At 42.6% G+C, this 144,179-nt stretch overlaps 6 protein-coding genes across 9 annotated transcripts in view; 3 read left to right on the top strand and 3 right to left on the bottom strand.

Annotated features, from left to right (window-relative positions):
• rdh10a (retinol dehydrogenase 10a) overlaps positions 1-4,098 on the bottom strand; it is a 12,476-nt gene extending 8,378 nt beyond the window's left edge. The window contains exons 1-2 of the mRNA XM_084340640.1: positions 2,049-4,098; positions 1,334-1,569 (exon numbers count right to left, since the gene is read on the bottom strand). Coding sequence (XP_084196766.1) covers positions 1,334-1,569; positions 2,049-2,334 — 522 coding nt within the window. The 5' untranslated portion in view covers positions 2,335-4,098. The remainder of the gene's footprint in view (positions 1-1,333; positions 1,570-2,048) is intronic.
• A 108-nt stretch (positions 4,099-4,206) lies between these two features.
• Positions 4,207-8,681, top strand: rpl7 (ribosomal protein L7). Its single transcript, XM_084341015.1, has 7 exons — positions 4,207-4,292; positions 4,791-4,890; positions 5,033-5,199; positions 5,819-5,956; positions 7,140-7,249; positions 7,918-8,133; positions 8,633-8,681. Exons 1-6 carry the CDS (start codon positions 4,279-4,281, stop codon positions 8,124-8,126), a joined length of 738 nt encoding a protein of 245 aa, XP_084197141.1. The 5' UTR covers positions 4,207-4,278; the 3' UTR covers positions 8,127-8,133; positions 8,633-8,681.
• Positions 8,682-9,353: 672 nt separating this feature from the next.
• On the top strand, positions 9,354-12,373 carry cUnh8orf89 (chromosome Un C8orf89 homolog). Of its 3 annotated transcripts, XM_084340387.1 has the most exons (8): positions 9,355-9,733; positions 9,839-9,884; positions 10,050-10,141; positions 10,526-10,658; positions 11,338-11,445; positions 11,546-11,601; positions 11,769-11,846; positions 12,139-12,225. In XM_084340387.1, exons 1-7 carry the CDS (start codon positions 9,514-9,516, stop codon positions 11,801-11,803), a joined length of 690 nt encoding a protein of 229 aa, XP_084196513.1. In that variant the 5' UTR covers positions 9,355-9,513; the 3' UTR covers positions 11,804-11,846; positions 12,139-12,225. The 3 variants fall into 3 exon arrangements, with proteins under 3 accessions (XP_084196514.1, XP_084196513.1, XP_084196512.1); XM_084340386.1 differs by lacking the exon at positions 11,769-11,846 and having other exon boundaries at positions 9,356-9,733; positions 12,139-12,373; XM_084340388.1 differs by lacking the exons at positions 9,839-9,884; positions 10,050-10,141; positions 11,769-11,846 and having other exon boundaries at positions 9,354-9,733; positions 12,139-12,373.
• An 8,483-nt stretch (positions 12,374-20,856) lies between these two features.
• Positions 20,857-25,976, top strand: sbspon (somatomedin B and thrombospondin type 1 domain containing). The gene is made up of 5 exons (XM_084341244.1): positions 20,857-21,381; positions 23,337-23,531; positions 24,421-24,499; positions 25,014-25,190; positions 25,491-25,976. Exons 1-5 carry the CDS (start codon positions 21,162-21,164, stop codon positions 25,606-25,608), a joined length of 789 nt encoding a protein of 262 aa, XP_084197370.1. The 5' UTR covers positions 20,857-21,161; the 3' UTR covers positions 25,609-25,976.
• terf1 (telomeric repeat binding factor (NIMA-interacting) 1) lies at positions 25,727-30,697 on the bottom strand. 2 transcript variants are annotated; one of them, XM_084341242.1, is made up of 10 exons: positions 30,451-30,697; positions 29,714-29,809; positions 29,133-29,260; positions 28,914-29,000; positions 28,681-28,830; positions 27,132-27,238; positions 27,009-27,035; positions 26,771-26,868; positions 26,512-26,633; positions 25,727-26,358 (listed from the first exon to the last, which is right to left on the bottom strand). In XM_084341242.1, the coding sequence occupies exons 1-10, from the start codon at positions 30,632-30,634 to the stop codon at positions 26,206-26,208; spliced, it is 1,152 nt and encodes a 383-aa protein (XP_084197368.1). In that variant the 5' UTR covers positions 30,635-30,697; the 3' UTR covers positions 25,727-26,205. The 2 variants fall into 2 exon arrangements, with proteins under 2 accessions (XP_084197368.1, XP_084197369.1); XM_084341243.1 differs by having other exon boundaries at positions 26,512-26,591.
• Positions 30,698-35,952: 5,255 nt separating this feature from the next.
• On the bottom strand, positions 35,953-124,324 carry kcnb2b (potassium voltage-gated channel subfamily B member 2b). Its single transcript, XM_084340912.1, has 3 exons — positions 124,009-124,324; positions 122,009-122,717; positions 35,953-38,826 (listed from the first exon to the last, which is right to left on the bottom strand). Exons 2-3 carry the CDS (start codon positions 122,591-122,593, stop codon positions 36,856-36,858), a joined length of 2,556 nt encoding a protein of 851 aa, XP_084197038.1. The 5' UTR covers positions 122,594-122,717; positions 124,009-124,324; the 3' UTR covers positions 35,953-36,855.
• Positions 124,325-144,179: the final 19,855 nt, after the last annotated feature.

Genomic DNA, 144,179 nt, shown 5'->3' with positions numbered 1-144,179 from the left:
CTCCACAGAACATGGGAGAACACAAACACAGGGCCCCCATTAAAAAAATCCCAAATCTGCCACCCAACCACTGGATCCTGACTCCAAAAGAACGTGGAGAAAGCCAGCAGAGAGGCACATGAATAGTTGAATGGAGCATCCATTAAAAGGAGGAAATACACAACCTGCCTGACTGACAACACAAGAGATTTTCATGCTCAATTAGGGAGCTTCACGATCACCGTGGTTTCATGGTATCATTGAGAATGCAGCTCTCCGTAAAAAGAAGAGCCTGCAGCCAAAGTCTCAAAATGAGCATCATCCGCCTCACTTCATCCATTGCCCAATATATCGTGACAAATGCAATCAAAGATGAAATAGTCAATTCAGAGCTTTGCCACCAGGCAAAGGACAATCTCAGTCCTTGCAATTCACTCCACAGCAGGCCTATAAACCAATTTGTGCAAAATCACTACAATTGTCCCACAGAGGTGGCCATTGCCAAGCAACGCAATCAATTATCATTACTGGTTTGTTTAGGAATCTAGGAGAGGGGCTTAAATGCTAAAACACTCAACTCAAATCAGTGAGGCTGCGCTATTCAATGGATGTCTAATTGCCCGGCTGCAACCACTGGCCCTCCACACCCTACACACACACACACTGCAAGAGCACCTGGCCTGTTCAACGCTGCAGTGTATGCTTATCTAAAAACGCAACATATTCACTCCATCAAGTCCACGTAGCCTTTCAGATAAGTATTCACACTGAGGGGGCCCCGAGGAAATGAGCCAGAGTAAAATCTGATACACAACAAATCACCGCCTGCCAACAAAATGTGGCGAGATGATGCGACGCAGATCCAGCCCATGTACGGAACCACCTGCCTCCATCACGCAAGTCAGATTTGTGCAGATCTGCGCTGCGAAGGAGAGGAGCGGGAAGGGCCGACATACCACGCGGATCCTCGGTTACTGGGGCGGCCAGAGAGCCAAACCCGTGACTTTCCTCTGGCAGAATTAAACTAAGCGGAGCTGAAATTCGAACAAGCAAGGGAACTATTTATGGTCACACTTTTTCAATCCTGCAGACACACATACACACACACAAACCTTTGATTCTTTTATTTGGCACACAGAAGGAGAAGATTATGAATAGGCTTGCAAGTCAGGCTGGAAACATTCCTGTGAACCTAGCATCACAGTAAACACATCTGATAACACTGTGCTCATGGAAACTGAGATAAGTCAAACCATCAGACTCTAACCGCTAATATCCACACACACACACACGCACAACTCATTACTCTGAGTTTACACTTTTGGCATGCTCAATTGCCTGTGCGTCAACTCACCCAGAAGTGTGCGTGACAGTTGACCACCATGGTGCGCTCGATCAGCTCGTCGGGGCACTCCAGGAGGTGATGGCCGGAGACGACGCCGGCGTTGTTGATCAGTATGTCCACCTCTCCCACCTCTCGACGCACCTTCTCAGCTGTAGAATACACACTCTCCCGCTTTCCCACGTCGCACACATAGGTGTAGACCTGCGGCTGGAAAGGAGGGACTTCCTCTACGCCTCCAACAGGTCCTGGAGGGAAAAAGAGAAGGAAACCGAGATGAGGAGAGTGATCGGGCTGATTCAGAGTTATTGTCACTTATAAAACTGAATTATTAATTAGACTGACTTTTAAAATATTGGTGATTTTGTGAGTGCACAGGAGTTGATCAGTCATCTATTATAATGCATGTTAAGAGTGACTTTTGGAGGTAGGAGTTGCACTCTTAGTTAGAAATAGGGACCACCTGAACAAGCACTGAGGAGTCAGGCTTGTTTGAAAATCAAAGATAGTGTGCAGAGATGCCTGTGAAGCGTTGCAACCATGTCCATGTGAAACAATGCGTTCATGTAACGCTCACACTGCACACTGTATAGTGTCCTTGACATAGATACATATTGCCGCTGCAGAAACAACACAGAAAGCCACCTAAAGACACGCTGGTCGTGCGTAAAAATTGTTTGTTTTTTAAAAAAAAAAAGCTGAATTGCTGGAAAGAAAGCACACTTACCGTCTTTGGTAATGGGAGTGTCCAGCTCATGGTATATCTGCCGCACCATCTCCGCCGTTTCCTCATTGCTTTGGCTGTTTATGTCCCATAACACCAGTATCGCTCGTCTCCGGGCGAACTCCTTGGCGAAGAGCCGCCCGAGGCCGCTTCCAGCCCCGGTGATCACGCACACCTGTCCCGCCACGCTCTTCTCCTTGGGGCGCACAACCCACTTCGCCCCGGCGGTGACAAAAGCCCAAAGCACCTTCAGAATGACCACGAAGAACTCCGCAATGATGATCATCATCTTGACCCAATCAGTTCAAATGAGCAGCGAGGCAGAAGAAAAAGCGCAAAGGGAGTGAGTCCCTCTTGAAAAAACCTGGTTGCAGCAGGGTCACGCCGACAAAACTTGGGGACTACAGTACAACGCACATGCACGCAAAAGTGACGAAAAAAAAGGGCGCAAGCAGGACCTCGATCTGTGAGTTTAAGATGCTGCTCAGTCAGAGTCCAGCTGCCACTTCAGTTGCAAGTGAGTTATGAGCAGCTACTACCAAACCGTGCGTCCTTCTTCCTCCGCTGCTCCTCCACTCATCTCACCCTCACTCGCATCTCGCTCGCTATTTATTCAGTCCACCCATCAGCGCTGGACCCAATAGGACGGAGACTTGAGCGCCTGTCAGAATGAAGCGCTCGCTCCATAGACAACACTCAGGAGGTGATGTAACCTAGAAAGTCTTTACCTAACACTCATCTCTTGCGGGTTTTTTTCCCCCCTGTCTGTTTGACATCACAAAGGAAGATCAGAGAATTGGCTTTCCCCGTTATTTAAAAGCCCTCACTGTGTTTGCTCTTTGTACTTTCGTCAGGCAATATTCAAAAACAATGTTGATTATTAAAATAAAGAATGTGATTTTTTTGAATATTTAATATCAAGTTGTGCCTTGATTGATTTCAAGAAATGTCTCGTTTTGATTAGAATTACCGTGTTTTTCCCAACACGAAATACAGATTTCACACCACAGACACAGATCAGGCCATATCTTACAGGTCCAGGGCAATGTCCGCTCATTCATACATAGAAACAGCAAAATAATCGTTTTTCCCCCTAAAAAAAATATCCACACTTTATGACTACTGAGCTGTTTTTGATTTGATCTGAAGACATATCATAGGAATTTACTAGCAACGACCCATTGTGATCTGCTGCTCACTGCGGAAAAGTGAAAGTGTTTGATAAGGTACGCAGCCAGACGTAAAAAAAAAAAAAAAAAAGGGGGGAAAAAAGAAAATGCTGGCCAATGGCGATCAGGCAGGTTATATATCTCTACTGCCTCACATGAGGAGAATTCTGATGGGCAAAATGTGATTATTGCATCCAGTGAATTCAAATGATTGCTTCAGAAAAGGGCCTAAGTATGAACAGCAATGTAGGAAAGCAAAAGCAGGCACATTTATTCTGAAGGTCCCTTACAGAGCGTTAATCTATAGATGAGTACTACTGTTAAATATACTGTAGCTCTCGGCACATGTGCTTTTTAAGCAGAATATTTGATTGTGCATTAAAAAATATTTGCATCAAATAATATCATAGGAAAGAAAACAGCGTTTTGTGTCTTGTCTTATAACCTTGCCGCTGCTCACACTGCCTGTGTTTTACAACCTGGAGCAGGAGAGGTGGTCTCTTCTCCACTGAGCTCCAGAATCCAGCGGAAAGGTTCAGCGAAGGAAACTTCCCCCTACAGCAGCAGCTCTGCACACACACACCGGCCTGTAAAATGAAGCGTTTGCTCCCTCTGCCGGATGAGCGAGTGCTTAACCATCACCTGTGGCATTAGAATTAGAAAGGAGCCGTCATAAACTTGCAGTAGACCATCCTATTTTATAACAATAACACATGTTTATCGAAAGTATGGTCATGGATGACAGAATGAACGTATTAAAGTTAGCTTAGCATTAGCTTTCCAGAATTATAACCGAATTCCACTATCCAAATAAAACAAAATAACAAATTCCGAGATATGACACTGCACATTTAGAAACTACTCAACAAACACTAGAACTCTAACGACCTAATGCTATATAAAGTTATATCAAAACTTCAATAACTTTCACATCGGTTTAAAATACTCTCCCCGGCTAATAAGAGAGTCTTCAAATCAGGCAGCTCGAAGGACGGCCCGTGTGGGTCCTCAATCCTATAACGCGCACATGCGCAATAGAAAATTTCTCTTTCTCGGTGGGCGCAATGGCGGACGCAGAGTGAGTGTTTGCTGCGGATTCCAAATCTAAGTACATCCAGTGTTAAAATGACCATCTTTGTTTATTTTACACCCTGGATGGATTGTTTAGTTTACATACATCATACACATAGTAATATTGTTAAAGATGGTCTTTGTTATTTTTGATAAGATGACTTTGTCCAGACTTATGTGTAGCCTTAGCAGTAGTACAACATGGCTGTCTCTGTAGCCTCCATGCACTCAAGAAGCGGTTGGTTTCTGTGCTAAAAAGGGGAACAGAGTTAAGAGTTAATTGTTTATAATGTATTGTGGACTTCTTTGTGTCTGTTTATGTTTCCAAAATACTTAGGCTAGCGTTAAAGTGAGCACGGGCTACCTAGAAGGAAGCCGGTAGCAGACAACTTAGCAAGCTAGCGGCTAGCGAGGATGAAGAGAGGTGTCAGTGTTACAAAATAGCAAAATATGCATAGTCTGTTTATTTCCAGCATGGTCCTGACGTTTTGTATCTTTGTAACAGAAAAAAGGTACCGGCGGTCCCTGAGAGCCTTTTGAAAAGGCGAAAGGCCTTCGCCACCATGAAGGCCATGCGTGTCAAGAAGATGCTGACCGAAAAAAAGGTAACGTGCTTTCGTCTACACTGTCCTGTTTAAAGAAATACCGATGTAGCTCACATTTTTGTAGCCGTCAGTGTGTGGTTGATTAACCTTAAGGTATGTAGCCCTTGCATTGAATCGGCATGTATTCCTATTGTGTTCCCAGGCCCGCAAAGTGACCAGGAAACTGATCTACAAGAGGGCTGAGAAGTACCACAAGGAGTACAGGCAGATGTACAGGCGTGAAATCCGTCTGAGTCGTACTGCTCGTAAAGTGGGAAACTACTATGTGCCAGCTGAGCCCAAACTGGCCTACGTCATCAGGATCAGAGGGTGAGTAGTGTCCTTACCTGGGATCAGATATGTCCTGCTTGTCGGACTCATTGGTAACATTTACATGGATTGCTCGACTTCCAACTAGACATGATGCTCAAGCTGTTGGTACTGATGCTTGAATAGCTATTCCTGCTCACATGCCATGCAGTGTTGCTGTTTGGAAATGCCACTTCCTTGTTTCTCCAGATTTATAGTATTAAATGTTGAATAAGCATTCTAAACGTTTTGTTGCTACTGTGGCTACATTTCACATGGTGGTACACGAGAGCATGTGAAACTGAGCTGTAAAGCAGTTTAGATATTGTGCCACGCATCGCAGTCATGAGGCTGTTAAGGTAATGTGTTATTTTTTCAAGATGAAGGGTGTTCTGTTCAGACTTTGACCCATTAATGCCTATATTTGGTTAATAGAGCAATCCACGTAAATGTTGATAAAATGTTTAAGTTTTGTGGTTAATGATGTAAATTCTTTCCCCGACTTATCGACTATGCTGATACAGCCATGCAAATTAAGCCAATTATATCTGAAACCACAATCACCAGACTTATTGGAAAACCTACATGCTGATGTTTACTGAAATGCTAATCATTGTCTTCATTTTTAATTTTTTCCCAGTATCAACGGTGTCAGCCCCAAGGTCCGCAAAGTTCTTCAGCTTCTCCGTCTGCGCCAGATCTTCAACGGTGTGTTCGTTAAGCTGAACAAGGCTTCCATCAACATGCTCAGGATTGCTGAGCCCTACATCGCTTGGGGGTAAGGCTGTCATCACTCAAACTTGATGTTGACCTTGTGATGGAGGAGAGGGTGACAAAAATGGGTGTATTCCCACTATGGACCATCCTGAACTTTATAAGCCGTACTGTTATGGTGTACAGATACTGGTGACTGACTTTATTTATCCCTGGAATGTGGTTAATGATGCCAAACTTTTTTCCCCATCTTATCGACCATGGTGAATACTGACTGAAAATAAGCCAATTTTGTCTGAAACCACATTCCATGATAGCTATAGATACCAGGGAGTGCACAGTTGTTATACATCTACAATCTGAGTAAATATGTTAATTATTTGAGGTTTGGATAAACGAAAACGTGTAGTTGTGAGTATGTCTTGGGTGGAGAAATTGACAGTTAACTAGGACTGTATCAATTCTGTAGTTGGAGACAAACCACAACAGTTACGCTCTGTGTAGGCTTCTTGTTTTCTTCCTACTTTAAAGAAGCCTTACTACAACCACTACAGAATATTGTTCTTAATGTTTCTGTTTTGGGCTGTTATCCTAACTTAAAATGTCAGGGAGTGGGTACTGTTACAGTTAATATAAAAGAAGACTAAATGTCATACTTGATTGCAGGAAGTGAAGGCATGTTCACGCAAGTTTAGATTTAAATGCTTGTTTATAAGTAAGATTAAAAAAATTTACTAACTGATCTGAATTTGACACTGCAGAGTGCTGTGAATTATAACCTTTAATATCTTCAGATCAGTCAAGCTACTATCAACTGTAGTGAGAAATTGTATAAATACGACACTAAATGCACTATCATTTATAGTGGTTCATCTCCTGTTGGTGTGTAATCAGTCAGTTAACTGCTGTTGAACCGCTGAGATGTGTGAGCAGGCATCACCTAATGGTAAATGTCAGAGCAGGTGATTTGCCTTTGACTGTTTATTGAAATGACCTTAAGTGCCACATGTTTTGAGATCAGTTGAGCACTAAGGTTTTTGTTTTAACTCGTGCTAAAACTGTTAAATTGAATTTGACTTCTGAAGTGGATGAACCTAGAAATTATATGGCTACAGACAATGCACATTATTTTCATTTAATTTTAGAAGGAAATGGGAAATTGATGTTAGTTGTGCAAGTCTTCTGTTGTGGTTGCTCAGAACTAATTTGAGCTCATTTTGATAACCTTTTGTTTTGTTACCCCCCAGGTACCCCAACCTGAAGTCTGTGCGTGAGCTCATCTACAAACGTGGCCATGGCAGAATGAGGAAACAGCGCATCGCCCTCACAGACAACGCTCTGGTGGAGAAGGCCCTCGGTATGGAAGTGTTGTACTTTTGTGTTTGTTTGTATGTAGCACAGTATACAGATGCCTATATGAGGTTAGGATGGTTCTTGGTGAGAACCTTGTTATTTGTGACAGATTAATATTAACATGAGAATTCCTCATGAGGAAACGGTTGAAGCATGCTTTCTCTCTGGGCTAAAGTTTAGTGAAGACATGGTCTTGGTCAAAGCATATAAAGGTATTTGGTGTTCATTTGTGCTACAAAGCACACTGCTTCAAAAGCAGAAACACAACTAAATGTACTGTTGGAGTAAAGCATTGTGCTGCATGTGGTTAATGATGCACACTTTTTTCCCCGTCTTATCGACTATGGTGAAAAAAAACTGAAAACTAAGCCAGTTGTGTCTGAAACCACATGCCTATCTAACAGTGATGAACAGTTTAGGTCAATCTTTTTGAACTTTGTGTCACAATGTAAAAAGTTTGACCATTTTAAGAGGGCTTGAACTTCTTGGGATATAGTAAAAAGTCTGGGTTAAACAAATGCTCGATCAGTACAGTCAGAGTTGTCCAATATGCAGTTTCAGACTCAAGTTTTCCCAGTTGGTGATGATATTGGATAATTCACCTCTTGCCTCTGATTTCTAACAATGGTTATGCAGGTGAACTTGTTAAGTAACTTACTGTTTGATCTGCAGGCAAATATGGCATCATCTGTGTTGAGGACCTCATCCATGAGATTTACACAGTTGGCAAGAACTTCAAGCCCGCCAACAACTTCCTGTGGCCCTTCAAGCTGTCATCACCTCGTGGTGGAATGAACAAGAAGACCACACACTTTGTGGAGGGAGGAGACGCTGGCAACAGGGAGGATCAGATCAACAGAATGATCAGGAGGATGAACTGAAGTTTTGGTGAGTGGTAGGAACATTGCACATCTTGAAAGTCTACATAGCTCATTAGGTGTGGTTAATGATGCATATTCTTTTTTCCCCATCTTATCGACTGTGGTGAAAACCATCTGAAAATAAGCCAATTATGTCTGAAACCACATCTTAGTCACATAAACGGATGCTTAATTTAATGCAAGACACGAACAAAGTAATGGGGCCAGATGTAACTTGGTTTAAATAATTTAATTCCTGGAAGAAAGTGTGAGGTTTGTTTTAAACCTGACCAATTTATGTTGTAGATGAGCTGGATGATATTCCTCTTGAATGGAAATGTATCAGCCCCCATTGACCGTGCTCCTAATATGACCACTGTCAAATATGTATTTATAGTTTCCCAAATGCCATTTATGGTCCCCATACTGTCTTCAAACAGGGCTCATAACAATCGTTGTGTATCTGGTAACAAAATCAAGATAAGCATGTTGGTTTCACATCTATAATGTAGTTTTTTTTCTTTCAGGTTTTCAAAGGACTCAAAATGTACAATAAAACATTGGAAAAAAACCCAACTGTCTTGGTCTTGTCATTAATGTGTGATTGTGTCATTTAATGCATATTGTCTCTTTATTGTTGGCATTTAGCAGACAACTCCACATTTCCCCTGCCTTATGCAGTTTGACTAGAGCATTATTTTTTTTTGAGGAAAATACATTTACTAAAGTACTACTTCGAGGTACTGTCCTGTATACAAGTGTTTACATGTTCCACTACCTTTTCCTCCTGCTTCTTGAGGCAAATACTGTGAATTTCTACCCCACTGCTTTAGTAACTTTGCAGTGAGACTACTACAAAATATGAACTAATGAAGATATTCAATAAAGCATAAATGAGCTCCAACATTACAGATGTTCACATTAATGCACTTATATTTTTACTTAACAGATGCCATTACTACAATACTTTGAGTAAGGATTTAATACACGACTTCTGCTTGGGATCATATTTGACACATAACTACCAACTATATCTGAATTATTGAACTAAAGCACATCACTGACTCCTTAAAACAAGGTGATGACTACACGTGCAGCTGTGGTGCATTGGTTGAATTGTGTACGTAGACACATGGTTAAAGTATTTTTACAACATGAGGATGTTGAATTGGACTTTAAACACATCACTGTTGAAAATAAGGCGACATAAATACAGGAGCTGTCATCTAACGGTTGTATGAAGCTTGTTTCCATGGCGACGCGGTGACTCGCTAGCATTGGCCGCGGTGAGCTGCAGCCTAGCACTGCTGCTCGGAGGATGACTAGTTTGTACGACTTCTCCCGTTTTCATGACCGGCTGTCGCACATTTGATCTGTAAGCAGCTCCTTATGTTAAAACAATCATTGCATGGCAGCTCCCAACATGATGACTTTCCAGGTGAACGCATCGCTACCAACCGCAAAGGCTTTGATATCAGAGGGAAGCTCAAATTGCAGCCAGCGCGGCCCTGATGCGGCTGCATATCCAGCATACAGGAACTTCGGGATGGGGGCAGGTGGAGGACAAGCAGCGTTCAGACAAAATGATCATATGAGGAGGAAATTCCCTGTGATGCAGCCCTTGAGCAGTGAGTAAGCGTGCTCCATGTATCTGCTGAGCTCATACGAGATGCAAGTTAGCTTAGCTGTCATGTCAAATGAATGCTGACTATCACCGTTCATCTCTGTTGTAGAGCCCAGGGACTGGAAAGCCTTGGTTAGCGGCATCATAGTTGGAGGGTAAAAATGTGTCAAATTAATCATCTTTAGTGGTGTAAAAGATCCAAATACAATACACAAATTGTACACTGTATGTGTCAGTATTCTTGGTGGTATTGGCCTGTTTAAACGCCATGTGTGTTGGAATGGCTGCTTCTTATTTCTCTGTCTCTAATCCATGTGTAGGTCACCTAATTTAGCCAAAGATGACAAACTAGAGTCACAGGACAACCTGGAGAAGGACATGTGTGGGAGACACATTGTGTTTGATAAGAAATGTAAGAAAAGGACTTTGATTATTACAGTTTAGAGCAGATTTATAAGATCCTTTACATTTCCCTCACTCAGAAATATGATGATCACATATCTGACATAAGAACTGAATTGGTTTTGAAAAGTGCATACACATTGAATCTGAAGCTTGGTCCTGGATTGTAGCCTGACAGCCAGTAGGTGGAGCTGTCATCGCATATAATGAGCACAGGCCTCATTTTAATGACAGCAAGTGTAACAGTGATGTTTGAGAGAAACTTAGCTGTATTTATGAAAGCTTGATGTTTGCCATATTCATTTTTTCTGTCTTTTTAAATCCCTTTAAAGAGTTGCTGTCTTCATATCAGATCTGAATCCCTTCTGAATGGCTAAATGTGATTATATATTAGGTTTCGAGAGGACCAGAACTGTGATTCCTCCGCTGCCAAGAGACTACCATGTGCACAGACCTGGCAACCTGCATCCCCTCAGCCTCTCCAAGCAGCTTTCCCACAGCCATGCTGGGCGGCCCTTCACCCTGGGGTAACCGGTGGATTAATGTCACTCAGTGCAGTAGTTGTAGCTGTACTCTTCATCGCATATTTCTGGAGACAGCTGCACAGATTGCAGTAATTAGACTGAGTCACTGTCTCATATGACGAGAAAAGCAGCCAGATACAATTAATGTTTCGAGACACCGTGATTTATTCATCACAAACGGAAGATTTTGAGCTGATTGTAATGTTTAACGCTCCTGGGAAAACAAGGGGTGCATGATTCTAGCTAAAACTGAATCAATATCATTTTGCAAAATAAGATACTTCTGGGGGCTGATGGCTGACTGACATCAGTATCAGATATGGTATTGGCATATACAGTAGGGTCAAGACCTGATGCACTCGAGCATCGATGTTTTCCCAGTATGTCACAGAAGTATTCAAGTGCCCCCATAAATGTTCAATGGGGTAAAAGCCAAGAATATACAAAACTTGTCTTTTACCGTGAAATGAGTGGGTCTTCTTAAAGCAGCATTATGTAGAAACTGGCATTTTGTGCGATTTGCCGCCCCCACAGTGCAACACCACTGTCGTAAATACAAATCCCAAATTGTCAGACGTATCGTAGGTGCTAACTACAAACAAAAGTCATCACGTCATAATAATGTTGTGTCTTGAAGCATTACGTCTCATGTGTTCATCATGTCCTCAATTCTGTCATCCAGCTACCCTGAAAGATACGAACTGAATACCAGTCCAGCTATCCTCGTTCCCTCCGCTTTAGTCCTCAACGGCAGAAACACTTTAGCAGTGGAGAACTGCAAGCTCAGCAGGTATTTTTGCCCTTATAATCTAAATCCGACCAAGCCAATCAATAGTTCTCTCAATTATTTCTCCGACCTCTGCCTCTTCTGTTTTCCCTCTGTTCTGCAGGCCTAAGGTGAATTATCCAACCTACAAACTCCTGACTGTTAAAGACAATCAAAAGAGTGAGTTACTGTGATGCCGACACAAGTATTTGTTGTGGTCTTGACACGTCAGGTCAGGAACGCCCTCACCGTGTTGCAATTAAACAGCAGAATCCAACCTTTCGACCTGTACAGGTGTTTGCGTGTTGATTTATTGGCAGCAAACATGTCCGTTTTATGGGTTTTAGGTCTTCAAACTAAAAGCAAGGATCACACAAAGTAGGACAAGAGGCCACATGGAGAAAGGGGAATGTGTAGTGGGACAGGTAGGGTGTGGGTTTGTCCTGAAGAAGCCTCATCTCAACTTGACCCAGTTTTAAAATGCAAAACAGTACATTAGATTCAATGCATCACACTGAAAATACCAATTACACTTACTGATTAGGCAATACTAAGTGGCCAAGACTTGCTCCCTAACTGATATAACTCTTTAAATCAATACTAATCACGAAATGAGCAGTTTGATGTAGTTTGTGGATTTTGATTTAAGCGACCTTAACATTTCTTCTTCTCTCCCTTTCCTTCATCCCTCTCTGTCCTCTGCTTCTTCTCACACAGGCCAGTCCTATCCAGACCCAGTGCTCGGAGCCTCTCGCTCCTTTATCCACAGGATATCTGAGCTGTCCTCTCTGGAGGGCGAGACGGTGAGACAAGAAAAGCTCAAGAAAATGCGGAAAACTCGAAAACCTCCATCCTGACAATCACCTTCTTCCCAGTCGCCCCGGTTAAGAATCAAAACCCTTGAGTCCGTGCCAACGACGTCTGAGCAAAATAAAACATCTTGGGCACCGTGTTCATTTCAGTGGCTTGCTCTTACTGCTTGTTTCTCCTCAGTGATATTAGTTTCCTGCTTGACATGGCTGATCTTCACATTCTGGGATTCCTGACCTGAGCTCCTCTCCTTTAGTCATTACATGTAGTATTTTACTGTGGTAAGTTGCAGCGTTTGCTACAACAATAAATGCTGATAATGAATATTATTCAAATCCTTCTATCCTGACTCACAGCTGCCAGTAGTTTTCCACTCCACATCTGCATGAACAGATAGTTATTTTACCTCTCCAATGGCTTGTAATGGCTGTTATGTAACACTGCCATATTAATCACTATAACGTCCATATGTTACAGATGCTGTCAAGCTCAGATCTCATTACAAAAGTGTTTCAAACCGTTATATTCTCATTAAGCTTCGTTAAGTAAGTGAAATATCTATGTATATATTAAATAGTTTAGCAAAACCATTATTGTGCCTTGTAAAACGTCTTCCTGAAATAAAATAAATTTATTTTTGTTATTGTTAATCTGTTTGTCAAGAGTTATTAAAGGCAGCTTCCCCTTCCTTATGGCATGTACACTACATATCGACCACCACGGTAATTAAAATGCCTAAAAGATTGCAACGAAACATAATCTGCATTCCATATCTACCAAACAGAAACAAAACTGTGCCCCCAGATCCCAGAATGTGGTACTTTCCCACATAATACATTGTTTTGTCGCTGTATGGAGGGCAGCTCATGTCTCTGAATGGTCTTGTTCATTGTATTTGACAAAGACAGCAGTCACAGCAATTGTCTTTTTGTCCAGAGAGAAATGAGGACTTCATTATTATTTGATGACATAGCAGCTAGAGCTTTCAATTGCATTCTTCAAGGGCCAAAATGATTTTCAGTTGAAAACTTAAGAAAAAATCAACAAAATGATCAACAGAATGTGGAGAAATAACAGTTTTGACATCATGTTAACATGCCCGTCCTAGTCCAAAGCTGCTGTACTAACAGTGCTAACACTAAACTGGGCTCCAAGTCAGAACTGCTAGCTGCACAGCTAACTACCTATGGGCAGCTACATTTAGCAGCAGTTAGCGGTTACTCTGGTGATATGCTGCCCTTATTTGTTTAGAGTATGAATTGTGGCAAATTCCTACATATTCAAAGGTGCAACACGTAATAATCATCCACCTTGAATTCATAATCCCAACAAATAGGGGCAGCACATCACCAGAGCTACTGTTAGCTTGTTAGCCCAGTTAGCTGTGCAGCGAGCTGGACAACCAGGAGAATGTTGATGGGAGGAAGAGGTGTTCAGGCCCAGGGCTAGCTGGTTAGCACGCTAACTTCAGTAGATATCTCTTCAACACACTACTTAGGCGTCTTTGACATTATGTCAAAACTGATATTTCCTCACATTCTGCTGATAATTTTAGTTAATCATTGAATGTTTTGAACATTTTTCTTTACATATTGCACCTTTAATATTTGGAAAAATTCAGTTTGCACAGTGACTGATTATTTTAACTCTTTACTTTTTTCTTGAAAAATGTTTTTAAATGGAAAACCACCCAAAAAGTGCACAGAACTCAACTGTATTGTTGTTTTCATAGTGTGAATAACACTAAGAGTCAAACTCATATTGTATGTCATGTCATACACAAAGACTCACCTGCTGCCACATAAGTGTATATTACGGATTATAACTTGCACAAGGTATGAAACAAGATCCCGCCGCCGCAGACATAGCCTGACGGTAGCCTGAGGCAGTGGATAGTAAAACTGGAGTACTGCACAAACACAGGAGGGAAAAAAAAGGTTGTAGCTCTGAAGTTTGTCCACACACCTCTAAACATGCTTATATCTTGGATTCCTTCTACTGTCCACCTTGTCCCTTAATATTTCACTCGGCATGACAATAAATAAAAGTAAAAGAAGAATGAATGTCCCAGGTCGTGCTCTGGTTGCTCCACCAATCTCTGATATGTGTTGTGTGGCATGCGGAAACTGAGACAAGATGGCCACTTTGCTGTCATTTCAAGGATGACAGGGTCCGGCAGTCTGTCTTTTAGATCGTTTCGAGTGAAGGTCGATGGGCCTGAGAGTGACAGATCAAGGCTTTTTGATTGAAATACTTTCACGTGAAAGATCAAGGTTTTTGTTTCATTCTTTTTTTTTCTCGACATTTCCATTTGATTAAACCCAGAGGGGGAGGGGAGGAAAGAGTCACCGGGATGTTGGTCACTGTGCCACTGTGAAACTCAGCTGTTAACTGTGTTTAATCTCCAGGAGTGTTTCCCCAAGCTCCCTATTAACCGCGACTGTGATGTTGTCAAATGTTAGGTTGTGTTTGTGTTCCTCGCTCCCTCCCTGTGGACGCTGAGGTGTGCATTTCAGGGACACACAGTGACCTAGAAACACAGAGCCATCCCCCTTATTCATGCTAAGTGAAGGGGCTTGTGTTCACGCTCAAACGGAGGCTGGGTCTCCCTCTTCTTGCAGGGTTTTTACCGTCCCTTTCAAGTGTAGTGAAACAAAGTGACCTGGAACAAACAGTCAACAATGAGGTCTTTAATAAGAGCTGCACTGGGGCCTGCCCGCAAGTGGTTTATCGTTTCACTGTAGTTCCACTGAGCTCTTAACCAGGACAGAGTACAGTACTCATTTAAATCAGCCAGGGTCAGTTTTTGCTTATATTTGCAACCAAAAACTTTGGTTCACGTGTCGTATTTTCTATCAGCAGCAACAGGTGGGAGTAGAGTTTGTGTCCACCGGCTCAACCTGTGCTATGGCGAAGAAAAGCCAGGTTGTGTTACTGTTTCACCTGACTTGATGTTGTGCCAGTTGACTCTATCAGCAGGGATCGGAGAATGCAGCCCGTCTGCCAAATTATAACTTTGCCAACGCCTCAAATCAGAAATGCCCTAAATCTGTTTGGGTCAGTATGAGGGGAAAGGAGCCAGCTTGTGTCAGAGGACCAAGATCAATGCCTAACATAATTAATGTAGATGATGTGTTTGCTGCTTAGCGCGCCAGTGAAGCAGCTGAAGTTAAAGGTGTAATTTGTGGAAGAAATTAGCAGAATTTGAAGGCAGCTCCAGATCTAAAGGGGGCAGCATATCCACTTACTGCTGCTCACTATACTCTCTTTGGCTGTAGCGACTAGCTGCCATTAACAAGTAGCTCAGTTAGCTGTGGAGCTAAGCTGCTCTAGTGGGTGACAGGAGACTGGCAACACAGCAACACAGACACCAGACTGAGACTGAACACTGCCTCTGAGACCAACAGATGCCAGTTTGAAGATACAGTACAGAGGCGATTTACAGCGGCTCTGACCAGGACTATGACTCCATGGAGAAGATGCGACAGGCAGGGACAGGAGAGATATGAAGTGGCAGAGAAGCGAGAGATTGCCCAGCATCAACTGCGGGCTAAAACAGTGTGTAGAGCCAGAATATTTTCACATTTCTTTGGTGAATTGAAGATTTATTTCAACTGACTTAACTTCAACCGTTTTGGTTTCATATTTTGAGGTTCCAGCTTCTCAAATGTGAGGATTTGCTGCCTTTCCTTCTCTTACATATCAATAAAATGAATGACCTTTGGTTTTAGACTGTTGGTTGGACAACATAAGACAGCTGATGACATGAACTTTAATTTGTTTGACTATTTTCTAATGTTTTGTTGACGCAAAAGTTAATAATTTAATCAAATAATTGACAGGCCTCATTACTTGACACATTTATTACCAATAGACGTAGGGTTGCCAAGCTCAGTGAAGTCTTCAACAGGTGAGTTATCTCTCGTATATCCAACAGCATCATCCATGAAACCATGAAATTAACATGAAAGACCTCCAGGCAACCAATCAAAATTCTTTCTTAATAAAGGTTATAACTCTCCGACTCATTTGTTATGCCTACTCCTGTTGTGAACCAGTTTGTGCTCTAGAGACGCTTGTTAAAGGATCCTAAAAGATTGTTATACAGTGATCAAAAACAAATGATAGAGCAAACATGTGACATGTGTCGACAGGAACTCCTGGTCCCATAGTATCCTGTGCGTCTATGTATTCAAGTGGGGCACTCAGAGGTCAGATCTTAGTCTTTTGCCATCATACAAACACAGCAGAGCCCGGAAATATGTCAAGTCTTTGGCAGTTGAGCTTATTGTGCTGCAAATAGTCACTCGTTTCTTTGCTTCGGTTTCCGTCTAGAACCTCAAGATAGTAAAAAAAGAGATAAAGATAATCTTTATCTTTTAAGAATGTTTGCATACAAGTTTTTACAGCTGCCAGGTGAGGTGGTTTTTTGATTGTCATACCTCAAAAGTACCTGCGGTTGCCAGACTGAGGCTGAGATTTGACATGTTTGCCAACAATATGCAAGTCGAGGCGTGACTGAGAAACTCTGAAGTGATTGTCAGCGCCGGTCCTTGATGTATAGCTTTTTGTGATATTTGTACACTTCGCCATTGGTGGAGCAACACACACATCCACACGCACGCGTTCAGAGCGTCTAACCTTTCCGCTGCTCTTTGACATTTCGCGATATGATTTATGAAACCCACATTGATAGATGCATCTTCTCTCACAGTCATTACCTGAAGTTTCATCTCTCTCAGATGCAGAGGCCAGTCGCACTCCCCGCCCACACAGCGTGCCTCATGTCTGCAAGGATTTTCACACATATGGCAAAAGATAGAGGACTGATGAGGGGGACAATTATCAGTGATGATGTCAGGCTCAGGCGATAAAGAAAAACCTTCATCGACATCCAATTTTTGTTGTCATTACGCTGGCGCTGCGCCAAGGCCGGCCAGCCTGCAGGGCGGTTGCCAGAGTGTCGTCAGTCGTGGAGAAGTGTGTTATCATCCATAAAACATCAAACACTAATGACCCGGAATGAATGGAGCATCATTAGTGGGATGTACTACTCAAATGGTTGCTCATGTAATTGCGATGCGAAAACTCATTCAGGGTCATGGTGTAAATTGTAATCCTCAGATACACAATTCTCTGAATTATTATAGAGTTATCTTGGAAAATCTCAGTAATTTTCACCTGGATTCACCTGTTCAGCCTCACTTATCTGTTCCTAACACCGACCCCCGCCTGAATACTGTTCCGACGACACAAGCCAAGTCAAACATCCAGCTTCTCCACTCTTTAAATAATGACTCATACGCCTCATTGTGTGTGTCATAGCCGGGTACATCATTCACAAGAAATGAGATAAAAGACTCTCAGACATTCTCAAATGCCACCGCATGGACAAATGCACACTTAAAGGTTACACACACACACACATGCACAAAGTACTGAAACTCTGTTACACATAAACAGAAAGTGTACACTCCCATTCAGCCACACACACACACACACACACACACACACTAAATGTACATATGCAAAGGTGGAGGAAGTCGGAGACAGCTGAGCAGTAAATTTAGAGGATAGTGGACAAAGACTTCCATTCATGAGACAGAAACTCACTGTACTCAACAGAAAGAGACAAACTCTGACTTATTAGGCGGACTAACTCTTTAATGAAATATTTGGTTAAGGTTAAATATGTTTGAGGTCATGCTACACTGCAATAAAGGAAAGCTGGAATACAAGAAAAAACATTAGATTTGAGGAGAAAATGACTTAAATGACAAGTGAAATAATCAGTAAACTTTAAATAATTTGGTATTGTCTTGAAATAAGTAGGTAAAAATAACTAGTATTCAACTAAATCATTAAAAGCTGAAGTGGACTTTTACCACATATTTGCATTTTCATTCATTAATGTGAAAATATAGAGGCTTTTTGTACATTTAAGCTCTTATGAGACACTTTCATATGTAAAAACGCTCCTGTGTGTATGCGAGATACAGAGTCGGTGTTGTCCCGGTCAGAGTTCACATCATCAGCGTACCTTCACAACGCGTGGCGAGATGTCAACAAAAGGTTTTGAAACTATGGCAACCCAGGTCAGCGGTTACCATGCTGACAGCCACGGTTTGCATTCCCCACATAGGCGAGATGGAGCTGGGATCCACCCTGCTGTCTCCTGGACGCCCAGTATAAGAAGCGTCGGCATGCACACTTTCACTCCTAGCTGAATCCAATCAATCTCTCTCTTCATCCCTCACTATCTCTTGCATCTGTCAAATAAAATTAGTCGTGTGTATGATTGTTATGAATTCAGCTGTGACAGAGTTTGAAGACAATAAACAGACATAGCTACAGGTCTCTTGTCTTGAGTCACATCAACATAGGCTTAATCTCCTTTCCTCACCGCTCATGTACACTAAGAAAACTCCAAGCAGGGTGTGTTGCTGTGGGAAGGCTGATTGTCTTCGACAAGTGCACAGTAAGGGCAGGAGGTCCAGGGTTGGGGGCCTGTCAGATGTAAAACACACATGCTTTGATGTGCACTTTCAACGTCCTGAAGCCATAGCAAACTGCTGCAGCTGTAAGTCTTGCATCAGTGGACAGATCAAATCAGCACTGGAAATGCAATGTGTGTGTGTGTGTAAGTGACATTCAGGGGTATCACAACTTTAAGCATTACCAGACTCATAAATACAAAATTTGGAAAATGAGTGAAAATAAGTTATTTAAGAGATTATATATCATATTTAATATTTGTAGAATAAAAGGACCTAAAAACTGTATTACCTCTGAGGTCAGTCTGGGTTCAGCCCCCTCACACTTTAAAAATACACTGATTCAGACACATGCACCTCAGTGATGTTGCTGCTGATGATTATGGTGAAGATGAAGGCCATTACTGTCGCTTGACCTACCTGCTTATGGCGAGAAGAAGAATCAAAGGACCCAAACAGACCCCCCTCTGCTCTCCGCGAGCTGTTTTTCAAGACGGCAGAGGCAAAGTATCCAGATTATTACAAGTATCTGCTCCGTCTATAGCAGTGGGCGCAGGGAGGCCTCATTCCCTGCTGACGCTCCCTGCGGAGGCCTCATTTGTTTCCCATGAGATGGAGGAGCTCACAACATCCTCAGACATTCAGGCACCCTGAGCAAACATAACGGTGAAAAATGCTGATACTGACCTGTAAAAGTATGTCTAATCTTTCCTACAGTTCATATGCTGTAAAATTAATCGCTCAGTCAAAAGCCTCCTTTGACTTTGGGTTCTGCTGTGATCCAGAAAATGTCTTTTTGCACCACTTGGATGTTCGAGTTAAAATAGAGCAAAGAAGCATTTGATGTTATCATCTTTTATATATTGAAATGCTAACATCAGACATCATAAAGACATCGTTGAGCGGAAAATCTAATAGTCTGTCTGTAATCAATCATCTGTCACCCGCAAGTCCAGTCCTAATGAGATAAAACAATTAGCCTAGCTGAGGTTGTCAAGCCTCTTTAGAATTACAGTATATGAAATTAAGTGGTCATTCGCCTGCGCTGTATGTCAAGAGTTATAAATTAAGGCCGCACAAGGTCTAAAGATAACGTTGTGTACACTGAAGCTCCAGCTCACTGATTCACAGTCCTGCAGCCAGACTGAAACTGAACTGAACTGTTGTCCGCATACTGTGTCACTATAAGGCAACAGTGGAGCCTTAAATGTGCAACATGTAAGAAATTTAGTCGAAAACATGCAAAAATGAACTACAATTATCAACAGAATGTGAAGAAATAGCAGTTTTGACATTATATTGTGTTGCAGAGATACTGAAGTTAGCATGCTAACTATCTAGCCTCTCAGTCATAGACTTCTGTGCTAGCCAAAAAAACACAATACTCTCCCGATGCTCTGAGCTCCCAGCGTGGGCCGCTAACTGAATGGCTAACTGAGCTAACTGGCTAACGGTAGCTACAGTTAGTTCATTACCTTAGAATGAGCCTTTTATAAATGAGCAGGTCCTCATCCACGGATGTGGCCATGCTGCACTGCCATTTTTCTACAGTAGCCCTGAACGGACAAAGCAAATACTTTTGCGTTTTTTGCAGCCACCATAAAGGAGGGCAGGTGGGGGCGTGTTCAGTTGGTTGCAATCTGCAGTTATACCGCCAGATGCCACTAAATCCTACACAATGGACCTTTAACTTATCACATAAAGGCACAACGTGTAACAGAGAAAATCATGTCTGAATTACAGTAACAATAGTAATACAAACAGTGAGAAAAAGGGAGAGAGGTGAGAACCAAAGGGCGGCTTTACAACACTCGACGGGCCCCCTGGCACAATCGTCTGGAGACCTGCCAACTGCTCACATTCCTCCCTTTCTTTTTCGACTCGGAGGTCTGGGGTGGCAGAGAGCGGCTGGGCAAGACTGGCAGATCAGGGTCACAGCAAATTCTGCAGGGAGCGGGTAAGAATGAAAAAGGGTAAACAACAATGACACAGGTGAGAAAGAGGCCCGACAGGGAGAGAGAGCGGACGCAGGAGGCAAAACACACACCAAACTCACCACCTCACCCCTCCCTCACCCTCAGTGTCTCCTCCCTTGGAGGACTGAAGGGAGGTGCTCGGCTGGGAACAGGGAGAAAGAGACACCAGCTCAGAGGAAGAGGACACAACATGAGAGACATGGGAGTGTGATCAGAGCTGGAATGGGGTGTGCTGTGCTGTAGGTCGCTCTGAAGACCTGTTTCTGGAAGGAAAGAGAGGGGCTGGACACAGGAGACGGACGCAGGAATTCCAGGTCACAAGGGCTCCTGTGGCAGAGCAGTCTTGGCTGGCTTGGGCTGGGCTGGTATTCCAACCTCTCTACAGTCATGAGGATGACAGAGTAGGACCAGGTAGGGAATAAACACACTTAGAAACAAGAAATAGCAACTCAGAGGCCTCATGATGGGATCCTCTGTGGAGTTTGCCTGTTTGCTGCTGGTGGTCTCCACTCTCGGAAAGATGGTGTCAGGAGGTTGTTCAGGGAAGTGCTGCCGCAGCAGAGACTTGAGCTGTTTGACCACCGACTGGAGGATGGACCGGGTGTACGGGACGTGCTACTGCGACAAGGGCTGCGTCAGGACCAAGGACTGCTGCTTTGACTACTTCACAGAGTGCCCAGGTGAGGGATGAACAGAGGGGACGCTCTGAGAGTGAATGAGTCACGAGAGGAGGGACTGTTTATTTTCTTTGCACACACCTTAACTATATGACACCGGCGAAAGATAACCCCGACTCTTTTTTAGACATTATCTTCATCTGTCTATCAGAAGATAGAGATAGGTGGAGGAGGGAGATTATTTTCAGTGCCTGGTCGTTACTGGGCTGCTTATCACATATTTATATCTGATGGCAGAGAGAGGGGTGGATATGTTCAAAATTCATCCAAGGCGTGTGAAATTGTTTGCACCCATTAATCTTCATGGTTTGTTCTGAATTCTTCACCTGCTAACTTCTGCTAACACATGCATCACTTGTTTTTCTTCTGCAACATGGCTGTTGAGCAAAAGAAAATTAGCTGCCAACTGTTTTAATAATGTTTTGTTCAAGCAAAATGTGCAGGTTCAAGCTTCTTAAATGTAGGATTTCCTGCTTTATTCGTAATTTATGACTTCTTGAGTCTTTGGGTTTTGGACTGTTGGTTTGACAGAAGAAATCTGAAGATGCCGCTTTAGGCTCTGGAAAATTGTGATGAGCATTTTTCACAATTTTATTTGACATTTTATTGACCATTAATAGAGTAATTGTGAAAATAATCTGCAGATTATGAAGATAATCATTACTTGCAGCTTTAAAGGGGCAATATGTAGTTGTGGAGAATAAATACAGAATTTTAATGTTTACAATGTGAATGAGGTAATAATACAAACTTTTATATTTCCATAACTTAATAAACAAGCTGCTCTCAGAGGAAAATAAGGTCACCAGAACTCTGTGAGAAGGTCCGCCAAATATAAACAAAGTAAAACATTATGAAACTGTGTTGTCCTTTAAAGGTGCCATGTGTATGAATTGGCATCCTGTTGAATTCATATTCAAAACAAATAGGGGGCAGCATATGAACAGAACAACTAATTGCTAACTACTTGTTGGCTAGTTAGCACAGTTAGCCGTGCAGCTAGCAGTTCAGGCTGAGGGCTCGGGGGACCGTAGAAGTGTCAGCGTTTACACTACTAGCTCAAGAGCTCTGGACCAGGATGGGCCAGGGCTAGCAGGTTAGCACGCTAACTTAGATATGTCTGCAATACAAAACATAGTTGTCATAAAATTATTACTTTACATTCTGCTGATAATGTAAGTGAGTTTTCAACTATGATCTTAAAGGTGCAATATGTCAGAATGAGTTTGTTGATTCAGTTCATTCAGTCATGAAAACAAAGAGTTTGTTTATTAGGTTTGTTCAGGCCTAAAAAAAAAATCAGTCGATCAAAATTTTTCTCTTCTGATCCCCAAAACTACTTAGTGCACCTTTAAGGCAATAATTAGTTCACCAAATAACCCAGGCAGCCCTGCGCCTAACCTCATTTCAGTGGACTGGCCCACATAATGGAATTAGTACAAATATTTGAAGAATGTGATTCTGTCAATCAGTTGTAGCAATTACAGTTCCAGTCAAACAAGCCGAGCGTACCTAATATGTGTTATAGGCCGGTAGTCTCTAAATCTGCATGCTTAGGCTCATACATCAAAGCTTGATCATCGAGCACGGAGAGCAAGTGAAAAGAAAAATCACAGGACCTGGTGATTGAATGGGCTGCTCACTTGGCATGTTCTCAAACCACTTGTAGTAGAGCAGGAAACACTAATTCTACAAGTCACAATCAATGCTCCATTGATCTTAAGTTATTTCCTGCATATTCAGCTCCATTACACTTTTACAGGAAAAATGTAATTATGATTATGCAGTCTGCAGGAACGCTGCAAGGTTTGCTCACAAATGTCGCCTCTGCATACACAGTGAACTTCAGGAGTCAGTGTTTGTGTTATGAACATTTCTTGAGTTTCAACTCATTGTTTGCTACCACAGAGGATATCCTGTAATATTCTTTGTTCCTCATTGTGGGTGCCAACATCCAGCTCAGGACTGTGTTGTAGGCGACTGGAGCTTTTGGAGCGGCTGTGCCAAGCCCTGCCAGCCCTCAACGAGAGTGCGCGTCCGCCACATAGAGCAGCAGCCCAGTCACAGTGGAGAGCCCTGCCCCAGCGTGGAGCAACAGAGCGGCTGCAGGGAGTACAGAGACCGCCAGGGCGCCCACTGTGGACAAAATTCAGGTACACAAACCCATTAAAGGAACAGTTCACCCAAATCTCACCCCCCTGCCGATGGAAAGTCAAGTTTTGTAGTCCACAATACATTACTGGAGCTTCCGCAGGAAAATAGCGTTGTAGCATTCCCCTAAACAACTAAAGTAGATGGGGACTTGTTTTAAATTGTAAAATACAACTGAAAAAAACCCAAAACAAAATGGCTCCATACAGCTTGTCCACCATAAACAAGTCTCTGGAAGACCCAAATTGATTTGAAAAGATATTATTTAGACCCTTGACGCAGAGTCAGGCTTGTGTACCCGCTTCAAACGGGGTGCACGCTAATGGTTTTAGCTCAGCAGCTACAGTTAAGATTTGGCCTCAAAAAGGGTGGTTTCATCGGGGGTCCGACAACTTTTACATGGTCAAGCATTTTCAAGATGCTTTTTCAAGCTTTTCCAGCAAGGTACATATGTGGTAAATCACATACTTATACATATATATATATATATATATATATATATATACATATGTGGTAAATCACACACATATATATATATATATATATATATATATATATATATATATATATATATATATATATATATATATGCTCTTATTCATTATTATTAATTATTCTTTGACTTCATCACATTAAATCTGATGTAATTGTGCTGTAAATAACCAATTATGTTTTGTGATAGCACTGTGGACAAGGGTGACAAATTTAAAAAAAAACAACACAAAAATGTTTCATGTTACAAAATGTGTCTGTAGGTAGACTTTAGCATCCCATAACACCTTGCTGAGCCAATATAAATAAATGTGTTATGAAAGTAAACCAATTTATCCAAAATTTAAAGACATAACTAACTGACATTACTAACAGAAATAGTGAATTTCCTCTCATCAGGTCCTGCATTCATCACCAGCAAGGAGTTTGCCAAGGGAAGGCCCAAGCATGACAACTATGGAAACCCCCTAGACCCTGGGTAGGTTTCATATCATGCTCTAATAAAGCCTCCCTCCTAAAGTATTCTGAAACTGCACACGACCTCAGGCGTATTTAAATTCAAGAGTTGAAAAGTTCACCAATGCTGCCAGGGGTTAGCTTCATTTTAATATCATGCTGTGTAACCCACACCATTTTGAAAAAGATAACCTTTTCTCCATCTGCATGAGCTCCCAGTAGGTGTTTGCTCACCTGGACGTCTGTCTACAAACCATTATATATAGCAAAGCTGAGTGACTGCCCACAACCCTTTGAAATCAAACACTCAGACTTTAATAAGGACTGTCACATGAAAAGCACACGCACAAAGGGTCTAGATGACAGTAGGTGACTTACTGTGGGCAGCTTACAGCGTTAGCCAATGCCTGATTATTGTTATTCCCATCTGCTCCTATTGTGTTCATTAATTGTTTAGTCGTCCATCTTGATTCATTGCTCCTAATATCCCAGGATTAACTGTGTGACCCTCGTGACCCTGTCCCTGCTCCCCTCAGGTTCTGTGTAGAATTCACGCTGGCGTCCCGGACACCCCACTGTACAGTAGAGAACCGGCCACACACACACTGGATGCGCTACGTTACAGAAGGCTTTAAAGTGTGTGTGGCGTGTGAACCTCCCGCCATGCGAAACAATAGCAGCAGCTGCCAAGGAGACGGTCAGGAATCAGACAAGTATGAAGTTATGAACCTTTAAATGCATGTTCTCACAGCAGTGGTGTTCGAGGTTGCATATTTGTTCAGGTTCATACAAACCTGGACCTATATAAAAACATTTCCCTGGTTTTGCCATTTAACATTTAGTCAAGTGACAATAATTAATCAGTGATATTATCCAGACAAATCTGGGCAGTAGAAGTTCCCACCTCCTTCTACAATTACACTTAATGGGTCCATGTGTAAGGCAGTAAATCAGTGAAACTATGCACACAGCAGCTTGAAAAGCATAATCATTTCGGGCTGTGACTGTTGCAGAGAAGCTGTGCTCCACTGGCAGGCGGTGGGGAACCATCAGTGCAGTGGGACGTGGAAGAAGATCCAGAAAACCCAGCAGTGCAACTGTCCACCACAACACAGCTTCGTCTTCATCTGATCCAAACCAAGCAGCAGAGCTCTGACCTGGTGTCCACAATAACATTTCATCTGGGCAACTAAAATACTGTGCTCAGATCAGATTACTCAGCACTAAGACACTTGAGACTTGAAGGTGGTGCAATGCAGTTATGTCTTTATTAAATATGCTACACATTGATGTAAAAGCATATTTATATCAGTATGCACATTTCCACCGTTCTGTGTAGTCACTGTTGTAACTTGTACAGTTCTTCACCCTTTTCTATTACACATTAAGCATCTATCAGCATATCTTTGAAACAAGTCACAGCTGTATTCATTTTTTTAAAACAATTTTCTTGCAAAAATTTAACTTAAAATTTGAAACTTACAAAAATATTTTACATTTGCATTGTGGTTAGGCTTAAAAAAAAAAAAAGGAGAATGATAAAATCAAATGTTCTCCATCATTGAGGGCCATGGAAAACGACCAATTCATTGTTCTGTGTTGAGCGCCCTCTGGTGGTATGACATTTTAATGATGCAAACAGAGGAGTAGTAAACCACAACACACTCAATACATAAAGGAAGAAGTTTAAAAGTTTCGGGGGGAATACACTCTCCCTCTTCAGCTGACTTAAAGTGTCCTCTTCAGAACTCTCCAGCGGTCTTTTAGCATGGTGCCGGTGCGTCCTTTAAAGTCATAATCCCTTAATATGAGAGACCAATTGCCCCTGCCGTGACGTTTAACGCCTTCCTTGAGGTATTGGTCCAGCTCATCAGTCCATTTCTGAAAAATAGTACAACATAAACTTTAAGTTTTTATATTTTGAGGAATTTCGACCAAATGAAAGGAAAGCATTTAAGTGATCCTCATGTATTCACTTGATTTGGGATTAATTCATTTGACAAGACATTGAATTAGCTGTGTGGTTCAATTTACCTGACGTCGTTGTCTTCCGTCTGGCGCTTTCTTGTTATTCGTGGTGTCCACTGACTTCTCAGTTGTCATTTGAGCCAATTCTGATGGAGGGTTTAACATTTTCTTAAGCTCTTGCTCACACTCTGAATTTTAAATATAACGTGATAGTAAATGTATTCATACATTAGATAGAAAATAAAAGTATTGTTACATCAGATTAAATTAAATTAAATTTTTATTTTAACAGAAATATCAAAGGCAGAGGAAGAATTAAACTTACCTTTCTGTGAAAGTCTTCTGACAGAGACAAAAGGCTTCTTGCATGTATCAAGCTTCCATACATCTATAATTTTCGTTGACATTAGCTTCCGTTTTGTTCTGTGGAAGTACAACAGAGTGACAAAATGATTTTTACAACTCTACATCTAGTGTTTAGGACAGATCACTCAATTTCTACACAGTAGAGACAGCAAAAGCCAAATAAATGTTTCTTTTTGAGAAGACACATTTCTACTAACCTCAAACATACAGTCTTCTCCTTTTTCCTGTTAGGACACAAATGTAAAGTACAGTGTTTAATACAGAAATGGACTGTGCACACAGTTAAAAAATACAACAAGAGGTAAAAGGTCATTTCCTACTTTCTATCCTCTGATTCGTTGGTTGTTTGTGACAGAGAGCTTTCCTCTGTCACCACGTCCTCCAAACCCTCCTTGTTGTCTGATGACTGCACCATCTTTGTGGCGGCCTGATGGATGGAGAGTCACACAGAAACACTCAGACTTACATCAGTTATGTTACTAAATATTCCTTTCTCATGCTCTTCCAAAACAATTAACTTCCAGGTTTAAGTGTTGCTTTAATGCGAACGCAAAACTAATGAGGCCTGTCATCATAACACCCTTCAGAGTTTAACCTTGGTCGGCGGCCTCTATGTAAATCATTCTTGGAACTTTCATGAATAAGCGAGTCCGGTAGACCCTGAGGAGAGCTCGGCTGAATGTAGCCGTTTGCCCTTCCAAATAATTTTGATGACAAATTGTCAATTAACTGCGACTGATAATGTCACATCAGCACCTTCAGTTGGTCAAAGCACCATTACTCAGAAGGACGAGAGCAGGTCGGCGCACGACATCAAGAGGGTTTATTGAGAGGTGAAATTTGTTTGTTAAACCTTTGCTCATAGCTAAAGCAGAACGTGGGACACCTTATGTATTTCAAATTACATCATCTTCACTTCACAAACAGCTGAAGAGCAAAAATCTGACAATTCTTTTCACATTGTTTTGGATTAAAGGAGAGATGTCATTAGTTAAATACATTTATGATATGTCTGTGTGAATTTGGAGTTTTTCAAGCATAAAATACAGCACCACTGTGTTTTATTCTACTTTTTTTAAATCAGTGATCAAGGAGGGGACTCATCCTCTTGGGCAATATCTTTCACTGCCTTTCTTATTCCTTATTTTTCCGCCACACAAAGCTGATCCTTAATTTTACATTGGCATTAGTCCTGCAGAGGCAGCCGTATTAACCAGATATATAATGTATATTTTCATCATGAATACACCGAATAAAATAAGAGTAATTTTTCAAGTAACAGTGTAAGACTAGTGCTTTGCTTTTTCTACAATCCAATGAACCTAATATATGATTCAAATATCAAGTATCTTTTTTTGAATATTTACATTTGTTTTTTTAAATATCTAAAAAGGTCATGCTATAATACCCTGAACAGCATTTGTCAATCATTTACCCCCCACATTTTCAGTATCATATCCCTGTTTTGTGGTGTGCGACCTGTTTAAACACATTCAATCAAACTAATACGGTGTATAAACAGGTATCAGACACTTTTTAATGCTTTAAGATCATTTTTAACCAAGTTTAAGACACATTTTTGGAACAACTTTTCTTTTTCTTCTTCAAGGACTGTAAATATACAGATAAGTAGTATACTTGCGGTCGCTGCAGAGGTAGGTTTTATGAAATGAAAAGTGAAATAAAGATAATATGTTTGTGGCAATTCAAACCTCACAAATTCAAATTTAAGGCAATGTAATGGCCGAATATTATATTCATTAATTATTATTCTGAGCTTTGATTAGAGGTGGGCTGGGCTTACAGTCAAGCTAGTCTAGATTTTATGAACTAGGATGAACTTGGAAGTGGTGAGGTCATGTCTTCTACCTTGAGAAGATAGTCAGAGGGGTTCTTCTTCAAGTAAGCATCCAAGAAAGATTGTACTGTCTCCAGCAGGCGGCTGAAGCTGAAGTTCATGAGGAACGGGTGGTAGGTTTCCGTCTGCGTCACGATTGTCGACAGCCTTACTCCCAAATTCTGTTGAAATGCAAAAATCATTGTAGGCCATCAAGAATTCCACTTCTGACCTTTTGATGTGAGACAATAATTGACACACAAACCTGTGGGAATTCATAGTTTTTCTCAAACCACTTGAGGGCAGAGGAGGCAGAAGATGTTTGGCCTTTCTCCAAGCAGACAGCCACAGACTAGAGCAGGGGCAAAATGAGGACAAAAACTGGACTTTAACCTTGAAGCTGTACTATTTACCTATGATAGCCAGCAATACAGCATTCTCCGATCGTGTGTGCACACACCAACCAAATAATTTGTATAACCACCTGGACAAGCAAAAGTATGGTCACATTCTTGAACAAACTATCGTCCGCCACGGTGTCCTCTAGTTTCGACCATACTTGGACAGCAGACATCAGAGGCATCATATCGGTATCCTCTTCGAACTGGACACCTGGGGAACAACAGGGCCAATATGGTTTTAGCGAGTGTGTGCACATTTATGCATAGATGCATTTTACAACCATTAATTCTAGCTTAAAGTTACAAACATCCTTGGGTGTACACTGTAAACAAACGGCCCGAATAATAAACTCTTTTTGCTTATATACGCATGTGATTTTTCTAAGGATTTGCAGAACGTCAAACATATGAGACAACTGTATGTATTGTATACATGTTTTTGTGTGAATGAGAGTTTGAATAACAAATAACTTTATATTCCTGTGCTGTTGCTGCTGAAAAAGTGGCATTTGTTGTAGTAGCAATGGCAGTGTATGCTGCAAGTATATACAGTTGGATCTGATCTCCCTGCGGTACTAAATTTTGTACAAAGCATTAAGACATTATGAGCAGAAAGGTGTACAAGAAAGAGGCATAATTTCAGCTTCTGACTGCGACGACGTACCCAAGTGCTTTCCATGGATGACTCTTGCGAGGAAGGCACATATCATAATTTTCTCTTCATGAAGTTGTCCGTTTACAGATGGACTCTGAGAAATGGCTAAAAAAAGGAGAGATAGACAGATTCACAAACTTTACAAAAGATACTTTAACAGCGTCTCTGTGGGAAGATTAGTGCAACAAATTTAACGTTTCCCCTACTCATTGCTGATACAGCAAATTTTACTGCAGGTATCAGGGGTAAAATGTATGATAATTTGATTATGGCAGTAATAATGATGAATAGATTATGGTAATATAGCTGTAGGAACTCGCAATTCTCATACTGTAGGTTACTGTAAAGCAAATTAGGTTGGTTTGAGAGGAGTTTTAGCCAAAGTATGGAGGAAACAGCTGTGTTTTAATCTAGAGCTGTCCTGAATTTATTCCTTCATATTAATAGCTTGATGTTATAGCATAAATTGAATCTTTCCTTTGCGATTCATGCACCTTTATGTCTGAATTGGACCCTGTTTCAGCAGTTTTTGAACTAACTTAGCGGCTGCTGATGTAAGCTAGTGCAAAACAACAGAGGAAGCGTGAACAGCCAGGGTTGCAGTGTGAGATGCTGTTAGGGTTGTTTCGTCAATTTGTACGCACAAAATATCAACAGTTATTCTAGTAAACGAATTTTACAAACTAATAGCTAAGGTTGACGTATTAAAAGGTTCAAGTGAGATAGCTAGTTGGGCTAAAACCTACTCTCGAAAGCCGAAAGCGTTTCGTTGAACTCCTCAAGTTTGCCTTCCTTAAAACTCCGACACAAGCTGACGAACATGAAGTCCAACGTCCACCCTGTAACGACAGCGGTGACCTGGGAGAAACTGACACTCTCGTCTCCTTCACTCGCATCTGTGGCGCTTTTGTTCTGAATTTCAGGCTCCATGTTTATGTTTTGGCTCCTCTTCTGGAAACTTTCATTTCTTCTTCTTCTTCTTCTTCTTCTTCTTCCTCTCTCGGAAGTTGTTTGATTTCCGCGCTTTTTAGTGTTTAGTTTGGTGTCGCCTGAGAGCATGAAGCGCCACCTGCTGGTTGGGAGGAGTAACTACACCGTTTTCATGATATCAGTGACCAATATATGAATAAATAAAGTTATATTTTTTATCATTTTTGTGTTATTGCACTGTGCTGCATTATAGTGAGAAAGGTATGTATGAAATTATGTATGTATGAAATGAAAAATGAAATATGTATGTGTGCAGTATGATGTTTTGATATTCTGAGTCATGGGCTTGAGTTTCTCCAGGCAGCCTGTCCATCAAATTATATTAACTTGCTACTCTACTACCAACCCAAATGACTGCCAAAAAATGAAGCTTGTTAATGTGATCTAGTGTAATCTATCCATTTAATCTGACCCTGGCTAGAATGACAGTATTTATTTCACCCACTGTGTCACAGAGGATTATGATTACAGTATGTATTACACTCAGGTGTGGCTGTAAACTCAGAACAAGAAAAGACTTCACTTACACCCTGAAAACAATGCCTCTGAAACCCAAAGTGTCAGTTTTTGGTGAGTTGGGAGACTCAAAAATCAACTTTATTTAAAAATAGTTAATCATGGGAAAAGTATAGCCCTATATTCTACATTTCATGTATTCGATTTAGATTTTAATGTCTTTATTCATCACATTTAGAGGTGAAACCACTGTACCTCTTTTTCCTGCACATTAATTCCAACAATGTGTATACAAATATAAATCATATTAGATTATTTAATAATAGATTGGAGATATTTTGTACATTTTTAATTGACAGTTGATGTTCTTTTCCCTTCATAGGGGCCCCGTAGTGCGTGAATAGAGAGGTGGAACACCATGGGACCATATTTCAGATAAAGGATGTATGATATTGATGGCAAGAGACAAATTATTATCATTTTAAATTCAGTTTGAATTGTGCCATGAGCGCTTTTTACACAAAACTTCACAACAAACTGACTGATTTAGGACAAAGACAGAAAATTGCAAGTAAAGGTTACTTCAGTACTTCTGATATGAACAATTCTTAACTTCAAGTACTGCAGTTAACTTGAGAATACCCCGTCTAATGAATTGGAAATTGTTACCTAGCTTTTTACAATTTTTTTTCCAGTGTGACAAGGAGGCCCTCAGCATGTGCCTTGATCTGGCCCAGATTCTATCCCCATGTGATACAATAAATACAGCAATAATAGGCCTCTTCATTGTATTATAAACCTTTTTTGACCCACTTTTAGAGGATTTGCATCCCTCAGTTTTTTCTTGCTTCTTGTTTTGAGGTTTGGGAGCACCATTTATGATCAGTATCACTGTTTGGGGGCAGTACACAACAGAAATGTGGATATCCATTAATTACATCTAAAGGAACGTAATACATTTCCCTCCAGTGATAAATCATTTATCAACCTGCCAAGCCAGAATGCTGAGTTGTCTGCACTTTTGCATATGAAAAACGACTTCGCATACCTTCTTGCCACAAACCAATATCGATTTTAATTAATGTTATGCATTTATAAACTCCTATATTTATATCCCGTTATGTAATGATCCTTAATATGCAGAAAATGCAGATGTGGCCTATAAACGACAGCTCATTTGCAGAGTAGAGAACAGCAGACGCACAAACACACGAGTTATATACACATTTATTTGTTATTCTGCATATGCTAATAGACGTAATGGGGAACAATGCTCTACAGAAATGTTGACATACATGTACCATAACAAAGTGTTCTGTGGTCACATAATTGTTTGGACTACTACATGCACACAAAGATGTTGCTTTGTACAGAAAACAGTCTGTAGCTCAGAATGTGTCTAATGATAATGTTCTCCAAAACTGAACAGAGAAAAAAAACAAAAACAAAAAAAATCCAAAAACAAAAAAATGTAAGAGGCAGTATACACAGAGAAATAAGATAAAACAATGCTTTATGCATTTTTAGGGAGCAAGGTTCGGTAAGCACGCATGAGTGACACAGACAATACCCATTCTCTCAGAGAAAATAAAGACACGACCTTTCCACTCTGTACAGTATCACAGATGATAATGCCATTGTGAGACAGTAAGACAGAGCACAGTCCATTTGCCGTCAGCTCGCAGAATTAATTTCAGTATCCACACAAACATCATTCTAAGGGAGTATGGCTGATCAATCCAAATCCCTTGTTTCTCTACCCTACCTGTCAAAATGAAGGATTACTCGAGGCTAACACAGAGACATGGTTACAACAAACGAGGGATGAAGGGGGAAAAAACGTTAAATTGAACAAAAAACAGGGGTTTTAACAAGAGGGTTATCGTCTAACCTTCCTTTGTAAAGAGAAAAAGACAAATGAATACCCCAAACAACCACCACTGACATTTTACTTTGGAGAGCACCAAAGAGTTTCCAATGAGGGATCAATAATCTCACATGAAAGATAATTGCATGAGCTCTCTGATTAAGTTAAACGATATTGATCTGGGCTTACAGTATGTACACAGACTAAAGGAAATATGGAGCACAACTGATCACTGATGTGATTTAACTTCTATTCTCACAGCCTTGCTTTACCCTAGTCTTCCTTTCACACATTGATCTCTATTCCTGAGGGCATGCTGTGGGGTTAGAGCCTCTGAAGCTGGAGGGATTCGAGCACTCAATGGTGTCAGCATGGGAAATAATCAGATGTATCAGCTCAGTGACAGTAGGGACCTTTTCCTGCCTGTCAGATAGATAATTCACTCCCCTTCATCCTATTTCTCAGCTCTTAAAGGTGCACTATGTAGTTTTGGGGAAGAGATCTTAATCAGAAGAGAAAGATCTTCATTGACTGAATTATTTATGCCTAAACAAACTAAATAAACAAATTCTTTGTTTTCATGACTGAATAAAATTAATGAACAAACTGACCTTAAAGGACAACACAAACTCAAACTGTTCATATTTGGCGGACCCTGCCACCTTTCGAGCTTCAAACAGTGTTCTGGGGACCTTATTTTCCTCTGAGAACAGCTTGTTTATTCAGATATGGAATAATAAATATTTCTGAGTTTGTATTATTCTCCAAACACTACACAGTGCGCCTTTAAACTCTGATGCTCAAACTTTTCTTCCTTTGTTTGTGCTCCTTCCTGCCTCACTGAAGACTGATGGGGGTGGACACTGAATGCAGTACACAGATTACCCGGGAGGAGGGAGAGATATTGCCGCTCCTTAACTCCAGGAGCCGAGACATCAACGTGAGATTTGACAACATCACCGTTCAAAAAGTACAGAAGTGACTTGTTAGCTGTTAAAGAAAAAACAGAGAATCTATCCAATCGGAACATCAGAGAGTTATAGAAAACCTGAGAACTCAATAACATTACTTGTATCTATTACATAAAGACCTGATTTCTCCTATAAAATTAGAATTTTCTGTACAGTGCTATATGAACAAAGCAAAATGACTTGCTGCCTTCTCATAAACAGCGGTGTTATGAAAAGGCACGCATCATTTCAACCACCATATGGCAGGAAATTGTGGTCGTGCTCCATTTTGGTTTAGAAAAAATAGAATCATTCTCAACGTTAATTCACAAAAAACATAAAATCCTTTGTGTGTGGCCATTGAAGTTAGATCATCTTGAGATCTTCTACAGACATTTGTTAGATTTCTTATGTAAATCTAACAGTGATATAAAAGGCCAAAGGTGGTCAATTTGGATCCCTCTTCCCACCGATAATCAAATTTGAGGTCCATTGACTGGCATGAAGGTGCCAGACATATAATATGAAAAAGAAATGAAAATCAAATTCTCATTTGCATTGTTTGTGAGATTCTGGTAGTTGTAATACTGTTTTGCCTCATATTAAAGATATAACATTTGAAAAATACAAGTAATTTCTGCCTGTACACTTACAAATCCCATAGACAGAAAATAAAGTGCCACAATTCTTGGCCTGCATAGATTGCAGTATGCGGTATTGCACATTCCACACCTCTCTGTGAGAACAGAAAACATGATAATAATAATAAGAAAAAGAGAGATAACAACAAAATAATTCACCCACATACTTCCTGTCGGTACCATTCTGGTTTGTGTGGCTTTCACAAACACACTACTAGTACACTCAGCCAAGTGTCATGCTGAAACAACAAACAAATAATTCCAGCAATAAAAATTGGAATCAAAAGGCAACATACAACGGATATTTTCAGTCAGTGTAAAACAAAAAAGCGAGAAAGAAGACTAAAGAGAAAAAAATAACTCCTTTGGGTTTAAGTTTGACTGAAAATCGTTTTGTTCACAATGAAACACAATAAATTACAGTCCAAGACACTACGGATATACAAAAAAAGACGCCTTAAACTTATCAGCAGGATCGGATAAACTTGCAGTAGTATGGAACAAATGTCAACAACGACATCAGGGCGCTGAGGATAGGATAATGAACACAATGCAGGTAAACAAACCATAAGGAAAACAACAAAAAAACCTCCAAAACTACTGTCAGAATACATGATATTACTGTATATGTTACTATGCAGCTGAGATAAATGAAAGCTTGTCAGTGTGCTTGATTTGGTCCATTGATATCAAAAGGAATATTGTCTTTTTTTTGTGGTAGTCTGACCCTTTTGAACTGCCAAAATATATAATTATAGCGTAAAGCATATATGTGTGTTAATGACCAGACCTAATGTGCTGAATTAATAAATAGTCTTAACTCTGTTTTATGGAATCTCACTTATCTAGAAAGTACCAATCTAGACCTACGTATTTCATATTTTATTCTTAAAACTACTTTTAGATGTATATATCTGAAGTCGAAGAGTAAATAAGATGTATTTTTGTGGTTTGGACGAAATCAAAAAGGCTGAACAAGGAATAAAATGTCTTAAAGGCTCAGTGTGTATGAGTTAGTGGCATCTAGTAGCATCATATCACCCTCCCCTATGGTGGTTGCTAAAAACACAAAAAAAACAAAACAACAAAAAACCCTTCTAGAGTCAGTGTTTGGTTTGTCCTTTCTGGGCTACTGTAGAAATATGGCGCTGCCACATGGAAGATAATTTGCTCCCTCTGTAGATATAAAAGGCTTATTTTAAGGTAATGAAAACACAACCACAACCCCAACCCCAACCCTAACCCTGGCCCTGACCCCCTAATCCCCAACCTTAACCCAAACCTAACCCACTAACCCTAACTTCAAACCCCTAAACCCCAACCCTTTTTTCCCCTAAATCCCCCTAAAACCTACACACTGGACCTTTAAACCTTGTCCTAACTTGTGAAACTGCATGATAAATATTTTCAGAAGTATGTGATAGTTCCTTTCCTTACTGGTTACATACATTATTTGGCAACTACAGATGTATTTAGAGGGATCAAAGTGTTTTTGTCCTTCTTGCCCACCGTCATTTATTCGAAAGACTGAATACCGGATGCTCAACTGAAAGTTCAACAGTCGTTATGAAAACCAAAAGCAATAATGTCAACGTTACGGTTTCATACAACAGTTTTCACACGAAAAAACATTACAGGGTCATCATGGGAACACTTTGCATTTCCACAAAAGGTAATGATATGTTTTTTTTAATAGGTCGCTACGATGCAACACCCAGTCTGAGGGCTCTTAAATTATCCCCCCACCCCCTCCCCTTTCACATTACAAATACTTGTACCTTCAGTGACAGTTTTCCTTTGCCATCCTGTGCATTGTCATTGCCTTAGTTGTCCTCTATTTACAGTGGAGCGCTTTCAGCAAACTAAGCACCGTAAAATATCTGTCTGTTTTTTTAAATGCATGCTTTTTACAGATAAGTCCCTCTGTGCATTTCCTTCTTTTGCTAGAAAAAGGAGACTGTCATTATGTACATCAGGAGGACCAAAGTGTCTACATTAGTTGATGAATTCCCTCAAGAGCCTTCTCTTTTGAGCCCACTGTTTGTCCCCAAAGTCACTCTCGAATCTGCACGAAGCACTGCAGTTTCTTTTTCAGCAACACACAACAACACAAGTAAAAGGGACTTGTCATGCCATGCAAAAATATCTGTCACTACAACAGCACCCTTGTCTTTTCCCTTCCCGCTCTCCCGCACATCGGGCTGAGGTTGCAGTGGGTCTATTGTCCCTCAGGAGCTTCTCTCACAGTCACATGCTGGTTTCACAGGTCGGAGACAGGCTGCCGTCCCCGGGTATCAGGTGGATATCTGATGTAAACATGTGGTTCTCTACTTTGTGTCCACTTTGGTTGCTGTCAGCCTTGACCTCCCCACCTGCCCCAACCACATCTTGGGTGCAATTTTGTGCTGCTGTCTTGGGCGACAAGGGCGCGACTGCAGCGCCCGCCACCTCCATCAGATGCTTCTCCTCATGGTTCTCTACGGACTGATCTTCATCGCCGGGTGGTGTGTCTACCACCAACCTCTTACAGGTCTCCTCCTCTGTGACTGGGAGCAGCTCCTCCGAACTGGGGATGAGCGGTGACGTCTCTCCCTCAGGGGACTCGTCTTCCAGGATGCTGGAGCTGATGTCTCCAGGAGAGGTAGTGCTTGGCGGTGTTAGCGGGCCTTCAGCAGAGGTTTTGGTGAAGTTGACCTTCAACCCCTTGATTTTAAGAGGGTTATTGCCTCTTTGAGCGCTCTGGAGGTTCTCCACAGCGCTGTTAAAGCTCTCCCCTTCTTCTATGCGAAGCTCTGATCCGTCACCTGGGTTGACGGATTCATAGAAGCCATCTTTGAGAGGGGCGCCAATTAAGCTGTGGTCACAGCTGACCCTCCGTTGCCTAAGATCCAGATACGGTGGTGCCCGGGGGTGTTTGATTTCATAGGGCACAGCTTCTTCCTCATCTGAGTCATGTTCTTTACAGTCTGCTGAGCAGCTTGCAAAGTTATCAGGTGAGGAGGGTTGCACCTCCTTCATCTCAAGCTCTACTTCCTCTTTTAATGTGAATTCAGGGCTGTGAGATTTCTTGGGTGAGGCAGGGCCGGTCATGGTTGTGCTCAGAGTGCTCATGGAGCTTGTAGTGTTGAGGTTAGTGAAGGACTGGGACTTGGTCATCTGGTTGTACATCTCCTCCAGTTTCTGCACATTGAGGTGCTGCGGGGTCCTGTGTGTTCGCTGGGGACTTCCAGTGGTGCTGATGGTTATCCGATGAGGAGTACTTTCCAACAGAGACTCTGGGTTTCTTTTATCTGGCGACTTCAGGTTTGTCTCGGAGCTGGCGTGCCTGGTAGAGCCCCAGCGGCCAGGTGACAGGTGGTTGTCCAGGGAGGTTTTGTCGTCTCCTTTCTCTACCACCACGTCCATCAGTTCCATACTGCGGGCAAAGGCATCTTTTAGGTTCATTGACACAATGCTGCCATTTCTCTTGGCTCTCTCCAGTGCCTCCCTCCTCTTGATGGCCTTCTCCTGCCTCTTCTGTTCCTTGTAGAACTCAGAGAAGTTGTTGACAATAATAGGAATGGGTAGGGCAATGACTAGCACTCCTGCAATGCAGCAGAGCCCACCCACGATCTTTCCAAGTAAAGTCTGCGGGTAAATGTCACCATAGCCCACGGTAGTCATTGTGATAGTAGCCCACCAGAATGAGGCAGGGATACTGGTGAATTTGGTGGCATCTTCATCTTTCTCAGCAAAGAAGACCAAGCTGGAAAATATCATGATGCCCATGGCAAGAAATAAAATAAGCAGCCCCAGTTCGTTGTAGCTCCGTCTCAAGGTAAACCCTAGAGACTGGAGCCCTGTGGAGTGCCGGGCCAACTTCAGGATCCTCAATATTCTCATGATCCTGAATATCTGCACCACGCGGCGCACGTTCTGGAACTGCAGCACGCTCTTGTTGGACTCAGTTAGGAAGATGGTGACATAATAGGGCAGGATGGCCAGCAAGTCAATGACATTCAGCGGGCCCTTGAAGAACTTCCACTTGTTAGGAGAGGAGAGGAAGCGAAGGAGGTACTCCATGGTGAACCAGGCGATACACACGGCCTCCACGTGAGCCAGCTGTGGGTTGTCGCTGGCCTGGCCGAACTCATCTACGACCTGGAGCTCTGGTAAGGTGTTGAGGGACAGAGCGATGGTGGAGAGGACGATGAACAGGATCGAGATGATGGCTAGAATCTGAAAAGAGAGCACAGGAGGGAAAGAAAGATTAGTGAGATTCCAAGAAATTTGTTGTCTTTGCACACACTACAAATGCATGAGCCATGAAACACTCAGTTAATCTATCTTTTTGTCTCTGTCAATCAACGTATTATGGCTCACTTGTTTTGACAGATATGGGATACACTGTGAATAATCATAGGCATCTGATTTGAGTTAGAGACAGGAAAACATGCATGATTAAAGGGCTGAGTATAAGTGATATGAGTCTAATGGAGTGTCTGTCTTTGCTTAAAAGGCCCTAGGGGTGTGTTCTTGAATGAAAATGAGCCACCCCACGCATATTCGATATATATAAAGCACGTCACAGCATTGTTTATGAGGACAAAGGAAGGTAGCATGGTAATGTAAAATGACAAATGAAGGCACAAAATTTGCGATTCAATCTTTGAGTGAATGAGTCATCGCAAGATGGATTGTTATATGAGGAGAAACTTTAAATAAAGTAAAATAACTAGGTCGGATTTCTATTTTGGAAACAGAGAAGCGTGTTTGTGTGTGTGTGTGTGTGTGTGTGTGTGTGTGTGTGTGTGTGTGGGATCTACAACAGATAAAAGGACAGGGATTTTGGCTCCACCTGTTGGCAACAATATAAAACTCCCTCTATCTGTCTGAAAATATGATGTACTGCTTTCAACAATAAAAGAAAAGTTGCTGCAAAGAGGTTTTTGAAAACTTATGTTGAAAATATAATGCTTTGATACAGCAATACTGCTTTCTGCTCAGTCAGGGAGTAGGTAAGAACATCCTGCATAATCCCATGAAGTCACGCGCAGCATGAGGCAGCGTTTCAACTACAGCTCTTTACCTTGATCAGGGTTTATTGACCTCAGTAGATTAAATCTTGCCTTTTCTGACTGAGGTTTGGTGTATGTGAAATGACAGTGTGAGCAGTATGGCCAGGGTTATGGTTAGGACATCATCCGTCCCTCTTCCCTTTCTTCTATAGTACCTCTCCATATTCTATCCCAGCCTCTTGTCTTTCACCAGAGCCACAGATGTTACTCCTTTCAATGCTGCTGGGATTAGCTGATGTCCTTTTTCCACAGCTCAACTCTGCTCAGCGTCTCAACCCACACAGGTGAAAAGTCTCTGTCCTACACTCTACAGTACTGCAGCATAACCTCAGCAATCTACTGAAATCCAGTGCATGAAAAATTTGCATTCCTTTGTGTGAAGTCCTCTATGACCGGAGCAATATAAAACCTATTAAAACCTAATGAACAAAGATTGAAGAGTCTCAGTCAAGATAGGAAAAACAAGGCACCGGGAATACTAATCACAAACCGCAAGTAAGTTGCAGAACACACTGATTATCTTACATAAATTTGCACAGTGCAGTCTGGTGACAGCCACTTCATCTCCTGTGAGACTTGCGTATTTTAGCAAATATCACGTATTAGCGACTATCATGCAGGGTTGTTTGAGTTCAAGGATTCTGCAGAAATTTTCAGGGGACAGCCGTTTCTATGATCTATCCATTAGCCTCTAGCTTGCAGTGACACACTAGATAAAGGGGCTAAAGGCTAGTGACACTGCCTGAAATTGAAAAACGTTTTAAAAGAAGGAAATTCCTTTTTGGTAAGAAAGAGGGGACAAGGGGGTGTCATGGTTCAGCAGACGAGTGTTATCGCTAATTGAATGCTGGTGCTGATAAGGTTAAACCTGTTAGCAGCTAAGTGAGGCACCTGGCCCTGGCTTGGCACAGAGCTGAAAAGACGCAGATTGGTTCTGAACCCCAGAACTTTTTTGGCAAGCTCACTGGAGGCTCAACCCCTGGTGCCAAGCCACTCGATCAGAAGACCTGTGCTTGTGTCCTGTTGCTGAACACCTTGGCACCAAGTCAGCTCCAGAGGTAGAGGAGTAGATGATGGCATGCGATAGTGAGTTTGAGTTTATAGGCTTACTGGCGTTCGCCTTTGTGGATTCATTTTTCAGATACAGTAGAAGAATATAATAATAGAATTACGAAAATACAAGCAAAAGGTTGCTCATTCTTCAGAGGTCAACTGTTCTATCGCAAAGGAGACAGTTAATCTCTTACCGTTGCACACTTCGGAGCAAGTGAGCCCTTATAAAACTGCACTATGAACAGCTGAATGACTCGTGGGCATGCACACAAACACTCTCAGAGACACAGAGAGAAAGTGATTAATGTTTTCCCTGACCCACACCCATGCAAGCTCACCTTCCCACACACCCATGCACCCCTCCCTCACGGACAGCAGCAAATGGCATTTGAGCGTGAGGATGAGCAATCCTGCGGTGGCTTGCATTAACCTACTGTAATTGAGTGGGAGTAGTTAAGAAGATCAATTACTTGGACTCAGTCTTCTTTGCCCCTGATTTGCATGTGCGATGGCATTAAGGATAGCATCAAATGCCGCGAGTGCTGGATTAAAAGAACGGAAATGAGCGCGGCCAGGCCAGTTGACCTGGAAGTGACCCAGTGGAAGAAAGCCACAAGAGGCAGGAAATGAAACAAGAAGTGGACACTTTCAAATCTTAAAGAGGCAAAGAGATTGGGATTAAAATGTCACTAGTATCCTGATCATTTAATAAAGGAATCAATTGTACCATCCTAAATACAGACCTCGACTACTGTCTGAGAGCAACAATATAATTGCTTTTGTCCTTAAGAGTTAAAACAAATAGCAATTTAAAAGAAACATGCTGTTTCTAAGTAAAACTGGCAGCTAAATTAAATGCAACCAAATGGAAGCTGTCATAAGTCAGACATGATATTCAAAAAATTAAAGGGGCACTATGTAGTTTTGGAGAGTAAATTCAAACTCAGAATTTTAATATTTACAATTTTAATGAGGTAATAATACAAACTCATATTTATTTTTTCCATAACTGAATAAACAAGCTGTTCTCAGAGGAAAATAAGGTCCCCAGAACACTGTTTGAAGCTAGAAGGGTGGCAGGGTCCGCCAAATATAAACAAAGTAAAACAGTATGAAACTGTGTTGTCCTTTAAGGTCAGTTTGTTTATTCAGTTTATTCAGTCATGAAAAATTAAACTGTTTATTTAGTTTGTTAGTCGCTGAAGATCTTTCTCTTCTGGTTTGAATTTCCTCCCCAAAACTACTTAGTGCACCTTTAAAAGGTTCTCACACTCTTCACTTGGTCTTCATCTTTCCCTCTCCCTGTTCCTGTGACCTTATGATGCCACAGCCAGGTCATGGTCAGGCCTGATTGGCTTAGACGGGAGGGTAATGTCCTCAGATGATTAGGTGATGTGTGTGACGTGCTTCAGTTCCCTGTGGCTATTTTGGTTCTTTTACCACCTCCACCGAGCCTGCTGCAAAGACTGCTTAGCATGACTGTGCAAGGGGAGAACGGCTTCACTTTGAGGTTTACAATGAGATGAAAGACAGATGGAGGGAGAGAATCATTGGACGTCACATGACTTTTATTTTTGTACAATACTCTGAGGATTTCCCCCCCGGGATACTTTGGTCCTTTACTCCTGAGCACATTATAAAACACATCATGAAAAAGTAAATCACTTGATGAATGTCCTTGCAAAAACAAAAACCAGCTGGCTCAACTCCTCAAGGGACAGCTTAAAATATAATGCCAGCGACAGTGTAGGAGGCAGTTTTAGGAGAATATCTTTTGTGCGTCAAGGGAGTGAATGTGCTTTAGCAACAGACGCAGCACAATCTGAATTCCACAGCTCCTTTAAGGTGGTATTAGATCCTCCGGGAGCAGGACAAGTGAAGTCGATCCACAAAGAAACCACGGAGTTAGGAGCTCTCTGGAGCCTCTCCTCTGAGCCACTCTCGATTTCCATTTTCAGCCACCTGTCATCTCCACCACTACTCTTGTAATTGCGAGAATCACCTTTCCCCATCCGCTTTCAGCTCCCACAGGAAGCAGTCAATAGGTCCACTAACTCCTCTCTTAATGTCCTGTCATTGGTGACAGCCCTGTGGTCGCACCCCACTTCACCTCCTCTGCCTGCTTCCCCATCATTCCTTACTTTGAGGGAGGAAAGGCGCTGCTGGGAAGAAAAATAACCTGCACCACACCAGTGGCCCATCTGCCAGCTTCGGGGGGTGGGCTATTGATTGTGTACACATCACATTATGGACACTGAGCCAGGTCCAGCGAGCCCCTATTGATCTCCTTGCTCAGAGCTCTTATGGACCATGATCCACCTCTGAGGTCCCCACTAACCCTCCCTCCCTCTACCTGTGTCATCAATTTGCACTGGACAAATTGAGCCATTCCTCAGGTATGATAATTTTTTGCTGCAGAATCAATCTGGGTGATTATGGCTATGGTAATGGGGATCGATCCCAGGACTTGTGTGTTATTTCATCTTCTCGGACTGTATCTCTTCCAGTGACGTCCCTGTCAAAGCATGGGCGAGTGTTGGGTGTCAGGTAGCTATGCAGCAAACATATTCTGCTCATTTTCAGGTTCATACATTATATTAGGTTACTAGTAGATCAGGTTTACAAGCTTAATGTTAACACACACTAGTTTTCTCATACTGTCCAGTGTTGCAGCACTGTATTGCCTCTCTGTCTGAAACGCTCTGTTTTAGCTCCTGTCTCTTCAAGGCCCCGACTCCCGAATACCCAGGCTGCTCTAATTGGTCCGCTCACGCATGCCTGAGCCAGCACCGCTAACAACAACAACAGAGCATTAGCTTCGCTAAATTAATATTTACGTGCCAAACTAGCTGCTTGGCATAAATTATGCAAATATGTGACACGGTGACTTAGTGTGATGTCACAAAGTCACGAGGCGTTTCAGGAGCAATGTTTTCAGTGGGAGAGAGGAGCTTCTTTTGATGCAGACTTTGACATTTTTAAATTTCAAAATATTTTAAATGCAGAAGAACCTATAAAACACACAGGCAAGAAAAAAACAAAAAAGCATTATAGGGCTCCTTTAAGACAAAGCATAATTTGTTAAATTAATGAATTACCCTGCGAAGTTCACATGTTCTGGTGGGCAATTTCTCTTCATTAATCAGACCAATGGCTCCATATGCTTAGGAGGACGCAAATGGCAAGATTTGAGTCCTAAATGTGCACAAATTCGGTTAGCGAGCCATTAGCAGCTATTAATGATGGCAGTGAGCAAATATGGCATTGTTAAGGAACCTGGCACACATACTTAAAGAGAGATTTATTAGGCATGGATAGTGAGGGTTATGACTTAAATACATGCACCCTTAGAGAGATTCAACATTAATCAACAAAAGAGGAGAGACATTTTCCCTCCCACTCTGTCGATTCTGCTGGGTAAGTGCCTTTTCCATGGCGAGTTTCCAGCGAGCTCACACAGAGAGAGAAAAAGCAGAGGGGGGGGGGGAAGTGATATTTGGTGGCCGTCCACTGTTTTGTCCCACAGCTCCTCCAAGGTTCAGAGAGATTTGGAGGAATGCCACAGTCATTACGATTTGGACAAACTCGAGTGAATTCCTTAAAAACTGGCAGGGTGTGCGCGCAACTGAAATATGTCCCAATATTTTCTTTTTTACAACTTTGCAACAAAATCAGATAAAAGAGACCACTTCAGTGTCCATCTGACGAACTATTTTTGGCAGCCCCAGTGGGAGTTGAGCGCATACTAATGAAGGCTTATTATTTCATGAAAAACTATTGAGCTGTTCATATATCTTTGACAGCTCTCAGTGCAGTCAATAATTGCAGTGGATATAACCCATTTGTCTTGGCGTAACGCAGTATCACCACACTGTGTCACTTACAATTTAATTTGTCATCAGTCAGCTCAACTATATTATGTGTCCCTCTGTGCTTGGCAACCTTTATGAGGAATATTGGCATAATGTGATTAAAGTCACAATTTCAGGGTCAGGTCTCAGTGAGGTGCTTTACAATCAGTCCGAGAGACAAACATTGCATGCAAATGATTTGTCTTTGTTGGGGTTTGTTTGAAAGCACAGAGCCTTTGGTAAATCACCCATAATACCCCTCTGACACTGGACAAATGAATCACTAACACCCACAAACATCTGACTTTGGTCTTCGGTGTAAAAGGGCACAATCTGCATTCACTCCTGGGTAAAATTACAATGCAGTGATCATTGGTATTTAACGGCTACAGCTCCAGTTGGTATTGATAGAAACATAACAACCAGGTGTGCGAGCTAATTTTCACCAAAGTCCTTTCAGGAAAGTCTTTCCATTTGGCAGCCATTTTGGCAGTGCCCCTGGACAGGCCCCTATCGAAATAAATTGGGCAGAATATGTGCCACAAGGTTTTCAAGTCAAAATATTTCCAGTGGTGTGTCTCCTCTCTTATAATGTCTCTGTTTTCACCCCTTTTCCGGTGCAATACTATGATCGGTGTAACACTTTCTGACACTGAAAATTCAAAAGGTTTTTTCTTCAGTCTCTGTTTCAAGCATTGCATATATGCCCTAATTTTGGTCCAAATCTGATTCCCCTTTCATGTTCTCCTTGCTGAAGACACGCAGCAGCAGGGGTCCTAAAGGATTTAGCCACCACTACATGCTGAGGGTGTGAGGTTCCCGCAGCAGCACGAAAAATTGGTTGAGTGGGCTGACAGCATTTGAGAGGAATCAATAATCCATTTCTCATCAGTTTACAGGCCACCCGCACCTTTTGCTTCTAGAGTGCTTGAGTTAATTTTTAGCAACAACTTTAAAGGGGAGAAAGTAAAGGACGACCAATAAATAAATAAATTCATCTACATTATTCAGGAGAGTCCTTCCACCATCTACACATTTTTCGCCTGTACTGGTTCCCTTCATGGTTTCTGGACTAAGTTTCCTTTGAACTCTTCACCAAACTTCACCGTATCCCCATTTTCGTACCATTCTTGTAAACACATTGTTCGTGTGCTTTTCGCTCTGCCCCTCGAAGCCCTTTCACTCCCTTTCCAGGCTTTTTTTTCTTTTTTTATACCAGACTGATATTTGTTTCTTTGTCTCTTTCTTTTTTTGTTGTACAACCAGGGAGCAAAGTGGGCTTGTATGAAATATTTATAGAAAGCATTCGTCCGTCGGGCCAGTGGTGGCACAAACACGCCTTCACAGAACAGGCAACACAGCCGCGTGTGTCAGCGTGTGGCGCTCTATTACAGCTCAGATGGGCTTAGGTTGAGTGATGCAACCATGATTAGCAGATTGAAATATCATAGGCTACATATCAGCAAACACATTGTGCTGACATTTTCCCCTTTGGTGTTGTGAATTTCTGTGAAATGTGCCAGTGTGTGAGAAGAATCTGACTTCTTTTATGGTGCTGCAGTCGTGTTGTGGTGGTGCGGAGGAGACAGTTTGTTGTTTTCAGGCGCTGGTAGCGCCGGCTACCTGCAACTCTGAGACAAAAGACGAATTTTCCAAACTTTCCCAAACTAGTCCCGTGGGACTAAACTAAATACAAGTCGGAAGTTGAAAAGTTCAGCAAAATCAATGCATTGCACAGCCTGTCCAGCTTTGCTCTCTGCCCTGTCAAATAAACACAAACTCCAGCAGAAGTAAAGGTTGGCAGCCATCTGCTATCTCTACTGTTCTCGACCAGTGACAGAGCACATTATAAAGCAATTGGCTTTTGATTTCACACAGAAGTAAATGACATGTCAGTTTTGTCAGCTGGAATGACCACTGTTGCTAGCATGTTTTATTAATTAGCTAGCATTTGCTTAACAGCTGACTCACTTTAAGACCAGAGTGCTAAAAGGTACGTGTATGACAATAGGTTGCTAGAAGAGGCTAAAGCAACATGTCCCACGCAAAGCATCTTCTCCAGTTGATGATCCATGTGGAAGTATCAAGAGCAGCACTTTTGTTTTAATGTAGGCTAACGCTCCCAGGTGACACGTTTGGTCCAAAGCCAAATTAAGAGCAGGACAAACCTGACAGCTAACGTTACACTCTGCTAGCCTAATAGTAGCATGTTATTTGGATGTTCCAGTCCTAAAATGAAGATTTTAGTTTATAAGCTAAGTAGCTTGACATGCTAACATCTGGGGCAAGGTAAAATTAAACATTTATAAGCGAGTTGCCACACAATAAACTCACAGTCACACCTGCAACACCAGAAGGCTACTTCAAATGCTAAGCTTGACATGCCAGAAAGGCCATTTTTGGCCTCAACCTTGAGAGAAATTCCGCGACTCTCCTTCTCAATCAAGTATATTGACAAAATTATTTAAAGCCCTGATAGGATCCTTGAGCCATCCGCTTACTGAAATAGATACCTAATGCTTGGTCCATCCTACTGTACTATATCCTGTAACATAGCCCTCTCACTCTGGTATCAGATTTCTACACCCACTGTAGTCTTCAGGAGAGATATGATTGCAGTTTAACAATACCTCATCAGTGTATTAAAAAAAGATTTCCCGCTGTGAGCCGACGCTATTTCTGTGGACGACTCAGCAGTTTTGCGAATTAAGCGATGGATTGTGGAAGTGGTTCCTGCTGAGACCAAGCCTCCCAGGAAGGGCAGTGGGGAAAGTCATGCACACTGCGCCACGAAGCATTAAATACAAAGAATAAACTGAGATTTAGGACGATGTCTTGATTAGTCTTAGTGAGATCATCACTTTTAGCTCCTGTCACTTCTGGCCAACTTTCTAATCGCGCCAATCTTTGTCCCTCTCCTTATCTGGCTCCCTCGCTGTCCGTCCTCTGTAATCTGTCCATCACTATTACCCTCTTTGCCACCTTGCAGCCAATCACGGCCCCGTGACTTTCACAACAGAAATGTCAGGAGAAAAAACAAAAAAGAGACGGAGAGTCGCAGGGGAGAGCAGGCTGTATTAAGCTGCAAAATAACAAAGATATGGGAGCAAAAATCATTTAAGAAATAAAACTAATTTATAAGCTTAAAAACCTGCAGTAATAAACAACAGACAGCACTCCTAGCGGGAGAGAATCCAATAAAACTAATTCTTCTAGCAGTAAAATATGTAAGAACTTGCCTGGAGCTATGAGTCAGTCAGAGCTAGAGGATTGCTTGTGCCTTTGTCTTCTGTTAACATTTCTCTGTTGCTGTGTAATTGCTTCAGCCATGTCTTACAGTGACTATAAATCTTTCTGATGATGGTCAAGACATATACATTTACATTAGGGGCCAATTTAAACAGTGTCCTTCCTTCATGTCCTTTCCCTGCCTGGAGAGATGGTGTCGGTCATGGAAAGAAGAACGTGTGCACATGCGTATGTTTCTGTGCGTGTGCCGCTGCATGGCGTGCATGTGTTTCTGGGTAGAACAAGCCTTTGGCCTTCATGGCGTGGCAACATTATTAACCTATGTGCCTCCGACTTCCCCCTGAGGAGAACAGCAGGCCGACCGTTTCAGCGAGTACCCTCCGCACACACTGATGCACATGTACATGCACATGAGGGCGTATATATGAGCTAATTATACCTCTAAACACATGCTCATTATGTTATGTCTCCATGTGCGAAAGATGAAGCTTTTAAAAAAAAGGAACAATGTCAAATGACAGCAACGTAATTGCAGCAGATAACTTTCTTATGTGTCGGATAATTTGCGGCAGAGCAGCTCTGCGTTCCCGCTGGGGGAATGTGCCATCATGTGTGACAGAGAGAGAGCGCCAGAGAGGGCTAAAGTGTAATTACCGCTAAGTGTGCTAGCCCTTGTGCCTGAGCAGTGATCGCTGTGTTAATCACCCGGCCAAGGCCCCCATAATCAACACTTCCTCGAGCCACAGACCAAAGGAAGGAAAGGAGAAGCAAGCACGCAGCCCTGCGACGGTGAATATTCATGATGCTCTGCAAATAACTCGCCGAGGCGCTCGCATTGCTCCGGCGCACGCCTGTACGTATGTAGATAAGAACACGGCGAGGATCTCTTACAAGCTTCCTGCTCCCCTCTACCCCTGGGTCTCCTGATAACATCATCCATCCGAGCTTGGAGGCAGAGGGAGGGTGGAGGATGGAGGACGGAGGATGGGAAGGTGGGACAGCAGTGTTGAAAAAGTGTGTTTGCTCTCTTGTGTGGCGCTTTCCAGAAATTTACTCGGAATAAGAATTACTCTCCCGTCACCTCTCCTGGGCGCTTTTTTCTTTTTTTTCTCTCTCTCTCCTTCACAGATAAGGCCGGGAAAACCTCGCAGGAAAAACTCTCCTCCCACACACACATGCACACACACACACACACACACACACAAAACAAACCAATACATACAGCGCAAACGCTTGTACAAATCCTCCCCCCCCCCCACCGTTACCTGTCTCTTGCTCTCTCACAATCCTTTTTCTCTCTTTCCAAAACACACACTGTCACATTCAGCTGCACTCAGCAGGCTCCTATAGCTCTCGGCACAACACCGGCACATTTGAAAAGAGAATTCCCCCGCTCTCTCTCTCTCTCTATCTCTGTCTCTCGCTCTATCCACCCCCTCCTCTCGTACCTCTATCTGTTATCCTCATGGAGAATGTCTTCCAGCGCTACTCGAGCCGAGCTGAGAGCAGCTTTGCGACTTAAACATTGTTTTTCTCCCGTTATGCTTTGCCATTCAGCCGAGTGATCCGCAGAAGCCCCTTTGAGCGGCGGAGCGACGGCGACAGATCTCGGGGTAAAGAGAGGTGACGCGCGCCGTCATGAATTCCAAACAATATGAGGTAACATCTGCAGTTACGAGAGTGAGCTGAACCCCCAAGCACTTGTTTCCTCCACTGGTCAGCTGAAGTGACCTTAGATACATTCAACAAAGAGTGCCTGCACCCACAAGAGGGAGCTCCTCATCTCTCTTGCTGAATTCAACTAGTGGAAATGTCTTTTTGTGACTTTGTTATTTGATTTTTGTTCCCATGGAGGTCAGATGGAGGTGGAGAGAGAGCTCAAGCTGCCTGGGTTTTTGATGCGCAAAGGAGGAGTTGAGATAATCCCTCGGCTACTCCCTCTATCCTTCACGCAGAGAATGAAAAACAGACACTTTCTTTCTCTCTCCGTCTCCTTGTCTGCGTCTCATTCGGGATTGCAGGAAGACTAGTGGTCACTGAGGACCCCCGCTAATCCTAATCAAGTATATAAAGCTCAGCCCTGAGACTCCCCCCTTCATCTATATTCCCCACGACATCAGCATCCAGCATCTGCCCCGACACCTTCACAACACAACTGTTTGACTGCCGGCTTCAGACGTGTGCATTGTGTCAATCTCAATTGTACCCCTCACACAGTCTCTTTCAAGTTATGTGCTAGCGGTGCAAAACTCCCCATCGTGGCTTCGGGTGATTTATTGTTATTCAGCTTCACTTCCAAGGACGGACCTGTGCCTCCATCACTGTCTGTTTTTACCACAAAATCCACACACACACATGCGCACACGCACACTCGTTCATGCTTTTCTCGCATTCGCTGGCTTCTATTTTGGAGTATTTTTCCTGTCCTTCCTCTGGGAGGCTGGGGTGAATATGAGCCGAACTCTGTTTACAGAGAGAAACACACCGAACTGACAACACGGTTTCCTTTCTAATGAGATTCACCCTGATGATGTTGGCATGAATATATTCATGAGTGACACAGCGGAGAGAGGAGACGGGTACAAGAGCAACGAGCAAAAAAAGAGGGAAACAGCAGTTATGAAGACCAACAAACAAAACAAATTAAAGGTGCAATGTGCACTTTTGGGGAATGAATTTTAGTCAGAAAAGAAAGATCTTCAATGACTGATCTTTTTGTTTCGCCAACTCAAACTCAATAAACAAACTCTCTTCATTTTTACAACTCAATACACTGAATGAACAAACTGACCTTAAATGACAACACAATTTCATACTGTTTTACTTTACTGTTTGGCGGACCCCGCCACCTTTCTTGCTTCAAAGTGTTCTGGGGACCTTATCTTCCTCTGAGAACAGCTTGTTTTTTCAGTTATGGAAAAGAAACATATTTCTGAGTTAATGGTAAATGCCATAGTGCCCCTTTAAAAAAGACAAAAATACATGTGAATTTAGATTACAGAGCCTCTCTATATATCCCTCCTATTTTATACAAATTTCTTTTCATTCCTCTTCATCCTAATTACCAAACAACACCTTCGCTGTCTGTCCTTGGGAAAGAGAGAAGCTTAGCAACTGTGGTGTCAGCAACATATTGACGCTCGTCTCCATAACCATAGAAACTTGTGAATGAAATCCCCGGTTCACATGTGTGAAAGCCAGCCGTCATCGCTGCAAAAAATCCTGCATCACCCGGAGGACTTTGGATATCTTATTTTGTCGCTGAAGCTTGATAAAAACCCACTTGCACAAACGCACGCTCCAGTTTTAATATCAGCTGAGTGATTTCTGCAATTATCTTCGCTGGGGCAACCCCTTCGGCGGAGCAACACACGCTGCTGCTCTCTTCCCTCGCGATGTGCCATGATGTTTACTTCAGTAATGACTCATGCTGGATCATACTCAGTGGTCGCCGGCAACAAAAGAATAGCCAACGCGCCACAATAGAAATGTGACTTTGGAGGAGAAGGGGGGAAAAAAAGCGGCATGAATGACTGAGCAATTGAGCTGAGTGCTGCTTCGCGGCAGAGGCAAGCAGGGAGCGCTGATAAGGGAGCTGTAATAACAGGCAGAATTTCACAGCCTTTGTTCCACGGCAAATGAGAGTGATGATCACCAGGCTTGGGAGCGGCACTGGGTGACTGTTTCCATGGAGTTAGAATGAGGTATGCCTGTGTGTGTGTGTGTGTGTGTGTGTGTGTGTGTGTGTGTGTGTGTGTGTGTGCGCGCACATCTGAGTGGGTGGCAGTATTGTGTGTAGGTTGGGGTGGAGACTGGGGTATTATTGATAGGTTGCCTGTCCTTGAGAAGGCCAGATTGGGACGCCCCCACTCTTCACGGGAGATTTCCTTTAATTAATCCAAATGAGGACACACTTGCACACATGCACACACAAAAAACGCACACACACTGATGACTGCATGCAGCTATCACTGAGCAGTGAAGGAGAGGATGGAAGTGTAGGACTGTGTGTACGGATTTTACAGATGTTATTTCAAAAGTTGCATGATAAAATGCCAAAAAAAGAGCCCCTTTCACACAAAGTTCCCAATAAATTACTGGGATAAGCTTTTAGGCACTGCTTCCTTATTCACAACTGCAGCTACATTCAGGAACATTTACGTCTTGCGCCTTTTCACACATGCCTCATGTAAATGCTGTAAATATCCTTTATCCTTAGTATAGTTTATTTAGTCTATTTTATTCTATCTTACTTGTTTTTTGTCTGAGTACTTAACCTGATGTGTACTCAACGTGCTGACCGACAAATAAAGTATTTTGAATTTAATTGAATGCCATGGAAATGCCAGACTAGATGGGGCAAGTGACAGTCCAGCAGATGGTGGCCCTGCAACAACTCAACAGAACTCAACAGAAGAAGAAGAAGAAGAAGAAGAAGAAGAAGAAGAAGAAAGGGCAAGGCCAGATGTACCAAGCCCCAAGCGGATTCAAATATTTCATTAGCGGAGTCTTGTGACTTGTTTGATCCATTTGAAAGCATCTTTCGACAATCCCCAAACATCATGACCCCTCCACTATAGCCACATTAGTAGCTCGGTGAAGCTCCTCATTGGAGCAGTGCTTTGAGCTCAGTGGTAATGTTAGCATGCTAACATGACAATGCTAACATGCTGATGTCTAACAGGTAATATTTACCAGTTCCGCTGTCTTAGCTTAGCGTTCTAGCATGCCGAAATTTGCTAACTAGCCCTGAACATAAATTAAAAGTGACCCAGAGAGGAACGTCATTAGTTTTTCTGGTTTTTGGTTGAAGCAAAGTATTTGAAAAATTACAATTTTTAACAATTACAATTTCATGGCAATCCATCCAATAAGACAATAATATGTCAGCCTTATGGTGACCCTAGAGGAAAAGTCAGGGAATCACAAAAGTCAGTAGGCCTCATCCTCTGGGAGTCATGAATGTCTGCACCGGATGTAATGGCAATCCAATAGTCCAATACCGGCACTGCCATCCCTAGAGGCACATGGCTAAAATAATATAAGAGAGAAAAAAAACATATTGTAAGCAGATTAACACCTTTCACAGTTTACCTGAGCCTGCTTGACTTTGATGTATTGATTCGTGTCTGTTTCATTTTCAATTGCCCATGTCATGTTTGTGTGTCTGTATCCATTGCCTGTATTGGCAAACACCGGAGTGTTGATGTGAGTCAGCGTGGCCTTACGGCTTATGGCTGAGTCAAATCAGGTAATCAGCACAGCTGCGTCGGAGCAGGTATAGGATTAACAAATCTGTGTGTATAAGAAGATAAGCCCCCACAACATTTCCGCAAACACTAAGAGTGGTTGCGTGCACGTGGGGGGTGGGATCAGCTGAAAATGAAAGGCTAGGTGTACAGTCAGATTATTTTACGTCTCGTGAGGGAAAAAGTGAGTAACTGCTTACAACCTCTTTAATATCCTTACTAAAGATAGACCTGAAATCCTATTACAATTATCTTGAATCATCCTCAGATTGAAGGGTACGATTGCCCCCACAGACTCAAAACCCCAGCCTGCAGGTCCCTGCAGGAGGCGGCGGAGGAGTGAAAGGAGAGCCCCTGGTGTTGCACCAACACACGGACGGTGAGGTCTACACACTCAAGATGTTTCCTTTGCGCAACATGGGTTAAGTACACTGCTGCATGGTTATTACAGCCCAGTGTGGGGGTTGACAGGAGCAGATAAGAGGAGGGTTGAGCGTACATGAGCAGACACAGCAGGAGACAAAAATTACAGACGACGAGCATTTGCTGATAATAACATAGTCATCGTTCCCCGGGGCCGATTCACTCGTGAATCAGAGCAAATGAAGATATTCACATGTAGAGGCAATGACGTGGTTTGAGCGAGAAGTGAGAAGAGATGCCCTTCATGCAGAAGACCCATTTCAAGCCCACACGTTGGCAAGCATCTGCGCTGCTGAATGTGCAAGACACCAAATCCCAACCAGCTCTGTGGCTGACTGACTGACTGCGACCTTTGAACTCTCAGAGGAGGGACGTACAGACACTATTACTGCTATTAATGTCTCTCGTGTGACGCTGTATTCAGTGATAAATCAAAGATGAAATCCTTTAACAGCCAGGTCTGAATTGAGCAGGTTACAGCAGTAATGTGTTCATACATGCTCACATTCTGAAAACCAATGAATCAATAGTACGATTGACAGAAAATCAATGTGGATAATCATCATTTTTCAAGCAAAAATGCCAATTATTCTATAGTTTCAGCCTCTCAAATGATCTCTGAGGAGACGATAAGCATCTTAGGGTGTTATTGATAGGTTGCCTGTTGTCTGTCAGATTCGGACGCCCCCACTCCTCATGAGGGATTTCCCTTAATTAATCCAAATGAGGCCACACTTGTAATTCATGCAGGCACACACACACACACATACATGAAAATGTTGAGGATTTGAGGCTTATCTCGGTTTTTATATCATTGTAAATTAAATTATGTAAATTAAGTAGTTTTGGGGAAGAAATTTTAATCAGAAGATCTTAATTGACTGTTTTTTTTATGCCTCGACAAGCTAAACTGAATAAACAAACTGACCTTAAAGGACAACACAGTTTCATACTGTTTACTGTTTATATTTGGCGGACCCTGCCACCTTACTCGCCCTAACAGTGTTCTGGAGACCTCATTTTTGTCTGAGATTGGTTTGTTTATTCAGTTATGGAAAAATAAATATGTCTGAGTTTGTATTATTACCTCATTAATATTGTAAATATTAAAATTCTGAGTCGGCAAAACGTTACAACTCACCATTAAAGCTGCAATTACCGCTACCAGAGGCCAAGCAATTGAACAGGCCCATTCTGCACTAGTTGGTAAAATATTAACACAATGATAATGTTGATTAATATTCATCAGTAATGTGTACATAATGACAAAGTGGGTAAAGGTACGCATTAGAACGAGCAAAACAGTCTGATAAGTTAATAAAATAACATCACTTTACTGTAATGCAGCGTTTAAAACTAACAATATCTAAAAGGTCAGACAATATATAGTCTTAAATCATGATAATGTTGTAATATTGATAAATTACCCAGCCCTAGACTAAACAATAAGCCATTTAATCAGATAAAACCTTAGAAAGTAAAAAAAAACATCTGTTAGTTGCAGCCCCTCTCCAGTAATGCATTTTTTTGTCGCTGCAACACCACATCAGATATCTGTATTTATCAGATAGAAATACAGATTTAAATAACACACAAACAGAGTAAATAATAATCAGCGCTCGTGAGCTGGGATGACACGGCAGGAGAACGGCAGGCATATTGTTCTCATACCGAAATCCAATAACGAGTGAACAAACGATTAAACCTTTACACACTGACATTCTTGGATATGTAATCCTATTACGGAGAGGAACTCCAGCGCTACATTAGTGGACTGTGAAGTGGATCAGCAGTGTTGACGAAGATGATATTGACTTGGTAAATAACCTTTGTTGTACAGCTCTGTCTGCGGCTGAGTGTCACGATTCATAAGACAGAGAGGGAAGGGGGAACACTGCTATTGGCTGATGGTGAAGAACATGAGCTCGACTTAAGCTGCGTCAAATGCTGCCAGCCTAATGCAATCAGGAATCAGTACGGCCCTGGTACTGACCTAAAATGGCTTTGAAGTGCGCCAGGCCAAGGTCTGCTACTCAGATCCTCAGGGTTACAGAGGACATTTGTCTTGGGTGCTGTAAAAACTCTTGAACTCCTCATTTAAATTCTGTGAATCAGCAGTTCTTTCAAGTCTGTATCACTGCCTTTTAGACGTTTTATTGATTTATAGTTGTCACCAAAAAAAAGAGCTGATGTTATATCAAAGATGTCTATGTATGTGTCTATAAGATGTCTATGTATTGTGTTGCAGAGATATGAAGTTAACGTGCTAACCAGCTAGCCCAGGCCCGTCATTTTCATAAACCCACTCAGCAGTCTTGACCGCAATTCGCATGGCTAATTGAAATAACTAGCTAACAGCAGCTATAGTTAGCAGCAGTTAGTGGTTACTCTGGCGATACGCTGCCCCTATATGTGTGAATTCAACAAGGTGGCCAATTCTTACGTATTGCACCTTTAATGATAAGCAAGCAAAAACGGTTCATGATTCTCAGATGATAAAATATTTTGTTGCTATAACAATGCATTACCAGGGTTTTAAAGGTCTATTAATCATTCTTATTGCACAGACTAATAAAAGGCAGACACTGCAACCTCGCAAGGACCTAACACATTTTTAAAAGCCTAATAATTCCAATACAGCGCAGAAAGAAAACACTATAAAACAGACGTAATGTGGGCTCAGAGGTAAATTATATCTTGATTAAGAGGGAGCTGGGAGCGTTTCTTCTTTGGCTTGAATAAAGGTTGTAAAATAGAGACCTTCTCCTGTGACCTCATCTTCCCTTTAAAACATTTAAGCATCTTTGAAAACTGTCCATCTCAAACAGCCATATTATAGTTATTCGCAATGGCAAGAAGTCAAACCAAAATAAGGTTAGCTTTGTAAGGTTTTTTTTGCCTCTGATGTAACAGCTACTACACATATTTAAAAAAATAAATCTTGTCGCCGTATTATGTTGTTACGGAGGAGGTGAGAGTGCTGTGAAACCAGACTTAGTCATCCTTTTTAAAAGGCAAAAATCTTTGTGCTCTCATGGAAAGTTTAATGCTAAAGTTTAGTGAACTCTGCGATGGATAATTTATAACTCTGGTTTCAGTTCTTCCTGAGCGTGTGAAAAAGTTGAGGACTGTTAGTAAGAGTTTTCCAAACTTTCAGACTTGCAGTAATTGGCCTTCTTTTTGAACTTTCATTTTCCATGTATTTGCCCCGGCTCTGCAAATCTGAGTAAGAAAACAGCTGAACAACACTTCACACTGTGATGCTGCTTTAGCTGCCTTCGCTGGAGAAAGTCAAGGTCAAAATAATTGGCCGTGTCTCTCCTGGTGTCACGGACTCCCATTCGTTTTTCCGCTATGTTGCCTCAGCTGTGTAGTAACAGGTAAACAATGTATTATGGTCACCCTCCCCTCGCAGCAGGGGAGCTCTTCCTCTTCATAATTTAAACCAGGATACAAGAAAATAGGTCCCCTCTGTCTCGCCCTGGTAGTGATGCACATCGAGCTAACACCTCGCAAAGTGATTCTTCGCTGAGCAAACATAACCACTCTCCTCAACACTTAGCTTAACACGATTGATACGCTTGGGGCGAGTCTTAGGAAACAGCAGGCGCTCCCTCGCAGACGCACACACACACACGCACGCACACACACACAAAATGAATAATGTACAGTATAATGAGTGTAAAACTCTGCCCCCGGCTTACAAGGTTGAATACATTCACATTTTATTCTGAGAAATTGCAAAGCAAAAATACTCCCAAATTACTGAAGTCATTATACAATGATAAATATTGTTCCAGGATATTTGCTAAATGATCTCATGCTCTTTAAATCTGACTTTATTGCACAAATGCTCTCGTATTTCTTCTATTTTGTATTCTTTTATATACCTCTACTTTTTATTTCCTTTACTTTCAATACTTTCCTCTGTACTTATTTTTGCTATTGTGCTGTTGCAACAACTGGATTTCCCCCTCTGAAGATCAATCACCGTTACGAAAATGTCACATGTGTAATGAATATTTTCAAACATAAAAAAAAGCAAGGACATTTGAAACTCATGCTAGCTCTTGCAAACTCCTTGTATCAAGGCATCTGTCTCTGTTTATAGCATAGATTTTAATAAAACAATCGGACGGTGCTGCTCAGTGTTGTTTCTAATCTGGCCCAGTGGCCACTCATGGTATTGCAGGGAAACGTTCTCTTGCGGCCCAAAAAGTATTTTCCCCACAGAGCACCTGTTGACAGGACGACCGAAAATAAGCTCGATTATGACTCTTTCTATTATGAATTTTTGATCCATGGAGATTTTATAGTATATAACATTCCTTAAGCTGAGAAAAGCGATTAAAAATCGATGACATCATCACAATGTAAAGTCTATGGGCCAAGCGGGAACTTAAACCCATTCGTACCAATTCTCATTGGTTTGAATGGGTTGAATGGGTTCTAGTTCTGCTATACAAATCTACAGTTTATAGGCCTGTAAAAAATTGCATAGTGCACCTTTAATGAAAATGTCCACATGTGAATCACACACATTAATATGTGATTGACTGTTTTTGTGGATTAAAATTTCCACACGTAGAAACAAAACATGGTACAAGAAAATTGTCTCTCTACATGTGAATTCTACATTTTCATACATTTTCACATGTGAACTGACATTTTAACGCGTACATTTTCAGTTCATTTGCAGAAGTGATTGACTTTTTCACACATGAATAAAAACAGTAAATTACATACATTTATATGTGATTGCCTTTGTTTTACATGAAATTTTGAATTTCCACATATGGAAACAAGATTTATCGTATTTATCTTATCTTACAATATTACAAGTATGGTCCAGAAGAGCTGAATACATCAACAGGATTATCATTGTCAATATGAGAATAGTACTAGTACATATCTATATATGCCTCTCTGTTGGAGTATTTGATTGATGATGAGAGACATGCATTAAATCACGCAGCTCTTAGCTACCGGCCCATTAGCAACCAGTACTAATGAGCGGCATGAGAAGCCTCTTACTTCCTCTGTTGACCTCCCCTCACTGTTAAGCGTCACACTCCAGTTCAAATACAAAATTTATGCTCCCAGAATGGCCCGTTGAGGCACGCCATACTCTCAGAAAATCCCACGATCAATGTCAAATATTGATTCTTATTCATTAAGTCCAGTCACAAGCCCTCCAAGTGTGTGGCTTTTACTCCGAAAAGCCTGTCAGAAACGTTCATCAGTATTAATAGGGACTGGTTGGTTGGGAAATGTGACTGCATAAACTCGGAGGTGTGTGTGTGTTTGTAATAATGGATTTAGGACAGCGGTATGAAAGCTCAGGTGTTCTACAGGGATTACTGCTAGAATGAGTCGGTTTTCTTTTCGTCCCACAAATCGCAGTTTAATCCCTCTTTATGATGGCTGTCTTGCAAAGCAAACAAATCGTTTCTTTGTTTCTCTCAGTCCGCGTCTGCACCGCTTTTTTTTTTTGCTCCAGTGAAGAAGAAACACAGGCCGGACTGTGACTTGACACCAGTGTAACACAAATAACATCGACTGCACTTGTAGCATGTAAAGATGATATTCCTGTAGGGATCGTTGATGCCTGCTGCGCTGGTGTGTATGTGTGTGTGTGCATGTCTTTGGTTTAAAAGCTTGCCGGTGCATCTGAATGATGATGTCATTGCTGGCATCAGTGGTTGACAAACAGGAACAGTGGAACCAGTGGCTGCCAGCGTATGTGGCTAAATTAGGCCTGGGGACAGCAGACGACGCTCTGGTGTCGCTGGGGGTCTCAGAACAGTTGTCACATGAACAACAGTGGCTTTAACCTTGGCACCCAGCTTACATTGCATTCTATCAGTGCATTCCCCTCGCACCATCCCGCCTTATTGACCATGTATGCAAGCGGTCCCTGAAGATGCTTGGTATCTTTGGTCCATCCTTCCTCTTCCTCTTACATATCCATCATATCTTACCAGATAATAGACCCTTTTCACAGCACACTGTTTGACTTGGCACAGGTGTGACCTGAGTGAGCATGAACAATACCACTTTCCTGGAACTGGCTCACCTAAATGGATTGCAGCCATCATTAATGTTATGAGCTCCACCTGTGCGTTTCCTGCTTTGACAAGTCAAAATACTTCGGTGAAAAGGGTCTATTTCAGAAGAGTTTTTGAGAATGATTTCTGACGGACAAGCTCCATCTGCACCTCTTTTTAAAGAAAGTATTCACCGCTGTCTTAATCTTTAAGTATATGAATTGCAAGCATGCTCTTCAAGATACTTTTAATATTTACCTCCACCAATGTTTTCACCTGTGTCCCTTTGTGCCCAGGACAGGCGTGCTGTCATACGATGCTGGTGGTCTTGATTCCAGTCAAAAAACATGCTTATGTAAAATAATCTCAATGGGAACCAGCGACTGGATCAGAAAGCAACCAATTAGAGTCATCAGACACCACCCACTGTATGACTTTACCTCCTGACAGTCAGCACCAACTGCCACAGACTGGTTCCCTCCGTTGTAATGCCCAAAGCATTATAATAATCTGCTTATTACAGTTATGCTTTGGGTGTCATGTGTCCCCCTCTTGATACTAAAATGGTTGCCTCCTTCTCCTTCCACATTTCCTCTCAATTAATCCCCTCATTTCAGCCCTGCTCCTCAGAGCATCAAACTAACACATCATCACTTGTGGCCGACTGACTCGAATCAACACTGTGTGACAGCGTCTTTGTTTTCTCCGACGTCTCCGTTCAGGACAAGAAAAAGAGACAAGTTGCTGAAGCCATCTGCACGAGGATCAACTGTAATCCAGCCTGACAAGCAAACCCCATAATGACTCTGTGTGCCTGCAGTCAAGTTTATTAACACGAACAAGGCAGATATTGATGATAGTAAGTAGCATCACTCATATGCTGCAGTGCGCCGGAGCATGTGGCTTCACTGTGGGCTGCTGGATAAACAAGCGATGTTCTATTCTCTCATGTTCGTGTGGTGATGTGTGAGGCCGGGTAAAACGAGGGAAGACGGAGATCACACAACATGTAGGTGCCTTTGGGGGCTGCGTCCGAAGCACCTGAACGCCTACAAAGATGTACACACGCAAAACATCATGAACATGCTGAAAAAATAATTTCTCCTGCTATGTTCTTTCTAATTAGGCAAATTGCTCCTCTTCTTCTTAATAACCCTTTGGACCTTGAGAGGATCGGACACTGATTATCAGAGACAAACGACCAATTAAAATAGAATACATGGCAAAGATTCCTTATTCAATAATCAATCTCTCTCAATTATTAAATTGATGCAACTTTCCCTCTTGATCTCCCAAGTGTGCCATTACTTTGGCCTTAATGGATACACAGACGTATAATGCTGATCCTCCTGTAAGGGTCTGTAACAAATACCCTCGACTGGCTTTATCTTTATTAGGAGCTGCCTGTCCTTGGTCAGCACTTTGGGCAGGTGGGCTATTTACAGTAATGTAAATGCTCAAAGGCTTTCATGAGTCTCAAAGGGAGACTGCGGAGGGTGGACGGTGGATTGGGTGGATGTTGGAGGGACTTTGCAGCAACGTCAGCATCTGCATTTCATTTACAAAAGACCTGTTCTGTTTCCTTCAGTGTGTTATATAGGTTCTTCTGCATGTAAAATATCTTGAAAGTTAAAAAGGTCAAAGTCTGCACCAACAGAAGCTCCTCTCTCCCACAGAAAACACCGTTCCTGAAACGCTTCTTCAGTAGTCCCGCCTTTAATACTGTGATTTTGTGACATCACACCACGCCACCATGTCACACATTTGCATAATTTATGCCTAGCGGCTAGTTTGGCATGTAAGAATTTTTTTTTTTTACCACAGCTGCTCTGTTGTTGTTAGTGGTGGTGGCTCAGGCGTGTGTGAGCTGACCAATCAGACGAGACTGGATATCTGGGGGGGGCTTAAAGAGACAGGAGCTAAATCAGAACGATTCAGACAGAGACAGTATGATGAAACTGTTGTTTTTTGAGCACTTAAGCATGTGAATCTTTTCTAGTAGTAACCTAAAATAAAATCATGAACCTGAAAAAGAGCATAATATGTCCCCTTTAACAGGTACAGAAATATCTACTGAACTTAGCATGCTATCCAGCTAGCCTGCGTTCCCCACCAAGAGCTCCTGTGCTAGCAGTGTAAACCAAAATACACCCCAGGTCCCCGAGCTCCCAGTCCGAACTTCTAGCTGCAACGCTTACTGAGCAAACGAGCTAACTGCAGCTATAGTTAGCAGTAACTGCAGTGATATGTTGCTCACTATTTGTTTTGAGTATGAATTTGACAGGTGGCCAATTCGTACATATTGCACCTTTAAACGTTGTTTTTTTCTTGCTGGGTGTGTGTGTTTATTTGTGAACATTGCACAGATTTATGAATAAGGTATGAAAACAATCAGTACAGAGAGAAAGTCATCGCTAACCTCTTGAGTGCTTCTGTGAATAACATGAGGAGGGGGATTCAGAAAGGAGAGTGTCAAGAGAGTGAATCAGAGAAAGATGGAAGAGAAGAGACCATGTGCATGACCGTCTGAGGAAATGAGTATAAATATCCCTCTTTCATGACTAATGAGCTACACACACACATACACGCACACGCTGACAAAAATAGACACTACTTTTTAAGCGAATTTCCTCACTCTCATTTTAGATTAGTCTCCTTGGTAAATTCCAGGAAGAACAGCCTACATGACCCAGTACCTGCTAATAATAAGAGATCTGCGGCTGGTGTGATAGATAAACTGGCTTCTTTTCCGCTGTGTGCATGTGCATGCACTCACGTACACAAGCGTGTGTGTGTGAGGAGCGGGGAGTCACGCGTTACCGCAAAATGCTCCAGATGGGAGTACATGTGGGAGGACCACGGAATCTCCCCAAGTGTCTGTGCCGCATCCATGCCATATTTGGTGCTTCAGAGTATCGCTGTCAGTCACGCCAAGTTTCGAGTACAGTGTGTACATCCAGTCGACCTCGGATAAAAAGCCTTTCCAAATCATTTCTAGTGTTTGTTTAACCCTGCTCAGACTGCTTGAATGTTGGCATTACGGTATCAGCGCTATTCACATGTGCCAGATGTTCACAGAAATGTATAATAAACTGACTTTCAAGGCATTGCTTAAACTTTCTGCAACTCCAGCTGGTCCTCGGTGCCTCTGTGACAAATCCAACCCATTTGGCGCCTAAAATACAACAAAGTCAGCTCGTACAAACCCTTGTGTGACATTAAAGCACCCTCAGCTGTAAATAAGAAGCCAGTCCAAGCGTGCTGGTACTCCTGAAAGAGCCACTGTCCTCTCAGCTGCTTGAAGTGCGCTCCAGGCATCCTGTAGCCTGCCTTATGATCCCTGACCAGAAACAAGCACAATCCCAGATATCTACTTTATGATCTATAGACTCCCCGGCACACACACATTTTCCCACACCCGTCATCTCTCTAGTTTTCCACTTCAGAGTCGGTGTCGGAGCACAATATTAGTATCTGTATCCCTGCATGTGTGTGTTTTCACTGCAGCTCTTCCTGCCTGCCGCTCTCTCCACTGATCTGCAGCGGCGTTGGTGGGGGGCCGCCTACACACCTTCCTCATCATCAGCTGCATCCTGACTCCTCTAAAGTAGTAAGCCCATAACGATGCCAACATTTTGCCACCGTATGCTTTCAACAGCGGATGTTTGGAGGGTTGAGAGTAACTTGACATGAGGGGAGCTGTTCCATTTTTAGATACTTGCATAGTCACAGGCCGCCGCTGCTCCTCGGGATGGACTGAGCGCACTCGCATTTCACATGGGGATACACCTATACAGACTGGAGCAGGAAATGCAGACTGCTCTCACACAACAGCAATGAAAAACATCCTGAGAGTGCGAGCTCCTGTTACTGTTGGTTATGGCCTGCTGTAAACACGAAATAAAAGAGGGAACCTATAGCAGCCCGTCTGCAGCAGAGAGGAGGACAGATCCTGACATGGACATATCGCCTCTCCAGTGATGCATGGAGCACTAAGGCCTAGGGGAACCTCCTCTTGACTTCCTTCAACCCTCAATAAAGACAAAAAGAAAATTCCCCCCGGACGACCTCGCTCCTCTCGCCCTTCTATCCTTTTTTTTTTTTTTTTGCTCCTCCTCCTTCTTCCTTTGAAGAGGCCACCTTTAACCCAGCAGTGAGAAGAGGATCCATTGTTTTCCCTCCCTCTTCCCCCTCACCTGTCACTGTTGCTGCTCACAAAAAGGCCTTGGTGATGGGGAGATTGCTGCCTTTCATTTGTCTAGCCCACTGCACCGCTTACTGCGAAGCTGTAATTAGTGTCAAGAACAAATTTGTTGGTGCTAATAAGGCTGCAAGCTGTGGTGCTAGCAAGCACAACATGGCTACACACAGAGCGGAGGGACCAGATGTAGCTGCTGCTGGCTGATAGATAGGTAGGCTGGGAAGCTGGAGTTTGAGAAGTGCCATGCAGTTTTGATCTGTTCTAGCTGCATGGCTGTGGCAGTCTGTTGACAGACAGTTTACAACATAGCTGCAGTTTATTGTGTGAAATTCTGTTGCAGATTAAACTGGACCTACTGTTAAGTGTAAGGTGGCCTGTAGTGCCATATATAAACAAGTCAGCAGCAGTTATTGCATGGCAGATGCAATAAGCGTTAGCCTCACCCTCTGCAAGTTCTGCGTTAGAGGGTATTTCAAAGTTACTTAGCTAACTGGCCAATATGTTTTTAATAATATGTAGTTAGTGGACTAATTCACCATTATGGATGGGTGCTGCATAGTGGTTTAGCACACAGTTACATGAACTTGCTCACATGATTGAATGAAGAATCACGCGTAGACCATGATCAGTGCTGTGTATTTTCATTTTTTTAAGTTTATCTTTGCTAATAATATGTTGGATTCATGTTAATGTCTATTTATAAAAAACATTTAATGCTGCTGTCATCATCATAGCGTTTTGCAGTGAGCAATCCTCTCCATCCTCTCTACGTCACCACAGCGGTAATCGCCAGACATAGCAGCAAACGGGAAGATCCTGCTCTGTTAGCAGACAGGACCGCCTCTTTATGGGGTTCTCTGTCCTGATTGGATAAATTGGGCAGGGATATCAGAACATTTCTTTTCATGTTGCTGCATGATTAGAGGAAAGCGAGACATGGGTTTCTGACAAAACTCTATAACAGTGATTACTCTTGGAATAAAGAGCCATCTAACCATTAATTTAGTTGAAAAAAAAAATCGCTTACAGCTGCTTTAAGTTTTTGAAATAAAAAATATTTTGTCAAACTAAGATTCGGCAGCCCACGTGCAGTTACTCTGACGACCCCGGAGACCCAGGATGTAGACTCTTTGTCTCGTTATAGCAATGGCCGCCTTCTCACATGACAGGACAATAAATCTGCTGCAGCCTCTACTCGACACAGTCTGCTACAAAGGTCTTATCATAACAAGCATGCGGTGTTGATGTCGCCAGAATTGAATCAGTCGTGAAAGATGAGTCTTTCATTTGGATGTGGCAAAAAACTGCAGCGATACCTAGTTTGATATATTGCATTCCCTACAGAGACTTCGCATAAAAAGTAAGTCGGAATAATACAAAATAATAATGATGCTGGGGGATAAAGTATGTATATGCCTGACTCATTTGAGCTAAGATTACATTGTGACGTAGAAAGGAAAGCCTTGATGAAAAGATTTATGTACAATGAGATTTTCTCTAATCCATATAATGATACCCAATGAGAATTTAGCTCACAGGCTGGCTGAAACCAGGCAACGTTAATGCAAACCTTAACAGGAGCATTTTACACAGTCTGGGGCAGGAAAAACATAATTTTATTTCCTATAAGATATAATAGCCAAATCAATCACTTCCATTTGAAATGAGGAAGGAAAAATACAGCATTAATCTCTCTCTCTTTAAAGCTATAAGCGCTTTCTGCTCAAGGCTCCTTTCACGCCTTCAGTGTAGTTTGTGCGCCTTGAAAATAGATCTTCGAATATTTCCAGCAGAAGCGCTCCCAATGTCACACCTCGGCCGTCTCACAGAGGCCCGTTATCAAAGGGGGTATTACTCCAGCGTATTCAGGAAGAGATAATCCATATGTACTGAGCTCTCAGCAGATATATGCCTTAGGAGAAGCCATTTCACACACCTATCACAAATTTATTGCTTATGAAAGAGGAACTAAAATCCTCTCCTGTAGACCGAGGTATAAGCGCCAGTGTGCTTGATTGAGAGAAAACAAAAGCGCTTATGCAGCTCAATTCACCTTGTTATTTGGGAGATGAACATAATTCAGAAATGGGAATAGCAATTTTGCGATTATTTGAAACAAAACTCAGCTTATTGGTTGAAACCACTCGATTGATGTAATTCTCAAGCCCCATTAAAGTGTGTAACAAGGTATGCATCCCATCCAATCCCTCACCGTTCTGAAAGTCTATATGCTCGCTGAATATTAGGTTTGATTGTCTATTCTTTCCTCCCTCCTGTCCTCCTCCCCTCCCTATCTGATGTCCCTGTCAGTGCTGTCCACCTGAAACAAAGTTAGCCTGTTTATCAGATAGTGCACAGCGTGTCTGATTAAAGCTCTGCAGGACAATCTCTATTCATCTGGCACACAAATTGAGCCATAGATTAGACTCAGACCCCCCGCCTGAGAGGAAGGGGGTTCCTAAAAATAAACGAGACCACTCCAGTTTGTTAAATTACACCGCGCATCGGAAAATAATGAGGATAGGAGTTTCCCGCTTCGACATGCAGTGTGCCTAATCATTTGGTATTCATCATTACTTGTACAACTTTAGTTTCCTCTGGCTGATTAAAGTCTGAGATGGTCTCTATAGGTGAGGAAATGGACTTTGCCTCTTCGTCTGTGCTATGCGCTTAATTGGAAAGAGTGCGCCTCGGTATCTCTCGGTAACTGAGGAGGTGGAAGATGGGAGAGGCCATTTTCCTTTTTATTGACTGAAGGTACTGTAAAATTCAAGAGTTTAACTCATCCCTCAGGCTGCACGCTCTCCGCTCACCTACTGTTTTTCATGGATGTTCAAAAATATGACCTTGTAGTCTCACCACAAAGCACACCGCACTCTTACCTCCTCGTGAGACATGACTGTAATGTCCCATTACAAAGAATGCAAGAAGTACTTAAAGCACATTTCTCCCTGTAAAAGGAAATACCAATGCTGTAAATGCACAATTGACATAAAAAAGAAGGAAAAGTGTTGGAGACCGTATATCAGCGTTTATTCCTGACCGAATGTTTGCGTTGTGATCGAGTGCATGTTCTGGAAATTTACTGACAATAAACACGATTATGAATCAGCACTGGGCGATACTGAGAGAAAATGAAATAACAACCCTGTCAACGAGAAAAGACAACAGCATTACATTTTGAGAGGAGCGCAGTGGCTTCCCTGTTCTCTGAACTGCATGATGCGGAAACATGCTTTATGGAGACTTGCATGCGTGCCTTTAATACACTTTAAGATGAATCACGGTTGCTTTCACAATAATGAAATCATGGCAAGATGCGATAAAGATCAGTAGTGAATTCTGTCTCCACCCCCTTACACTTAAAACAATTCACTGGGAGCAGTTTCACATGTTGTCTTTGTGCCGTTGCTGTAATAAAGTGGAGGAGCAGCTGCAGCTGTGAAATGAAAAACTACATGACTCTTCAAACAGAGAAAATGTGGAAGGAAGTCAAATTAGTCTCTAATGCTCATCCGTGTGACTAAACAGTTGTTGAATTTAATATCTTAACGTTATTAAGTGTGTTTTCTCAAGTTGACTTCACTTGTTAAGTGGAAACAGACTACATTCCCTCTCCCGAGCCTTTTCAAGTGGTATCACTGTTGGCAGCAGCGTTTTCCTCAGAGAAGCAGCTACCAACAGCTCAGGGCAAAACGTGAGTTTGTTCATTCATTTAGTCAATGATGGAGATGTGAAAGCTGATGGAAATGGTGCCAGGCTGCCAGCCTGACTGCATCACCAGAGAGATTTAGTCAACGGTGGCAGACAAAATAGCATTGTGAAAGTGAAGTTCACAGCGAACCAATCTAAATGCTGACGGTATCAGTATTCTACAGCCATTACATCGTGCAATCAATCATACTATAGTTAGTCAGGGACTCTATAAATAATTAAATATGCTACATCTGTAATATGGATTTTTTTTTGATTGAACAAGCATTGTCAATTCAATTCTATCAACTACTGAACTGAAGCAGCTACAGTTCACTTTATCTTTTCTTTTACTTTGGTTTTCGTATCCAACTATCTTTTTGTCTTCAAGTACACTTAAGTATATATTGTATGTCATCGTATAGTCATGTGTTTATATGTTGTATCAACAGCTGCTGGACTTTATTCTCCTTGCAAAAGTCATTTGTGTTATAACATTTATTTAGATATTAGAATTTAGATAATATATAGTATAGTATAATGCTTTTGAACAAATCAAGTTAAGTTATTTGCCCCCAAAAGTGCAAAAAGAAAGTGAAAATGATAAAAAAAAACAAAAACTGTCTATCCAGTTTGACAATCACCTTGGTCTAATTATTCAACCTAAGTTTAGATAAGAGAAGTTGAACTTACATTTTTTAGGTTGAAGTTGCTAAAATCTTTTTACAGTGTTTGTCTGCAAAACATTTTCCTTATCTGCTCATGCAGCTAAAGCATGATTTTTATTTTACTTTAAAGCACTTTGTTAAAGTCGGGGGAAGTTTGTCTTTGCCAAGAGTGCTAAAATACCCAAATCTCAGACAATCATAGCTTAAATTATTGATATTTTATTGAGTTTCTGTTACATTTCGTTTCATGATTGTTTAAAAGTCGGTCTCGGTGGTTGTCTCAGCGGTTCACAGACTGTAAGCAGTCAAGGATGAGTAGTTTTCTAGGGCACAAAGACAGACTCTGAGCATTACTGGCATCACCAGTGACTTATGTACCCCCAGAACCCAGATGGTTGGCGTGGATAGAAGAGAAAGAAAAAAAAAGAAACAGGAGCAAAGATTTAGACAAGGTGGCTGGAAGGGCAGAGGAGATTATGCGAGGTTTGTAGCAACTCAGGGGCAGCGATGAAGTTCTCATTTCTTTATTCCCCTTGTCTATTTATTTCTCTGACCTGTGCCCTGCTGCAGTCTCTCCCAACATCTGCCCACAGGGGAGCTAAGCAGATTAATTGAAAGATTTGGATTTCTTTTCATTTAGCTTGGGCTGACTCTGAGACTCTTCTCTCCTCATCTCCCCCCTCCTCCCAACTCCTCCTGCTCACAATCGCTCGACCTTTTCTCACACGGCCCCTCTCCACCTCCTCCCGGCTCTCACTGCTCAGAATGAGATGAAGAAACCCAAAAATACTGTCACAGGATTGTTTATAGCAACGCGTCCCGCTGCAGATTCTGAGGTCCTCCTTTAGCCTCGCCTTGGGAGTGGAGAGTTATGTTTACCATTTATAGAGGAGATAAAAACAGGCTGGCAGGAGAAATTACAGGCCTCCGTGTGAGATGAGGACACAATGAGCCAAATAAAAAATATCAGTCATCAGGGACATAAACTTATGATCAATCCTTATGTCCCCAGAGTGCAATAAAAAGCTATCTTTTTTACATTACCGATGCGCTAATGAGATTTTATACGATTGTATTACTGATTCTGAACCAGCGAGATTGATCAGTGACACTATTCATATCTACATTATATCGCTCTCGAGACTCACACACTCACAGAGTCCGATGAGACTGAAGGACACATTTCTCGGGAGCATTTCCTGCTTTCATTGCTGTGATACTCCCAGACAGGCGAGCTGATGGGTTTCGAGGACGTGCATGAATTACAGCAAAGGCTGATGGAAAAAAGTGGGGAACAAGGGAATAAAGAGAGCCGAGGAAATCATGGGAGAGGCAGGTACAACTTGTAATCTGGAGTTTTGAAGGTGAACCTTCAAGGTAGCTATTACTGTACAGGCTCTGGGCACTTGGCTGAACTCTATTCTCCCAGCACACACGCGATCCTGCGAACACACATACACGACAAAATCTCACTCACGCATAAACTTTCCACTTTCCATGAAAAGGTCAAGTTGCTTGCTACCGTTTCTGAGTCAATTGATTGGTGCTCATTCGACATCAGAGGGCTTGGACGGAAATGTGCTGATGGGATTGAAGAACGGTCTGAAAGAATGTCTTATAAAAGTGACATTTTGCCAGAAAACCCTCATTTTATACCATATTAACAACAGCGAGTGTCTTGAAATGTCAACTGCGACAAATCCGGCGCACTGCCCTTAATTTGATGTGTTCTCTGCGTCCTAATGACTGAGCCAATAATTACATTACCAAAGAGAGACATCAGCATGCATGTACGACCACACGCTCACATAAAAACGCATACACCTCGACTAATACTTCCCAAAATGCTCGTACGCACACACACAATAAACTTAATCTGGCACAAAATTAAATCCTGACACACAGAAACACACACATGCCCATGGGTGCCGTAATGAGGCTGTCTGATTTAGTGTATTGATCACCCGCTGTAAGCTACAGAGGGTCCTTGGAGAGCATGGCATCACATAAAAGACAACATTACGGCTTATCAGCTGGGGCCAAACACAAGGTGACCTTCACTTTACTACCTCATGGTCCAGCCTGTTACAATTAGTCGCATGGGTGGAGCGATAAAGACCGTGTCCCAGGGTTTTTTCTGTGTGTGTGCAGCCGACGTGTGCATGGACACGTATGTCAAAAGCATTTTTATAAGCAGAGCGGGAAAAAGGTTGAGCAGGTATAAACAATGTGAGCAAAATACTGCAATCTATGTGGGTCTGTTGGGGACATTTTTCTTCTTTTCTTTTACTAAATGTTCTAATCCCTCAATTTTTATTGCAATATCATGCATATTCACCAACAAATTGCGGGGGTACACTTCATTTTCCTCATACCACCACGTTTGAAATAATGAAAGTAAAAAATCAAATGATGCCTTGGAGATATGCCTAAGTGGAGACAAAAAACTGCAAAAACACCTGCACAGACTTAAACCCACCCTTAAGAACGCATAGCAAAACACACAAATTCAGATTTATTCCATTTATGTTTATAGAACAAACAGAACACGTCTGTAAATGTCTGCAATAAGGGAGGGAAACCATAAATTGCAGAGGGAAACCATAAATTGCCTTTTTTGCACTTGAACTCTGGACGGACCTGCCTCGCTGTTTCCCCTTGCTTTCAGTCTTTATGCTAAGATAGAAGATAACAGTCTCCTGGGTGTAGCTTCATGTTTAGCATACAGGTCTGAGCGTACCTGCCAACCCTGTGACCTAAAAAATGTGGAGGATTTTTAAAAATAATACTGAAAATGCAACAGCATTTCTATGTCAAATCATTTTAATTTGACTTTTAATTCTCAGAAAACAACACAGAGTAATTGCCCTCTAACATAAACCTGTTTTAATCTGTGGCATAAAGTAATGTTCATCACCTTTCATTCTTTCATGCCTTTTTGCCCCTGCCCTTGAGAGAGTCTGTGCGGGCCAGAGACGTTTGTCAGCCTCTGGATGGGGATTGACACGGCGGGACCCCCGTGACTGACAGCAAAATCAGCGCGGCAGAATTTACAGCCCCGTTCATCTAAAACTTTACGTAAGACACGGGAACTCTTCTCTCAAGGGCGTCTGAAAGTTGTTAAAATATTCCTCCTCGTCTTCATCTCTCTGCCCGTCTCTCGCTCACTGAGGAGGACGAGGTGCAACAGTGCTGCAGACTAAACGCCGTTATGATAACTGAAAGGGGGAAAGTGTGAGGAGGAAATAGGGAGAGAGAATCTCAAGAAAATGGGGTGCGCATGGATATGAGATTTGGTTTTGATCTTTAAATCTAACTCTCAGCAAGAAAGTGAATAAGCGTTATTTTCCAAACTGTTCCTTTGAAACTTGCAGTTACAACAGTCGCATGCAAAGTTGATCATAAAATATGCGCGTGTTGTTAAAAATACAGAACTACAGGAGCATGCCGCAATCAACCAGCAACCCTGACACATACAGAAATACTGTACACATGCAGTTTCAACATCCAGCATCATCCCAGCACAGCGGCGGGCCTGTTCGCCCATCACGCACAGACTGTGCTGAACAGCTTGTCCATACAACTTCCTTGTACAACAAACAGCATAAAGTAACATCATTAGCCAGCTACAGCAGGAGGGCTGAACATTTTTTGCTTTGCACCCTCCTCTCTTGTACTTTCGAATGACCATATGGCTTATGCATAATTATGTGTACATTTTGAATCCATCACTCCTGCAGAGTAATCCTGTTCCTCTCCCACGCTGCGAGGTCAGTGTTGAACAAGATGTTTCAACTTATTAAACCAGCGAGCTTTCATTCAAAATCTTACAGGAAAATTCAGCGGCAGGCACCGGAGAAGACAGACATACAGAATCACAGATAGAATTAAATATAATCCTCTTTGTGTCATTTATCCGTGCATCTCTAGTGACTGACATAGCCCGTTTTCCAGATGAAAGGAAATATGAGGAGGAGGAGTAGATTTTTCTCTCCTTGACCTATGCTCTGACAGAGATTTAGATCTGCACCACTTTATAATCCCTCCCTGGGAAATGACAGATCTGAGGGGTCATCAGAAGACAACCTTCTGTCAGGGGGCTACGATGATGAAATACCACTCCTGCCAATGGGACGTTTGGAGGATGTTATAGATTGAAGTGAGCTTCTGTGTATTTTGTGTTTGAGAGGAAATGTTTCATCATTTTGTTTCCAACCAATGCGCAAAACAATATTCTCTCTCGTTTTTGCATTGGATCCCAAATACATCAAGGTTAATGAAACTCAACATTAGAGCCCAGTTTACGTCTTCTCGCCTTTGATTGCTCCTTCTGTGGAACCGTAACACTGATGTAATTATCACGTGATATGTGAGCAGCAGATTTATAAAGTGGTCCCCATCAAGTGGAAACTTTTTTGCTTTCAATTGCTTTGCTTACAGCTTTGTTTCACTGCGTCTAAATAGTCTTGTAGGGTTTTAAAACCCTTACACGAGCCAAATGGTGTGTTTAGAGTAGGGCTGCGTGGTATTTGAAAAAAACTAACCAAAGCTCCCGTGCTAGCGGTGTAAACACTAACGCTCCCCTGGTCCTCGAGCTCCCAGTCTGAACCGCATGTCACTCACATGTATCCAAGAACCGTTTAATCGGACAAAATAATGTAATATCAGACTTCTCTTGTAGATAGAAAATAGAAAATAAGAACTGTGCGAGCAGCTGACAAGCAGCCTTGTGTCTGTTTGTGTTCAATCAGAGCTAAATCAGTACCCACCAGATACATAAAGTACATTTTGCCTTCATTCAGCAGTCAAATCAGAGAGTTAACATTACAGTAGATTTTGGCTGGTTACGGCAGGCGAGAGTTAAAATGAATCCACTTTTTAATCCCAAAAGTTTTTAAGAAACTTTCCCTCTTCGACGCTGGGTCTTTATTCCTCCATTCGCACTGCCCTGGGTGAATCCACTAATTGCGCTTAATGTCCTTTTTACATTGTTGCAATCGTGCTGCCTCCTAACTTCACCTGTCCTTCTGTCTAAACACACCATAAGAGGTAGATACATACACAGTTTAACTGAGCACTGACACCAAGCTACTGTACAAAGAAAAACTATATCTGCACAGATTTCTGTGTGCAGTGCTTTGGATACTGAAGACCTTTTTGTAAATGGAAATGATACAGCTGCTATACATTTGCAACAAGACTTAAATATCTTGCAACACATTAAAGTCTTCACCACTTAGTGCTCTTCATTAGGATTTCTTCCTCCAGCAAAATTTTGCTGGAAAGTTCTGACTTTTCCATTTCCTAATTTCCCTAGAGGGGCTGATTAACCTTTCATCTAATCTAACCGTGGCGGGGAATAAAGACATTCCCTCAACTTTCATCCATCTTGATTTTCCAAACCCATTCAATTATTTATGAGTTGTAGAGCAAGTGTGGACCAGGCGAATAAAATGTTGGATTCCTCAAAGCGTTTACAGCTTTACAATAACATACACTATCGACCTATGATCTCACTCTGTACATCGCGGCTATTTACATTTGAAGCTCTCAGACGAAGAAAGTATGCAGTAAGTCTAAACGGGTGTGCAAATTCAATCCATCACCCCAAACAACGCACCCTCAGGTCATAAGAGTCACATATATCTATTATCAAAGCCACCCAAAAATGAGATGATGTGATTATAAATGCAGTTTTCTTTTAGCCAGTCCTGTTACCAGGGCGGAGGCTGAAGGATGGTGTATTTTGGGGGAACACTTTTTGAGTGCTCTGTCCTCCAGAGTCCGGTGCTCCTTGCCAAAAATGGAAGAATGCCATAATCGATACGGCCACAGCTATTCCAGGGGCAATGCTATTCCAGGGGCAATGACAAAGTGGGTGTATTGAATTTTCCACATTTTGGTCCAAGAGAGATGATACTATATTGGAGAAAAATCCAAAGTGTTTCCCAGGAACATTTCAGAGAGTGTTTCTTTTTTTTGACGCCCTTTCTTTAAAATAGCAACGCCTCGGCCTCAGCGAGCTCATTTCTAATGACGTCGAAACTGCACCTGTCATGTATATTTAATGCAATTGTTCAAAGGCACTCAATTAACAGACGAGCAATCCGCGGCCTGAAGTCACTGACATCATCACTTTCAATACCTGTAGCTGCTTAAAATAGCTCACATTTTATTCTGTGGCAGTCATTTATGAACTTGCCGAGTGCTTGTGAGCGTGTAGGTGTATATGTGTGAGTATGAGCGAGTGTGAGTGGTATTTTCTCGAGCTGTTTCTTCTGTTATGATTTTTTCCTCTCTCTTCCTCTACTCTTTTAATGAGGTGGCCATGGTTACCGTTTTCTCCAGGCCTCGGAGCAGGAGGATGGATAAGGTGTTCATGGCAGAGCAGCATCATCTATCGTACCTCATGAACTGGTGGCTGCAGTCGGCCACCACAGCCTGTAAGGATGACCAAGTATCTGGAACATGTGTTGTGACAGTCATATTTCTTTATATGGTCAACTTTCCACAGCCTTTTCCTACATCATGCCGCTGACAGTACCTGCTACCATGAGGTAATCTGCTCCATTAGGCTGTAGAGTCGGGTGCTTTTTCTTCTTATACTCTTACCATATTTTCATTTTAGCACAGTGACGTTTAAGTGAAATATGTCAACTCCAGCTTAAGGTGCAGGGTGATCTATTTGTTGGGTTACTGGGGTGTTTGCGGAAGTGGCAGAGTGTCATTTCACTTGGCCTATTGAGCCTACACACATCAAATCATACTTAAAGAGGTATATCACCGCTAGACAGATGGCCCTTGCATAAAACTGGGCTGTCTATGCAGTAGAAAGACAGTTATGTGTGTATCCCACACATATACTTTACTTGGGCAGGCCGTCAGGGTTTATTTGGCGACCCATTTTAGCATTTTTTACTTTTCTTTTTCTTTTAATCCATCCGAGAGAACGACGCCATCCGCATTGACCCATCACAAGAAGTCCCAGCTAGCCGTAAGCTACCCTCAGATTAACTGGTTACTAAGAGGTTAGCTAGCTAAGGAGCTTATATTGGTACTTCAGTATCTGTTTATTTATTGCAAGTCATATTATATTTACAGTATCAGACAATGTCATTGCACATGGCAGATTTTTTTCTTTTTGTGCAGGGCTAATGTTGAATGATGGAAAAAAGATGAAAACAGCTAAGGGGACAACATGCAACAACCTAAAAGTATTCATTCTCCACAATTTGAGATCTTCTGGTCCACAGTGTCCCCCACTAACAGCCAAACATGGCAGGATATCAACATTACATGGATGGGTTCCACCGAATTAAAACAAACATCAGTACATAGTATGATAGGACAAATGTAGTTTATTCTTTCAAATCTCACAAAAGTCAGATCTGTGTTTTTTCTGAATTAAAAAAATCTAACCTGAATGCATCTTTTAAAGCTGTGCTAAGCCTTTCCTAATGACTACCCTTACACTGCACCGGCTTATCATTCGGCCAGTTAATGTGAGCTTCTGCCCTGGGAGCGGCTGCCCTGAGCTTTATGGGGACGAGCATTGACTTGGTTTGCTGATTTTTACAGGGAGTCATTTGACTCTGTGTTGATTCAGAAACATAGCTTAATGCAGCTTTAAATATCAGAGCGCCTTGCCAAGACTCATCATCCTTCAAGGTTTTTGTCAATATTAGAGCAGATGGACGGACTGACAAGCACAGCTCAAGCTTCAAATCCGAGCACCAGACGATCGTAACATCATAGTGATAACAGTCATAAATACAGATTTGTAGCATCGCTCTTAGTTACTCCCCAGACAGAGCTTTTATCAGAAGGATCAGTGTTTAACTCATGAGGCACCGTGCGACAAAACAAGGCACAAGTTGTCACATTGTTTATACTGAGAGGTCTCCGGCTTTACATAACGTTGTATCTCTCCATTTGGCACAGTGTTTCTTTGGTTTAAATCAAAAGTGAAAGGTTATAAATATTACACACCCAACCGGCAATATAAATAGAGTGAGTAGACACGGCGAGGACTCGTCATGCCAGCTTGATTTACATAAAATGCTGCATAAAGCTGTCTTGCTTTATGAAGATAAGCTTGTCAAAACCAGACTCGAAACATGAAAAGGAGATTAACATTAGTTCTTACTGCAGAAAAACACAAGTCCAGTTCAAAGCGTAACTTTCAAGTTGGGTGGAAAGAAGCAGCGGAGGCCCTTCTTCTGCAAAGTGTGGGCGTTAAATACAAAGGAAAGGACTCCTATATGTCTTTAAGACCACGTTTCAGGTTGCAGCTTTCTAATATTATCCTGTGGAGACACGTGTGTGCGTGTGTGGTCCATTCATGTTTACTCTAAAGCATAATCACAAAGATGTAGCTGCTGCCTGAAGGAGCCCAGTCAGTGACAGTTAGAGAAAAGGGGGGGGAGACTGCAGGAAGACATGCGATACAGTAGTGGAGTAACTCAGAGGTGAAATCAACCCTCAGGCCAAAGAGTGCATGACAAGTTAGGAGGTCGAGGTGGGTCAGATTGTCAGGGACATGGCTGCAGGGAAGTGATTAAGAAGAGGCAGTCAGCAATATGGAAATGGGCGAAGGATTAGGATGTTGAACTGTGCTGGTTGAGTGTCTTTAGATGAGGCAAGCGCGGCGTAGAGGTGAAGTGCAAGAAGGAGAATATCAGGCGTTTTATTAGGAGTTATTCAACAGGGGAAAAAAGCTCTCTGGCCTGACAAACTCGCAAATATAGGCTGTGTGTTGAGCATGCTGAATGCTCGCTATCTGTCTGTTAGCAGGCATGTTAGCTCTGTTTCTAACGCAACAATAGGATCACAGTTTATTCTTAAGACGTATCCGTATCGCCGACTTCTGTCTCATAGCTGTCAGTAAACAAAGCCTCTTTTGTGGAGCAGTTTATACTCCAACAGAGGAGGGTTATATAAAAGAAGGTGATGACACACAGCTAATAAGCAACAGTAGCTGTGTTTCCATCCAACTGTCAAGAGAATCTGAAGCCAACTTTTGAAATGTTGCAAAAACAATTACCCAAAAAAAATAATACACCTTTCCAGCAGCTTTTTTTGAAGCGAATAAACTGCACTTCACAGAGCAGTTCGTCAGCAGGGTACATTTTTTAAAAACACACCTCGCTTTTAGCATTTTTTTGCCCGCAATTCTGTCGTCACAACAGCAGGTGAGCCACGTGTGGAGGAAGCTTGTTTTTAATCATGTAGCCGATCAAAATCAACGTGCGTCGAACGACATCGCAATTAGGTGCGCTGTTTGCATAAGCAGGCCTACATAAAATAGGAGACGTCGCATTTTGAAATCTGAGCTGTTCCCCTCGACACGTGCTCAGGGAAGAAGAAGAAGAAGAAGAAGAAGACAAAGAAGAAGAAGAAGAAGAAGAAGAAGAAACAAAACCAGTTGCCTTGGCTATCTAGAGGGGAATGTGAAATATCGGGAAAGACACCAACAAAGGGCACAGCTTCTTCTTCTTCTCTCAGAGCGGAAACAGCTGATCAGAACTTCTTTGGAAAAAGTGTTTCGATTTTCCATTAAGTACATTAATGCTTTTAAAAACATGTTGCAAAATTGAGGTTTTTTTCAAATAATTGGTTGAGCTCCATCAATTTTTTTATGCAATATTTGAAAATGTGCACAAAAATAGGCTAATGGAAACACAGCTAATGGCTTCTGCTCTGGCTTGTTCTCTCAGTGGTCAGCGCTGTGAGGACGGCCTGCAGCTGGTAAGGTTCCAGCTTCACCGCTGTTGAAGCCAACATGAAAAACTTTTACTTCGCCCTTGTGCATAAACCCACTTGAGGTTAATCCGCTGGAATGAAGTGATTTTACTGCAGAATTTCACCATTTCAAACGCCTGTGTAAGCAGGCTTTCAGTCCGTCCGCCTTTGACAGCTCTTTGTTTTCGGCGACAGAAGAGATGCATCATCTCTCTCACTCTTTGACTAATAAACTGTAAAATGCACAAAACCTGATATAAACAAACCATAATCCGCTTTGACACCCAGCACATTTCCTCCTCCATAACGCGGCTTTTATGCGGCTACATTACAGCCTCTCATGTATGTGATTAAATTAAGAGTCAAATGCAGATACTGTCACTCCGGCTTTGTGCTTGCTGAACTTTCATGCGGCGTCCCATGAGACTTTGATTCGCTGTGTATGGTCCTGAGGGACGATGGTTCATTTTCACAGCAGGACATGTGCTCTCTAACTTTTGTACAGTCTTGCAGCATTTCTCAGTGCTGAACAGCAAGATATCAAGAAAGGGAAGTTACGCCTCCCCCTCATCCTCCTGAATTCCTAATGCGGACAGCGCTGTGCCTTCTCTCAGCTCACACACCATGAAATTGAAAGATAAATAATTAAATTGATCAGGAGCCAATCAATGAGTTTTAAAGTTGGCAGAGACCAGTTCCCTTTAGCTTCCCACACTGCCACCTTCTACAAAACGCCGCTCATGTGCTTTGAAGTGAAGAAAGAAGGGGAGCGTCATGTTGTCAGCGAGCAGTGGCACACACACATTTGCGCACACACGCGCGCACACGCACTTCCAGACCAGAATTAATGAGGTAAGAATGCCAGCTTAAGGCTCGCTTGGGATAAATCCATGTATAGATGAAGCAAAGCTGAGGAAATTCAATCTGTTGTCTTAACCTTTGCCGCCGAGGCTAACACACAGGCTCTTCTCCGCTCCCGTTCTCATTTGTGATCACTGGCCATCGAACATTGGAGAGTTTAGTCGATAAAGCTTCCATCCATCAAGTCCTCTCCACTTATTGAGGGAGAGCAACCAACCAAAAAAATACCTTAAACCTTAATCCAAATATCTTTTCACTGGCTTATTGGAGCTTACACTGGAAACAGCCCTCTACGCCATCTCCTTATGGTATTATAGCTTCAAGGGGGTCAGCTGCCATTGAAGCTGAAAAAGAAAATCATCTTCTTTTCCTTTTCTCAAGACTGCAGTTCAAGTACACTTCAGGTCAGTTGCATAGCGAGGTCTTATGTAAGTGCCATGTTGTCGGAAGTCAACAAGTCCAACGTGATTTGCACCGGACGAGGACAAGCAGTCAGCTGAGGAGTTTTAGAATATTGCAGAGCATCGGTGTGACGAAATATCAACCATAAACTGATTCACAATTCAAAGATGAATTTATTCGAAATGATCTGTAACAGGATATCAGTGGTATCAGGTTCCTGTCATGCTCTTTTAAGTTTTCAGATTTCAGTTTCAGATCAAGAAGGATGCTAAGGCCTAATATTCAAGTGTGAATATACACACTGAAAAAATAGACTCTGAGCACTTATAAGATGTTACATGTTTTAATCTGGTTTATTTTTAAGATTTTAAAGGTGCAATAAGTAAGTATTGGCTACTCAGAACAAATAGGGGGCAGCATATCACTAAACTAACCACTAACTGCTGCTAACTACAGCTGCCTTTAGCTAGTTAGCTCAGTTAGCAGTCCAGACTGGGAGCTCGGAGCACAGGGGAAGTGCTGGTGTTTATCTTGCTGGCACAGGTGCTTTGGACCATGACAGGCAGGGGCTAGCTGGTAACGTGCTAACTTCAGTAGATATCTCTGCAGCGCAATACATAGATGTCATGATGTCAAAACTCTTCACATTTTGGTGACAATTTCTGATTGTTTTCAACTAAAATCTTACATATTCCACCTTTAACCTGCTTAACTTTTTTCAAATGAATTTTAAGATGCACTGCCCGTGTTTAAAACATTTCACCTCATTAAAAGCAATTACAGAAAAATGTGTACAGATAATAGTCTCTGTCATTAGCCGTTCTATTCAATGTCTACCCTCTCATATTGATACACTTTGAAAACATAATGTGGGTGTGACTTCGCCTTTGATCAAAGCAGATCCAGTAGGACTTACAGCTATTAATTACTGTCATAAAGTTCATAAAGTGTTGAGTAAAGCTATTGGATTGATCTGAATATGCATAATTCATTTTAGTATACTGAACATAAAGAAATTGACTACCTTCTACTCAAAATAGTTGAAAAAACAAATATAATTAACCTTAAATCAAAATTTCGTGCAACCAGTAAACAAGCAAACAGTTTTTCTCAGAGCAGAGGATCTTATTACAACTGTATCTTCAACATCCTCGGCATCATGATTTCTGCTTTAAACTGCAATCTCTGTAGCCGCATCCCCCCCATCACTGCAACGTGGAAGCTGGGTAGATTGATAGAGTTTTGCAAGGCAGATGAATAAAAGTAAATGAAAGCCATGGCGGGTCAAACATTGCTGCATATAAGTCATATAAGTCTATAAGAAGCTTAAGGTATTGTTGAAATGTTTACATGAGAGAGCTTTCTTTTCTGCAAAGCTTCCCACAAACATCTGCCCACAGCAGGCCAGGAGGAACAGCTGAGCCAGCTGCCACACACAAACACACAGATACTTGCTTGTGAGCCTCTCTTGTAAATTTTCAGCCATGCCTTGTGTTTTTATTTCATGCCTTTGCAGATGACCACAGGGACCGTCTCCATCGACCCGGCGACAATTCGAGCATTACTGTTAAACAATGGACAATTCATGGCTCCATAAGCCACCGTGGAAACAAACTGCTATATCTTCCACTCTTCGGAAATCAATGGTCCCTTGGGTTCATTTCACCAATCACCTTCTTCTCGCCCGCCTTAACACTGAACCTCCCCACTGTTGCGGAAAAAAAAAAAAAAAGCCTGCGCCACCAAGACGGATATGTATGCATGGCAACAGTTGCCCGGAGCTACCAAAGCTAAGAATAACTGGATTTTGGATCAAGGGCGAGAGAAAAATCATTCACAAGAAACCTTTGCAGTTCCAGTTAATGAGTCTCTCCTCTCATGCTGACAGTTAATTTTAATGAAATGCAGTCCTTTCAATTTACATAATGATCCTTTCACAACAAAATTAATAACAATGTTGCAGAGAATCAATCACTCCTAATTACGATATCAGCAAGTAATTTGACTCCTTATCTTTATGTAAATATTCCTATTCATGCAGGAGGTGGCCTTGTTGGGAAGAGTTTAGGGCACAGGACATAAAGGTCAGAAGAGAGACTCATTTATGGATTAAAGTTTTGGACATATAATCACAACATTCCTAAAGCTTGATTTCCCAAGCTCAGTGTTGAAAACAAGACCCTGGACTTGCACACACACACACACACATACACAGCTGTCAAGACCTCACAGTGGCCTGCAGTCGGTAAATACGGTACACGACCATGGCAACAGCTAAATGCCACAGCACAAGTGGAGCACATTTTACCCACTGGGAACTCACACCACAAATCCAACAGAATGTCAAAAGAATATTCAAATAAAGGATCTCATAACTCCGGGGAAATAAAACAAATACCGGTGACCTTTTTAGCTGTCTTTAATGGATCGGGAGAGAGGAAACTGATTCGGGAAGTCTGATCAACAAGTTAGTTGATGCTGTAAGATGGTGTTTTTTGGGGAAAATGTCTTTGCACCAAATACTGATATTTGTAGATGTATAACGGAAACACTTCATCAAGTGAAGTGTTGTGAAAACGAATGACTTCAAGGTGCTATATAAATACTTAGAAAATATCAAAAAACTGAATCCAGGGAGAAATGCACAGGAACTGATATCGCCGTGGTGGTGTTGTTCGCTGGATCAGAGGTCATAGTGTGACATTTTTATGTGGACATAAAACCAAGCGTTGGCAATGTGGCCGTATTTTAGAGGCTGAATGTTAATGATGCCTTTAACGAGGCTCCAGGACAATCACTCCAACTGACCAATCACGATAATGTAATGTCATATCTCTTCAACTCTGGGGGAAAAGAAAAATATCCACACGGGAGAAGTTATCTTCTTAAACACGTGCTTAACATTGTGAAAGTGAATTTATGAACCCAAACCATAATTTTCTAAACCTAATCAAGGACTTTTGATTGTCCCAGAGCAACATCATTCGAGTTGCAAAGCAATGACATCACAACGGCGTGATTGGTCAGTTGCAATAAGGGTCTTTGAGATTTAATTATGAGGGAACACCAACGTGCTTTTCTCACATCTTTATTCTCCATGCCTGTTTATCCATTGTTGTGCTGACTCCCCTATGCCCGGCTGCTGTCTGCTCAGTGGGATGCTCAGTGAAGGTCCATGTGACCGTGGCTGCATCCTTTGCACCCTCTTTGTCCCTCATCCACCAGCGTGAACACACTAGTTGGGCACACAGCTGAATATCTAGCTCTCTCCTTGTGCCGCCGTGCTGCTATCATTAGCCCGTGCCTTTGTGAGACAACTGACCCTTGTATCCCTCTGTTCCCACCCTCCCTTCTCCCCGCTTCCCTATCATTCGCTCACCCGCACTCACCCACACGGGAGCAACAATTAGGGAGGCATAAGACTAGTGAGCCAAACCACCTCTCTCCACGACCTCCCCGAGGGGGAAGGCGGGTGCGTCAGGAGAAACGGAGAGAGAGGAGAGCAGAAAAAGCTGCAGCACACAGCTGCACCCCTTCCTCAAAGGCTGTAACCTCGAATAAAAAGACAACATCCAGATGAAGAGAGGGGAAAGCTGGCTGGAAAAGAGAGAGAGAGATATGTGATGACACTGTGGCTGTCCAACTGTGTCCACAGCGGAAAGTAAGAAGGGAAGTCGGGGGGGGGGGCTTGGCGGACCGCAGTCTGACCGCACTTGTCCGTGACTACACCAGCTGCAGCTAACCTGACCACAACCTCACCTGTCTGTGTCCTGCTTTTTTAAACCACCAATGCTGTTTACGTCTGTACTCGCAGGCAGTCTGGTTTTATCTAAGCCCTGAATTTAAAAACACACATAAAAATTAATTGGAAATCTTGCTGTGAGCCATACTTTAGTTAAGTTTAATTTAGTTTATGACCCGGTACTCTGAGAAAATGTACCCTTGACTAAACTTAGCAAAACAAGGAGATGATTCACATAGTTTAATATAATTCCATTTATTTCACTGGAAGTTAACCTTTCAGTCAAGACAAACTTTACCAGAGTTGTTCACATATTCGTGCAGACCGGCTCATCACAGATAAGTAGGCTGTCGGGAAGCACCAGGGTTTTTTCCACCAACTAGTCTTCAAGCTGAGTCACTCCACCATCTCACCAAATATGCACACCGCAGCCAAACCAGTGTGGGTCTTACAGAAATAACTAAACAACAATGGAAATGTAGAAGCAGTGGCAACATTAGAGCACAGTGTAAACCACATAACACCAGAAACACTGCAGGAACACACATCAAATGAAATGCTAGGAGGTTTCCCAGCTGCCTACCAATGGATGTTGCAATTACATCTATCAATTTAATATGTTGTTCTTCCACCGCAAACTTAATTAAATCCAATTAAAAATGTGTACTTGGGCCAAACATAATTAAATATCTGAGACAACACAGATTAATAAATTAATAGTTTTACAGTCTTGGGATTAGAGACTATTTATTAAATGAACATCATTGTATTTTTCAGTGCAGGCCTTCAACTAATGGTTATTTTGATTATTTAAAGGGGCACTATGCAGTTTTTGGATTTAGTTCAAATATAGAATCCTATTCATAATATTATGAGGTAATAATACAAACTCAGATACTTGGCTTTTCTATAACTGAATAAAAAAGCTGCTCTCAGAGGAAAATAAATTCCCTTTAACACTGTTTGAAGCTAGAAAGGTGGCAGGGTCCGCCACATATAAACAAAGTAAAACAATAGGAAATTGTGTTGTCCTGCAAGGTCAGTTTGTTCAGTCAGCTTGTTCAGTCATGAAAACAAAGAGAGTTTGTTTATTTAGTTTGTTAAGGCATAAAAAAAGTAAATGAAGATCTTTCTCTTCTGATTCCCCAAAACTACATAGTGCACCTTTAATTGATCTGTTTATCATAATCTGATGAATCATTAATTGCATCAAATAGTGAAAGACAGCCGCCTGAACTTTGAGGAGCCCAAGATGACGTCTTGAACTGCCCAAACCCCAAAGATATTTGATTTAAATTCATATAAAATAGAGAAAAGCAGCACTTCTGAGTCAGTGGATCCAGCAAATGTTGGATCATTGGAACATTGCTTCTTGATAAATGACTTCAACAATTATTCGATTAACAAAATCATTCAGTCAGTTACTTCATTTACTTGAGGCACGTTCAGCTTGAATCTCTGAAACTATCTTGGAGTCTCTGAGAGTCAAGAGCAGGTGAGAAGTTACTTAGTATTCTACGACTAAATGTGGCCCCGAGGCTCATTTTCCTCCTCTGCGTGGTTCACCCTTCTATTATTTGGGCAGGATTTGAACATTATCAAAAGGTAATTACAGGAGAAAGACTTCCTTTGTCACCCTTTTGCTGTTATTTTCTCAGAGGAGGCTATGACCTACAGGGATTTCCCGGCACTGCTAATCTTGAATCTCTTTATTATTCTCAGTTTAGCGTTGATTGATTGTTGATATAGTGCACAGCTTGTTATTAGTTGTTATATTATTGTAATCAGGCTTCAGCTTACTCACCGACAGCCTTAAATGGCATCCACACACCCTCGTAGTCATACATGTGACTGAACTCCCCCACGTCTGTCCCGAGCTGTGATGCACATGTAGTCCAATGCATAAACATGAGCACTCGCCCAGCCATGTGCAGTCATACCCGTACACACATCCCACAACCCACTGTACAGATTTCACACACTCTTCAGCTCAATCTTTTTCAGTGTTTCTGGAAAACACTCAAATGCCCCATGACGTTGTGTTGACTAGGCGACAAGTTTGAGAGCGGGTAACGAAGACGCAAATCAGCTATAAAGAATAAACTTCGGGCAAAGAAGAGTGAAAACTGACAGCTAAAGTGCAAAGAAAGATGACGGGCCAAGAAAGGAAGGAGAGGAGAGGAATAGAAAAGTAGAGAGAACGTTTGAGAGTAGATAGAAGAGTAGAAGAGTGGGTACAGTAAAAGCTCTCCTCTGTGTTGGCACACCGCCAGCCCCTGGACAGAGATGCAGCTCGCTGCTCCCCGCCTACTGACCGCCTCCTCATCCGAACGCTCACTCTGCATTAAGGGCCTCAATCAAATATTCATTCTCCAAAACCAGCACTTATATAACCAATACAACAAGTGTGTCTCCACGCTGACCCGACTGAATAGAACAATGTGTTACACGGAGCGAGGAGCAAACAATCATCCGCACGGCAAGCAAAGGGTCAGCAGCGCCGGCTCACTCAGAATAGATGATATTCTTTGCACAACAGCTAACAAGCTGTGGCTCCAAAGTGCACCGCTGCGGCTAATTAATGAATAAATCACTTCAGAGGGAAAGTAGGAGGCTCAGTTCATGAAACTGAGAAATGGGCAAAAACATCGCTTTTATTTGCTTTGATAATGAGAGCAAAACAGCTCTAAATAAATGAAAAAGAGACAGACATTTCGTGCATCCTTGAGTACTAACAAGCATGTTGAATGCACTTCCTTACTAACGAACAACACTTGCAAAGCCCATTTTTGATGCACCCTGCATTGTTTACCCTCATGTTTGTTGATTAGCAGTCTCTTTGTTTGGTGCCTTTTGTTGGCACACTGGTGCATTTCTTGGCATGTTTTCCACAATCTGAGTGGAATAACCCAAAACTGCTGTCAGGAAAGGGAACCTCATAACTGTGCACATGTGCACATGGATGTGTGTCCTTGAATATCTGCCAGACATACAAATAAATAACAAAAACACTTCACAGCGCTACTGGTGGGAATACAAATTCAACCTCTACCTTTAAAAACACACCAAAGTAGTTTAGTTGGAAAGTGGGTTTTTAGATGTCTAGGCTTCATATGACTAATAATTCTTTTATGGGGCATTTATTTGTCCAGGGTTGTCCAGGCAGTCTGTATTTTACTCAAATTTACAGACATTATCTCCTGGATGTGATGTCAAAGGCTCTGTGTAACCAGGGGTGCCCCCAGACCTTTTTATAAGGGGGGCCAGAAGGAGCCAGTGAAAATCTTGAGATGGCCACCTTTGGTCTTATTTGAATTTGTGTGTGTCCTTCAGCAGCCACATTATTAATATAGTTTAGAGTCGATTTGCCCATTTTCTGTTTTCAAAGCTTAAATACATATTTGCAGCTTATTTTGATCAAGTAAAAGATGCTCTGTGGCTGAATATAAAAACCTTCCGTCACTTGTTTGACACGTCAATGAAGCCAATCTCACAGCACAGCTGTTGACTACTTTTCAACATATTATGAGCCAAAATCAAATGTTATACTTCTTCAGCTGTCTGACAACAGAAAACAAATGTCTGACATGCCGATTTGCATGGGACTACTGTGTTTGGCGAAATATGGTAGGTAACATTTGTGAATTTTTACTTTACAAATTATGGACATGGCAGATTAATTGTTATTAATTACAAGAGATCCCCAGGTAATACTAGTCCTGTGTGAATAGGGCTAATACCTAACCTTAACCCCAGATATGGAGGAATCATTCATTTCAAAATATAGTCTAGTTTTAACAAAGATGTCGTGACCCTTCCTGACCAAGCCTCCAGGAAAGGTGATGGGTTATTGCTAGTGGCAGCACAGGATATTGGATCTTCCACGTTCATCATGTGACACACACTGGCCCATAAAGCATTTTCCCCATACAAAATCATGGAAAAGCAAACTGTAAACTGGAGAATACATGTTTTTCTCAGCATCGGAGACCTTCCAAAATGTATCAATTTGGTCCAGTTACGTTTGAAAAGTCAAGAGGAGGCGTATAATTAAATTGCTTTATTCCATCCACGCCTGCAAAGAGCTAACGGCCAGAGGGAGCGGTGGGCGTGCAGTTCAGAGCTCCTGGTCTCTGTCTTTAAAATGTCCAAAAAGTAGATTTTTCACGTACCACCTTTTCCCTTTCACAATAAAACCCAGTAACCGATACAATCTTGATCCTAATCATTCCAACAATGGCAGAACTCAGCGGCCATTACATTCTGTCACCATGGTAACTAGCCTTATCAGCGGACACCACTGAACGCCTTTGTCATTTGTCAATTGACCTCAATTCTTCTCATGGGTTTGACCCGCGCAGAGATGACATCTCCTCAGAAAGGCTCTAATCCAGGACAAGAGCCCCGGCTGAACGACAGCATGTAATCTGCCAAATAAAGACACTTTTCTCTGCAGATCATTCCTGCTGATGAAAAAATCTGCTGCTCATTCAAAGGGGTAATATGTTTGGTCTTGACGGAGGATATTACACTGCCCTTAAAATATGTCAGAGCAGGAAAAGTTTTTGCCATTAGTGGTAATATAGTTAACATAAAAACCAAACTGCTCTTGACGTTTGGATGATTTGTGGGTCATAAACAAGACATTAAGGTTGAATTGACTGACATATGCCACAAAATTAACCCACCACTATCCTTTAACCGTCAATCAACCACAAGCTGCAGCTCCGCTGCTGCCTAATAACCTTCTTTGTGGGCAATTAAGTCAGAACATGAATCAGACCTCAATACTTTCTGATGCAATGTTTCCCTCAGTTCTGACTTTTATGTTACATTAGTGAATTTCAAGTCCCAACAGCAGACTTTGGCAGCTTGATGTGCGTTTCTTTCTCCAGTGTTCTGTCTCCAACCTCTGTCTCCGGAAAAGTGGATGAAATAGAGTGCCTTTCATCTAGACTCTCATAACCTAGATGCTACTGTGTCGGGTGGGGGAAGCCAAAGTCTCCACTGTTAAGTGGTCAGTAATGGCAAAGTAATTCAATCCGAGTGGGTCTTTCTCTATCCACTCAAAACTTCCGGTACAATCCCTCCTTGTTATGCGGGTGGGCAGCTTTCCGGAAAACACACCAAGACATCTCATTGAGTCTGCCAACAAGCCAGTGATGCAATGGCAATTAGAATGCAATTAGGGTTGCAATTGTTCTTTAATTGAATTGGGTTTTCGGGCTTAGAGGGCTGTGAGAATGAAGCATATAGGCCACATCTTAATCTTGAGACATAATGTGCACCGTGCTGCCTGCTGAGGCACGACAGTGATGCCAGGGTTTAAGAACAGGCTGAATTTTGGGCTAATCCTCATTGGAACACAAGATTAGGGTTGTGTAGGATGAGCTCCAAGGCATGGGAAGAGAACGAGAGATACAAGCCGACAATGAGAAAAAAAGCTCAAAGTTTAAGGGGAGTTTTTGTTCTTGCACTCAAAAAAGGTCATAATGATTCTGTGCAAATCACCCCTGCCTCTGGATCAGAAGATTGTTTTCTCTGTCGTTGTTGGTCCTTTGTATTTCGCAATCGATTTTAAAAGTCAGAAGTCTAATATTTGACTAACGATCTTTTCGTTTCTTTTCGTTTTAATGACCTTGGAGGACAGTGCTATAGTGTTCATAACTAAACCGTCAGCACAAATGAAGCTATTTATTTATATGTATTTATTGGAGCATTTACAATAACCACGTAGTAACAGCTGTTGATGTTTTATAGGAAGGCAGAATCCGGCACAAATTCAACCATTACATACAGTGTTTTCTTTACCAATATATTTTAATGATTAGAGAGGAAGCTTTTAGTATTTCAAACATTTCCATGCGCGCATTTATGTCCGCACATTGAAGCAGCAAAACTAAAAGCAGTATCTATGAACTTGACAGGACACAGGAACCTTTAAGTGTCTAAAATAAATGTTTAGACATCCCATCAACTATTAATCATAATGTTAATGTTTTGTTGAGTGTGAAATGGAGGTCACTGTTTCAGAGGTCGTACTGTTTCTCTGGTTATAGTTCAGAGTTCACAGGTCCTACTTTACTTGTCATAAGAGAAGGTTTATTAGGTGCCAGAATGTCACAGCAGAATTCACACTTCAAGCCCACTGAGCTGAGGCATTTTACAAATCTCGAAGAAGTGGTAGGATATCAAACGAGGTGCCAAGAAGCACATTGCCGTGTCCGACAAAGCATAGCTGCCACTGGTGAGGTTTAGGGGACACCTGAGCTCGGGGCTCTTCGACGGTGTTTGGTTTCTATAATTGGAGATGGTCTCATTCGAGGTTTTTTTCCACTGAAGGAAGGAGACGGAGACCTTTAGATGGATGAAGTTGCTGCTAACAAACCAGAGAGGTTCCTTTATTGCGCGTTAATGAGCGCGAAAGCACCTAATTACACACTTCATAGGTTACCTGACGTTCCTAAAATGCTTCTGAAATAAACAAAAAAACCCTGACATCCTTATGAAAATGATTCAGCTTCGCCAGTCCCTTTGAAAGTTCATTCTTAAAAGGAACCAACTTTTGCTTTACAAGTAAACTCATGTTTTATTCTCTTTATTGTGCATTTTCAACATTTATAAATGAGCTTCTCTTCTGCATGCCCAGACACATTTAATACTTGCTCGCGGTCCACTAATTTCTTTGAGTACTCGTATACCAAACAGTGATGCAATAAACAGTGCCATAAGCAACACATACACATATACACACACACAGCCAGGTGCAATCCCATTTAACCAGATTAACCTCAGCCAAACGCTCACTAAACATTCAACACTGACTCAGACAGGTTGTACAGCAACTCTGACCATGCTGCTTGTTAAACATGACCCAACTTTCCCTCTCACACACACACATTTATACACGCACACACGCACATGCACGCGCACACACACACGTGGAAGGAGAAATCAAAGCGACTATCCTTCTGTACATGTGTAATGATGTTATGAATTATGGATGTGCTGCACCATTGTCTGTGGTGAAGGTGGAAAAGGCAATGCAGTGCCAACTGATGTGTCATATCTCAGAGAGAGGTGGCAGAGGCTTCTTTACATAATTATTTTGTCTTAACCTTCTCTATATGTACATATATACATTAGGAACGTGTACGCTTTCATGTTCTTCGTGCACACGTGTAATTGTGGATGACTTACACACTAATACACTATGTGGTTATGGTGACTTTGTAACGCTGCCTGCACATGTTGGGTGTTGCTTTACGTCAAGCCTCAGTAAAGTGACACATAGGCTGGATGCCAACAGCCATCCTCTTATTAACTTTCATTGTAGTCTTTTCCAGGAGGGCACTCTGACAGTGCACGTAAAAGACATGATGAACTTGGAGACAACACGCTTCGCTTCCCCTGCCTAAACTGTTGACTCTGAGAGGCCTTTGTTTTTCTCTGTAAACTGATAAAAGCATCACCAAAGAGAGGCAATATAACCTCTGCAGTGTTGATAAAACCGTCACTCAATTCACAGATGAGTTCAAGCACAAGTGCTTTACATTACAGCACAGAAATAAGAAGGAACTAGCCAGGAAATAGCTTAAAAATATGACAATATCTTGTTGATATTAGGTTTCATTTTTCAAAACACATCTCAAGGTAATAATTATATGGCAGAACATCTTGTTAATAACATGGTAGCATTGTTAAAAAACCCCACAGAAATACAGATACATATCGATCCTGGATATGATACATGCTCTGCAGCAATGCCCACACAGGCCTCCTCCCACTCGTTTGACTATAGTCAGGAGTTAATTAACTTATGCTGTTGTGTTTAAAGGTGCAATATCTAGCTTAGGGAAGACATTTTAATCAGAAGAGAAAGATCTTCAATTACTGCTTTTCTTTTTACGCCTACAGAAACTCTCTTGTTTATATGTGGCGGACCCTGCCACTTTTTCTAGCTTCAAACAGTGTTCTGGGACCTTATTTTCCTCTGAGGACAGCTTGTTTATTAGTTTTGTATTACTACCTCATTAATATTGTAAATTCTGAGTCTGAATTTCTTCTCGAAAAAACTACATACCGCCCCTTTAACACATGTTTTTATATTCATCTTTTAATAAAAATGTCAAATTTGAATGGTTTAAACCAAAATATTCGTACATATTGCACCTTTAAAATCAAAAAGCATTTGAGTGGAATGTTTTGAGGACACATCTTTCATCTTTGTGTTTTGGTAACTTTTTGGTAACTACACATAACTAAGTCATTATGAGCCATTACACTCTTCTCCCCTGTGTATCTCTTCCAAAAAGTGACTCTAGCTTTGGACTGAAGAACATATTGTGAGAGCCACGTGTGGTGTGAAAGCTTTCCCCTGTGATCTCTGAGAGCTTTTACCATCTCTATTTCCCAGAACAGACTTCAGGGAGGCTCTGATATCTAACAATTAGCAGCTTCCTCACAGGGATACCCGAGTGTATAATTAATGTCCCGCAAAAACATTTTGGCCAGCCGCTGCGTACTGTATAACCTGATGCTAATGCATGCTTTCATGCGTTGCATTTCCTAACGTGGGCATGGTACACAATCTCAAAAGGGAAAAATCTGTGTCGCTGCCAGTATATGAAGTGGCACACCAGGGGAGGATGCTCCACTAAATTGTGTGATGTATAAACAAAGTGAAGTTCTACCGTAAAAACAAATCAATACTTATTCAGAACATGATTTATGAATGCAGGCAGTTACAGGGAGTGTGCCAGACTCCATGCACGCTGCATGGGTCTGGATAAAGTAGAGCCATGAATCATTTTCACGTGGCAAAAGCCATGGATAAATCATAATTGGCTTGCACTGAGTCACGCGCCGGTGCTGGCTACTAGACGGGATCTACAAATTGCAGCGGAGATGGACAATGGTGCGGCGTGATGATGATGGCTCGCTTCTCTAACTTCTTGGAAAGGCTCTCATCATAGGACACAGACCAACTCTCTGTCTCAGTTAACAGATCCTTTCACGCGGTGTCACACCTGCTGCGCTGTGTGCTGAATGGGCCGGCGCGTCCTATATGTCAGATCGTGACAAGACCACACACACACACACACACACACACACACACACACACACATAGACACCTCAGAACTGGATAAGAGGAAAGTCATCAAGTCCTTGACAGTTGCAAAAATTACTTCCCCTACAGACCTTCACACACACGTCCACGCTCGTTGTCCGTCCCATCCTGATAAGCATCGTCAGTGATAATGGCCTTGTTAATGAAGTGAGACGTGCTTGAGACCAGCGGCTGATGCAGCTGATGGTTATCAGTGGGTGGAGCCGTCAGTGGTGCAGTAATAAAGTCAATATTTCCTGGGACACACTGCTGAGACAGGGATGAGCCTCGCTACGCGCTCGCACATCATCTTTGCAGTCCGTGTCTTTTTATACGTGTGCGTTTTGATTACGTGTCCGCCTTTTGTGTGATACGTGATAATCCCGCGTCATAATGACCTGAACATGCACTATGTATTCGCATGTGGAGCTATAAAAAGGAGCATTACAATGGAAGTTTTCCCGCACTGCTTCCTGCAATCAGCAACAAAGCATCATTCAGCTAATGATGGCTTTCATGCGGAGCAAATTACAACATTCAATAGTAACAGGAGATCGCAGCGTAGCCCTCTTGACCATTAGTAATCCTGCCAAACACACATCACACATATTTAACTCCCATCACTGAGAGAAAAAAAAACACACAGAGGATGTAACCTCTCTTAACAGCCCGCAATTTGATGGGATGAGGGATGGGGAATGTTCTATAATGTGTTGGATATATCAGTGAATCGTTTTACATCTCTCAACCGCTCGATTACTGGCAAGATTGACAATAACCTCAGAAATTCGTTAGAAAGGAGACAGCCATCGCTTTGATTGAACCCAGGCTATGGGCAGGTCCCACAAATTCAGCTCACGTCCTGTAATCTGGCGGTGAAACCCTTCAGGTGTGTCAGGTTGTCATATAATCAGCTCGCGTTAAATTAGACCAAGGCTAATGTCACTGCAATTTCAATGGGAGGGAGGGAGGGAGGGCTAATTACTGTCACCCATTCCCCCGGAGATGTGAGGTCACGGGGGGGGGGGGGGAGGCAGACACAACAAAGGATGAAGAGCTTGCAAGAAGGAAAACTGACTATTTTCATCATCCTTCAAAGTGAAATAGGAGGACGGACAATGGATCGGTCCTGATACACCTGACAAGTGCAATATATTGCATTTAAATTTTGGCAAACCTTGGACACCACGGCGCTCCAAAAACGTCAAATTACACTGACAGATTACTCTGAAGTCCAAGAAGGGCCAGAGCAGACAAGTTATTTGCCAATCTGTGCATTATCTCTATCTATCTATCTATCTATCTATCTATGTATCTATCTATCTATCGTATCTTTCGTATCTATCGTATGCTCTACAAGGTGACTGACAGACATCAGCTCATCCCTATCAATCACGAATTCTTCGCACATTATGCCCATTACATGCCATCCAAAAAGAGGTTAAGACACATCAGTCATCAAAATGCTCGGCTGTTTCTGTCAAACAGAACAAGTGTAGAGGAATAGAGTGAGGGGATGTGGGGTGAAATGAAGACAGGAATGTAAGGGGGGAGAAAGAAGGAGATGTGCACACCGACATAAAACCCCCATTAATCACAAGGCTGTCCTGCACGCCTCATGTGACAAATGAAACAGAATAATGGTTTCTGTGCGGAGTAAAATATGGGATGGAACGGCCCTCATACTGTAATGATCCCCCCACCCTTCCTCCATAGCCGGAAATCAAATTAATACCAGCTCTCGGAGCCTACTTAGAGTCTGCACTATCCTCTGCCACACGGGCGTTTCTTAATGGATTAGCCGACTGCGTCACATGTGTGACAGAATTTATATGAACTCATTTGCCAACTCTCTCCTGCGTTCAGTGATGACTGCACGAGCTCCCCAAACACAAGTAAACTGTGGAGCGTAATGATGATAACAAATCACTTAGCACATGCACCTGGCTTTTTCCAGAGAGGGCCGTGACATAAGACTATTACACAAATGACACAGGTTGTTGTGAGAGGTCTAAGGAGATACACGTTGGATCTCGGTATTACTGATGTTGTGCCCGCAGGCGAGAAACAAACAAAAAATCCACACCGAACTAAGGATCGCTTCGAAATACTGCAGGTATAAAGCCCAACAAGGCATAATGGGATGCAAAGATTAGCCAGCTGATACCTTACATTACCTTTGAAACTAACCTTCATGGTTAAAAGTGGAAATGTAATTATTTGAAAATGTGCTTTTGTGTTTACCCTTAAATCAGTTCAAGCCAGGCTACATCTGAGGTCAAGCCACTTGCGACCACTCAACAGAGGCAGTAATGCATTTCTTACTGACAGTACTTTGAAATACATTATTAATCACAGTAATGTTCACTTACTTTCGCAATTTGGGTGTTGGCTTGTTTGTTGTCTTACTGGGAGTTTGATGGATGCTTGACATTAATTGGGTTTCTCTGCTACTTGTTAGCTCGGCAGAGAGGTTTGAGTGTTAGCATAGCGAGCGAGCTAAACTCCTGCAAATGAAAAATGTGCCTCCCGTTAAGTTGTCTATTCAGGCTACATGTCGTGTCGTGTGCTCTGAGCTTACCTTGCTTTTCTCTCTTCTACAGATGTCATGAGCCCACCTTGAGAATAACCTGGTTTGTCCAGAGTTAGAGGAGGAAAAGAAACAGCTAGCCCACGGCTAGCCTCGTTTTGTAGTTCTACATGTGGTAAGTACAGAATATGACTTGGTGTAGAGAATTTTCTAATGCGACAAAAGTAGGCTAGGCGACTTATTAGCTTGGCGGAGAGGCTAGAGTGTTAGCTTAAAGCAAAAGAGCAATTAAGGCTGCATGTGTGTTCTTAGCTTACCTCGCTAAAGTAACAAGCCCACCTTGAGAATAACCTGGTTTGAGTGCAAGCTAACAGAGCTAACGTTAAGCTAGCTGTCAGCAAAAAAACACCAAAGTGTAGGCTAGTTGCCTGGTAAACTGTTATTAACGAGCAGCTAGCCCACAGCTATGTGTTAAATACAGAATATGTGCGGATGTGGAGGATTTGGGGTGTTTATAGGCAATAAAAACAACCGTAATGACTAATGTAGGGGAAGTTATTGTGATTGTTTCTAACTCGTAGCGGCTACAATCTTACAGACAAATTCAAATTTTTCTACCTGCATGTGTTGGAGCAAGGAATTTAGAGGAGGCAGGGGAGAAGCCATTCACTGGCACTACACAAAGAATAACAAATTTGCCAACTCTCCTCTGTGCGTATCACATCCAGCTGTTCAGCACCACATCAAACCCCTGCATTTGTTCATAATTAATGGTTTGCCGCATCGTGGGACCTGAAGAGGATGATACAATGCCGTCTCATTGTTTGGTTAAAACATGAGGATGCTGCACTCAGAGTGTTTGGAGTGGTACGTTGCAGGGGCTAACAACACAGAGGGGGAACGAGGAGAGATGGAGAGAAGAGAACAGTGTACAGATTGGACTCGGTATTGGATGAGAAAGTGAGAGATTATTGCTGTAGCTTCACACACGGTTCACTGCTCCTGCTTCGGCCCTTCCTGGGGGTATTAGATGAAATGTCAAGATATTATGAGGTTTGATGAGGTGAGGGGACATACAGTATGTGCGTGCCTCTTCACCTTGGTGTATGAACATAAAAGAGAAAGAACAAAGGTAATGGGGGCATGTGCATTTATGCACAGAGCACAGTTACATGATCTGCTTAAATATATCGCTGTGATTCTCCGTGGGGCATGTTGCGAGAGCTTTCATGTCTATCTACATGAATATGTGGGTGTATATGTGTGTAGATCTCTGTGTAGGTGCGCGTGCGTGCCCTAGTTTAGGTCAGGTCATGTAATATAGAGCGATTGTTCTCTGTGAGGTAAATACAATAGATGGGAATAATCTCAGAGAGATTGCTTTTCAAACCCCCCCCCCCAACACCATCTCACTGAAAACAGGCTAACACTCCCGGTCAGGTAGCAGAAAACATACAGCTCCCTTTTGTGGCTACGGTGTAATTTGGACAGGCTCGCTGATCGCCGCGCACAAAAAAGAAAAAGACAAAGAAAAACAACCCAGTAATGAGCGGCGATGATGTTGAAAATGTCACCAAGCAAACAGCGTGCGCATCCACATAGCTTCCCTCGGAGTGCTTCCTCGCACTCCCACAGAAGTCCATTAGCTTGTCATTCGCTTTCTTTACAGTCATTCAGCTTTTGCACATGGCCCGTGGCAGTGTGGAGCAGCTTGCTCCACATGAATAACAATATCTGATTATTCAGACAGAAGCCAAGTGACTCAGCTGTCTCTACTGTATTCTATCATCTCATCTCATCCTTTCCTTTTCTTTCCTTCCTTCTTCCTCCTGCTTATCTCTTTTAAAACCACTTAGGCTCTTCTCTTCTCCTCAATCTATCTTCCTCTCGTCTTCCTCCTTTATTAATCTAGCAGGTTATGGTTCACGTCGTTCATTTCTCTTCACTCTCCGATCGTTCTCTGCCTGCGTGGTTTTTTTTTCTTCTTCTTGTGTACATTCTCTTATAGATGGGAGAAAAACTAACTTTGCCGACGGCCATGTCGGCTCGCTGTTGTGTGGGCGGGATCACAGAAGGATGAGGGGGAGTCTGCCACATTCACAGGACAGGTAGAGCGCAGTAAAGTCAGGCCTGCTGTCGAGACATAAAAATAAAGCCCGGGACTGAGCGCCCACAGGGACAGCCCTGTCTGTATCCACCTTAGAATACACTTAACTTCCAGCGGGATATATTTAGACCAAACAGACTTGTTCTTCTTGCTCCGTCTTATATTTCAGCTTTAAACTATGAATGGCTGAACAAACAAAAACAGGCCAAAATGCTCTGAACAAATGCAGACGATATCTGTCATGATCAGCTTTTAATGAAATCTCAGATTTATAATCCTTAAGATTCAGTCCTGATTGATTTGGCAACACTCTCTGTTATTGGTGATGAGTGCAGGCCTAGAGTTGTGGGGGCAGTGTCCTTTGTTAGATATACAACATTCGTCCAAACTATTTGTGATGTCACACATAAGCCCGCCTTTTAAACTCAGATTTATATTGAGCACAGAGAAAGTGAACATTTAAGCAGCCTGCTAGTGTCAAACTCTGTAGGAACAAGAAGAAATACGCATTTCTGACTGGAGGGGCGACTTCAACCGTGACTTTGAAAAGGGTGTTTACTGAAAAAAAAAAGCAAACAAAGAGCAACTAAAACGTTTCACCGCCGGGCATATCAACGAATCTGGCAGTCCTCTGCTGCAAAGACAAAAATGGAAATGTATGAAAAGCCCACCCTGTTCTCCTGACTAACTTGCGCGAACGCTGGATTCATTTAAATAAACTGACAGGGCAGACAGTAAGACAGCCCCGCAGTCACGGTTTCTAAGAGGTAGCGCTCTTTGATAAGGAAATAAGCCTCACAGGGACTCCAAAGAGCTGTCCGAGTCAGCCCGTTTCAGATCTGGGCAAAGTGCAGAGTCTCACCAGAGCCAAGCCAACCCTACATCAAAAGACATCTGTCCTTTCCTTTGCTGTTCAATGCCACTCTTTCTCTGTTTTCCCTTCATCAGCCAACTCCTTTTCTTTTCCCACTGATGAAATACAACCCTACGAAGGAGGAAACTTATTTCTTTTTAGCATAAATGCAAGGACAGTTAATCTCCCTCCCTACCCCGGTGTCTTTCATTTCACCTCCACTGGAGCGGGAGGCCTGGTGACCTGAAACATAAAGCTTTAATTGTGGTGATGGAGCGCTGACCTGCGATGATGGGGGGGCCACAGGAATCACTCTTGCAGCGGGGTCACTGTGTTATTAGCAAATGAGGAGATGCAGGGGCGCCGACAGCCCGGCGACCGAGACAAAGCGATGCCGGTGTGAGAAGTTCCCGATCCTGAGCTCAAAGACCGCCGGAGCGGTTAACAAACGCCGAGTGAGGATGGGTCTAATTAATATAGGTATGATAACAGAGCTCTCCTGCTGTACCAAATGTTGCGCTCCACTTCTGTATCTTGGGGCTCTGTTTGATAATTACCCAGCTAATGAGAGGGAGCAGGGGTGCAGATAATAGGGGTTAAGTGAATTGTAAAGACCAGAATGTCCCTCTGTATTCTTCTGATGCACTAATTACCACTCACCACGGCAAACACAAACCGTAATCTCTATTGTCGGCGAAGAGATGACAGCGGGGCAAACATGAGGATCAGGATCTATCAGGAGCTATCAGATGTCACGCTGGAACAAAAGATTGGAGAGAATATTTCATGATGAAATCTGAAATGTGATATTCAGGACACGCGCTGCCTTCTGCCATGAAAGATACGTTGGATTTTCTTTTTGCAAAACTTTCCCTCAAAAGCGGACCTATGATCTTTGACTGTCACTCATCGATCAAGAGCAGCTGGCTGAAATGTGTAGCCGCGCAACTCCTCTGGAAAAAGCCATCAATAATGGAAAGGGGCCCGAGAGATGAGACGAGTAGACAACGTAGTTCTGTTGCATTAACCATGAGAGGGTCTCCCTGCTTTGTCTTTCTCCTCGAAATCCAAATAAGAACAGATGGAAATCAGTAGAAGAACGGACAGCAGGTGCTCTGGCTTCTTCGTAGACGAGCCTGGGATTGATCTGGGAAATGGAGGAGAGGCCGTGGGCACGAACCCAGCGCCTGGGCCAGTGGCCAGAAAGAACGCAGCTGCACAATTCCCACCGTCCTGGCCAGGGCCGCGGCGAGGCGCCTCCATCTTGTGCTCTCGGTGTCTAACACGCTTGATCTGCCAAGTGCTCCTTTTTAATTAACTCTCCACACAGCTGCATAATTACTCCACTAACCTTCCCTAATCAGTCGCTCGCTGGTGCATACAATATTTTTCTACCCCTGTTCATTGTTCGTTACCTGAATGCATCCATAATGCAACTCGGGGTTGACAATGTTGGAAGCTAATCCAGAGCAACACGGCTGTGCAGAAGTTTGGCACAGCCCGATGCACGAGCTGTATTGAGACCGAAACAAACTCGGGAGGAATTATTTTACGAGTTGTTATTGTCGGAAAGGTGTTTACATGCGGCGTTTTCTGTTCCACAGCCGCTTCTGTTTGGATGTATTCACCAGCTTGTGCATGTTCTGGCTGTCTCTATAATCAGGCAGCTGTATCGCAGTAAGGGAAGAGACATAATTGTATGCTTTCTGTTCCATTCAGCCCAAACCAGTGTGAAGTGTTAAAGTATCCACTGTTGTCTTGGTTACATCTTCCTTCTTGTCTTTTCTGCGTCTATAAATAACACTGAGGGGCCTGAACTCAGAGGAAGCCCCCATCGGTATGAGTCAACAGTTGGAACACAGCATCAAGTAGCGGAGCTGAATGGCAGAATGTAAAATAAACGACATGTGAAACCAGGTAAATTGAGCGCCGCCGTCGTATATAGATCCAGATTAGGTGAGCTGGAACACGAGAGATTAATTTGAACCCACTTAATCTGTCACTGAATCAATAACGACTCTTACTTAATGAGCATCAGCATATAGTGTATTAGAGAACGAATAAACAAAACAACATGACACAACGGCATGTGATTCCCATACTTGTGGCAGCATGACCTTCTCTTAAGCCCGTGCATGAGCAATCCGACACTGGAACTGAGCCGATACGGATTCCAGTGTGCTGCTGTTGATCCGGAGCTGGCAGGTAGGATTTAGCACAGAATTTTAACTGCATTTCGTATTCAGTCGTTCTGCTTTTAGTGTCGGTGTTGATGATTGAATGTGTTGCGCACAAACTGCACCTGTTTTCCGTGAAACACACGGGAAGATTCAGTGGCTTAATGCAGGATGTCTTGACGAGGTGACAAGGTGACACGACGACACGTCATCGTGTCACAAGGTAGGCAGCCTGTCTAACTTGGCTCGGATACGGTGACATTTAATATTACAATGTGAATCAAAATGTTCTTCCAATATTGATACGTATGGATGAGTTATTTCCTGTTTTATTTTGAAATTACATCCTCCATTTGTAGTCACTTTCAACTTACTGCTCACCTGTGTTCCCAGTGTTCTGCTTCCCTCCTGTGCTTCTCCCCAGTCGGGGACACACACACACACTTGTCTCACATAATCCTTGTAAGCAGTCCTGTGTTCCTTGTGTTCCTCAATGCTGCTTGTGTTTCTGCCTGTCTACCCAGTGCTTCTTTGGTTTTGTACCTGTTTTACTTTTTGTCGTTTCTTTAGATTTTAGATTTTCCCCTGCCTGCTCCTTGTATGTTTTGCTGCCTGCTTTCTGATTCGTTGACCAAAGAAGTGTTAACCAAGAAAACTATAAGCAGATAATGAAAATAATCTGCCTTAACATGATCATAACAAGACTATGAATCATTGAAATACTAAATTACCTCCCAACCCACTGGCAGATATGTTACATACCAATTTCAATCTGAAAAAAAAACAAAAAACTGAATCTGAATACATGCAAATAGCTGTGACCCAGCAGCTGATATTTCATCTGGTGCACCCTGAACACATGCAACTGCATACAGGCTTAAAGGTGCATATAAAATGTGCAACAAAATACACACACCAGACACATTTCAATAGTCAGATATCAACATGTGTCTTCATGTTTCGCTGCAGGTGAAACTACACCATGATGAGACAACCTTGAACACCATGCATTGGTGTCTCTTGGCTCTCAAACATGCTGCAAATCATCTAACATGTTGTTTTCTTACATCTCACATGTTCTTGCTGTTTTGCATTTTAAAACATGCAAAGCAGTGGTAAACACGCCTAAACCGCAGCGGTTGCTGCATCCTGCAGATAGGCTGCTCCCATCCCCATCCCAACCATTCCCTCTGAGAGTTGCATGTGCCGGTCTGGGATGGGTGGGTGATGTCACTGATGCTTTCCGGTGCGCTGCTCCTGTAATGGAGTCAATTTAGCTCCACGCTGAGCCATTTCTGTCCAGCCTCGCCCCATGAAGGACACATTAGTCCCCCCCCCCGCCCTCCCACCCCGCCATCTCTCGTTTCTTTTCTCCCATCTCTTTCACTTCCTGCTGCTTCCTCTCATCTTTCTCTCTACGCTTCTCCTACTTTTATCATACATCCCCCACATTTACATTTTGTTTCCCGTGCCACACATCATCAGCTTTTCCCATATCGCGCCTCACCACCGCCTCACCTATCCCGTCGTGCGATAAATGCGATAATGACGCGGCCCTGAGCGGGTGTATGAGCGTGATCATATAATAGTCACATAAAAACTGTAGCTTTGATTAAATGCTAATCATCAGCGCTGAGTAGTGGTAGTGCTCAGAGAAACTTATCCGCCGCACTCACTCACAGACACAGCCTCATACACATATCCCAGTAGCCTGAGAGTGTATTTTGGAATAAAGTAAACATCACTTTCACTGGGTTGTTTCTTGGAAGCAGTTGTGTGGGAGTATGTTGTGTTTAAACACCCCACTATCTGGGGCGAACACTCCCGCTGCCTCCTTTGAAGCTGCTTCAACTTTAACCCCAGACAAGTTTCACATTCTCTCTGAACACTTTTTTTCTTCTCCGTAACCAGAAGCATAAACACGAGTTGCCTTCCATCGCTATCAAAGCCCATCACGGTCATTCCCTCTCCATCACCGGCCCGTATCTCCACAAGTATGCGGTATTTTCCTTCAGCGCTGCTCCAGAGTTCCACGAGCTTATTAATACACACTCACACCCATCCGACCTCCAGCTCCATCCCCTCCATCTCTGCCTCCTGCATGACTACACAAAGAAGGGATTAAGTTATCAGGATGATAAAGTGAGATCCATACACTTGTGCTAAATTTGACTTGTCGCAGTGGAAAGTGAATTTTAAATAGTCCGGTCTATGTTTATGCCAGATTAGCAGCGGCAGCACGCACGGCTCACTCGCTAATTTGCCTAAATTGTCTTGCGCGGCGCCGTCGGATTAGGTGGTGTGATGACTTGCACTCTTGCAGCACGGGCCTGTGAGCTCGTCATTGGGAGTTCAGTCCGGGACACACCCACACAAACACACACACACACAGGGTCACATTTTTTAAAACAACTTGACTTACTGCCTCTGCCAGCAAGTTAACATCCATGACTGTAGTGAACACTTTGAAGGAAGGAGAAATTTGCTGTCGTCACGTAGTTTCTATTTTTACAGATAAGCACAGAGGACTGATAGAGAGCTTCATCACATGGTGCGTCAACTATCACCTGAAGCTCTACATTAGCAAAACCAGTGAGCTCGCGGTGGACTACAAAGTGTCAGATACAGATTTTGCGGCAGAGAAGCTATAAATTCTTAAATGTTGAGGCTTTACAAACACATCTTCAACCGAGCAGCACAGAAGATCTACACCAAGGGATGCTTTTTTTTCTTAAAGGGCCAAAACTGAAACTAAAAGTCGGACCACGGGCCAAAACCAATCATCTATTGTATAGTATTGTTAAGATGAAATATCTATATCTATATAAGAGTCTATTCCAAATAGTTTTTTTTCTCCTGTGTTTATGACTTAAGAACACATGAAATGAAAATGTTTTGCCGGTATAATCTCTTTTTTTAAGATCCTGAAAATAATCTTCTCACTTGCCTCTCAGGGCTTCTGAAGTACTTGGATCCTAAGTTCCTTTAGTTGTCTGACTTCTTCACAAAGTGTCGCTCCGCTCGCTGCGCTCGGATTATGAAAATGAATTAACAGTCACGGATCCTACATATCAGAAGAGCATTTTTACCTCACAAGAAATAAAACAGTGGATCATATTATATATTTTTTAAACTTAATTTATATTTTTTATTTGTGCTAGAGACATCTGGCAGGCCAACTTTGGCCCACAGGCCCAAGGTAAGAAACCCAAGATCAGTGTCACCTATTCAGTATACCTAGTATGAAATATGGTCACAATCTCCCCTCCCACCTGAGTGTTGGCCGCTGAAGAACAGAACATTATGGCGTGTCAGTGAAGCTGACCTTTGACCTTTTGGATATAAAATGTCATCACATCATCCATTTAGCCGATCAGAAATTCGTGTGAAATCATGTTGAAATTAGCAAATTCAATCTCGGGTTATGTGAGGTCACAGTGAGCTTGACCTCTGACATTTGATCACCACCATCATTTGAATACACTTCCTCAAGTCGTTCCTGATGTGTTGCGTTCACAAGAATGGGACAACCCAAAACCGTAATGCCTCCGGGCGAGGCTCTCTGTGGCGCAGAGGCATAAAAAAAACCAAAAAAAATCTGGTCTGAATTTGTCGAGAAAAAATGACCGTTTACGATTTCATGAAATATTAAACGAGCTGTGAATAAAAACGTAACGTGCTATTTGGGATGATAGAGGTTACATGGAGTGTCCTCCGCAGGGGAGACGTAAAATGCAGGGCAGTTTTCTCTGTTGAGTAGCGGAGCAGAGGAGAGTGGGTGGGTGTGTGGGCGGAAAGCAAATGGAGGCCAGAAAAAAGGATTGGCATCGAGGGTAGAGAAAGAAGAGAAAAAGAGATAGAGTTGCAGGTTGGGAGGAGATGAAGAAATGAATGAGAGGAATTAAGATTTAAAGAATTGATTTTCTGTCGTTTTATGGCATCATTAAATATATGATGTCCCAGTCCTAAACTGAACCTGACACCTTGACTTTCCTCTGTGGATCTGTTTGTACTACTCCACATTATGCACTTTGATACTATTAGCCTAGTCAGCTAAATGCAAATATGTCTCTTATATTTATATATATATATATAGAGAGAGAGGGAAATGAAGTACAACCTAAGCTTTGAACTTCAAAATAAGAGCGACCGCAAGGTGAAAAAGAGTTCAAAAGAGGGGAGACGTGTAGAGTGAAAAGGGAGATAACCGCACATCCACACATGCTATTGTACAAATCAAGAGTGGGACGTGTGCTTTGCAAAGAGTGGTACACCTCAAGGGGCAGGCTGAACACACACACATTAAACATTTACCTCAATCTGCAGTGGCCAAGAGAGAGAGAGAGAGAGAGGCCAGCTAACATCGGCAAATACAACATTATTTCATCTGACAGCGATATTGATGAAGCTCTTGGATCGAACCAAACATCAAATAAATAGAGTTAGGAAATTATTTAGGGACTATTGATCGTTCCTCAGTAGTGTGTTTTTCTTCCATGTTCAGTCTGCGTGGCCTAGCAACAAACAGTTGGCGAGCTGGCTGGCTGGCTGGCTGCGGTTGCAAGCAAGAGAAGAGACGAGCCCTGGAGCTATCAGTGAAAAAAAAATAATAAAAAATTCTTGTGGATAGGAGTCACAGAGTGTTATGGTCACAGAGTCACAACCTTAACCAAAGCTCCATCCCTGCAAAGCTGCGTCTACAGCACTTCTTCATAATATGCTTTTATCCCTCCAACTGCGGCAGTCTGTTACTCTGATAGACTGGAGCTCACCTCCCTCACACCCTCCCCCTCCCTCTCTCTCTCTTCCTATGGTATTTCCCCGTGTATGCTCTATTTTTCATTTCCTTCAGCCAAAACTCCCTGCTACTGTCTGCGAGCACTTTGTTGCAATTCAAGTAAATGTCCTGGCTATCAATATTTCATATCAAAGTACATCTCCCGTACTATGCTCTCCTTCGCTGGCGCTGCCGGATACAAATGAGTGCTTTTGTCAGAGCACAGAGCGGATATCTGCGGCTGATAAGATTGGAGATTTCATTATCTTACTCTTTAAGTTCATAGAAATAAAGAAGAAAAAAAAAGAAAAAGCGGTCTCATCAAGACGTTCTCTCGAACAGAGCTAATGTTTAATCTACAGGACTGAGAACTAAAGGGGAATTTGTGTGACATTTACAAGTGAGCTGCCGTTTAATATATTCTTGTGAATGGAGCTGCGCGCTCGCTGCAGAGCACTTGAACTGCAACGTGCTTTGCATGATGCTGTCTGTGCAATGTTCTACATGGCTGGCTTCAGTGTGCTGCATTTGCACCACTGCATGTTCATGCGCACACACAGGCGCACAATACACACACATGTATGCAGCGCGCACTAATGCAAGCTGCGGGCTGTGCATCTTTCAGTGGGGACCAATGGGAAGACACATATACGGTAGCGCGTCTGTTTCTGCATGCAGGCTGCACACCTGAAAAAAGTGGGCACACGTGCATGTAAACACGCAAGCTCAAATACATGTGGACACGCGGATATGTACCCATCTGAACGTCATTGTCACAGCACTCACAATCGGTGGAAAGGACTTTCCAAAATACAAAAACAACGTTTGGGATGGAAGGCACAGTCTGGTGCGTGCAGTCATACGAAGAGTACGTCTCACTGTCACACTTTTGCGAGGGCATATGTCGATAGGCGAGAGTATAACCGGTCTGATCCACACTGCAATGGAGTGGTAATGCAACCAAAAGCTGCCAAGAGACATTATCGCAGCAACTGGCATTTACATCACATTTACATTTGTTATCCATCAGCCCTGCATAAAACTTTGCCCTATGCCAGAGTGTATTTTCACTGTTTACTGCTTAATGCAGGCAGGATCAACTGTCCTAGGTGGAACAAACTGACATTACTGTCTGTTGAAATTATATGGAAAGAGACTAAACCTTGTGCATTTGGGATTTTTTGTTTCTTTTTTCCTGTTGTACCGAACTCATTCTAAACCCTTACCCCAAAACCTAGGTACATATCGAGCGTACACCCCCAATGCTAATGAGAGCGAACTGAGACAGTTAAGTTGTGTCCTGCGAAACCAAAACAATGAGCTAAGATGCTAAAATGCACCTATGAGTTGTGGGAAACTGCACTCATCATGTCCACCTGCACCTGTTCCTCCCCCTCCTCAGAGAAGCCAGTCGCTCTCCAACCCTCCCCCATTAAGCCTCTGCTTGGCCTTCTATCAGACACGCTAAGCAGTCAACCATCCTAATGAGCCTGTCTTTGGCTCTGTTAAGCCTTAATCTGATATCCTATACCAGCAATAGTAATTGATTCGCCGTCGTCATAGGCATGTGACTGCTGCGTTGACAGGCAGACAGGACGTCGCAGCTGACACAGTGTAACAGGACAGTCAATTTCTGTCCTTAGACTCTATAATGTCGTCAGAGGGGATTAGGGTAGCGGCACATCAGGTTGTGGGTGTGTCTGCCCGTCGCTCAGACAGACAGGAGGCTGGATTTATACCTCTCGATACCAGAGTTAATCCCAGCAGGAAGACAGACTTGGTATTTCAATTAGGAAAGAGTAATTTGCGGAATTTTCTCCTGTTCGGTAAGACAAATCACGACGGCGTGATTAAATCGCGGCCCCCTCTTAAATGGTAAACATTTTTAAATTAATATTTATTAAACTTTTAAACTATTAAACATAAACAGCATTCCTCTGTCGCAACTTTCCGCTGCCAAAGTGCGTGCTGTTTCTCCGGTCGCATTCCTCCAGCTCTGAGGAGATCCACAGGCTGTTTAAAACTGTAAATCTGGTGGTAGACTCGCAGATATGAGAGCAAAGCGAAGGAGGGGATCTTAAGAGGAGGACTGAGGAAATAGGAAAATAAATACATGATTAAATGTTAAATAAATTGATATGAAAATGCAGATAAATGTTAATCTTTTGATGAAAGTGAACCCAACTGTTATCTTTTTTGTCTTTCATGTGCTTTTTTTGTACTTAAAGGGACACTGTGTGTTTTTGGAGAGGAAATTTAAAAGATTGACAATATTAACAAGGTACTTATACAAATATTTATCTTTTCTATAACTTAAACAAGCTGTTCTCAGAGGGAAATAAGGTCGCCACAACACTGTTCGAAGCTAGAAAGGTGGCAGGGTCCGCCACATATAAACATAAAAAAAACAACTACATAATGCACCTTTAATATCCATCAGCTGGTCAGGCCTGTGAATACAGATGTATCGGTACGCACTCTTGCGTGCTTGAGACGACTTGACAATGAAATTAATACGCCTTCTGAGACGTGCGTACCCATACATACACAGTCAAAAGGTCACGCTGGAAGTGCGTCGCTTTATAAAATTCCACTTTGAATCTAGCAGAGATTAAAGGCGAGGGTTTCATCAGCTGTGACATGTGAAGAAAAGAAATAAATACATATTGAAGTAATAACAGAGGAGATGAATCATGCCTCCACGGGTGGATGAATCACTGCCTTAGCCGATTTAATGCTTCACATTATAATCCGCATTAGCCTTTACCCGTTCACAATGCAGCTATATGTTTAAATGAGACCTCCTAATCTTTCCACGTATTCCCCGAGACGACCAAGTGAAGAGAAAATCTAGATTTTCAGGTTTTATTCCCCACATGATTACGTATTGTTTTCCACTCGATGTGTTGTAATATGGCGGGACTGGTCGCCCTGTTGGTATTTTTAGACGTGAGCTTTTCCTTTACATCTGCCTCTAAGTGTTAAGCAGTTTTAATGCTAAGCTTTATGCTGTGAGATGAACTTTATGGCAACATTAATGCAGTCTTAAAGCAGTATTAGTGTGATCCTGATAGAGCACGACTACTTGCTGTAAAGTGTGTGTGTGGGGGGGGGGAAGCAAACACTCAAAAAGGCGAGAATAGCAACACTGGAAATGTGACAAAGGCCGCTGCTACTTTTCTTTGTATCAACAGTCATCCATCAACATTAGTATTGCTATTCGCTCTCAGACACCTTGGAACAGGAGGTGAAAAGTAGGGATGCTTAAGAGTGCTAGGTGGCCTTTGGATACTGTCACGCTACTTAAGGGGGATTTATTGCAAAACAAGTATACTTTAAAAATCTTTAGTTGGGCCCGTGCCTGAAATGGTGGCCAGCACCAGAAGAAGAGTTTGGCTGCAGGGCAGAATTCCTCTTCTTGTGGGTTTGGCTGATTCATATGCCAGTACGCAGCACAAAATAAATACAAATAGGATGGGGAAAGTCTCTTAAATGTTATTAGTTCTGTCTGGAAAGAAGGTAAAAGATGAGACAAGAGCAGAAACAACTGATATGGGAGCAGGGGGCGTGATTAGAGGACACCGGAGAAGAAGTATATTTCACACGAGAGGAGATGTGGATAATCAGAGAAGGTTATAAAGAGAATAAACTTTACAGTGAGTCACTGAAGGTGGCACAAACAGGCATAAAAAAAGAGCTGAGCTGCTGTAAAAGTTCAGCAAAAAACATACAAGAATGCAGACATAAATACATAATATCTGCTGGAGCCGAGGGAGTGAAATATCAGAGACACGCAATCGTGTACAAGCACCAGTATTGCCATAGTGTGGCCGGCCAATGGTGTTTCTTCACTTACACTGTACATACTACGCAGCCCTGCACTCTGAAATACAAAGAGACAGGTGGGCCTTTCAGCGCAGCGGTCAATACCTGAGAGTCGTCTTATCGATTGGCAAGGCCTCAGCGAAATGTCAACACCCAACAGACCAAAATTTTCCCTGATCCTGCAGTGATGGAGGACAGATCACTCCTTAGCTGGCAGTAAAGTAACACAGAAAAAAACAGAAAAGGAAATGTATCTGACAACACTTCAGAAGAGGTCCAGAGCTCAACACACACACAGACACACACTGAGACAGACACACACACGCTTATCCTCAATGTTTGTCTACCACAACTGCACATTCACCAGAGGCAGTGTGACCTTTCGGATGTGTCAGACGCTGATCTTTTGGCCCTCCTGTCCTGACATTGACATGGATCACATGGTCTGAGTGTGTGTCTTCGCCCCAGTGTGCCCTCGGGCCAGCCGGGTTCCTTCCCACCAATGGCAGTAAGCTGATTACAATCACACCAGGGAGCTAAAGGACTGTATCAATGCCTGTCTTCAACTCGCCTGACCGGACACACAGATGGACATTTCCAGTTCAGGGCCCTTTTAGTGACGTGTTTGACTGATTTAGTGATTTTATTAATGGCTTGGTTGAAAACTGAATGGCACAGGAGGAGTGGGATGAACAGAACATATGAAGCCCTTCATTCTTGTCTGATGTTTCACACAGTAGCTGTTGGGGGGATTAAAGCTGTGACCTCTGGGTAACTGAGAGGTTTCAGTGACTGGTGGGGGAACTGCACTAAATCTGGTGATTTAAAGGTCTGTTCTGTAGACTTAAGGTGCAATATTTAAGACTACGATTATCAACATAATTTGAAGAAACATTTTTGACTTTGTGACATCTACAGTATGTATTGTGTTGCAGATATATCTCCTGAGGTTAGCATGCTAACCAGCTAACCCCAGCCTTTACCACTCCAAAGGTCTCTTGTTAGCGGCATAAACACCAACAACAGAAACTACAAACACTCTCCTTGTACTTTGAGCTTACAGTCCAGACCGCTAGCTGCACTGCTATATGAGCTAATAGCTAACAGCAGCTACAGCCAGCAGCAGTTAGCAGTTTTTACTCTGGTGATGTCCTGCAATCTATTTGTTTTGAGTACGAATTTGAAAGGTGGCCAGTTCTTACATAGTGCACCTTAAAAGTTTTGGTAAAATGATTTTACTTGAAATGTGTGTAAAAATGTTTGACCTGTTTTCTAATTAAAATGACCCTTTTAAATAAACGATTTTGTTAAAGTTTATGCGATCTCTTAGCGAGAATTTGCAGCCATGTTAGCTTCTATGTGAAATGCTAATACTGCAATGGTCACAAAGAAAATGCTAATGTGCTGATTTTAAGCATGTGTAATGTTCACCACATTTATCACTTTAGTTTAGCATGTTAGCACGCTAACATTAGCTAATTAGCAATTTACACAAAGCGTAGCGGATTGTAATGGGAATGCCATTAATTTTACATTGGTTAAAACTGGATAAAAGGTCGGACAATCATCAAAGCTATTACTATTGATCCTGTGGACATCATAGATATTCCTCACTAGCTTAGCCTAAAAAAAAACCATTGGCACATCTCTCAACAAAATTCAAGGAAAGTGAGGAAACTCCTGAAATGAGCAGAAATATCTCCTGCTGGGGGCATAAATTATTAAATATTGTGCTTAAACTTTTATGACTCGATATGAGAATACAGTAGAGAGGAAGAAGTTTTTACAGAACGGATGTCAGGTACAGGAAAACTGAAATTTAAGGTGCATTAAAGCATTTGAGTGGAGGCAGAGTTACTGTGGTCAGCACTGAGCAGCTCCTATGGCTCAGCAGAAGACGCGGGAGGCCCACACACACACACACACAACAAAGAGCTGGAGATATAATAATTTCTTCTGTCACTTCCTGGGGTGCAGGGAGACAGCAAACAGCTGGCGGCGCAGCCCACAGTGACGCCAACAGCACGATGACATGAGAGAAAAGTGTACAGAGAACGAGGGGAGGACGGTGTATGAGAGTGGGGGCGGTCCAACGGAGGAGCTAAATTAGGAAAACGACAGCAAAAGATAAAGACAATTGAGGAGGAGGAGGAGGAGGAGGAGGTGATGAGAGGGGAATGTGAAGAAATGTGTTTGCCCAATCACAATAACTTCTGCTCTGTCACCCTGTCTCCGTTAGGCATCGGCTAACAAGTGGCTTCAACCCTTTTCAACCTCCCACTGATCTGCGCTATCCGTCTCTTTTCTGTCGCATCCTCAGAGGCTCCTCCATCGAGCAGAGGTTTTTTAATTAATCTCGACTGTCCTACAAAGTCCCCTGTTCTGCTGCTGATGCTCCAGAGACCCTCTGATTGGCCTGCAGAGCCGGGCTGTGAGAAAGGCAGTGACACCACTCTGCTTCTCTCTTTAACACACACACACACACACACACACACACACACACACACACACACACACACAGACCCAACTTCCCTGGTCCGTCTCAAACAGAGGGGAACAGATTATTACATCTTGATGCAATTAAAGCCGACTGTATTTTACGCTCATCATATCACAGCGGCGCCTGCTCTGAAAATGACTGTGTGAACTCATTTGAACACTCCGCTGCACAATAAGAGGTAATTTCAGCGTCAGTGAGAACTATTAAAGCATTTGGCAAAAGTGACACAAACAGAAAATTACCAAAAACACTTCATCTGGGGGGGAAAAAATGGAGAAGATCATCCCCGGAGATAGAGCGTGCAAACTGAGGGCACTGTAAAGCACAAGCGTTTCCCTTACATTTGCATTTGGGGTTGGTTGTGGGGGCTGAGGTACCAGCTGCTCTGCCTCTCACACAGCCTGTATAGAGATGAATTGCTCCCCGGGTGTCGATAAGTCATCATGGCACACCATGGTCACCATGGAAACTACGCAAACATGGCATTTCCGAGGAAACAAGTAAAATGAAGTTGATTACACATTTCCTTTTCTTTCCCTTCAAGAGCTCCACGAAGGGTTTTTCTTGGCCTCCAAAGGATATCCCCTTTTGTCAGTGAACATTCTCAATGAGCATCACTCGGTTTTGCTTCTGCTGCATGTGAAGCCACTCAGTCTGCATTATCTGTGAGCAGCAGCGCACCTTCGTGCCGCAGCTATGGAAGGGCAAAGAAAGTGGAGACACCTGAGGAGGCACTTCTCTGACCAGTGGTACTGAATCATAAACATGACTGATATGGAGCCAAAATGTAAAAAAAAACACCACAATGAATACCAATGCACTCTCATATCGCTGCCTCCGAGATGGAGCGGTGAGCCGGGTCACAATTCAGCTTTCACCCCGCGAGCAAATAAAGACAGAGACGTGGAGGGGAAAGGAAAACAGCAGGCAGGGAGATGAGAGAGCCTTATAGGGAGAAACGGAGGATCGGATGAAAAAACGTGAATGTAAAGAGAGGCTGTGAATGCAGATGGGGTGGTAAACAGAGAATGGAGAGGAGGTGAAGGATATTGAAAGAGAGATGGCATGGGGAGAGCGAGGGAGACAACAGCGTGGCACTCGCTGTGTTGTGGCACGCACAGAGCGCTGGCTCAGCAGTTTTAGAAGAGGTGTGTGTGCGTGTTTATGTGCGCTGTACTTACCGAGGGCATAAAGTGTGTGCATGCATGTGCAGAGATGTGGAAAACTAACTGTGAGCTGTGACTACATAGAGTGTGTTTGTGCGCGAGGGGGGATGCACTGAAGCGCGTAATAGAGACCTGGTGTTCATAGCATTTAGAATGATGACTCTTCTACCCCCTGTCCTCTCTCCATCTAGACCTCTTTCTGATGCCTTGGTGGACGAAGGCAAACGGCAGGAAACAGGGGGGAGCGGACCTCACAGGAGGCAGGGGAGAGGAGGACAGGGAAGAGATGAGGGAGGCAGCAGGAGGAAGGAACACATTAGCCTCTTACCCAGCGCGTCACTCAAGCTGGCAGTGCCAGCCAGCGCTGCCGATCGCTGCTGCCGGTCCACAGCCACTCCCACAGCCTTCAGTGGGATTTATGTCTCGCTCTGATGGTGCTTACACCGCGGGCTTCTTTGCCAAATTTACATCCTTGGGATTTTTTGCATGCTGAACAGGCTTCATAGTGCCTGTTCAGGTGCAAAACAAGAAATGGGAGGCTATGGGAGATTAGTAATTCTTGTTTTAAGAGGCTGTAATTGTTATGCGTCTATTTACAACATACCACATGACGACCTATATGTGAGAACCCTCTCACTACTACAGGGTTGGCTCATAACATTGTTGTTGTGGAGTTGTTGTTTCTTCATGTTTCCCTTTCCGTCAGTGTGTTTTATAGGTTCTTGTTCGTGTAAAAGATCTTGGAAAGCACCAACAGAAGAAAACACTGCTCCTGAAACGCCTCGTCATTAGTCCCACCTTTAATTCCACGACTTTGTGACATCACGCTCCGTCACCTGAGTCACACATTCGTGACACACTTTATGCCTAGCGGCTACTTTGGAGCGTGAGAATTGATTTAGCACAGCTGCTCTGTTGTTGTCCGCGGTGTTGGCTCAGGCGTGTGTGAGGTGGCCAATCAATATTGTTTGGATTTGGACCGGTGGTGCGACAAAAAAAAAGCAATTTGAAGCTCTTGCTTCTGAGAAATTAGGATCTTACACACTGGATGAGTACTTGAAATAAAAGATGTTCTGATCATCTTAGTCTAATAACATAGTAGCAGCCTTATTCACAACAGATTTATTCACTTTGGAAATGTGAGGGTGTATTCTGGGGATGACAGTGGAATCACTAATGAGACTCCTCATACCATCTGGCCACTCATTAGCCTTGGCTTGTATTGGCTGTGTTGTTTCTACTAGACTTGTGTTAACGTGAGTTTTTCTTGTTCCCCTTAATCCAGCGATGCCTGTTGTTCTCTCCCCTCTCTATTCCTTCAACATACTGTGTATTAGTCGCGCCCCATGAGCACCGTTTAATGATATCTTCATTCATGAATCACTACGTGTGTGGTCAAGTGCAATAAGCCTTCAGACAGGCCGGTGGGCTCTGCTGGGACGCCACTGCCGCTGAGCTGCATGCAGACTATAATTCCTTTGCATGCAAGTTCCCACCGGTAATCACGAAAATTGAAGAAAGCAGCAGAGGGGTATTTGTGCAAAGCGAAGCAAAAGGAGGAAAAGACGATGGAGGTGGTTTTTTTTTGCAATTGCTGCACTCGCTGATCAATGAGTTTGTTTTGCAAATAATAAAAAATGTAGAACAGCGTGATTTGATCGGATCAATTTTAAAGGTTCACTATGTAGTTTTTGGGAACAAAATTTCAATCAGTCGAGAAAAGATCTTCATTGAATGAATTTTACGCCTCAACAAACTAAATAAACAAACTCTCTTTGTTTTCATGACTGAATAAACTGAATAAACAAACTGACCTTAAAGGACAACACAACTTCATACTGTTTTATTTTGTTTATATGTGGCGGACCCTGCCACCTTTCCAGCTTCAAACAGTGTTCTGGGGACCTTGTTTTCCTCTGAGAACAGCTTGTTTATTCAGTTATGGAAAAAAAAAAAAATTAAGTTTGTATTACTACCTCATTATTATTGTAAAGATTACAATTCTGAGTTGGAATTACTTCTCCAGAATGTGGATTTTATTATAATCAATATTGTCTTTTTATTATAATCATTCCATAATCAATATTGTCTTTTATATTTGCAAAAAGAGCCTTGAACTCTACTATGCTTGCTATTATTGGCATAAAGCAACTGTGTAATCAATATAACTGTGAAGATGCATGACATGCAACTGATGAGAGGAAAAGGGGAAAGTACACTGTGACCTGGGAGTCTCCGAGTAGGGGCAAAACACATAGGAAAAGGGAAGTGGAGAAAGAGAGCAGGAGAGGACACATAGGAAAAGGAGAAGTGTAGGAGAAGTGCAGGGGTGAATGAACTGGTTTGGGCCAGACAACAGGAAGAATTAGGAGAAGAAAATTGGAAGAAACAAGAACCGATATGGACGCACAAAGGTGATAGAGGTCAACAATTTGGGAAAACACCCTAGAGACAAAGAGAGCCAATCATTCAAAGACACATTGAGATAAGTAACGAATGAGATTTGAAAGGACAGGACCACCCAAAGGAAGGAGTTATGGGTATAAAACTCAGGGACATGCGGAAGACAGATTTTCTGTACTTGCTGTGTTCTCCAAAGATCTTTGCAAATAAATCGATTGCTGCTATAACTTCACTCGACTGTAAAGACTCTTCTTCTTAGATCAACGGACCCGGGGGAGTGTCGGCTTCAACTCCATCAAGAACTACAGTGCACCTTTGAGGGCTAGAAACATTGCTAGCTTTCTCTCTTCAGTGACTTCCTTTGGCTCACTTTGAATGTTCCCTTTCAACCCTGTGGGTGACACTCAGATTCAACACTATAGCAGATCAATAAAGAGCTGCAGTGTCCTCACCTCCCCTTCATTTTAAATATGACCCCGGGATACCTCTGCTGTGGAACCAAAATGAGACGTAGTCAGCCTCTGAAACGTGAGAGATAATCTGCAAGAATTAAAAAATGCTTTTGTGTGATGAATTGTTGATTTAATGTATCCCCTGTGTATTATCTGCCACACATATATCTTTTGTTTTTTCTGTACATATAGTGCGGGAAATACCTAATGCACTCACAGGATGAGTGTGTATGTCCTTAAAAAATGAGCAACATGATTAAATTTCATGTATTTTAAAGTGATTTCTCTACAGTGAGCTGATAGCACAATGCTGGTAAACGTGCAACGCGATTGTTATGAAAGTTGATATTTGCTGCTTGGTAACATAACTAGAAATTCAAACAGCAGCAGCACAACTGTGGAGAGTGGAAAGTGCTCTGTCCATTGCTTACACCCCTCTGCCATGTGTTGTCCATATGAGGAAATTCATGTTTGGAGTGAGTAAATAGCAGAACAAACTGGTGAGTATTCCCTGTATATACAACAAATCAGCTACTTCTCAGGAAAACAATAGAAGGCACACTTATAAATGCTTCAAATAAATCAAACAGCCACAGCTCACAATGCATGAAACTGAAATCAGAGTGCATTTTGAAAGGGAAGTGAGAGAAACCTCTGCTTGTCAGTGTCCTTATGGAGATACCACTGTAATAATAACCGTTTCCGAGCTGAACCAAATCATTATAGAACTCATTTCATCTTGATCCTTAGGTTGCCGGTGACTTAAACAGAGAAAAGGAAGACAGAGGTGGACAGGGGGGGCTGGGTTGAAGTGTGCCCTGGTACATCCAGATGATAAATGCCGCTGCCTGTGGACATGCAAGGACTATAAGAACTCATGCCACCTATAATCTAGGAGGTTCACTCTTATCTGATTATGATTGCGGGGTAAAGAGGATTTAGGTGCTGGTGCCTAAATGCTAGGCTGCGCTGATTAGAAGCCCGGTGGACGGCTTATGTAACTACTGCAGGAGGGGAGAAGGTGTGCACTTCCTAAATGACAAACTCCTCTCCTGTAAAACATGCGGATAACTTCCTAAAGCCCAAAGCAGATAGTGTAGAACAATGCATGCTCCTTCATGTAATCGGCCGCTCTGCTTCTTGCACACAGGCGTCGCAATGACAGAAATAACTTAAAGGCCCATAATCACTACAATCTGATTTCAACAGTCAAGGTCAGCACCCAGTGGGAAGGCTTTTCACGAAATAAGCAAAAAGAAACTAAAATCCATTTGCTCAACAAGCTGGGAACATTTCTTCCATAAAATGCCGATGCCTATCGATTTAACCCTCTGAAGTCTGACCACAATCCATGCAGAGATGAGAGGATGAAACACAAGATAGTGGACCTGCTGCTTGAGTTTAACCCAAGGGGGGGCACATACTGCAGAGAACATTTCACTTACTGCTGACCAAAGGCCTCTCCCTTTCCCTCTCCCCTCCTCCCTTCATCTTTGACTCCCCCACTTGTGTCAATACACACAAAAGGCCAAACGTTTGCTTCAGTGCTGTTAAAGCCTGGATGGTAATGGACGGATGGAGAGTAAGAGGCTGTCTGCAGTGATCTGAGACAACAGGCAGCCGGGAGTTAGAGCTCAGCTGTGTGCTAATTCAATTTGCTCCTGTCACATTTAAAGCGTTGCGTTCTTGTCACCTTTGCTGTGTCAAATATCCATGAATCTATAAATTAATCAGTGAAATTTGCCTGTTGTGCACTTGTGGCTGCACTGCATTAAAGGGAAAGTTGAACCAAAAATCAAAAAATGTGTTGTGATATTTATCCATCTAGATTGTTTTGGTGTGAGTTGCCAAGTTTTGAAACTGTTGGCTTCAGAGACGTCTGCCTTCTCTTGAATGTAATGGAATGAGATGGCAGAGTGGCTCGCTCCAAAAAATACATTTTAAAAAATTCAACAGCAAAGTCTCTTCGCACTTACTCAAAATGATCCACAGACCTTTCACGTAGAAAACTATTTTTTTTCTCCCCCGCTGAACTACACCTTAACAATGCACAGAAGGAAGCCTAGTAATGGCATCCTCCTCAGCCGAGCTTAGCTTATAAACCATCTACATGGGTGAAAAGGAAAAATGTGTTTTTAATTTTGGGGTGAACTGTCCCTTTAAAACATTCAAAAACTGTCTAAAACTAAAATGATAAACAAGATGTGAAGGAATAACAGTTTAGACATCATGATGTCTGCGTATTTTGTTGTGATGTATCTACTGAAGTTAGCATGCTAACTGGCTAGCCCCCATCCACCGCTCCTGTGGTAGCACTGTGAACACCAACATTCCCCAGGCACTCTGAACACCCAGTCTGGACTGCTAGCTTCACAGCTAACTGAGCTAACTAGCTATATACAGTGTATAGTTGCCAGCAGTTAGCGGTTACTCTGGGGATACACTGCCCCCTATTTGTTTTGGGTATGATTTTATTTACAGGTGGCTGATTCTTGCGTATTGCACCTTTAAGGCAGATAAATACTGCAAAATGAAGATTCACAAACACTGGCATTTGAGCTGTTTTATGCTACAGCTTTCTCGCTTTGTGTCATCATCACCAACAGTGTCTGTGCTGGACTGACTTTGGCTGCTCCTGAGCGTGGGAGGACCAAACACAAGCACAAGTCTGCGCCCATGCAGGAGCCATTGCTTAGCATTCCCACTAGCTAGACTAGATTATTAGATAAAGGAAAGAGTGATGGTGCACATCCACATTAGGAGCAAGCACAAGGCTAGACACGGCTGATGTAGGGAGGGAGGAGGGGGAGAGGAAGAAAATCCAACTTGAAATGTCTGGCGAGTAGAAACATTGATCTCTTTAAAATGCTCTGAATCCTCGGCCATTATTTTCCACGGCTGCCCAGACTGAATGGACTCCAAAGTGAAGAAAACCTGAAGAGAGGAATGCTTTCTCTCATCACACTGATGGGTGTTTTTACAGCTTCCATACTTCATGTGACATTGTTAATATTCTGGAAAGCTTTGCAAATCAAAATAAAAAGATGCTGCCCTTGCAAACTATACCATACATATATTAAAACCGAGCACTGAAGGCATCCATGTAACAACTAATAGCATTAATTTATGATACCAGGAGCGCAGCCTGACTCATATGTTAATGTTGAAGCTCTCACTAAATCACCAGTTGTGTAGCAAAACGCTTGGTGAGCTCCTGATATTTATTACACAGTTTCTGCACACGGTCGTGCTCATCTGAACGCAGAAGTAAATGCATTTGAGGCTTCTAATCGCGTTTCCCGTCACGCTGACAAAAGACACTTCCAGCGGAAAAACATAGGCATGTGACAAACTGCATTTACAAGTTAAACGCAGCGAGATGAGTCTTTGCGGGGATGATGATTGGTAGTTGGTGATACGTTCACACAGGAGAGAAAGCCACTGTAATTCAGACTCCTTACAGCAATCAAGCAATTTGGAAGTGGCCTCCTCATGCAAGTGTATTTGCTGCACAGCAACACCAGTGAGTCATTGTAAACAAAAGAGGGTCAGAGCAGCACAAATCCTTCTGGCTCAATATCAAGGATGACACGTTCTACTGGATTATTAGAAATTACAGCCTACAGTACGGAAACAAAGGCAACATCCCTCTGATATTTGAACACAACATGTAACATAATCTTATATCATTTAATAGCACAAAGCAGTTTATTACCAGTGGATATAAGATGTGGAGATATCAAACAGATCAGACAGATAGCACTTAAAGGGTAACTCCACCAATCTTAAACATTCAAGTGTGTTTACAGGTCTTGCGGAGTACTACTGCATACGTGAAAAAAGTAGTAAAAAGTATTTTGTGGCTCCAGAGGAAGCTGCAACTGCTTTTCAAAACCTGTCGCCTACATTACCCACAATGCATCTTAGCCATGAGTGACACTGGAGTCAATTTATCAGAATATATGTAGTGAGAAGTACTCTCCAAGACCTGTAAACACACTTTAATGTGTAAAATTTCTCAGTCCGCAAAACAATTCTGGAGCTTCGCAGCAAAGCAGTGTTGCAGCATTTACCGAAACAACTGAAGTAGATGGGGACTCTGGAAGCCCCGAGATCCCAAATTGATTTGAAAAGATGCTATTTACACCCTTTCTAAGCCAACATCTTCACTGTAGCCGCTAAGCTAAAAGCATTAGCACACATCCTGTCTGAAGTGGGTGCACAAGCTTTAATAATGGATGATAAATTATTTTCAAATCAATTTTGGGATCTTGGGGCACTGTTCTCCATCCACTTCAGTTGTTTAGGAGAATTCTTTGAAGCTCCAGAAATGATTTGTGGACTATGAAACATAACCTGACTTGATAACAAATTCTATTTTTCAAACAAAGTTTCCAAAACACATCAGTGATGGAAGCTCTGCTTCTCAGGATATTTCAGCTGCAGGCTCCTGCAGGTGCACATGTGCAGCACGAGGGCTTGCAAGAGTTTGTTGTGACACGAACTTCTCACTTTTCCCCCTGGACGCTCACCTGTGACAAGCCGAGTGCCAGATAGAGCCGGACACAAGATGATGGCCTGCCCTCCTCCTCCTCCTCTTCCTCCCCCCCACGCAGCCGGGGCACTCAACCAAAAGTCACGCAGTAACACAGAGAGGCCACTGCATTAGCCCGTGTCCTCTTTGTTTTGACCATTGCATTCATTATTCATCAGGAAAGGTTTGCACAGATCCAGCTCAGCATCCTGAGGCGTAAATTACATGCCTGCATCTCTTGCATCACTCTCTCTCTCTCTGTCTCTCTCAGGGCTTTCCTCTGGCCTCACTGTCTTTTATGCCTCTTCTCTTCCTTCACTTGTGGCTTTCTTTAAACACAACTCGGAATCTCTCCTTCCTCTCTGCGATGTTGGATTAGTTTCCATCTTTTCCATTGTGCACATGCCCTATTGCTAATGAATGTAATCCTATCTTGATTGACCCTGCTGAAAAGGTCAGTCCTCTCATGCTTAACCTTTATTTAAGGGCAGAGAGGGCCATGGGTGCCACAAAGCAGCACGTTGGGCTCTAATATCTGATTAAGGCAGTGTGAGAGGTAAAAGGAGACAGAGAGGGAGAGAGAGAGTATGTGTATGGCAGAGGACTGTGATTGCATTTGACAAAGAGCTCAGGTTGCTTCGTATAAAAGCACACGGCTGTGTACCAGCCTAGTAATGGCGTTTCCTTGGTCAAGGGCTTTCAAGGGTTCTCACTGCGCGGTGCGTGCCCCGTAAAAAGGCTTCCCTGACCTCGGGGAGCTGCCATCTGACAGTCGAGCAGCCGCGCGGTAGTCTATTTTCCAAACGCACTCTCAGCTTCGGATAACCTCAGCGCGTTCACAGGGGCAGAGCCATTACGGCCACGTTCACGTTCTCCTCGTGGAGCCCTAAGCAGAATGTCAATGCAACTTGAATTAGGGTGGGATTTCCCTTTAAGGTTTCACAGGCTTCCCCCACACGAGAGTGAACAGGTCAGCAATACCAGGAGACGCACTGAGGAGGTAAATCACTTTAAATATCACACAGCGGACCAAATTACCTCACTGCTGCCACCTGAGTTCCCCCTGATAATTTGATTCTTGTGATATACAGCTTCCTGAAGACAATTATTAAAGGGGCACTATGTAGTTTTAGGATAATTTTATTATTTACAATCTTTATCAGAAATATTTATTTTATCCTTAGCCAAATAAACAAGCTGTTCTCAGAGGAAAATAAGGTTCCCAGAACACTGTTTGAAGCTAGAAAGGTGGCAGGGTCCGCCACATAAACAAAGTAAAAACAGTATGAAATTGTGTTGTCCTTTAAGGTCAGTTTGTTTAAGCATAACAAAAAATCAGTCACTGAGGATCTTTCTCTTCTGATTAAAAATCTCTCCCCCAAAACTACATAGTGCTCCTTTAAGCTGATGTGGGATCCTTGTCAATCACAAGTCACCAGTTGATTCAGGGAAAAAGCAAGCCATGCAGGGATAACACGGGAAGGAGGAGCTGAGCCTCGTGTGTTCATTACCATATTTTTGCCGTTTGTAAGGCTGAGCACTGCGCTGTAAATTTTGCACGAGGCACCGCGGCTCTGAAATTGAATCTCACATGATTTCCAAACTGTCTCAGCCAAAGTGAAACATTGTTCGCTTCGAGGGGAGAGGGGCTGCAACAATGCGGCACACGGCACATACAAAACACCAGGGTTGCTGTTGCTTTGGTCACACACACACACACAAACACACACACATAGGAGGACCGTGTGTTTATGATCCTCTGACATGCAATATAATCCCGGCCAGCCCAGCCCCTGCACTGCCCGATGATGAGATCAGGATACTGGAGACCAAAGGTAAATTACCAGTGATTGGATTTCATCAAGGTTGACCTACCTAATTGAGGACTGAGCCGAAGCGGAGGAGGAGCTGGGAGAGATGTCATCGTTTTAACAAGGCAAGCCTTGATATTGCCACACGGGCGTTTGATTCTCTAAGACTCCTCGTGTACGAATGAATGTGACTGATGCAGCAGTTTTCCAACATGTGGCGCGTGGGAGAGGAGCAGCGACTACGACCACCTCGGCCCGTAATCCAATCTAATAAACCTGCTCGAGGTAAATATAGTAAAGAGCCGACAGCAGTCACCTACATCCACAACTGCGCCAAACTTTCATCATCCTGTCATTTCGCTAAGTCACAGTCAGATCCAATCAGTGAGTAAGACTGACATATAAATAGCACAGGAGAAGAGACCTGTCACGAGTCTTTGACAGATCAGGTCTACGCTGACTTCCCCTGCGCAGAAAGCTACACTCAAAGCTGACGCACTCACCAATTAATTTGTCAAAGCAAATGGAGTCTAAATGTAGCTCCTGCAGTGATTTCACAACTAATTTATCAGTGCCAGAACTATACTTTACCATGTTTGCTTGCACGTCACCACATCTACTTCCACTCCTCACCTCCTGCTTTTTTCCTTCTGTCACATCCACACAAAGACTTTCTCTATATTTAATTCATCCCTAACAACTGTTGCTACATACAAGGATGGATGGCAGACAGATGGCACAAGAAAAACACCTGACGAGAGTACAGTAAACGCCTGTTTAAGATTCAAAACTGGTGAACTCATCCTGGTTTTACAGGTGGGAGTAGGCCTTTAATAAGTGTGCTGGTAATGTGTTATGATCCAGGCTTTGGATGCGAGATGGGGGCGGTGCGATCACACTTCCAGTTTCGGTTCCCTACCTTGGCAGCCACCGAGGAGCTGGGCTTCTCCAGGAGATCCCACAGCTTCTTCCTCTTGTCCGGGCAGCAGGTGTTATCAAACTCACCCTCTCCCTCCCTCTCCCTCATTGTCTCTGCCTCCCTCCGCAGCTCCTCATTCATCTGCTCTTTTTTCTGGTGGTAGCGGGCCTGGCAGCAGGACTCCAGGTAGATCTCGTCAATGCCCCAGTAGTCTAACTCCTGCCCGAACGAAAGGGCGCACATCTCCTCCATCATGTGCAGCTTGCCCGTGCGGTAAAAGTTCAGGATGGAGGTGAAGGCCCCCGGGTGCCTGTCGAAGAAGTATTCGTTTTCGTTCAGGCTGTAGTCGTCGCAGACTTCCATCAGGGACTCGTGGGTGTTGCAGTCTCGGAGCTTGCCGAGCCGGGTCCTAGGTAGACGGTCCAGGGTCCGCCACAAGACCTCGTGGTTCAGGCCCCCGACGTTAAGGCGGACTCTGCGGGAGCGGGCTTTGGTGCGGATGATGTCGATGGGTTCAGGGGGCATGGAGGGAGCGTTTCGGATGGTGGCGGGCTTGGGCCCCGCTGGTCCAAGCTTCTCAGCCATGGTGATGGGAGAGGAGACTCGTTGGGGACGATGCTACGATGACAGAAAAAAAGGAAAATAGAAAAAAAAAAAATCTAAAAAATTTGAATTATGTTGGATCCTCTTTAGGGAAGTCCCGCCATGGCTGAGAAGACAAGAAGAGAAGAAGAAAAAGTTAATCAAGATGTCTTACAAAATGTAGCATCTATTTTAAAGGCGCAATATGTAGATTTGGGGAAGAAATTTACATCAGAAGAGAAAGATGTTCATTAACTAACAACAAACTAAGCAAACAAACTCTCTTTGTTTTGCTGACTGAATTACAAACTGTTTTACTTTGTTTATGTGGCGGACCCTGCCACCTTTCTAGCTCCAAACAGTGTTCTGGTGACCTTATTTTCCTCTGAGAACAGCTTGTTCATTCAGTTATGGAAAAAATAAATATTTCTGAGTTTGTATTTTACCTCATTAATATCGTAAATATTAACATTCTGAGTTTGGATTTCTTCTCCAAAACCACGCAGTGCCCCTTTAACGCTCTGTTTTGGATGCGCTCACCTGGTACTTCAAATTGCCAGTCAAAAATAACAGCCGCTGCACCGTCCTATTGACCCATTTCATCACATTTCTAAGGTGTTAGACGGAATCAATGATTTTGTTTTAACAGTCAATATGGCTGCTTTGCTTTGCTCTCCACTCAGGCAGTGTTATGGCTGTACTAGTGAGGCAACTCCTGCTGGAGCACTACTTTCTATGCAGCCCGTGGTGGAAATGGGACCCAGTGGCAGCAGGTCAGGAAACAAATTAACCGAAGGAAGCCATCAAATCCATTGATGCGTTCTGACTATTTGGATGGAGGAGGCAATTTCTGGAATCTTATTTAACTTGCCTTTAAAAAAAATAAAAAATGAAATATCTTTTCCTTATTTCTGACGTTGGGTCATTATAATCACATTCTGTGACTAATGTAACCCCATGTGTAGCTTTGTCTTATTTTAACCGGATTAAATGCCACTTCTAGTTGGATAAATCCCGAGAATAACACAAAAAGTTGTAAACATTAAAGTCTTTAATAATTCATTGAAGCTTTCCTTCTCTATCATCCTAGCACAGGGTTGAAATAAGCTCCTGAATGCAACAGTTTTTAGTCACATTTGCTAGAAAGCAGCCTGCTTCAGATGGAACATTGTGAGTAGATGTGTGCATGAAGGGATGTAAAGCGACATCTCGATGCTTGTTCTGCAGTCCTATAAATCCAGACACACTGCGTACCTGTTACCCTACAACCTGTGCTGTGTTTCTGCACGGTTTTCATCATGCAACCATGTAAATCAGCCTCTAAAATCTGTGCTGGAAACGCACGAATTGTATTCTTACTCTGTTTGAAGTCGCATCCAAATTCTTAAAAAAAGTCACAGAGAAACAGCCCCTCTCACCTTGCCGTGATAAACCACCTTTTGCATGCAAACTCCTCTTGTTCCTGAGGGAGCAGGGGATGAAAAGGGAGCCGGGATCCCCCGTCAGTCAAGCGGCCACGACCGAGGAGAGCACTCCGCGGACGCCGCGCACTGGACGCGCGTCCCGCATTTTGTTGGAAAGCGAGTCGCGAAGAGAAGGAGGAAGAAGAAACAAAAAAAACAAAAAAAAAGCCTGAATGTCCTCCTCTAGGAATGATCAGAGGAACGGAACCAGCGCTGCTTCGCCATCGGAACACAAGGAAAAGAGTCCTGCCTTCATCCCCAAAAAGCTTGCAGCGTGCTCGTAGAGAGAAGACGGGCTCACTGAATCACTGTGCTGCAGACGTCGTGCGCGTAAAAGGCAACGGGAAGGAACGGGATAAGCGAACTGCGGAGTGTCCCGCTGTACACTACATGAGGAGGAGCGGAGGGGTGCGCACGGGCTGCACCACATCCTAGAGGTGAAAACCTTAATGCAACTGGGCAGCAGATCACATTCTGTGGCACCATAAAGAGACTTTAATGGGGATTTTTTTTTTTTTTTTATTGTTTCACATCAATGCCTATCAAGGCATAGAGCCATAATACAAACACCACATCCTTTATCTCATATCCCAGGAATCACATTACTACCAAAGGCCCCTTAAAGGTTTGGCTTTGAAGTGTTATTTCAAGTGCAGAATTTGCCATGGGCGACTTTAAGTGAAGTGACCATGAAATGTTATGTTGCTTCTGACTGTGAATGCACAGGAGAGCCGTTTACTCTGCAGCCCTGTGAAGAATCCCCTCTAAAAACTGATGGAAAATAATATGTTTGTAGCACAACAAATTGCCCCCTCACGCACCCGTTAAAAACAAAACAGCCAAAGCCTTAAAAGTAACAGAGATGCTCCATTTGACCCCCAGCAAGTAACCTGATCCACGTAAGACGAGAAGATACCCTTCCCCTTTTTCTTGGTGGTGATACAGACACACCTCAGAGGGCCACTATGTAGTTTTTAGAGAATAAATGTAATATTTACATTACTGATGATAATAATAATGAAATGTATAATTTTTTTTGTCATAGCTGAATAAACAAAATGTTCTCAGAGGAAAATAAGGTCCCCAGAACACTGTTGACGCTAGAAAGATGGCAGGGTCCGCCACATGCAAACAAAGTAAAACAGTATGAAATTGTGTTGTCCTTTAAAACCAGTTTGTTTATTCATTTTATTCACTCATGAAAACAAAGAGAGTTTTGTTTATTTAGTTTGCTTAGGGGTGAAACAATCAGTCAGTGAAGATCTTTCCCTTCCTCACCAAAACTACAGAGTGCACCTTTAAGCCAGGTAATCAAAACCCATCTTATCTATTAGCTATCAATATGTAATGATCTCCCCGCTCCCTGGTCTTAAATGAATAAATAGAGATATTAAATTATGTATCCCGTATTATCCCTCGGATCGTTACCTACACCGCTGGACTGTTCTCCTCTCTATCCCTCACTCTCCGTTCATATGAATAGTGTTCAATACGGCAATGATACTCCCCCCATAGAGCCATGTGTCAGTTCAACATTTCTCCTGAGCCAAGCGTTTTTCCAGAAATTTGATTATACACTGCATATGTGTAATTGATTTCCTTGCCGTGTTCCTTCCTTCCACTGACAAGTGATCAATAATGCTGCATTGACTAAACGGAGCCTTTTGTGTGCACGTATACTATGTCTTAAGTGTGTGGGCTATGTTGTTTGAAGGTTAAAGGCTTTGGCACTGTCCGGATGTCACACAGGGGTCTGCATATGCACAAATTATGTACAGTAATCTCACATCATCTTTATGGCCGTCACATATGGACCTGATTAATTATTTGTGTGTGACTTCAGCACTCTGGCGGTCGAGCACACGGGCTGCGTCCATTTCTTTGCCATGCAAATTTTATTTGATTATGCCAGGATGGTAACAAGGGGTGTGAGATTGTGCGTGAAGGTGCAAAAATTCAGCTGAAGTGTAAACCCACCATGGCTTCACCCACTGGTATCAGGACTATCGTTCTGAAGCCTGGATTTTGGCATGATAACTGTCACCAACTTAGTGTTGTGGCAGCCGGAAGTGACCATATTAGGAAGAGAGGGTGGAGCTTAAATCGTGAATATCAAACATGTTCGATGTTTACGATTTAGAATCTGTGTGATTAGTTAATTACTTTCCGAGCCAGACCACAGCAACCAATGAGAGGCATCCTGGATCAGTTCTACACATTCTAGCCTGTGAGGCTAACTTTAGTTAGCATACAAACTTAAAACTTTCACTACCATTTCTTGCTTAATAATAGAAAACCTGTGTTGACTCCGCACTCATCCAGACTCGTTTAGTCGTCTGCTTTTTAGTTTTTTTTTCTGAACATGCATCTCCACTTTGTTTAAGTCTGCTTCCCCAGAGCCATGAAGTCAGAGCGCTGAAGCCGCACCCCTGCTGCTGCACATCGGTGTTGGCTGTTTATTCAGTCTTTGTATTGTCCATATTGCACCAAATTTGACACTGCACCTTCTTGGATCCTCAGCAACAAACCTGGCTAGTGTGAAGGTGATTGGATGAACAGTTCTGGAGATATGCACAAACAGATGCTCAGAAATTTGACCTTAATTTACAAAATGAACATCATGCCGTGTTGAAGAAGACTTGAAACTTGTCATTGAGACCATAAACTCATAAGGAAACTGTTAACTCAGGTAATAAATCAACCACTGGAGTCGCCCCCTACTGGCCATTACAAATAATGCAGTTCCTAAGGCACTTTAAGGCGCAGCTCCATCCATCCATCCTTTAAACAGTCAGTGGTTGAAGCTTTTTCCAACAAACACAATGTTATCCATGATGGCATCAATTTGTCAGTGTTCAGGACTGGAATGTTGAAGCATAACCCTGACCCCTAATTGACAGACGTAAATTATTCTCTCGAAGACAAAACCGCTGATGACACAGTCGTTAATTACTTAGGGTACAGAGAAATGATTAAGGGCAATTGACTGTGTCCCCTCTCATTAATTATCACCAAAACTGGCAGCCAATCAGCTATCCTATGAGTCATGATGTGTGAGGTAGCAGCAGTGATACAAAATAAGAGCAGCTTTGGTCGGGCACCACAGCTTCTGAAGCAGGCAAGTGTGTTATGAGGAGTAATATCATACTTTGTGCAGCACAGCCTTCCAGCTCTGCACTAACACCACCTGCATGCACGGGTACTCCAGGGAGTTGAAGCCAGCCTGCGTCCCACCATGTGGGCGGAATATCTCCAGTTAGCAGCAGCTTGATATCTGTAATTACTAACTTTCAATATAGAAATCTGTTGATGCACTGCAGGTTAAAAAAAGACTGCAAAATGTTTTGGGTTTTTTTCTTCCTAGAGGGTGTTCATAGGGATAAGGTTATACAGGTTTTTTTTTAATTTCTGTGTACTATGTGGGCATGTGCGCTTGTGTGGGTTGTTGCCGTAGCAACCCAAATTGTAGCATCATGCTGGAGAAACACTTTGGGCCATGGAGCCAGATAGACTTGCCAGCTAGCATGGCTGGCAGTGACTAAATCAACTGTTTGGTCAATTAACCTTTGCTGTCTGTATTTATCATTATATATTATACACCCTGACAGTGATAATGGAGACCGAATGCCACGCAGAGGCTTTAAACAACGAGTGAAGAATGTAACTTATAAAGAAGAACTCAAAGGTGAACAGCTGACCTAACTTAACAGTCAACTCCAGCTTCCCTCTCTGTGAGCGTGTTCTCATCAATCTCAGGACCGAAAAAAGAGTTGACTGACTACACCGGCTGCCTCATCCCTGAGCCGTCACTGCCTGCTGTATTTTCCCTTTCCAATTTGTCATAAAATGTGTCCACTCCATCATCCAAACAACGCTGTGGACACACTCGCAATCCACAGCTCGTGCTTCTGACGCTGTCAGCACATGAGAGAGAGACACACACACCATCATCTGTTCATAACGCCTTCATTAGAGAGAGCAATGCACATATCATTTACGGCGTCCCTGTAAGAAGCGCATAGATAAAGAATATGCTGCTGCGCTGGGCTGTTAAAGCATGAATACATGCATGAAGAAAACGGCGCATTTAAGCAAACAAGCCATGTTGCCTTGCGTGTGAAACGGGTCTGTGTGTGGTGGGAAGAGACAGAGGGAGAGGAAGAAATGTGGATGGCTGTAATTTACTGTGAGCTTCTGCAGGAGGGGGAGAGCAGAAGTCACATTCAGTTAGATTACAATAATAAGCACTCAATCAATGTGGGACCTCTTTCTATTAATAGGAGAGATTTGAGTACTTGTAAAGAAAAAAAACGACATAGGTGGACAAGGTTAAAGGGGCACTGTGTGGCTTTTGGAGAATAAATTCAAACTCTAGTATTTTAATGATACTAATAATACAAAACTCAGACGTGTTACTTTTTTACATAACTGAATAAACAAGCTGTTCTCAGAGGAAAGTCAGATCCCCAGAATACTGTTTGAAGCTAGAAAAATGGCAGGGTCCGCCAAATATAAACAAAGTCAGCAGTATGAAATTGGGTTGTCCTTTAAGGTCAGTTTGTTTATTTAATTTGTTTAAAAAAATCAGTCAATGAAGATCTTTCTCTTCCTCCCCAAACCTACATAGTCCCCCCTTAAAAATGCATTTGCTCTCTCCCACTGTATTTTTCTTCTGCTGCCTGCTGCCAGTACAAGCCGGCAATAAAACGTCCTTTTCGGCCGTGTCATTTATTATTATGTGAAATTCAAAGTTGAGGGAGGCCCATAACTGCCTCGATGTGAGGCCACCAGCTGTGAGTCTGAAGGCTCTGTGAGTACAGTGCAGTTTGTGCGAATGTGTGTGGCGCTGCGTCCGTGCGTGCTCGCGCGTGTTTTTGTCAATAAGAGGGAGGAGACACGCCATGGCAGCAGCCTGTTTATTCTCTTTGGCTATTTTTAGCTGCTGGCCATGTCAAGGTCCACACAACCGCATCACCCACCCACAGTGGGCAGCAGTGGCCTTCAGTATAATGGTCTGCCGCAGACCAGGGTCATTAATCCAAGTCGTGTCTTCATTCATCCCACAAACACACCTGTTCACCTCTCACGCTGCCAACAACACTTAACATGTCGAAAATACACACAAGACAATGAACATGAAGATGCTTTGGTATTTTGTTGTGCAGGATACAACTACGGTACGTGGAGTGTCCCAGGGGGTCCGAGTCCCTACCATGCAAGCGTGCGTCACTAAATTCTGGTTCATATCCAACCAAGGACCTTCACAGTACGCCATCTCCCTCTCTATCTCCGTGTGTTTATTGTCGCTCCCTACTGCCATCAATCAAAGCGAGGCAACAATGTCTTAAAAACAGCCTTTAAAAAAATACACCCTGTTTTCTTGGTGTATATGTAGTCCACGGCACTCCCAGCCACCGCTGTGCTGCCGTTAGCAGGGGACAAACAAACATGATTGATCACTACTCCTTCCAGCTGGTTATGTTTGCATAATACATCCCGGGCCACGGATCACTAATTGAATGGGCGTTGTTTTGACATTGTTATTGGGATGTCAGCTGCAACTGCTGGTCAACTGCACTCGCAGACACGTTGTCCAGCACAGTCGAACACGCACACTGCCACAGGCAGACAGGCAGCAGCACAAAGGTTCATGTTCTCATTTGGTATGCGTTCTGAGTGATCCGATCACAAGTGGACAGCTGTAACTAGTGTTGTAGTACTCGAGATTGGTCTTGGTCTCAAGACCATTTTTTGAGGTTCTTGGTCTTGTCTTGGAATCGAGGGCATTTTTACTCGGTCTTGTCTCGGTCTCGGACTGGGCGGACTCGGGTTTTTTGAACAAGACCGGTCAAGACCACCACTGATAGGCTTTTTGTCCATGCCTTACTGATAAGAGTGAAAAAGGACCCTCTCAGAAACAGCTAATAACTTCTAATCATTGGTAGTGTAAAGATTTCCCCCAGCTGAAAAAAAAAGAAAACTCACATTTTGATGATTTGTTGTGATTTTCCTTTGATATATATGGTCTTGGTCTTGTCTCTGTCTCGGTACTCTCTGGTTTCGGTAATGTCTTGGTCTCGGTTGGCGCGGTCTTGACTACAACACTAGGTGTAACACTCCAATTGCGGACGCATTTGAGATCCGACCACTCAGACCACAGTCGGAGGTGGTCTGGGACACATGTAACCACATTCTTTTAGCAGTGTGTACGCCACAACAACCATCATGGATGAAACGCTGTCTGATTTCCATGTGGTTCGCTGCAGTTTAAATGACGTGTTTGAGCTCTCTTAACCTGCCAGTGTAAGCAGCAGACGTTTGTTTCAACCAACCATTGAACTAGTAATGGCAATATCCCAGACAATACAATACGTTAAGATGTTTCTTTCCTTGCAAAAAGTGTCTGTTTTCAGTGTGTAAAGTGCAACGTGTCTGCTTCCGTGTCTGAAGTGCGTTGTACCTCCCAGCAGCTGTTTGAACACACTGTTTCAACTGACTTCACCATTTACACCAAATGTATTAAAGAATATAACGTATCGATGGAAAACGTGTGAAATTTTACAAGTACAGTAAGCAGTAACTAACACAGGCTACTTCTTTGTCATCTGTGGAAAAAGTCACCAGACTCCTTTAACAAAACGCTCAATTTTGAGACTTGTTGCAGTAGAAGAAACTGTATAAACTTTATGAAATGCTGCCTACAAACATTCTTAACTATCTGGGCCTACTTGTTAATTCGGCAAATGTTATATATGAAATATTTCCTTCTTTGTGTAATAAAAACATTGAATCCATTTCTTCCAGTGATGAAGGTGTACATTTTCATATAGAGCGAGGAAGTGAGATCCGAGCACATGAGGTCAATCAAGACGCATGTCCAGATGCATTTAATACAAGGTGCGAACTGACGGCCTCGAGCTGCCCACTTGCGATTAGATCACTGATGTTAAATCCGAAAGTGAACAGGCTCAAAGAGGCGCTTCACTGTGCTTTGTCTCTACACCTCCGCATCATTGTTTAACAAATATAGAGTGCCACATCCTTTGCAGCACAGCTCCGGCGTAACCTCCAAATTCCAGGAGTTTGTGCCACACTCATCAGCATTCATCGGTGTGAATAACGCCGCCTTGCAGGAGAGATGAGATGCTCAGTGCTGCACTTTTAACCCAAAGTGCTTGTGGCAGCATGATAATGTGAATATAATGCACTTGGTCTAATTGCTGAGAAAAACACCAAGCCCGGCAATTTGGCCTGCTAACTAGTGTCAAGAGTTGTCCTATGAGAGTAAGCGTTTATGTAATCAGGGCAGGTGTGGCACCTCCAACGTGTTCCAGTGATCACTGTGAGTTGTACATTGAAGTGAAAGACAGGGAGGAGAGACCGTGGTATGAATAGCAATGAAGTCAATTGCGGTGTAGCTGGCATATTAGCTGAGCTCGGGGTGGACCATTTAGTATTTCAGTCTGCTTCTGACTTGTTGAGGCTGAAAGTGCCATTTTTATGTTCTGTTTTCGTCCAACACACAACACCCTGCACCTGATATCGAAGAGAGTTTGTACTTTATTGCAGCACACATCTGAAACAAACCAGTTAGTAAGGGATTTTTATATCCCAGGCGCTGCTGTCTCTTTCACTGTTTTCCGATATCTCACTGTTTTTCATTAGAACAAACCAACAAACCTCCATTCCGGCCTGCTAATCTATGCAGATCGTTCCTGTACATCACTTATGCTGATGTAGCACAAAGGCCTTGTTTATGCCGCCATAAGTCAGAGAGTTGCATTGATACTGTTGTCAGTTGTGTAATTGGGTCCACAGGTAGTGTTACGGTGTTATGAGTCCCTCTGCGAAATAATGTGAAAGATTAATCATTTGGACAGGAAACCAAAACTTGCCCACTCCTGGGAGGGATATTGTGATGGGGGAAATGCTTTCCTCCGCTCACAAATGAACACAGAAGAAGACGAAGGAGGAGGGAGGTCTATTTAAATTGGTGTGTAACACTGACTGTGTTTGTATATTTTCACAAATTGTCTTTATCTTAAAACCAGCAGTATTGATTAAAGTAATTGAGAAAATCCAAAAAAAGTTTTTGAGCTTGTGCTGTGTTGTTAGTAAGAAAAATGTATTAATGTAACATAAACAGGGAATGAATGAATGTTACGATTCTAGCCACATACTGCGCTAAGGAGGTGTTATAGGCCCCTGGATTATTGATACTGTACTTGACCGCTAATGTGTTGACCACTAAATCCAATTATGTAGCCTTTAGTGGATTATTCTATGTTGAACAGCTGGAAAACAACATTGAATACATTGTTTGTCCATTTTAGGTTTGTTTTAACATAACTTAAGTTCTTGTGGGGCTGTGTTTCCTACCTGTATTAGATGAGGTTCTTCTTGTTCTTACGATACAATGTTTGATCTTCACTGTGTAGAACGATATATGTTAAGAGTTAGAAGCCATCCTGATGCCATTTTAAAGGATTTCAATGTGGTACTTTTTTCTGCAAATGCCATCACAGACACACATCAGTGAATTTGTCTCTATACCTTATTACATGTGGGGATGGGATCTTTAAAGGGTAACTGCACCAATTTTACATATTAAAATGTGTTTACAGGTCTTGGAGAATACTACTGCGTATGTGAAAGAGGAAGTTTAAAGCCTTCTGTGGCTCCAGATGAAGCTGCGTGTTATCTGCCTCCAGTGATGTCACTCAGTGTTGCAATCAATCAATCAAGTTGCATTGTAGGTAATGTAGGCGCCAGGTTTTGAATATCACTCTACTGGTCTAGCTTTGCACTCCTACAGCACTGCTGGACTCATTATGGGCAGTTTAAAACCAAAAGACACAGCAGAACCAGGACATTGCACTTTTTAATTCCATGCAATCTGAAAAACTGCTGCCTACATTACCCACAATGCAACTTAGCCACCCATGCACATCACAGGAGGCAGTTTATCAGATTACATGCAGCTTAATCTGGGGCCACAAAAAGGCTTTCTACTACTTTTTACACATACGTGGTAGTACTCATCAGGACCTGTAAACACACTACAATGTGTAAAATTGGTGGAGCTACCCTTTAACTATGGGATCACGCCAACGTCCTGTCCATCACCCCCTCAGCTAACTGGACAGTGCATGTGTGTCTGTGTGTAGTATGTGTGCATGATAACCTTGGATATTTGCATTAACCAATTCATCAAGCCGCGGGACGTGCAGCGATCCAATGTACACAGTAGATATGTTCAATCACTATCAACGTCCAGGGGTGATGTGATATCATTTCATCTTGCCCGTGTCCTTCAAGGCTACACATATTGGACTTTAAAGATCATGCTAACTGCTGGAGAATGTCAAGGCTCCTCATGGACTCTGGTCCACGCTCTCTGGAAGTGCCTTCTAATTTACACCAGTCTACTAAAGAGGTCACTGGTGCTGATCTTGATTTCTGTCCTTGACACCAGGTGATGCCCCTGTGACCCACACTGATTGGTCCAGAGCAGCATCATGGTGCAGGAAGATGTGACATGTGGGACTGGGGACCAAGCCAAGGTAATCAAGTACCAGATGTACTGTATGTCAACTGGTTTGTGCCAGTTTAAGTGACAATTTGTTTACGACTCTGCATCACTAAAGTACAACATCATCTGTAATGATAAGAGCCTGAAGGTGGCTTTATTGCCTGATCTTGAGGTCATGTTCTTGAACAGAATCTCTAAATCATTATCTTCTTTTAAGACCTCCAAAATGTCCTTCGGTGTTGTATTTCTAAAAAAAAGTGTGGAGTCGTACATGCACATTGCACAGAAAGTGGAGGGGTTGAAAGGGGCCGAGCAGTTCAATTTAGTCCAACAGACTGCTGGGGAAATTGCTGCAAAATTAAGAAGAAATCCATCACCTTGGGCATTGTCCCAGATGGACATTTAAGTGCCAGTCACGATTTTGTACACTTTGTTCCCATTGTAGAAGTGCTCTTACTCCAAGTAGCACCGTCTAGGGAATCCCTGTGCTTTGCTTGGCTGTGAAGACAAATTGTGTCTGTCCTCCTGTGGATCTTCTGTCGCAATACACACAAAAAACATACAAACACTTCATTTCCTGCATTCTGTTGATTTGTTATGCACTTTTCTTTATCAAATTATGGTGGTGCCTTTATTTATTTAAAGGAAAACAAAAAATGAGACAATTCATAATATAATGGAATAATAATGCAGGGAGGCTCTCAGGCGAAATATTTATTCTCCTTTGGATAAACTTTTCTCATTTAATGTTATCACTGCTGAGTCAACACACCTGTAGATGAATCATTTCATTTTCATTAATTTACAAACCCTGGACTTTAACTAACGCTCAGCTATTGAAGCTGACTGAAAACAAGAAAACAACACCATTATGTCATAACTGATTAAAACGTTGTTAAAAATCTATCAAGGACTGAAACCTTGTTAAAGCCAGTCCCATATTGAAAAAAACTCTCTTTTTTTTCTTCGGCTTTTGAATGTAAATCAATACTCTAAATTAACAGAGTGAAATTGCCCAATACTCTGAGCCATTAGCTGAAAACGTTGCGCTGAACGAGAATGTGAAGCTTGTATTCCTCCTCCTTTTCCCTTCTGCCTTCTCCACAGTTACCAACCACGCATAGATGCTCCCTCTTCTTTTCATTTTACTGTATGGCAGATTCAAACCGCTTTTGAGGTCGCAAACTGCCACCACATACCTTTGTGGAGGCATCGTTGCATCTTTGAGTTGAGTTCTAACGGTTCGTCAAAATAAAAGTTCTCTGCTGCTTTTGTGTTTTTATTTGGGGGACAAAACGCACGTGTTGTAAATATTGAGGGGAGATGTGTTGCCTGCGTACCAAAATGAAATCTACACCTCTGAACACACAAAGATGCTTTCAGGTTCAGTCTCTTGGAACACAACGCACATCTCACTGTTGGGACTCAAAAGCCTGACACTAAAACTCAATTTTGTTTCTTTTCAGAAGGAGAAAAGCTTGTAACCCAACTTTAACCTTATTAAGTTGCCATGCAGTCTTATCCAATATTTTTGGTTCAGAGTAAAGGTCTACAGTATGAGTTCCAGGGGGAAGAAGGGTTTTACACATTCACAGTATGAAGTCCAGTATGACCACCGGTGGTTTCTGTGATTCATTGCACAGCTCCACACCTGTTGGGGGTTTGGCGCCCTTGAGTACAGTTGCAACATCCATGGCAGTTGTCTCTCTAGTAGAAGCTCCAAATACTGATTCAGTGAAGTCACATCTGATTGCTGTTGATGCGTCCCGATGCTCATTCAAAAATAGACCAGATGACCATGCCTTCTGTCTGGGAAAGCACAATGCTCATGCACGTGCCTTTTGGGTACATTATGTCGGTACATGTGTGGTGAGGCTGACTCGTACAGTGGTCTTGTAGGATGGTTTATCTTTTGGTCTGCTTGAGTGCTGCAATGTCATGAGTTTTACACACAATTATTTATGGCCTGGTAATTCAATACACTTAGCCATCTGTAGAAGTCAATAGCAGTTTTTTTCCTGCCTCTGTAAATCTGAGACAGGCCATTTAAAGGTCCAGTATGTAGGATTTAGGGGGATCTATGGGCAGAATGGAATATACTATTAATAATCATAAGAGTAATTAAAGCGTAATTGTTTTTATTAGTGGATAATCCCCTGAAACAAAAAATCGTGGTTGTGTTACCTAAGAATGAGTCTTTTTTATCTACAGTGGGAACCATGGCGGACTTCCACCAGTCCATGTCTGTTTGTGCAACCTGTGTGCAACATGTCAAACAATGCCCTGATTGATCTTTACTGCACTGAAAAATTTGCACGCCCAAATCCCCGCTGACGAGGCACGCTGAAAAGAATCCTGTCAGGAACCGAGACTTCCTTCCCTTCATCCATCATGCTGCGTGCCTGGCATCCCTGCGCGGCTCAACACGCCCTCTACCCAGAACACAGGTCCAAGCCCTTGTCCAAAAGTGGAGTCATGATGAGAAGTATCAAAATGAGTTATTGCTGTCACCGTAAAGGAGAACCCCTGAGGACAGATGGCGGTCCTTGGATCAGTGCACCCACATTAACCTTCCTGTGAAGGGATCAGGCGCAAGCTTACTTTCACAAGGGAGTTGGGTCATTGTTCTAAGAATACTTCCTCTGGTTTTTGGAGGGCACATAAAGAGGCTTGCGTTCAGTAGTTCCTGTCACAGAAAAATCCTTCTGGGCCCTGGCAGATAGATGGAAAAGGAATGAAGCCCTCAAAAGAAACGACAGCCGGGCTCTTGGCAGCGATAGTAATGTGATCCTTTGGGTGCTCTGTAACTCACACCTGAGGGAAAGGTTAGCACACCGCTGAACTCCATCCATTTGATTACCGTGACAGAGGCAGAGGTAATTAAGTTAATACAGTTTAATTATGTTGAGTAGGAATCAATGAATGTTTCATTGTTATTCGTGGTCACTGGCAGCACAATGCGGTGTGAGATAGTCGTATCACCAACAAGTGTCGCCTGTTGGCAATTCGGATGTGATTCCGGAAATGAACGCTTCCACAGCCGCCACACAGATACAGCCAAAAGTCAGCGGAGAGGAGCTGGCGATCTGTTTGATAATTCATCCGGAAAATACATCGATGTTCTTCACTGATTAGAGCATTCTTGTAATGTTAAAGGGGCACTACGTAGTTCTTGGAGAATGAATTCAACCGGAGTATTTTGATGATAACAATAATACAAAACTCAGACGTATTACTTTTTTACATAACTGAATAAACAAGCTGTTCTCAGAGGAAAATAAGGTCCCCAGAACACTGTTTGAAGCTAGAAAGGTGGCAGGGTCCGCCACATATAAACAGAGTAAAACAGTATGAAACTGTGTTGTCCTTTAAGATCAGTTTGTCTATTCAGTTTATTCAGTCATGAAAATGACGAGTTTGTTTATTTCATCAGTCACTGGTGATCTTTCTCTTCTCAACAAAATGTCTTCCCCAAAACTACATACTGCACCTTTAATCATGCCTTGAATTAAGCTTAAAGAAAAAATGCATACGAGTAATTTAAAAGCCATCATCCTTCATGCTGTGACGATAGATGGGTCCCATTATTGTACTGAAGAGTGTTTTTACAGCACAGTGACTGTGTTGTCGAGATCGTATTGTTTAATCATACATTACACACAAATTGGGTCGTTTCAACATGTCACAGGATGATTCATTTAAATCAAAGTAAACATCGCCTCTCTGTATGAAGCAACACACTTGTTATATAACAGCGTGTTCCTGAGTATACATTGAGACAGCGGTGCCTGTGGTTCCTGAACCTGAATCTCAACTCTTCAAGGTTTGCCGTGTGTTTACCATCCGTTGTTGAAAGTGTATTGAGTGCTGTCTTTTTTAATGACTGCATTCATCAGCATAAGGTTTCAGTCATTTGAAATACAGCTCAACTGTTCTATGCAAGGTGTTTAACTGTCCGCTCTCCAAGTGCCCTCTTGGTATTTTATTGAACTAATTTATTCTGAATGGAAACCCTAGAGGGTATAAAGCCATCTGTTTGACATTGCCAGCTGGACCCTGTCCGATAAGAGACATTTTCACAGCGAGGTTAAGCATCAGGGTTTAAAAATACACAATGCAGCGAGGGTTGGTAAGTATGGAGCGGGTGTACTACTCACTCCAAATGAAGGAGAAGCTACTGAATGCACGCTGATCAGATCATAAACTATGATCTCCATCTTGGTGTCCTAAACTAAAGACACAGTGTTCGGAGGAATCAATAATCCACAGGAGTTGCAGGAAGAGTCGCTTTAAAAACAGCTGAGATAACAGCTGAACACCTGACAGAAGATAGAGAGAAATTTGTGCAATACCAATGAATAAATTATTGCCTTTTTTTTTCTCTTTTTTTTTTTTTTACTGCAAGGTCAGCTCTGTTGCTCGGCTTCTCCAGGGAAACCTCCGCCAACACATATGAGCTCACACACAAACACACACGGACACACACACTGATGCAGTCCCACACACTGGTCAATCACGGGCTCCGACACATGCACCGCTGCTCTTCCCACACGGAAATGCATCCGATGAGAGGATGCACGCACGGCTGTAGCGCACATGCATGCCACGTGCGCCCAGCAACACACACATGCGCTCTCCTTCGTGTGGCTCATTTTTCTGTTATAATGAGCAGAGAGTTATAAAGAGGGCACCTTTACAGTGAGTATCTTGACCTGTGCATGTGGGAAGCTGTTTGCTGTGGGAGAGGAGGAGGTGCAAAGGGTGAACACGGCTCTCAGCAAACACACTGAAATTACAACGCAGAGTGATAGAGTTTCAGATGCAGAAACAAAAGGCCTTTCCCGTGCGGGCGTCTCACAGCCTTGCCGGCTTAACACTAAAATCTCACAGATTTGAAGGTGACACGTGGGGGTAAGATGCCTCCGCCTCGGCTGCAGGTTGCGGACAGCGTACGCAGCACGAACTCACATAAATATCCCCAAAATAAATCGGAAGGCGAGAGAATGATTAAACTTTTTAGGATTATTTATTGTGTGCTGAGCAGACACACTGGGAGTTATTTATTTGCCGACCATCAAAAACATTTATGAGTCTGTTTCAGCAGTATGCTCTAAACAAGAAGCCATAAATCTACCGGCGTATCCTCGCTCCCCTCCCCGTCCTCACCCCTCCCTCTGTTGAGCTGTCTCCACCTCGCTATCTCTCTTACCACCTCTCCTCGCTCTCATTTCTCATTTCTCCGTGGCGCTCATCACCTGAGTAAGTGCCCGCTCTCATAAAGATTTGCCATCAATTTCAAATTCTTCAGTCCTGATTGGATTTTTGGGAGTTGAGGGGGGAGGGGGGGGGGAGATAGGAAACGCACTGTTTGATTTGGTGTTTCCTCTCAAACAGCGAAGTGGGAACACATTTCAAAACTAATGTCCTTGATGCAGCAATTCTGGGAGAAGAAGTGGGATAGACTGTGGCCACAAGGTAAAGAGGATTAATAAGAGGTGCCACGGTTTTTTTTCTGGGATGCTGCTGGACTCCACAGGCATATTCGTACATTTGAAAGATAAGCATTTCCTCTCAAATTAAAAATGTAACAGCACTGCCTGTCTAAGCACAGTGGGATGCTCAGGAATGGCTGTTGGACAGGGCTGTGGCAGTCTGTCTCTATTAAGTGCCTCGACATGTGTGTTCCCTGTCAGAAGTCTGTTTTGTCTCCACAAGGTGGTGTCATGCTCATTAGCTAAATGTTGCAGCTCATTTTCACAGTCAGTCTCACTCTGACACACTCAACTGCATCCATCTTTTCCACATCTGCATCACTAGCTCAGAGAAATTAAGTAGCGTGAAGCAGACCTGTGATTAAAGGGGCACTATGTAGTTTTGGGGATATGAATTTTAATCAGGAAATAATGCAAGATTCAATTTCAGAGCCGCGGTGCCTCGTGCAAGATTTACAGCGCAGTGCTCGGCTTTACAAATGGCAAAAATATGGTAATGAATATATGAGGCCCGGCTCCTCCTTCCTGTGTTATCCCTGCATGGCTTGTTTTTCCCTGAGTCAACTGGGGTGACTTGTGATTGACAAGGATCCGTCATCAGCTTAAAGGTGCACTACGTAGTTTTTGGGAAGATCTTCATTGACTGCTTTGTTTATGCCTAAACAAGCTAATTAAACAAACTCTTTGTTTTCATGACTGAATAAACTGAATAAACAAACTGACCTCAAAGGACATTTGCATACATTTTACTTTGTTTATATTTGGCGGACCCTGCCACCTTTCTAGCTTCAAACAGTGTGCTGGGACCTCATTTTCCTCTGAGAACAGCTTGTTTATTCAGTTATGGGAAAATAAATATTTCTGAGTTTGAATGTGTTCTCCAGAACTACACAGTGCCCCTTTAAGTCTGAGTTATCAAAAAAAAAGTCAAGAAAGATTTGAGTTCAAACTGTATGCGGACACTTGTGTGGCAGGAAGTGTGACTGTTCAAAACCGCTCACCGCCGAGGGTAGTTCAGTGAAGTGAGAAGGGGAAGCCGACCGCTCATTACCGCAGTTCGGAAGGTATTGGTCCGTAAAACTGGTTGTCTTGACCCCGTCCATTGACCTTCAAAATAATGGTTGCAGTGGAGTGGAGACAGTTCATTACCCACAATGCCTGTCAGTCCACAAGCTCACACATCCTCGATCACTAAATAAGGGCAAGAAAACAGGGCATCCCAGAGTGGCTCGAATCTCATCTCTATCTCCTCTCTGTCCTTTTTTTTCTCTTCTATCCGTTCAGCCTTCCAATCTAATCTCTGTCTTCCATCTCTCCCTGCATCCTAATCATCACATAAACTCTCACTTGGTTTCTTTCTCTGCACACAGCTTTGTAAAATAAGCAGAAATCAACCACTTGTGTGTTGATATTTAAACCTCGTGTTTCCTCGCTGTGTGCATAAACAATTGATGAGCGATTATGCAATACAAGTATAAGTAAACCGCTTTCGTCTCTGATACTCTGGTGGTCAGCTAGAGTTAACCCAGGCGTAACCGCCTTGGTGTCAGGGTTAACAAGCTTTGTCTGGGCCAAGTAGTGGAGTTAACCATGACTCATGATCAGCTCACTGATCCGCAAACGATGCGCTGTTAACACTGATCATCCTACATGTATGTGGCCATATAAACTTTGTCGAAACTTCAGAAACCAAAGGCTCCAAATCAACTCAAGAGTTCATTCTCGTTCTCAGCTGTTTACTACAGTAAGTGGAGATCACTTAATGAAAACCAAACAGAGATGAGTTGATGCTGCCAAATATTTAGACGTAGTAAATGTCAGTTTTTGCTCAGTTAGCTGCACAACAGTTGGTTTATCCAACCAAGCTAACTGGCAAAACATTTAGCTTACGTTAGCTTACTAATAAATGATGAGTCAGTTTAGTCAGTGGCTAAAACGAGCACTTTTAGTCGACGTAATTTGACGGTCGCTACTGCCCCAAAGGATTACGTTGGCACCATTGCAGCTGTGTTGCCGCTGCCAGCTGAGGCGATGTTTTAAAATACAAAAGGGATGGCAGTTTATGTCAATGCATTGCAACTAATTTACACATTACTTACCGGTAAGTGTAGCTGCTAGCTAACATCTCAAGTTTTATTGATGCACCCTGAAGTATTAAACAAGCTTTAAACTCTAGCTACTAAGACCTTATGTAATTCTTAGAGGAGTTAGCTAAAGAAACTCGATGCATGGCATTGTTTTTCTTTTTCACACACTTAAACTCCAACTTATAATTTGTTTGTGCTGCTGGTTATCTCTGAATTGAACCTCACTTTTCTGTTGCTGATACTATAAGCCGCAGTAGAAGAGAGGACCCACAGGGCCGGGGGCTTTAGTGTAAGTTTGGTGTTAATGACTGGCACAGAGCACAGCACTGACAGATGGAATAATACTGTTTAAAGAGGATTAAAGGTGGGCTCAGGGGAAGAAGTTCTCCAGGTATCTCCGCGGATGGAGCAGAGAGGAGCACTTGAAGTGCATTGATCACTTTTTCCGGAAGCAATTGCAACACAAATCCTCTCTTCTGGAGTTTTTGCGGCTTTGCGTGAGAACTGTTCTGGTGTGATCAACTCAAAACAACCCTTTGACCCTAAGCTCATCTTAAGGAATCGTTTTAAGGACATCTGTATATATGTATATCACAAACACAGCTGCAAAAATAATACCAATATAGCAGCAAAGTAGACCCCGGAAGAATTTAAGAATCAAAATAATTGTAATACTGACAAATACAATGCTCCACTAACAAGTGCGTGAGGGCACGGCCCAACAAACCGAGCAGATGGTGTAGCTGGGACGGGATAGAAAGATACTGTCTCTGACCTGACAAGCAACAGCGGCAGCCTGTGTAGTTCATGATTGTTTTTCCAATTTGACCTGTGCGAATCCACACAGATAATCACAGGCATCAGGATCAAGGATTTAGACCTCAGGGGGTTCCAGCAGTCATAATGCTCCCAGCAGTCTCAAGACAATACAGTTGAGCTCACCTCAGCTTAGCTCAGGCCAGCTGGGGCTGGGAGAGATGGAAAACAACGAGGAGAGAATAGAGAGAGACAGAATGATCCAGATCAGACAGTACACTCTGAAGTGTCTGGGAGAAAGGCACCATCAGTTCTGATGTTACATCTCATGTCCAATACAGCTCGGACCTCTCAGCTTGTCACACATGAATAGTTTTAGCGTTATCCTGTTATCCTGTCAAAACCAACATTTAGCCCCACAAGGGAAACATTTCACAGGATCAGAGATAACCTACTAAACCATAATTCGTCGCGGGAATTCCCACTTCTATAAAACTGTCATTCCTCATATCTGTCCACATCATTTCCTAGTTTGGGACACCTCATTGTTGCCTTGTAAGAGGCAAGAATTAAAATTTAAAAACCATGAAAGTTTCATCAAACAGAATAGTGTTCTGTCAAAAGTGTTTGCTTGTTGTGAAACTCGCCAACCGCACTTGAATCTTTCATGGTTTTCCTTTTATTTAATTTTTAATTTGTCAAATTTTTACCCTTGTCTATAGAGGATAATGAGGGGGAATAAGATTTTGTTTAGAAAATATATATTTACGACAACAGGCCCCCGAAGAAGTGGCGCCTTACACTGGGTACGAAATGTGATTGAATAAAAACTAGCACAGAGGGAAATCAAATACTGACACACTCATTATTCAGTAGGGTGTTTACTTACGCTGAAGACTAAGTAACAATCGCAACATGAATACTGAGCAGCCGATGTCAAGGTGTGAGATACCATCACCTGCTGCTTGCTGTCTTTCACGGACGGGCACATTTAAATCACAGGATAATTACTTCACCTTTTCACTTTTGTTACTAACAGCAGTATTTCAGAGTGTTTTGATTGCCTTGAGGAAGAAATACATGTTTTCCTTCAGAGAAAAGAAAGGGAAGCATTCAATTCAAATGTGTCTCTGGCATAACTCCACATCTCTGTAAAGCCTGAAAATCATGCCTTTGAGCTGTTAATTGTCTGCTTGGAAAATAATCTAATCCCCCAGTATGACTAAAGAGATTCCCCGTGCAAAACATATTCATAATGAAATTTGCATCCTTGTTTCGGAGTCATTTACAATGCCTGACAAGCTTGTCGCTGTCGGACGTGAAAATCTCTCGAACAAGCTCAATCGTTATTAAAAGTTGTGTTGGGTCGTGTTGGTTCAGCAGACGGGAAAGTGACGTTTTGTTTGAAAAGTCAAACGTGCTGACTACGGTTTCGGCGGTGGGGACAAATAGAGTGTCAAAAAGCAGTCTGACAGCCAGGCCTGCAGCAAAGTCCCCGAGGACAGCGCCACTCTTAAGAGGTAACCTCATTTATAAGTGATGGAACACCAACGCAGTGCCACATGTTACCAGGGCCACACACACCCTCCTCACACCACTTAGGCCGTTGTGAACTTCTGATTGACAGCTGTGCGGATAAAGCACTCTGCATATCGCTGTTCTCAGCCACTTTTGTGTACAGTAACGCATTAACACGCCTTTTAACGCTAAGAAGAGGCTTTTCCACTTTCTCAAAGCGAGCTGTAAATAGCTCTTATGGTGACTTGTGTCGCAAATATTCGGCCATGTTGCCGGAGGGTGTCCTGCTCTGAGTTCTCACACTCAATATGTTAATCAGGGCAGGTATGTAAAATTGGAAATAAAGTTTTTATGTGTATTATTAATAGTCGCAATCGAATGCACTGGTGAGCATGTGGGCAGGCATGTAAGAAATGACATTTTTTATGCAGTGGGGATGTTCGCAGTGTGCAGTATGCCCTCTGCATAATGGCATGAATGTATAATTTAGTCCCCAGTAGCCCTTCCAGCACCAGAGCTCGGCAACCGACTCGTCAGCAGTTGCGGCACTGTTCGACAGGTGCACTGAACCATCCTATAGGTGCCACTTCACTGCTAAATACACATTCTCCATCCAGACGACAGAATATTCAAATCGTATTGCCATTACACAGACGTGCAAGGTCACAAAGGCAATCCCTGAAACAAATTTAGTCAAAACACACACATGCACACTCCGCTTGGTCCTCCTCACCCCTCTCT

This window comes from Pagrus pagrus (genome assembly GCF_965226575.1).
Source record: "Pagrus pagrus genome assembly, chromosome: 20".
NCBI classification, from domain to species: Eukaryota; Metazoa; Chordata; class Actinopteri; order Spariformes; family Sparidae; genus Pagrus; species Pagrus pagrus.
Note: the sequence above shows the minus strand (reverse complement) of the source record. Positions and strands in the feature narration are given on the sequence as shown.

What these genes read in the sequence shown, in the direction of transcription:
- rpl7 (XM_084341015.1), top strand. An exon ending in TACGTCATCAGGATCAGAGG is followed by an intron (nt 5,200 to 5,818) that starts GTGAGTAGTGTC and finishes ATTTTTTCCCAG; the next exon opens with TATCAACGGTGTCAGCCCCA. An exon ending in TCTGGTGGAGAAGGCCCTCG is followed by an intron (nt 7,250 to 7,917) that starts GTATGGAAGTGT and finishes TTTGATCTGCAG; the next exon opens with GCAAATATGGCATCATCTGT.
- cUnh8orf89 (XM_084340386.1), top strand. Translation starts at nt 9,514, where the DNA reads ATGGCAGCTCCCAACATGATGACTTTCCAGGTGAACGCATCGCTACCA. An exon ending in TGTGATGCAGCCCTTGAGCA is followed by an intron (nt 9,734 to 9,838) that starts GTGAGTAAGCGT and finishes TCTCTGTTGTAG; the next exon opens with AGCCCAGGGACTGGAAAGCC. An exon ending in CATTGTGTTTGATAAGAAAT is followed by an intron (nt 10,142 to 10,525) that starts GTAAGAAAAGGA and finishes ATTATATATTAG; the next exon opens with GTTTCGAGAGGACCAGAACT.
- sbspon (XM_084341244.1), top strand. Translation starts at nt 21,162, where the DNA reads ATGATGGGATCCTCTGTGGAGTTTGCCTGTTTGCTGCTGGTGGTCTCC. An exon ending in CTACTTCACAGAGTGCCCAG is followed by an intron (nt 21,382 to 23,336) that starts GTGAGGGATGAA and finishes GCCAACATCCAG; the next exon opens with CTCAGGACTGTGTTGTAGGC. An exon ending in CCACTGTGGACAAAATTCAG is followed by an intron (nt 23,532 to 24,420) that starts GTACACAAACCC and finishes TCCTCTCATCAG; the next exon opens with GTCCTGCATTCATCACCAGC.
- terf1 (XM_084341242.1), bottom strand. Translation starts at nt 30,634, where the DNA reads ATGGAGCCTGAAATTCAGAACAAAAGCGCCACAGATGCGAGTGAAGGA. An exon ending in AACGAATCAGAGGATAGAAA is followed by an intron (nt 27,036 to 27,131) that starts GTAGGAAATGAC and finishes GTGTCCTAACAG; the next exon opens with GAAAAAGGAGAAGACTGTAT. An exon ending in GAGAAGACTGTATGTTTGAG is followed by an intron (nt 26,869 to 27,008) that starts GTTAGTAGAAAT and finishes GTACTTCCACAG; the next exon opens with AACAAAACGGAAGCTAATGT.
- kcnb2b (XM_084340912.1), bottom strand. Translation starts at nt 122,593, where the DNA reads ATGGCTGAGAAGCTTGGACCAGCGGGGCCCAAGCCCGCCACCATCCGA. An exon ending in GCTCCTCGGTGGCTGCCAAG is followed by an intron (nt 38,827 to 122,008) that starts GTAGGGAACCGA and finishes CTCTCTTTTCAG; the next exon opens with ATTCTAGCCATCATCTCGAT.